At 35.5% G+C, this 144,179-nt stretch overlaps 2 protein-coding genes across 3 annotated transcripts; both read right to left on the bottom strand.

Annotated features, from left to right (window-relative positions):
• Positions 1-52,984: 52,984 nt before the first annotated feature.
• LOC149551004 (uncharacterized) lies at positions 52,985-54,353 on the bottom strand. The gene is made up of 2 exons (XM_089786556.1): positions 53,846-54,353; positions 52,985-53,498 (listed from the first exon to the last, which is right to left on the bottom strand). Exons 1-2 carry the CDS (start codon positions 54,178-54,180, stop codon positions 53,108-53,110), a joined length of 726 nt encoding a protein of 241 aa, XP_089642682.1. The 5' UTR covers positions 54,181-54,353; the 3' UTR covers positions 52,985-53,107.
• Positions 54,354-72,198: 17,845 nt separating this feature from the next.
• LOC149551003 (threonine dehydratase biosynthetic, chloroplastic-like) lies at positions 72,199-135,324 on the bottom strand. Of its 2 annotated transcripts, none has more exons than XR_016352651.1 (9): positions 134,548-135,324; positions 119,579-119,758; positions 119,017-119,286; positions 114,488-114,694; positions 73,774-74,022; positions 73,617-73,687; positions 73,246-73,289; positions 72,743-72,877; positions 72,199-72,658 (listed from the first exon to the last, which is right to left on the bottom strand). XR_016352651.1 is itself a non-coding variant. In XM_089786555.1 (9 exons), exons 1-9 carry the CDS (start codon positions 135,085-135,087, stop codon positions 72,518-72,520), a joined length of 1,911 nt encoding a protein of 636 aa, XP_089642681.1. In that variant the 5' UTR covers positions 135,088-135,324; the 3' UTR covers positions 72,199-72,517. The 2 variants fall into 2 exon arrangements, 1 of the variants encoding a protein (XP_089642681.1); XM_089786555.1 differs by having other exon boundaries at positions 73,172-73,289.
• Positions 135,325-144,179: the final 8,855 nt, after the last annotated feature.

Here is a 144,179-nt window from a genome sequence, read left to right as displayed (position 1 = left end):
AACTTGCTTGTAATCAAGCGCTTTTGGATTCCTTCGATTTGTTTCCATTGTGCTATAGTAGTGCTGCTGGCCCATAATTCACACCCATAAAGAACAACTGGCAGCACAAGAAGACCAAACAGGGTTTGAATAGTTTTCCAATCCCACAACTCCGCTTCACGGCACCTATTCTGAAGAGCGTAGAAAGCCTTCCATCCACCTAATGTCCTTTTATACCTGCAGCTAGACCAGCTTAGTTTATTGTTGAAATCGATGCCAAGGTATTTATATTCCGCAACTTCTTCGAGAACACCTCCATTGTAATAAAATTCATGTTGATGCTGTTTTTTATTATTAGAGAAAATCATAACCTTGGTTTTGCTGATATTGACTTGCATCCCCACCATTCTACAAAAGCGCTCAAGAGAAGATAGATGGTCTTGCAAACCACAAGCAGATTTGGCAATTAAAATGAGGTCGTCCGCATATAGGAGTAGCTTTATAACAAATTCCCCTAGCTGAATGCCTTCACGCTCTTGCGTGTTTAACCACTCTTCCAGTTTGTCAATATATAAACCAAATAAAGTAGGGGATAAAGGGCAGCCCTGCTTGACCCCGATGTCGCTCCTAAAACATTCTGAAATGCCATCTGAAGTTCTGATTTTGACTTTCACCTCTTCGTACATTCTATGAACAGCAGCTCTGAGATGCCTAGGAATCCCCAATTCTTCCATCCTCAACCAAAGCTTGTCTCTCGGAACGGTATCAAAAGCCTTTTTGAAGTCAACAAAGCAACAAAAAACCTCTTCTTTATAGTTGAATGGCTTTAATGAATTGATTTCTAATATTTAGTGTAGTTAATCAAAGCATGCCATTTAACTTAGATGTATACTTACTCTCACTATATGTAGTCTTGCTTAATGCAATGAAAGATGTCAATGTCTATACAATATTGCTTGTTTCAAGATATGATTGGGCTAGACTTAACATGTGAATGACTTTTAATAAATTTATTTATGATATTTGGGATAGTAAGTGAGAGGAATCCTTTTGATTTAGATGTATACTTACTCATTATATGTAATTGCACTTAATGAAATGACAAGGATGTTAATATTGACATAATTGCACTTAATGATATGCTTGCTTTGATAAAAAGCTAGGACAATTTAGATATGTATAAAATAAACGTGTTATGAAATAGTATTATTGTAGAATTATAGTCTATCTATTTAAAGTTAATAATAAATTAGATAAACAAGAAAAATGTTTAAAATATAGATTTACTATATATTAGTGCGAATGATGTATGCTTAAGAAAATATGACTTATCTTTCTTATGAAATAAGTAATGTATTATGTAATAACTATTGCCTATTAAAAATATTAAATTGTAAAAATATTTATAAAATGAAACAAATTATTTTTATTTATTTTTAATTAAGAATGTGTACATAAAATCTCATAAGAATTTTATTCATAAGCAACTAAACAAGGGGATTGGCCCTTAAAACACCATAGCCCAAGGGTTGTCAAGAAATCAACATCATGTCATTACGAGTGTTGTATGTTGCAAACCTAGACCACAAGTGGTGCACTATCAACAAATTAATGATATTACTTAAATAATTTGCTTGGAGAACAAGGGGCCACAAATGGCCACTAACAACACCAATGACAAAAGAGGTCATTAACAACATAATAACACTTAAAGTGGGGAAGAAGTCAACTTAAATACAAGCAACCACTAAAAGGAGAAGGCCGCTTAACTTTACCATTAACCTCCAATGGTGAGCATGACCAATTGATGGCATCACCAAGGAAAATCCCATTATCAATAACTACCAAGAACCATAACCAAAAGTAAAATAAGGTGAGAACATTTCCTTGAAAGAAGAAAATATTTAACATGAAGAAATCCACTTACTACGCGAACAAAATTAGATAGTCTAACTAAAAAGAAAAAATGATAACTAGTAGAGTTGGAAACAACTGCCACAAACCAGACCAAAAGAGGGAAAAATCTAACAAAAGAGATCTACATAGATGCAAACAATAAACCAACAAAACAAAGACACTACCACCCAACTTGGTGTTAGTTTTTAGGTAGCTTGGAAAACTGTTCGTCCTCATGCGATTAATTCGAAAATAATTTATAAGAGTTACAATAATTATTTGTTAATTAATTGATTCTTTCCAGAAGCCAATAGTAACCTATTGGTTAGGTTGTTTTAATCCAGAAGCAACTAGAAACTTCTTGGTTAGGAAACAACTAGAAACTTCTTGGTTGAGTTGTCTTTATCAAGAAGCAACTAGAAACCTCTTGGTTAAGTAGTATAAAAGGGGTCAAGGGAGGCATTTGGAGAAAAAAGTAGTATAGAAAACAACAAAAGTTGTAAGAAGCATTTGCAGTGTTAGCAAATGAGTCTTGCAGTGTTAGCAATGAGTTTGTGGTGATAGCAAACAGTCTTGCAATGTTAGCAAGGGCACAATGATAGAGTTGGAGATAGTAGTGGGGAATATCAGCAAGAGAAATTAGGAGGTTGTTTGAATTCTACCAGTGAGAGGCAAGGAATTTTGTATCTCTTGATTTTCTGAAGTTAATATATTTTCCATCTGCAAAACTAGTTTTCCCTTCGGGGTTTTTCTAGGGACAATTTGTCAAAAATATTGTGTTCTCTATTTTCTAAATTTCTTTCCATATTTTATTAGTGAAGTTGCTGTTGTTTTATTTTTTAATATTAGTTGTGAATTTGTTTCCAGTAGTTTAATAATTGTTTACGATAGAAGATTAATAATCAGTGACTACAATAGTGTTAATTTTCACATGGTATCAAAGCATTGTTGAGGGTAGAAGAGTTTTGCCCTAGGAAAGAAATTTTGATCTCTTCAAATTTATTATTGCTTTATTTCCTTGAGATGGCTTCAACTGGTTTGAGAGATCAGGACAGATTGGATGGTGCCTCAAATTTTGGTGTCTGGAAGGCCATAATTTCTTCATTGTTAGAAGAGAATGGTATCAAAGATTATGCTACCATTGGTATAGTTGTACCTACAAATACTATACAGCTTGTAACATATAAGAAGGATGATGCCAAGGCAAGGAGGATTATCCTTGATGATGTCAAGGATCATATTGTTCCACATATTGCAAAGCTAGATACTGCGAAGAAGATGTGGGACACCATTCTGAATCTGTACTAGAATGCTACCACGAAGATGATTCTCAGAGAGAAGCTGAAGAATACCTGGATGAACCAGGGAGAAGACATTACAAGTTGCCGCACCAACCTTAGACTTGTCAAGGACGAGTTAGTAGCTTTTGGAGATAGTCCCAGTGATGACGAGCTAGTAAGAATAGCCCTAAATGGGTTTACTAAATAATGGAGTGTCTTTGTTCAAGTTGTCAGTGGATGAGATACCTTACCGAGTTGAGATCGACTATGGAGTGATTTCACTCGGGAGGAGTTTAGACTAAGTCTTGTCAATGGGGCCAACAAGAGTCAGAAAAGTGAGGTGGAACAAGAGAACGTTGCCCTAGCAAGGAAAGGGAAAGCAAAGAAGGGATCCAGCAAAGGATCTAGCTCACAAAGTGAGAAGAAGAAGGACCTTTCTAAGGTCAAGTGACTTGGATGTCATGAGTATGGTCACTATGTCAATGATTGGTCAAAAAGGAAGAAGGCAAAGAAGCAGGTGGTAGCTTCAACAAGTGTAGATGAACTCTCCAGTAGAATAGAAGATGAGTTTGCACTTATAGCTTGTATAGTGAGCTCAACCTCATAGACTATCTGGTATATAGATAGTGGGGCATCATTTCATATGACAGGAGTTAGAGAGTACTTCTCCAATTATAAGGAGGAGAACACCAATATCCAAATTTCTATGGGAAACTTGTCCAAGCTCAACCCAGTTGGGAAAGGGACTATTCAATTTTAGAGGGAGAATGGAAAGATAATTCTAGTTCATGATGTATTGCATGTACAAGAATTAGGTATGAATTTGATTTCTGTATGTATTCTTTAGGATAGAGGCTATAATGTACTCTTTAGAGGGACACATGTGTTGATTAAGCACAAGGATTAGAAATCACCCATAACTATTGGAGTTAGGAGTGGTCATCTTTATGGGTTGCAGTTTGATACTCCTAAGGCACTCATGAGCATAACTAATCCTAGAGATCTTGGAGAGCTATGGCACACGAAGATGGGCCATATTCATCATGGAGCACTCAAATTGCTTCGTAAGATGGTGACAGGTGTTCTAGAGGTGAGCACAGAGCATGATGATGTATGTAAGGGATGTGTGTTGGAAAGTTTGCAAAAGCATCTTTTCCAAGGAGTGATACCAAATTTGAAGGTGTTCTTGATCTAGTACATTCAGATGTATGTGGACCGATGTCGATAAAGTCTATCAAAGGATATGAGTACTATGTTACTTTTATCGATGATTTCTCCAAGAAGACCTAGACATACTTCTTGAAGACCAAGGATGAGGTTATCAATCGGTTCCAAGAGTTCAAGGCTCTAGTGGAGAACTCTATAGGAAAGAAGATAAAGGTTCTTCGGTCAAACAATGGAGGCAAGTACAAAGGAAATAATTTCTAGGATTTATGTATTAAAGAAGGAATCAAGAGATAGTGGACTATTCCTTACAATCCACAATAGAATGGAGTTACTGAGAGGATGAACCGTTCTATATCAAACGTGGCGAGAACTATGCTACATGACCAGGATATGCCCTACTACTTATGGGTAGAAGCGTGTAGTATTTAATGCCCTGCCAAGGGATCCAAAAGAATTAACCTAGAGTTTTACTAAGTTTGCCAACCATTTTTTTTAAAGTAAAAATAACATACACATCAAACATAAAGTAGCAGAAGCAATAACATACAATCATAATCAAGCAAACATAATCGATTACATTTGTTAAGGATCCCAAGACATTGAATCACAATTTAATTTAATTAATACTAAGTCTAACAAATTTACCACATCCACATGAAAGAATGCATGGTCGCAACCAAACATTCTCTCTACTCACATCCTAGTCTGTACTAGCACTCGAGGCATGGGCGAGAACATACAAAGACTCTTATTAGGTTCGTTTTACTCTCATTTAGTGTAGTGTTTTCACTTGTTAAACAACTTACAATGTGTTACCTTGGCAGCCACTTAGGGCCCTAGCCTCCATTACAAGCCACTTCCCAACATTACATATAGATAACCTACCGTAAGCTCATAAAATTACAAATCAAAGAATCATAGTAAATCACCTCAGTCTTATACAAGTGACTGGAAAAGATCAAAAGATAAATCACAATACCCATTAGTTCTCTACGAGCAACTGGAAAGTATCCCAAAAATATTGATCAAAGACTCAAAATGGTTAAGTCAAGTAGGTCATAACTTTCATCCTGTTATCCCATAATAATGCTAAAAATAATAACCAATAATATAAACAACTCATCAAAGAGCATACCAACACATTACCATGGTTGAATTTAAAAGATCAAGAACAGTTCAGCATAATATCCCATTCACAAAACTCTCAAGCCTTTGGTAGATGTTCTAAAACTAGTCAACCCAAACCCAAAACATAGACAACATACAGACAACGTAGTGTAGGTTTCATAGTTTGGTTTGATTTTGAAAACATAATGATGAGTTAAATGTAAGGTTTCAATTTTTATTCAATGTAAGTTTCAAGTAAAAGAGATTCTCAGTTTACCCTACAAGTTAGCCCATTCATTTATTCGAATCAAATGTAGAATTACCCCCATTATATTTTAAGTCAATTTCCTAAAAATAATCTAAGGGTAATTATTTATCCATTTAAATTATTAAAATAATTCTCATTGATTTTAAATAAAATAATTTGCAATTTCATTAAAATCTGAATTATTAAAAATTAAGTGAGTCCACATCCCTATTAACTAATTTCCATTATTAAATAAATCAATTAAATTAAATTAAAATTATTATTAATTGTACATATATAAATTAACTATATTTTAATTAATTATTAAAAATTAAAATAGTAAATAATTTTTTATTAATAATTAATAATACATAATAACTAAAACTTTAAATAAAATTACCAAATTTCATTTAACCCCTCCCCTGCGTATATTGAAAAGCTCGCTGGCTTTGTACACCCTGCGGCCACCGCAATGTGGCTTCCGGCCATTGCCAGGACAGTGGCCTGCCATGCGGCCATTAATGGTTACCGACAGTACACTATCGTGATAGTGTACGTCATTGTGGGAGGTGGGATTTGGTGGCCAACCTCCCCATATTATATATATATATATATATATATATATATATATATATATATATAATTTTTTTAAATTAGTTTTGTTTAATAAAATTTTATAAATATAAAATTTAAATTAAAAAAATTCCTTTTTCCATAAAACATTTTTTTTTAATAACAATTCCAACATTAATCTGATAGGGAAAATACGACCAACTAGTTGAATTTTCTCTTTAAATTTTTTTTTTAATTTCAAAACCCTTCCCAATTTCAATCTAATTTGTAAATTACTGATTAGGAAATTTAAGATATTTAATCTCTACGTATGCAGAAGAAATCTACATGCATACCAATAATTTCAAATTGAGACACCCATCACAAAGAATTATTCAGATAACCATCTCAAAGAAGACTGGAAAAGAAATAGTGTCATTAACTGTGTGAATTAATCATAAGAATCTTCCTGGACTCTGATGCTAATCGCTACACCCAAAAAGATTGTGAGAGAAATTTCTCCTCTCAAAACCTTCTCTCTTCTGAAATTTTCTTCCTCCAAAATTCCAAGTCCCTCGAAAATGAACCCTCAAATTGTGATATGGAGTTCTCTCCTAAAATTGGGGCACTAATTATGTGATTACCCGAGAGGACTCCTTGCTCACCAAGCTTTAACTCTTTATTATCTTTTCTTTTCTTTTTTTCTTTTTCATGCACATTTATTGAATTATAAAATAAATTTATTTAAATTTCACTTGACTTTTCTTTTAATTAATTTATTAAATTTTAATCTCATGCACACTTTATGCAATCTTTAAACTTTTAATAAATTAATATATTTTCCATGCTTTACTTTATTTTCAAAACGTTAATTGATAAAATATTTATTAACTTAAATAATAATAATATTTAGCATTTATTTAAAAATGAACTCTAAATATATTATTATTAAATTAAATAAATATTATCACGTTCTAAAATTTAACCTGTAACTTTTATCTTTAAATTTAATTCTTGTTATTTAATTAATTCTCCAAATTAATTAAATATAATTAAATATTAAAAATATCATAACAATTTTTTATTAAATTAAATAATTAATTTAATCATTTAATTTGACTTAATTAATAAAAAAAATCATCAAAGACTTATAGGACAAAATACGAAAATCCATCATAAAAAAACACATACAAGATCAAACTAAAGGGTTATAATCACGAATTTAGGTCATACGACGCATTCAGAAGGTAAACAACAAAGATACTTGTCCTAATTTTCTAGGACAAATGGGTTTAAAGGTTAGGATTTGGACTTAAGAATTTATCTCCCCTCTCTTACCATTGAGATAATGCGATAGGGTACGCCTATCCTGGCAATTCAAGGAAGTCGATACTCGGTACTTGCAATCTGCATAAAATCCATGCATGTACAAACACAATATTCTAAACTAAACATATAATGGCAGGAAGTGGTGCATCATGTAGATCCTGACTAGCAGGTGACTACGACTCCTTTCCTTAACCACATTAGAAATGCCATACATAAAGAAAACATACACACACACACCATACACATGCAGTATGGGGTAAGTATCCATAAGAAAAGACATGATAATCCATCTAATTAATCATCATTAATAACTAAAATCATTGAATAATCATCATGTGTACATGAAGTATAGAGTACCAAGTAATCTCATCATATAATCAATTGAATGTGAAACAATATTTGATAATCTCAAAACAATACTACTAATAATCAACCATAAAACTGGCCTAAAAGAGTTTGATAATGATAACAGAAATGTAAACTAGGGGTGGACACTACATAGTACAACAATCTACATTCAGAACAGGGTTCCACATAAGGTGCTAGGGATAACAACACCAGAGGAAGCTTTCACAGTGAAGAAGCCTAATGTTAGCCATTTCAGAATATTTGGGAGTTTGGCATATTGTCATATTCTAGGTAATACACGTACTAAGTTAGATCAAACTGCAAAGAGGGGGTACTTTGATGGGTACAGTGAAACCTCAAAGGCATATAGGATTTTTATCCCTGGGGCCAAAAGAATTATTGTCAAACGTGATGTTAAGTTCATTGAGGACAAGGCATTTAGAAGGTCCAGAGATTTACTAGCAAACGATTAGAGTGAGCAGCCAATAGAATCTCCAAGGCCTAGTCAAGGGAAATAGAGCACAAGCACAGTTAGTATTACAAGTGTAGGCTCAAGTGGTGAAGTTTCCCAGAGCATGGAGCAACAAGTGCAAAAGGAAATGCATCTAGAAGACTTAGAGGTTGATATCACATTCTCTACAGTTGGCAACAGGAACTGTGAGGTTCAAGAGACACAAAGGGATACTCAGGAGTTTGTGGGAGTTCCTAGGAAGACTACTAGACATCGGAGACAACCAACCAAGTTCAATGACTATGTGGCATTAGTTAGTCAGTTGGTAGATAGTGAACCTTCCAGCTACCAGGAGGTTGCAGAGTATCAGGTATGGTAGGATGCTACGGTTAAGGAGCATAACTCAATAATGTAGAATGATGTGTGGGATGTAGTTCCTAGACCAACAAATAGAGCAGTAGTTGGATCACGCTGGATCTATAAGATAAAGCATGGTGCAGATGGTGGCATCAAGAAATACAAGGCAAGCTTCATGGTCAAGGGGTTCTCTCAGAAGGAGGGAATAGACTATGAGGAGACATTTGCTCCATTGGCCAGGTATACTTTTGTACAAGATGTGATCTCATTTGCAGCACAAATGGGATGGAAAATCCATCAAATGGATATCAAAACAACATTCCTTAATGGTAATTTAAAGGAGGAGGTATACATAGAGCAATCAAAAAGCTTTGTAGCACACAACAAAGGGACCCACGTGTGTAGATTGAAGAAACCATTGTACAGACTCAAGCAGGCTTCCAGAGCGTGGTATGAGTGCATTGATACATACTTGCAGGGAATGGGCTTTGTGAAGAGTAAAGCAGATACTAACCTCTACTACTTGGTGGTTGGTGGTGAGATTCTCATTCTTGTTCTTTATGCGGACGACTTGTTTCTTATAGGTTCACTAGGGCTCATAGAAGAGTTTGAGATGAAGGGCTTAGGACTTATGCACTACTTTCTAGGCATGAAGGTGTGGCAGACAAATGGAGAGATTTTCCTTGGTCAAGGGAAATATTGCATTAAAATCTTGAAGAGATTCAGGATGGAGGATTGCAAACCCATGTCTACACCCATGATCACAAATTGGAGAAAGGTAGATACATCTAAGGAGAAGGATGTAGATCCCACCTTATACAGATAGTTGATTAGTTCACTTATGTATTTGGTCAACACTAGGCCAGATATAACATTTGCAATAAACTCTCTTAGTTAGTTCATGGTTGAACCAAAGAGAATGCATTGGATAGTGGCCAAGCAGTATTGCATTACTTGCATGGTACAGTTGAGTATGGGATCAGATATGTCTGAAGTGAAGGTATTAGGTTGCTGGGCTATACTGATGTAGATTGGGGAGGAAGTAGAACAGACAAAAGGAGCACTTCAAGGTGTTGTTTCAGTTTGGGATCAGGAGTTGTATCTTGGTTCAATAGGAAGCAAAAATCTGTGGTTCTGAGTTCAGCAAAAGCAGGATACATAGTAGCTAGCATGGCGACATGTGAAGCTATATGGCTTCAAAAGTTGTTAGGAGCCTTGTTTGGTCAAAAGATTGAGACTACTATGGTACACTGCAATAATCAAAGTTGCATCAAGCTATCTGAGAATCTAGTGTTTCATGATAGGTCTAAACATATAGACATCAAATATCACTTCATCAAAGATTGTGTACAATGGGAGGTTGTTTAGCTATAGTACATAACTATAGAGGAGCAGGTAGCAGACATTCTATCAAAGGCATTGGAGAAGGAAAAATTCATCTTCTTCAAAGATAAGTTGGGTGTCATGCAGAACAACTTCCTCACTAAGAGGGAGTGTTTGTTTTTAGGTAGCTTGGACAACTATTCGTCCTCATGTGATTAATTGGAAAATAATTTATGTGACTTACAATAATTATTTGTTAATTAATTGACTCCTTCTAGAAGCCACTAGTAACCTATTGGTTAGGTTGTTTTAATTGAGAAGCAACTAGAAACTTCTTGGTTGAGTTGTCTTGATAAAGAAGCAACTAGAAACCTCTTGGTTAAGTAGTATAAAAGGGGGTCAAGGGAGGCATTTGGAGAACAGAATAGTACAGAGAACAACAAGAGTTGTAAGAAGCATTTGCAGTGTTAGCAAATGAGTCTTGCATTGTTAGCAATGAGTTTGCAATGATAGCAAATAGTCTTGCATTGCTAGCAAGGGCGCAATGATAGCGTTGGGGATAGCAGTGGGGAATATCAGTAGGAGAAATTAGGAGGTTGTCTGAATTCTGCTAGTGAGACGCAAGGAATTTTGTATCTCTTGATTTTTTGAAGTTAATATATTTTCCATCTGCAAAATTGGTTTTCTCCTAGGGGTTTTTCCAGTGATGATTTGTCCAAAAATATTGTGTTCTTGATTTTCTAAATTTCTTTCCATATTTTATTGGTGAAGTTGTAGTTGTATTATTTTTTGATATTAGCTGTGAATTTGTTTCCAACTGTTTAATAATCATTTACGATAGGAGATTAATAATCAGTGACTGCACTAGTGTTAATTTTCGCACTTGGTAGGTTCTAAGTTTGTCCACAAGGTCTCACACCTATATCTCTTGGAAGAAACAAGCCAAAGCATACCAATATCATGCATAAGCTAAATCAATACTATCCCTACATTCGAGATGTCATAGTCAAAATAATACCAAATAGAACAACCATCATCCTTTTATCTTTGGCAAGTTCTAATCTTATCAATACATTCCAATCTCCTAGAAGTAAGGAAAAGCATAACAATGTCATCCATGAGTCCAATTGACCTCAATTTGGCATCCAAGAAGCCATGATCAATAGAATACCACATAAGATAAGCATCATCCTCCATCCACAAGAAAATCCCTACCTCTATAGGATATGTTCCCACCTTAATAAGGAACAAGAGGAAGGACAACAAGAGCACCATGCATCAAACCTAGAGCCAAGATGAGCTCAAAAAACCCACCTCTATAAGAGGTGACTCCCCCACTATAGAAGTCATGTAGAATAGAAACCAATCCAAAAAAAGGAAAACCAACAAAAATACAACCTCAACTATAGATCAAAAAAGCACACCAAAACCACAGATCACAAAGGGTAAGAAGTGACTAGCAAAGAAGAGATCATACTCTATCCAAACCAAAGATGATCTTGTAAGGAAGAGAGACACCATCAAACTTAAGGAAACAACATCAAAAACCACATACCAGGACAAGACTGGAAAAACAAGGTAGAAACCTTATCACCAAAAGAAAATGAATCACTAATGATCACAAGAAGGACAAAGATCCATATCCACCACACAAGCATTCCTGTTGGGAAGAAAGACAAACCCATTCTATCTAATCCTAGACATACACAACCACAATAGAAACAAAAGCAAGAAAATGCACCAAAACCCAAACTGGTCCACAGGAGAGAGAAAGCTCTAAATCCTTAATCAACACAAACAACTTATAATAAAAGCCCCAAAACATCCAAAAATAACAGCAAGAAACAAATTCAAAAAGAGAGTTGGTAATAAAAGAAATATTGATCCTACGACCATCTGCAGAAACAAGAGGATCCCAAGAAGACCAACCCCAAAGCCCCACAATCCATATGCATAAAACAAAGTGGTTTGTATTGAAATTATTAGGGTAATACATAGTAGAAACATATTCCCAACAAATGGTCAACAAATCCATCACCTAGTTAAGCAACCAACATGACCAAGCTTTGTAAAAGTAGATTCATAGAAGATTTTTATGTATTCTCACATCACAGAAGGTTACACACATTATTGTTTCTTGACAAGTAGAAAATATATAATTTAGAGCTAAAATGCTCATAGCGTAGATTACGGCAAGTTCTCATCATTTGAGGTGTGAAATAGGTAGATGGTGTTACAAAACTAGGGGGAATCAATTATAACTAGTTATCCTATAGCTCTTAAAACACTTTTCACCAACTTAAAATCTTTACTATTTTAGATCATTATTTATGCAACCAGATCTAAAATCATAACATAAACTAGTATAAACTTTGCATCAAATTATTAAAATAATATACCAAGTATCAGAGTAAACTTCCAGCTTATACCAAATTGCAGTGATAAATAGTAAACATGAAATAAACTTGCAACATAATAAGAATCCACATAATTTTGACACAAGTATTTAACGTGCAAACCCTTAAAGGGAAAAAACCACATGGGAACCAGAAACCCAAAAATTTCACTCTTCTGAAGTGAGCTATGTTAGGATCCAACCTTGTTATAGGTTAAATACACATTGTTAATGTGACCTTGTTAGAGAATTTTCACCAAAGATCATCTAGACCTTATCACTCCTTGAAACGTCAAAAGAGTGTCTAGCTCTAAAGGATTTACAAAACATTCAATAGAATAGGATTTCAATACGATTGTTAGGTCCACTTGATTAAGAGATTTTCTACTACAATGGTTAGAAAGTAATAATGAAATGATATGTTAAGTTTTAGCACTGCCTTGCTTGTTTAGATCTTTGTGTCTCTCAATCTCTTTCCTCTTCCAACTTCTAACTGATTCACTCACTTCACACATCCACTTAGCACTTCTCTTGCTTGATCTTCACAATGTAGTTCAACTCGATTATTCTTCTGGCTATCATTTACTTCTTCAACTTCATCAACATCACCAACAATAAACATTGTGTTCATCCCTTAAATAGAAAAATTTTGTCGATCCTCTAGAATCTTCAAGGTTTTTCTGCTTAATCACAATCGTCAAATCTTCATCAAGTTTAGATACATTGAATCTAGATGCTCAAAAAATATACTTCCACCTTGAAATTTGTGCTCTAATTCAAATTGTTAAATCTCCTTCATCAAATCTTCTTTGAATCTCTTTGGTTATTGATCTCATGACTAACTTTGTCCTTGTCTTCAAAACTTCTTGAACAATCTTTATTTTCATTAAATGTCGGCCTAAGATTAAATATTTTCTTAAAATATGCTTTCTTTTCATGTTCGGTTAACATTGCATCTTTTTTTGGTCAACACTAGACTTGGTTAACACTGTAATTTCTTGGTTGACAGTACACATCTTTAACTTCTTCACCAAGTGCTCAATGACAACTTTAGTAGCTTGGTTAATACTATGGTTTTCATTCACTGACCAAATTGTCTTGTTTATACATGATCTCAATACTTAATCATATCATGTATTACAATCATACCAACATTATACTGTCAGAGTCTAACTCATTCAAGTTCTCATTGAGTACCATACACTTATCAACACTTACAACATCATCACTTTCTTGAAATCCTCTCCATCAATCAAATGATATGGCACTCTATTGAATTAGAATAATGTCTAACCGATTAAGGTTTGACATCAATGACAACATGACAACTCATATGACTCTTTCACATGCATTAACAACAATATTAGTCAGGGCTAACAATCTTTCCCTTTGGAATCGATATAATACATTACTACATAACATTACATCATGAAACAATGAACATCAAATGCCAACACATCTTCAACTTTCTAACTTTATACAAGTTCTCTGGTTCTTTTCAAATTCATGATCTATGTATCAGGTTATTCTTCTCAGCATCAAGTTCTTCTACTCGGTTTGCAACATCATATGCTCCTCCTTAGAATATAATTATATGTTTAGCAACATCTTCAATGTATACTTCTCTACCTTTAGGTGTACTCCTTGTAGCATCTCTCCCTTTGACTATACAATAATTCATTGTTTTATCATCTTTCTTATTCTTCTCCTTACAAATTCTATTCTTATTTTTCTCCTTATAGATTATCTTCCCTTTTACACAATCTCTCCCTCTAGCTTTCTTATCTCCACCTTTGGTAGCAATGCCAAAGGTAATTATAAGCTTCAATGAGAAACATATAAAACCTTATACTTATACCTTGTACATTACATGTACAAATTACATCTTCTTCATTACAATCAATTTTCACATCTTTAGGAAATATTCGCTAAAGAGTGAACTCTTGCATCAACTCCACATTACATCTTCATTACAATCAATTTTCACATCTTCAAGAAATAGTCCCTAAAGAGTGAACTCTTGCATCAATTCCACAAAGATATTCTAATAATCCATTAATCAATGCAACATGTGTCTTCTCCTAGCGAATCTTGGATATGAGAAGTGATGTAGAGGAGTTTGGTGTCCTAGGCTTTCTTCACTCCAATTGCTCCTTTACTTGTCTAACCATCCAATGGATTAGGATCTTCTCTAGTTAGGATCTCCAAGACCCTTGGAATCAACTTCTCCTCCAAGTTATAGTTGATCTTTCCAAGATTCCAAGTTTACAAGGGTGAACTAGTCCAACTAGCTCCCAAAAACCTAGTCTTCTCTCTAAAAATTTCCTCCTAGAATGCCCAATCTTTTTCCTAAGATCTCTCCACACATTTCCTTATACACTTACTATTCTACTTACTCATATTGAGTCACTTTGAACCCTTTCCCACACTTCTGGTCTCTTTGCCAACTCAATTGATCTCCAAACCACTAGGAGACCTAATTGCCTATTCCCTATTAGGCCTAGTTTATCTGTTTCAAGCCACACCTTCCAAAACCTCCAAATGACTGCACTCAACTCCTTGAAAACCTTCAAGGTACATGAGATTCCTTCCAAAATCTAAAATCTTAACTTTTGGTAGCACCCATAACCCTAGTTCTTGTTAGGCCTTAGTTTATAGCCTATGAATTAGGCCTCTAAACCAGTGAGCACAAACAATTTCCAAAAAGGTCTCCATGAATTGTTTCAACTCCTTCCACCTTAAAATCTATCAGGGGGTTGTCTAGGGCTTCCATAGACCCCAATAGTTCTTTTCCACAAGGATATGGGTGCACGTGCCAAAGTATTCTTTACCCTGTCCTAGCTCACCTATGTTCAATAGTCAACCACAGGGCTTGCTAATGGAACCAAGGAATGGATTGGAAAAACACAAACAAAAACAAAAATGCTATGTATAGAATCTATCCCTACTTCCCCCATGGTTTCAGTCATTTCCACCAGTGGGTTCTTGGGTTAGAGCCATTTCTTTGTCAAACAACATTGTGACTGTCCTATATAAATAGTGACCTTCAAAAACTCCTAACACTGTACTCTAGTAACTTGAAAACAAACTATCTAAAAATAATGAAAGATATTGAAATCCTCTACATCCCCATGGGCCCTAATCTACTCCACCAATCTGTACAAGTCATACAACCACAAAGAAATAGTACAGTTCTAGCATAGTACAACCATAAAAGTTCGTACAGAAGCACAAAAAATAATAAATGCAATCCGAAATTTCATTAACCTTCTCCAATAATTGAATCCATGCTTATATCCCAAGCATGGGTGGTTCTAACTGATCTAACCAAAATTTGCTCCATTCTTGTAAAAGTTGTCAAAGTTGCTTGAGCAATTTTTCAAAATTGTTGGCAACTTTTTGCATAAAGAGCAATTTGACCTTGTTTGACAACTCGATGGTTGAGTGTGAGAACCTTGACCCTAGAAAAGCTACATGGGGCCCTACATCACCCCCCAGACCAATCCTATATCAAAATAGAAAGTTTTCCACTTCCTAAGCCAAAATAGCAACTTTTCCATCTACTGAGCACTATAGGCTCTTACAAACATATGGTTGACCAACCTTACATCCAACCTATTGCAATTTATTCAACACACCTAAAAATAGCTAAACCAACCCCAAGAACACCTAAAACCATCAAAAGGGGAGATGCCCTCCACCATACTCCCTTGGGACAAAAACTCAAGTCCCTTGACTGAGGATGTCTTCTATGGTGACCCCATGTTTCAAAATGTCTACCTCAATCATCCAAGTAGCCTTAGAATCAGGTAGTCCCTATCACTTGATGAGGTACTCTTTGTAGTTACCCTTCTTATCTTCCTAAGGACTTTAGAATCCAAAATATTGTCCAACTTCATAGGTGTTGGAGTAGGCAAGTCTGTCACTCAATCATCATCCTCCAAAGCTCCAAGAGAGGACTGACTTGAATCCAAGGGTGAACCCTTGTAGGGATACAATTCACAAACATTGAAGATTGGTGAGATTCCTAAATCAGGAGGTAACTCCACCTCATAGGCATTCTTTCCATATTTATGAAAAATCTTCAATGGGCCTATCTTCTTTATGAGTAATTTAGTTGGCTAACCCTTAAGTAGCCTCACCTTCCTGAGGTATGCAAGGACTAGATCCCCTATTTTGAATTGCAAATCTCTTCTTGTTTGATCAGCTTTGGCCTTGTACTTCTCTCCCTATTTTTGCAAGGTTTTGGTGACTTGATCATGAAGATCCTTCATCTACTCTGCAAATGACTCCCCTTCTGCACTCCTTTTGTCTGATAAGCTGAGATCCCTTAAGTCTAAGATCCCTCTAGGATGATCCCCATACACTATTTCAAAAGGGCTTTTTCCAGTGCACCTATTGATGGAGTCATTATAGGAAAATTCAACTTGCCCTATGATGTGATCCCATGACTGGCCATGTTGATTGGTTAGACATCTTAGCAAATTCCCAAGTGACCTATTTACCACCCCTATTTGACCATCCAACTGAGGATGGTAGGCTAAAGAGAAAGACAAATTTGTGCCAAGTTTTTTCCACAAGGTCCTCCAAAAGTGACCTACAAACTTGCTATCTCTATCACTTACAATATTCAAAGGCAATCCATGAATCCTTACAATATCCCTGAAGAATAGGGCTACAATTTGAGAAGCATCATTGATTTGCTTGCATGGAATAAAGTGTGTCATCTTACTAAAATAGTCCACTACCACAAAAACATTGTCATTACCACTTGTTGTTTTTGGCAACCCCAACACAAAATCCATACTAAGGCACTCCCAAGGTCATTGCAGTTTGGTGAGTGGTTGATACAATCCACTATTGTTTCTTTGTCCTTTTTCTCTTTGGCAGATCTAGCATTGTTCCACAAACCTTTTGATATCAAACTATATCTTAGGCCAATAGTAATGCCTATTTACTTTCTCTAGAGTTTTATCCACTCCAAAGTGTCCTCCTAAACTCCCTTGGTGTTTCTCCTTCAGAATGTTCTCCCTCATTGAACTTTCGGGTATGCACATAAGGTATCCCTTAAATAATAAACCTTCTTGCTGCACAAACTCACTAAAATCTACCTTGAATCCTTGTTGAAATTGCATACATGTCCCATATGCTCCTCTGAAGTCCTTGTCTTCTTTGTAGAGTTCCTTCAAATCATTCATCCCTATGCTCTGTAGTTGGATCTCTTGTATGGTTAAGACTCTCCGGCTCAGAGCATCTACTACTTTGTTGCTAACTCCTTTCTTATGCTTGATAACAAATGTATAAGCCTACAATGATTTTACCCACTTCAAGTACCTTTGATTTAGTTTGTCATGCCCATTGAGGAAACTTAAAGAATGATTATCAATATAGACCACAAATTCTCTAGGTAAGAGGTAGTGTCTCTAGTTTTTGAGAGCTTGTACCATAGCATATGTACTTTTGTTTAGCCTCATTCAACTTTTTTGAGAAGAAAGCTACAGGGTGTCCTTCTTGGCTTAATATAGCTCCTATGGCCAACTTGCTAGCATCACACTCCACCATAAGCAAATGGTTGGAATTAGGGACCTAAGGGTAGGTAACTCTACAATCCAACATTTCAAATCCTTGGTCTGTTGCTACTATCCATTTAAACTAACATTTGATTCCACCCGTTATAGTGTTGAGAATAGGGGCACATACATGACTAAAGTTCCTTACAAATTTGCTGTAGTAGGAGGCCAAACCATGGAAACACCTAACATCTCATATGGACCTAGGTGTAGGTGATTCCAAGATTGACTTAACTTTATCAAGGTCCATCTTAATACATCCATCAACTACCACAAAACCAAGATAAACTAGTTCAATTTTCATAAACTCACACTTTTCTTAATTGATCATCAACTTCTTTTGATGTAGTCTCCTTAATACCATCTCCAAGTGCTTCAAGTACCCCTCCTTGGACCTGCTAAATATCAAAATTTCATCAAGGTAAACAATTACAAACTTACTAATGAAATCTTCTAGCACTTCATTCATGAGCCTCATGAATGTGCTAGGTGCATTTGTTAAGCCAAAGGGCACAACAAGCCATTCATAGAGTTCCTTATTTGTTTTAAATGTTGTCTTCCACTCATCACCAGGCCTTACTCTTATTTGGTGATATCCTGACTTCAAATCCACCTTGGAAAAATAACAAGAACCTCCTAAATTGTCCATTAAATCTACTATTCGTGGCATTGGGAACCTATATCTAATTGTGATTTTGTTTATGGCCTTGGAGTCTATACACATCCTCCATTTCCCATCCTTTTTAGGTGCAAGTACTATAGGTACAACATATGGGCTTAAACTTTTCCTTATCAAGCCTTTATCCAACAAATCTTGAATCTGCCTTGTTATCTCTGTATTTTGACTTGGTGTCATCTTATATGTTGCATTGTTTGAAAAATTTCCTCCAATTATAAGGTCAATCTGATGACTCACATCCCTCAATGGTGGTAATGTACTTAGCAACCCATTATCTACTATGTCATGGTACCTTTCTAACAATGCTTGTACCTCTTTGGTCTCCTCCTTTGGTTTCACTACTATTGCACAACAAACCCCTTTCTCTTTCTTCATAGCCTTGAGAAACTCTTTCCCACTCAACAGCATTACACTGCTTCCTACATGCCTCTCCTCACTAGGTTCTTGCAATGGATCCATTTGGAATTTATTTCCCTATTTTGTGATAACATAGGTATTGTGCTCTCCATCATGGATAGCTTTGATATCATACTGCCATGGACGTCCTGGGAGTGGGTGGCATGCATCCATTAGCGTGATGTCACATAGGACCTTGTCTTTATATTTAGCAATCTCAAATTCAACTAGACTTTGCTCATCCACCATTATTTCTTGTCCCTTATTCAACCATGAAACCTTATAGGGAGTGGCACGAAGTATCCTCCTTAACTTTAGTTTATCCACCATCTTAATAAACACTATATTTTTAGTGGAACCAGAGTCCACTATTACCTTGCAAATCTTCCCATAAGACCTACAAGTTGTCTTGAATAGATTCTTCCTTTGTGGAGGCTCTGCAACACTTGGCATCTTTAACAAAGTTGTCCTTAGCATTAGATTTTCTCCACTCACTACTAGTCCTACCTTGGAAATAGGAGAAGTAACACTTTTTGTCTCATCCTCTAGAACCAATTGATTTCTCCTTTCCCCCATTGAAGAGGAACTAGCCTTCTCAAGAAACCTACCCATTGTGCATCCTACTTGGTTGCAGTTATAACACCTGCCAGTAAAGACTAAGTTAGTCCTTCCTTGTGACTGAAATCTACCTCTTGGAGGCCCTTTTTCTCTATATCCTCCCCTTTGGAAGGATCCCCTAGACTGGTTACCACCACTACTTTCAGTTGATTGTCCTTCATCGAGCTTATTAGGACCTTGCCCCCTTCCAAAGTTTTCTCTTCCTCTAAATCCTTTTTTGTTGTTACCTTTTCCCCTCTGATAAGACTCATTCCTCCTCCTAGCTTTATCCTCTTCTCTTGGTGTCATCTGGAAACACTTGTGCATGCTATCAGGGGCCAACATAGTGATTTCATCTTGGATCCCCCGCCTTAAGCCATTAAGGTACCTAGCTACCTTTTCCACCTCTTCTTCTTGCCTTCTAGCCCTAAGACTCAACCTATTGAACTCCTCAGTGTAAGAACTTACTGTCATGTCCCTCTACCTTAAATTCTGCAACTTTTGATACATCTGGATCTCATAGTCAGTAGGCAAGAATTGAGCCTTGATTCTAATCTTCATTCTCTCCCATGCTACTATCTTCTTCTTCCCTGTTGGTACCCTATCATTGTGCATCATGTTCCACCACACCAATGTTGAGCCCTTGAGTCTAGCCTTAGCATAAATGACTTTTTTTTTCCTCTTGCACTTCCTTGTAGCCAAATTGGTTATCAATGGCTTCTAGCCAGTTTAACAATTCATCCCCATTCAGGCTACTATTGTAGTAAGGGATGTGTTCCATACTTTCCTTGTTGAGAGACTTAAAGGATTCCAAGAACACCTTCTTATCTTGGTCCACCTCCTTACTTTTTGTTGTCTCCCCTGTGAGGCCTTCCTCATCTTACTCATCACTTTCATCTCCCCATTCTATAATCTTTTACTTACTCTTTGTCTCTGCCTGATTAGCCTTGGCCAATAGATCCTTGACCAAGTCCACTATGGCACCTTGCTCATTTCCTTGGGTGGCATATTGTCAACTTCTTGCCTCCCTTGACTTCCTTCTTCATCAGACATGTACCAAATAAAAGTTAGCTCTAATACCACTCTGATGCAGAGGTGTTGGGTATCCTAGACTTTCTTCACTCCAATTGCTCCTTCACTTGCGTAACCATCCAATGGATTAGGATCTTCTCTAGTTAGGATCTCTAAGATCCTTGGGATCAACTTCTCCTCCAAGGTATAGTTTATCTTTCCAAGATTCCAAGTTTACAAGGGTGAACTGATCCAACTAGCTCCCAAAAACCTAGTCTTCTCCCTAAGACTTTCCTCCTAGAATGCCCAATATTCTTCCTAGAATCTCTCCACACATTTCCTTAGACACTTACTAGTCTATTTACTCATCTTGAGTCACTTTGAACCCTTTCCCACACTTATGGTCTCTTTTCCAATTCAATTGATCTCCAAACCACTAGGAGACCTAATTGCCTAGCCCTATTAGGCCTAGTTTATCTATTTTAAGCCACACCTTCCAAAACCTCAAAGTGACCCCACTCAAGTCCTTGAAAATATTCAAGGTACATGAGATTCCTTCCAAAATCCAAAATCTTAGCTTTTGGTTGCACCTATAACCCTAGTTTCTGCTAGGCCCTAGTTTATAGCCTATGAATTAGGCCTCTGGACCAGTGAGCACAAACAATTGCCAAAAAGGTCTCCACAACTTGTTTCAACTCCTTCCACCTTTGAAACCTATCAAGGGGTTGTCTAGGGCTTCCATAGACCCCAATAGTTCTTTTCCACAAGGCTATGGGCACACGTGCCAAAGTAATATTTACCCTGTCCTAACTCACCTGTGTTCAACAGTAAGCCATAGGGCTTGCCATTGGAACCAAGGAATGGATTGAAAAAACAAAAATGCTATGTACAACCTCTAACCCTACTTCCCCCATGGTTTCAGCCATTTCCACTGGTGGGTTCTTAGATTAGAGCCATTTCTTTGTCAAACAACACTATGACTGCCCTATATAAATAGTGACCTTCAAAAACTCCTAACACTACACTCTAGTAACTTGAAAACAAACTATCCAACAAAAATGAAAGATATTGAAATCCTATACATCCCCATGGGTCCTAATCTACTCCACTAATCCATACAAGTCATATAGCCACAAAGAAACACTACAGTTCTAGCACAATACAATCATAAAAGTTCGTACAAAAGCACAAAAAACAATAAATGCAATCCGAAATTCCATTTACCTTCTCCAAGCATTGAATCCATGCTTATATCCCAAGCATGTGTGGTTATAACTAATCTAACCAAAAGTTGCTCCATTCTTGCAAAATTTGTCAAAGTTGCTTGAGCAACTTTTCAAAATTGCTAGCAACTTTTTGCATAAAGAGCAACTTGACCTTGTTTGACAACTCAATGATTGACTGTGAGCACCTTGACCCTATACAAGCTAAATAGGGCCCTACATCACCCCTCAAACCCATCCTATAGCAAAATAGAAAATTTTCCACTTCCTAAGGCCAAATAGCAACTTTTCCATCTATTGAGCACTATAGGATCTTACGAACATATGGTTGACCAACCTTACATCCAACCCATTGCAATTTATTCAACACACTAAACACACCTAAAAACACCTAAACCAACCCCAAGAATACCTAAAAGCATCAAAAGGGGAGGTTTCCTACACCAATAAGGACCCCTAACTTACCTCTCAAATACTCAAAAGCATCCTTAGGCAATGGCTTTGTGAACATATCTACAATTTTCTCCTTAGACTTCACATACTGCAACCTTATTTGCTTCTCTTGTACTTGCTTCATCAAGTAGTGATACTTTATAAATGTGTGCTTGGTCTTTGCATGAATCATACGAATCTTTGATTTGTTTATAGCACTTGTGTTGTCACAATAGATAGTAACAAGTTTAGTGACTTCATCTTGTATATCATCCAGTAGATGCTTGATCCAAATAATATTTGAACAATTAATAACAACAACAAAATACTAGGCTTCACTAGTAGAGTGTGATATACAACTTTGTTTCTTGCTCAACCATGTGATCAATCTTTCTCCTAAAAAGAAAGCCTCACTACTAGTGCTCTTTTCGTCAACAACACTTCCTTTCCAATCGGCATCAGTATAAACTCTAACCTCAAAATCACCTTCTTGCTCGTGCCATAGTCCATAGTCTTTTGTTTCTTTCAAATATCTGAAAATCCTTTTAATTACACTCATGTGTCTCCTTAGAATTATTTGAGAATCTTGCAACTATTTCAACTACATGTGCAATATCAGGTATGATGTTTACTACATATTTCAACTTCCTAATCGTTGATCTGTAATGTGTCTCATTTACTTTAGCAGTGTTGTCTTCCTTAGATAATTTGCATCCAGTGGCCATAGGGGTGGCAACTAGCCTTGACTCTTCCATACCAAATGTCTTCAATATCTCATTTATGTTCTTAGACTGAGTTTCATTTTTACCAACTTTTGTTTGATGAACTTGTAAACCGATGAAAAACTTATTCTCATGAAACATAGACATCTCAAATTCTTTTCGCATGTGATCAACAACTGATTTGGACAAAAAATCTTTACCACTAAATATTATATCATCAACAAATATTTTAGCAATCAAGACCTTGTTTTCATCTTCACTTTTCAAGTACAAGTTATTGTTATCACTCATTTTAACAAATTCGGTCAGGTAAGAATGCAATCTTTCATACCATGCTCTCAGTGCTTACTTCAATCCATACAAAGCTTTGTTCAATTTACATACCAGATGCTTCTGATTTGGCTCCACAAATCCTTCAAGGTGTTCAATGTATACCTCTTCTTCTAGAATTCCATTTAGAAATGCAAACTTAACATCCATTTAATAGACTTTGAATCTCTTGTAAGTTGCATAAGCCAATAGTGTTCTAACTCCTTCCAATCAAGTTACAGGTGCAAAGGTCTCTCAATTGTCAATTCCTTCTTCTTGGGCATAACCTTTACATAAGTCTAGATTTATTTCTCACAACTTCTCCTTTCTCATTAAATTTTTTCATGAATATCCACTTGGTTTCAATCACATTTTTGTCCTTAGGTCTCAGTTCCAGTGCCCATGTGTTGTTCTTCTCATTTTGGTATATTTCCTCATTCATAGCATTGATCCAGTCATCATTATCAAGTGCATCTCTCACAATTTTTTTCAAAAAAATTCAGCAATCAAGCATGTATTTTTCTTCAACTTACTTCTTGTTATGATTCCAACACTCTTGTCTACAATTATTTGATCTTTTGAATGGTCCCTTCTCACATACTTTGCTAAGACTAGCTCCACTCTGTAATCTCCAGCATTATCTTCACTCGATTAGGGGTCATTATTTTGCTTAGGTTGTTTTATCTATGGCTTGGTTAATGCAAGTTATTGATTGATAGCTCTATTCTATTTCTCAATGTACCATTGTAATGACTTAGTTTGGTGCTTGGTTATAATAGCAAGTATATCATCTTGAACATACAAAAACTTATTGTAATCATCAAGTTCTTCCTTGCTCTCCTCATCGTTCTTATTTGCAAACTCATCAATTCTAACATTTACACTTTCAAACATTGTCTTAATCACTTTATTCAGATATTTGTAAGCCTTTCTCCAATAGAGTAACCTATGAATATACCTTTATCGCCTTTTGAATCAAACTTCTGATTCCTTGCATCTTTATGAATATAACACCTACTTCCAAAGATTTTGAGATAACTTGCATTCGGTGTATGACCATGCCACAGTTCATATGTCGTCTTGCTTGTTGTTTTCTTCAACTGAACTCGGTTAGGGGTGTAAATAGCAGTGCTTACAACTTCTCTCCAAAACATTTGTGCAACTCCCTTTTCAATCATCAATGTTCTAACACAATCAATAATGGATCTATTCCTTCTCTCTGCAATTGCATTCTATTGTGGTATTCTTGGTCCAGACAAATGTCTCTTAATTCCATGCTCAACACAATAGTTAGTGAATTCATCAGACATAAACTCACCACCTCTATCAAATCTCAAACATTTCAATTATTTACTAGTTTCTTTTTAAACTCTAGATTTATACCACTTGAACATTTGAAAAGCATCAAGTTTCAACTTCAAAAATATAAATGTCAGCATTCTAGAATAATCATCAACAAATAGTATGAAATATCTATCTACATAGTAGCTCTCAACTTTCATAGAACTACACAAATTAGCATGTACCAACTCCAAAATATCCTTAGATGAATGTGACTTACTTGAAAAACTAGACTTAGTCATCTTACCGAGTTGACATTGCTTGCACATAGCATTATCAGGTTTATGCAAGTTCAGTAAGCCTCTCACTTTCTTCTTTTTACTCACTTTGACCATATTCTCAAAATTTACATGACATGATCTCTTACGCCACAACCATACATCTTCAATTGTAGCTAATAGGCATGCACTAATAGTAGGATCTAGGTAAAATAAATTACCTCTTGTATGCTCTCAAGAACTGATCAAGTTCACATTGTCATCATAGATCTTCACCTTTCTATTTTGAAACTCCAATTTATGATCTGTATTATTCAATTGTGCAACACTCAACAAATTGTACTTTATTATTTGAACCCAGTGAGCATCGTCACATATGGTTTTATCATTTAGCATTAGTGCATCTCTGTCTTTCACAAGACATATAACATCATTTCCAAGTTTAATAGTTCCTCCATCATATTCCTCTAGCTTATCAAACTTATTAATATCTCCATTCATGTGATGTTAACATCCACTATCAATAATCCATGTATCATTTTTACTAACATGTGGTATAAAGTTTTTTCTTTTTTCAATTCTTTCCTCATCTAGGTCTTCCTTAACGATAACATATACCACTTCCTCACCTTCATTTTCCTCCTTAGAACCTAACTTGGTGTGCTCTTTCTCAACAATATAGCATGTCTTCTTTCCTTTGTCCTTGTAATCTTTATTCTTTTGGTATTTTCTCTCATTTTTGTCATTCTTGTCACTCATGTTCTTGTTAGGACATCTACCAACAATATGACCATCTTCATCAACTTTGTTACATTTAAAACATATCAAAGACAGTTTACTTTTGAATTTTCCTTTACCGTTCATTAGCCTCCTTGCCAGTAGTGGTTCAATCTCATCCATCTCTTTATCTTTTGAATCTAAATCACTCTCGTCCTTGCTACTCTTCTGTTTCTTTGAGCTTCCAATGGTTACTGATGTCTTAAAAGCATTCTCAATTTTAGGCACATTATAATCAAAATTACTTAGCTTAGTTGCAGTTAGCCTACTTACCAAGGAATCAAGAGTAAGATATTACCAGGCATAGCTTTGAATTCCTAAATAGAAGATACTCTTATAGCATAAATAGGCAATAAGGTTCTTAGTACTTGACTCCTCCAGCAACTTTGATGCCACTCACAACTTCTTTGATTTAGTTACTGTATTGAACAATGTTTCCTCCTTCTTTCATCCTCGTGTCATCATACTTACCTCTTAGACTTTCAGGTTTGGCTCTCAATACATTATGATCTCCACCACGCACAAGTATCAGCTTGTCCCATATTTCTTTAGTAGTAGCACAATTCTTAACATCATCAAACTCAACATCGTGTAGTGCAAAAGCAATCTCAATCATCAGGCTATTGTGTTCTTTCTTTTTGTTCATCTCTTGAACTGTCATAGGAGGGCTTGGAGGGGTGTACTAGTTGTCCAGATAATATAATGCATTGTCTCCAATCCATGGTAGGTGCAACCTCATTCTTGTTTATCATGAAGAGAAGTTCTCCTTGTTCAACTTTGGTACCTCATTTTCATACATCTTCAGATCTTTATGTTAAGTTGCTTCAAACTTTTCCTTCAGGCACTCAACTTTGATACCAATTATTAGATAACTGGGAAGGGAGTGAATCAGTTATAATTAGTTTATCCTACAGGCCTTAAAACATTGTTTACCAACTTGAACTCTTTAATATTTCATATCATTAGCTCAATAACTAGATCTAACATCATAACATAAACTAATACAAACTTTGCATCAAACTATCAACTTAATATATCAAGTATCAGGGTAAACTTCTAGCTTATATTGAGTTTCATCAATAAATAGTAAACATGAAATAAACTTGCAAAATAATAAGCATCCACACAATTTTGACACAAATATTTAATGTGGAAACATTATAAAGGGAAAAACCACATGGGAACCGACAACCCAAAAATTTCACTCTTCTGAAGTGAGCTCAATTAGGATCCAACCTTGTTAAAGGGTACATACACATTGTTAATGTGACCTTGTTAGAGGATTTTCACCAAAGATCATCTAGACCTTATCACTTCTTGAAACATCTAAAGAGTGGTCTTCTCTAAAGGACTTACAAAACATTCAATAGAATCTCACCATATAGGATTTCAATAAGACTACTATGTCCACTCGGTTAAGATGCTTTCTACGACAATGGTTAGAAAGTAATAGTGAAATGATTTATTAAGTTTTAGCACTACCTTTCTTATTCAGATCTTTGTGTCACTCAATCTCTTTCTTCTTTCAACTTCTGGCTAATTCACTCACTTCACACATCCACTTAGCACTTCCCTTTCTTGATCTTCACAATGCATTTTTGCTTGGTTATCCTTCTGAGTATCACTTACTTCTTCAACTTGATCAGTATCAGTAGCATTAAACATTGTGTTCATCCCTTAAATAGAAAACTTTTGTCGATCCTCTAGAATCTTTTAGGTTTTTTCGCTTAATCATAATCGTCAGATCTTCATCAAGTTCAAATACATTAAATCTAGACGCTCAGGAAATATACTTCCACCTTGAACTTTGTGCTCCAATTCAAACTGTTAAATCTCCTTCATCATATCTTCTTTCAATTTCTCCAAACATTGATCTCATAACTAACTATGTTCTTATCATCAAAACTTCTTGAACAGTCTTTATTTTCATCAAATGTCAGCCTTAGATTAAATCTTTTATTATATTGTTCTTCCTTTTCATGCTTGATTGACATTGCATCTTTTCTCAGTCAACATTAGATGTAGTTAACATTGTAATTGCTTGGTTAACACTACAAATCTTTTAATTCTTCATCACGTGCTCTATGACAAGTGTAGTAGCTCGATTAATATTGTGGCCCTTCATCCACCGACCAAATTGTCTTGCTTAAATACATGATTTCAATACTTAATCAATTCATGTAAAATAATCAAACCAATATTATATTGTCAGAGTCTAACTCATTTAAGTGCCCATTGAATACCATACATGTACAACATCATCATACTTTCTTCAAATCCTCTTCATCAATCAAATGATATGGAACTCTATTGAATTAGAATAATGTCTAATCAATTAAGGCTTGACATCAATGACACCATAACAATTGATATGACTCTTTCACATACATTAACACCATTATCAATTGGGGCCAACAAATGGATAACACCTAAGGAAGAATGGGAGGAGAGAATATATTTATTTTGCAAAATGGGAGAGGTAGAGATAGTGCGACATTTTAACATGGAGTGCCCAACATACAACAATATCTGCTTCAGTAATGAGGAGATTTTAAAAGTGGGAAATTTAGGTACTCTTTTCAAAGAACACAACTAAATGGGACAATAGATTTAGTGATCAAGCTTCATTGTTGAAGAGAAAACTTAAAGAAGCAATTTCAAAGGGCCTAATGTTATGGCACCCTATTCTTGGGTGATTACCTTTTTCTTTGGGCTTGTGGATATTATTAAAATCTTGCATTCATCCATTACATAACAAGTAGGAAAATAAGCACTCCAAAGTTGCCTCTACCCATAACACAAAGAAAACAAATCTCTGCCTAGATAAGGTCCTTCCCAACCAATGTGGATTTCCAAGATTTCAATAGTATTTAATCATTGTGAATAGTATTCATATGTCATGTGACTTTGAATATGATTTTTTAAACTTAGTATAGGGCCATACACTTTACTTACCTATACCAAAGGTTAAAGGTAATCAATGGGCATTTCATTTGCATAATCACTACCAAAAAGGGTTCTCAACTCATGTGACCAGGTTCCATTGTAGAGAACACATTCTTACTTGCATTGAGAGAGATTGCACTTATATTGATACCAAGAAGCCTCCAAAAGAACTAAACTCAAAATTTTATTTATTAAAAAATAGTTCTAAAAATTGATCAACAAAATAGATTTTTTTGTGATCATTCAATGCTTAAGAAAGTGACCCCAAATCCATAGAAGTGACCTTAATTCCATGGGGCTGGCATCAATATATTGAGATATGAGCCAAAATGCTTTTATTTGTCATATTTTGAGTAAATTTGATATTTTACTACTTAGTTTCAGCTTCGTGTGAACTAATCTTTGTGTTATCTATGTTGACCAACTTTCCTCTTTGTAGCATAAATGACCTACTCATTAGACATTTACATATTCATAATAGCTTGAGAAAGACAATAATCCTAAAGTGGACTCTCACTCAAATGTTATTAGATTTAAAAACCTAACATGGTGATTAAGTGTGCAAACATACATACAAAAACATGTGTACAAATAATAGAAATTGAGCATAATTAAATACAATTTATTCAACATAATGTTAATGCTTCCGCTAACATTAAAAAAACATACAAATTATATCTAAACTTGTCAACACTTAACCAAATAGAAAGAGAGCAATTGAAACTTTCAGTTTTGATCCTAAAGAATATAAGATGAGTCAATCACTCATTTTGTTATCTTTTTCATGCATAAGAGGCTTACTTTGATAGACCCAACCACCTCTTAATATTATAGAATAAAAAGTTTATCTGTAATTATCTCCAAATAACATTGATTCTGCATGTGCATAATTTTCCTACATGCAAACCACTACATTGCATGTAAACTACAAGCTACCTCTTTGTGCATACATGTTCTTAATAAAATATTTAATAATAATTAAATACAATATCAAATTCTATGAATGGATAAATATTCTATCAATGGATGAATATTTAAATGGTTTAATTGTGGTGTCAAATCCTTTAAATACAAATAATTTATTTCATCTTGAGAATATTAGGAGAATAATCCACAAAAGTTAAACTTCCCAACACCACAACATCTTGAATTATATTACTATCTTTTGCATAAGCTATAAGAAGTAAGAACAATTCTTATATATGGATAAACCTTCTTCTTTCGTATCAGTTCAACCCCTATGTACCTTTAGATTTCTAAATTAAAAATCAATGCACATCTAATAGTGCTAGAAAAAATCAAAATTAATGGCCAAAGCTAAATGTACCATAAGCCTCAAAAATATAAAATACCATACCCAAACCCATAAAATTAACCATCTTAGACTATCAAATTATCACATTAGTGGAACCGATAGCTTCATCAAATCAAACCTCAATAGAGTAGTAATTATAAAAAATCATGAGTGCCTAAACTATAAAAACTACTTGCAAGTATCCATCTTTTCTATGTATGCATGCATAGCCCCTAATGGTATACTAGGAATAAAAATATATTAAAACTAAACAAATTAATCGACATAAAAGTGAAACAACAAAGACTTAAAATATTAACTAAACATTACTAGATGACTAGCTTATTAAACCTCTTGACTGAATTTTGGGCATCTCAATGTTTTCTCGACTTCCTTCACTTTTTGTATCTTCTAACTATCATAAAAATTTAGATATGCGCCTACATAAGCACAAAGAGAGAAAAAATGGTTGTGGCTAAATAAGAACATTCCTTTGTCAAGCCCCCATTTTGGTTTTCCTACCTCCATAAATAGCCAAATTGAATTTAAAATAAAGTGTGTATTTTGAATTTTAAATGCATCTAGGATTTTGGCAAGAAATAACATTCATAAACATGAGACGAAGCCCTACTCAATAATGCTAGAGTAAACCCTAGATGAATCAACTAAAAGGGTGATGTATAAACCAATTAAAAAATGCATAAATATGCAAATAACAACAAATGAAAGATAAATATCATATCTAGAGATTAAGACTTAAAAATGTGAGAACAACATCAGATCGTACCAAACCCTCGAGAAGAGGTACAAGACAATCATCAGTCAATAATATCTATCATCCTCCAACATTCCCTAAATATTCAATCATCTTGGCAAAACCACAATGTCAATAAAATTGAAATCATTGAGAATGCTCTAAAGTTGATGAAATTTGAGGATAGATATACCCCTATTTCTACTTGTTGCTTATGTAGGTAGAAACATATATCAGGTATACCAAAACAAACTACAAAAGAGGTGATGATAAATACTTCTAATAGCATCATTTAGTAAAACAACATACTGTCAAAAAGCACTTGATAGGAACTAGAGAGAAATCAAGATTCTAATGCAACAAACAACACATAAATTATATTGATGAAGCTCAAGTTATGATGAAAGAATTGAAATAGGCAACAAATAGGGTTTACCAAAAAACCAAGGATAAATAGTAAAAATTCTTTACTTTTTCAATTGTCTTATTTACCTTTAACATTATTACAAAGAGGTTCACACAAGCAAGGGAGTAAGGACATTGTGCAAACAATGTTAGTTTGTGGTGACTGATCAAGGAAGTACTATATATACTTCATAAAAAATTTGGGCTACTATTGGCCAATGGTCAACTACTATTCGCCAATGCCTAATATTCGTCAATTGGCTATTGTTTATATTCATCAATTTATCGTCCACATGTTGTAACTAATTTTATCCCTAAAGCGGGAAAAATACTTGTATAAAAGGGTTTAGGGTCAGGGATTGTTTCATAAGGTGTCATGCGAAAATTGTTTTTTGTTGCAGTATTGAGTTGTAAGGGATTACGGATTGTAATTAGGTTGTAATCACAAGATCGTAATAATATTGGACTTGTTGTTTGGTGGACGTAGCCCAGGGATTGGGTGAACCACATTAAATCTTAGTGTCTTATGTTCTCTTCTGTGTGATCTATTATTTTCTGATATTTTTTATATTTGCATGTAATTGTTATTTATGTTTGTGGTTTAATCCTAACAAGTGGTATCAGAGAGAGGTTGTTTTTTCAGTTTTCCTCTGCAAGAAAGTCTCACGGTTGAGTGGGAGCAATGGCAAACAAGGGTAAACTGAGGGTTGATTAGTTTAATGGGCAGAACTTTCATTTATGGAAGATGCAAATGGAAGACTATCTTTATTAGAAGGATTTATGGAAGCTGTTGAAAGGAAAAACCAAGAATCAGGGATATATGAAAAATGACGACTGGGATCTTTTAGACAGAAAGGCACTTGGAAGCATTTGATTATGCTTGGCACCATCAGTGGCATTTAATATTACAAAAGTGAAGACAACGGAAGAGTTGATGGAAACCCTAAAAAAATTGTATGAAAAGCCTTCCGCTTCAAATAAGGTATTTCTCATGAAGCGTTTATTTAATATAAAAATGGCAAAAGGTGGATCTGTTGTAGATCATTTAAATGAGTTTAATATTGTTACTAGTCAGTTATTTCTGTGGGTATTAATTTTGGTGAATAAATTAGGGCTCTCTTGATTTATTTATTATTGCTTGAAAGATGGAATGGTTGTGAGTAATTATGTTTCTGGATATAATACCCTAAAATATGATGATGTGATCAGTGTTATTCTGAGTGAGGAAACTCATAGGAAAACCTCAAGTAGATCTACATCAAGAAGTGCTTTGAATGCACAAAGCAGAGGCAGAACGACTAAGAGAGGAAATAATTCCAAAAATCGTGGAAAATCAAGAGGAAAGTCAAAGGGGAAGAGGTCTCAATCCAGAGGACCGAGAGATTGCTAGTACTATGGTAAAGTAGGGCATGAGAAGAAAGATTGTTGGACTCGAAAGAACAATGAAGGAGATAATCCAAAAGGGAACAAGGAGGCAAATGTGGTAAGTAACAAATCCAAAGAGGATGCTTTGCTCTTGTCTTTAGAAAGTGTTGATGATTCATGGGTTTTAGATTCTGGTGCTTCATTTCATGCTACACCTCATAGAGGTTATTTTATTGATTATGTCCAAGGAGATTTTGGGCTTGTTTATTTGGAGGATAATGAACCTTGTCAAATTGTTGGAAAGGGAAAAGTTAAGATTAAGTTGCAAAATGGGAATCATTGCTACTACATGAGGTAAGACATGTTCCAAGGTTGAGTAGGAATTTAATTTCAGTAGAGCAACTCAACGATGAGGGTTGTGTCGTTACTTTTAAAGATAAAAAATTGGAAGGTTTCAAAAGGTTCCCTTGTAGTAGAAAAAGGTGTGAAAGTAAGCACCTTATATCTTTGTATAGGTCATATTGTTCCTTCTACTTTAATTGTTTCAAAGAAAAATGAATATTCAGGAATAGTTACTATAGTTGAGCAGGAAAAACAAATAGCTATTGTAGATTCTAATACAGCATTGTGGCACAACAAGCTTGGGCACATGAGTGAGAAAGGTATGAAAGTACTTCATTCAAAGAAAGTTTTACCAGGTCTAAAATGTGTTAATATGGATTTCTGTGAAAGTTATGTGTATGGAAAACAAAATAAAGTGAATTTGGTGAAGACTGAGAAGGAAAATAAGAGGGACAAATTAGGGCTTGTGCATACAGATGTACGGGGATCGGCTTAGGTATCTTCCCTCGGTGGCTCTCATTATTATGTTACCTTCATTGATGATGCAACTAGAAAAGTATGGGTTTATTTTCTTAGACAGAAATATGATGTATTTCAAACTTTTAAGAAATGGAAATGCTTGGTTGAAAATGAGATTGGTAAGAAATTAAAATGTCTCACATTTGATAATAGTGGTGAGTATTGTAGTCATGAATTTGAAGATTATTGCTTCACTAATGGTATTCATAGACAGAATTGTTTCAAAGACTTCACAAGAAAATGGAGTGGCTGAATGTATGAACAAGACTATAATGAAGCGTGCAAGGAGCATGAGGTTGCATGTTGAGTTGCCCTTATACATGTGGGCAGAGGTTGTCAATATTGCTATATATTTGATTAATAGAGGTCCCTCTACTCCTTTGGGTTGTGGTATTCCAAAGGAAGCATGGACTAGTTAGAAGGTGAGTTATTATTTTCTCAAAACCTTCAATTGTGAAGCATTTGCTCATATAGGTTGTGAAAATAGAACCAAGCTGGAAGCTAAGTCAAAGAAATGTGTATTTATTGGATATGGCATTGATGAATTTGGTCATAGGCTTTGGAATTTTGAAAATCATAAAATTGTAAGAAGCAGGGATGTCATATTCAATGAGAAAGTGTTGTACAAAGATCTGTTGCAACAACTTGAGAAGAAAGAAGATGGTTATGTAGTGCTGGATGATACTCCAAAAGATTATGTTCCAGCAATTCCTTATGATTTGCAACAACTGCAACAACAAATACCACACACACCAGTGAATGTTACATGGTCAACAAGGCTAAGTAGACCTCCAGAAAAATTATTCTCCTTGTATTCTATTTTACTTACTGATGCTAGTGAACCTAAATGTTATGATGAAGCTGTGCAGGTGGATACTAAGATTCAGTGGAAATTTACGATGAAAGACGAAATGGACTATTTGTTGAAAAATAAGACATGGGATTTACGCAAGTTGCCTGCAGGTAAAAAAGTTTTACAGAATAAATGAGCTTACAGGTTAAAAGAAGAGGATGGAGGTAAGAAAAGATTTAAAGTCAGGTTAATTGTCAAAGGATTTGCACAGAAAAAGGACATTGATTTTGATGAGATATTCTCTCATATTGTTAAAATGACTTCTATTCACACTATTTTAAGTATTGTGGCTACTAAAGATTTACACTTGGAGCATCTTGATGTTAAAACTACCTTCCTTCATGGTGATTTGGATGAAGAGATTTATATGGCATAGCCACAGGGATTTGTGGTCAAAGGTAAGGAGAACTTAGTGTGCAGATTGAAGAAAAGTTTATATGGCTTGAAGCAAACACCTCAATAATGGTATCTGAAATTTGATAGTTTTATGCATGAGTATGGATATAGTAGGTGTCATTCAGATCATTGTGTCTATTTTAAGAGCTTGGATGATGATAGTTACATTATTTTATGTTTATATGTTGATGATATGCTTGTAGCTGGGTTTGACATGGATCACATTAAGGGGTTGAAACACCAATTAGCACATGCATTTGCTATGAAGGATTTGGGGGCAGCAAAGCAAATTCTTGGTATGAATATTTGTAGAGATATAAAGAACAAAAAATTGACGCTATCTCAGGCTGATTATGTTGAGAAGGTGTTGCAACATTTCTCTATGGAGAATGCTAAAGCTATCAACACACCTTTACCTAGTCATTTGAAGTTCACTAGTGAGATGTGTCCAAAGACACAAGAAGAGGAGGATAAGATGTCCAAGGTACCCTATGCTTCAGCTATAGGAAGCTTGATGTATGCTATGGTATGTACAAGGCCATATATTGCACGTGCAATGGGAGTTGTTAGCAGGTATATGAGTCATCTAGGAATTGAGCATTGGAATGCAATTAAATGGATTCTCAGATATTTGAGAGGAACATCCAGTAAGTGTTTACACTTTGGGGGCTCTACTACTAATTTACAAGGCTATGTTGACTCAGATTTTGTAGGGGATTGATACCAAACGAAGTACTATAGGTTATGCATTTACTATTGTGGAGCAGTAGTGAGTTGGGTTTCTAGGTTACAGAAGGTTAATGATTTATCCACTACAGAGGCAGAGTATGTTATTGCTACAGAGGCAGCCAAGGAGATGATATGGCTTCAGTTCTTCTTGGAAGAATTGGGACACCCTCAAAGGGATAATTATTTGTTTATAGATAGTCAAAGTTTCATTCATCTTGCAAAGAATTTAGCCCTGCATTCAAAGACAAAACACATTCAGTTGCGGTACCATTTCATTTGATCAGTTTTGGATGATGAATAGTTAAAGCTAGATAAGATACATAAAGATGAAAATCCAAAAGATATGTTTACAAAGGCCACAAGGGAGAAGTTGAATTCATCTTCAACTTCGGTTGGTCTTCTAGACTGAATAGGAATAAAGAACAGTAGGGCCCAAGGTAGTTTGATCTAATAGGAGCCCCATGTGGTAGTAGTATTGCTACAGGATCAATCTCCAAGTGGAAGATTGTTGTCTAGTGTGGAGTCTGATTAGTCCCCAAGTGGGAGATTATTAGTTTGTGGTGACTGATTCAGGAAGTATTGTACATACTTCATAAAACTTTTGGGCTACTATTCACCAATGGTCAGCTACTATTCGCCAATTGGCTATTGTTTATATTCGCCAGTTTATGGCCGACATGTTGTAACTAATTTTATCCCTAAAGCGAGAAAATACTTGTATAAAAGAGCTTAAGGTTAGGGATTCATAGGGTGTAATGCAAAGATTGCTTCTTGCGGTGGTATCGAGCTGTAAGGGATTATGGATTGTAATCAAGTTGTAATCACTGGATCGTAATAATATTGGACTTGTTGTTTGCTAGACATAGCCAAGGGATTGCATGAACCATGTTAAATCTTGGTGTCTTGTGATCTCTTCTGTGTGATCTATTATTTTTTGATATTGTTTATATTTGCATGTAATTGTTATTTCTATCTATAGTTTAATCCTAACAAACAAGTGTATCAACCACCTAGACTTTGGATTTAGAGTGGACATGTTAGTGAAGGCATACATAAAAATGAGGTGTGTCACACTAACATTTCTTGTATTTTGATTTATTTATTTTTTTAGTTGTAGATAGGAAAAATAACTCTTTTTAGGGCTTTGTTACCCCTTTAGGTTCTATAATCCAACATGGGTGTCATGGTCTAAATTGTCTGCCTACGTCTTGTTTGGTATCTTGAGTCTAAGCTGGGTGTCATGGTCCAAATAGGTATCCATGGGATTTTGAATTAAACTTGGTAATTTTGATGAAAACATGTTGGTTTGATAAGAAACATAGATGAAATCTAGGTAATATTGTCATGGATCCTACTGATGTATAAGAACACGCAAGAGGTCACATATATCAACTATTACAAGACTTGCATATTCTATATCACTTGATTATGCAACAAATATTTGAGATATCAACATATGGTGGATCTAAAATATGTCAAACATGAGATTTCGCCATGTGGTGACATTTAGAGAGATTCGATCCTCTGTAAGATCATGTATAGTTCACACCATTATATCATATTATCTTAACTAAGAACTAGATCATCAAAGTTAGTGAGAGTCCTTGACTCATTCATAGCCATGTCATGCCAAATTTCATCTCCTTAGTTCTTGGAAGAATAGACTTTGTAAACATCATCTAAAGAAGTAGGACATCTTGACTAAAGCTCCTAACATTTATAACTTCCCCTACACATTTCATGTCTTATGATGCAACATGGCCAAACACGTGCCGACTTGATGCTCAATCCCAATTTCATCCAACATCGGCTTCCAAGATCACCTACTATCATGTCATGCATCACCACCATGCATACCCACTTCCTATGCAAGAAAAGTACCGTGTGAATGGCATGCATCTAAGTAAAAGCCCCATTATTTAAAGATGTAATGGGACCCACATGTTCCAATGTCAAGCACCACTCGTCAATAACACATGACATCCCAATCAAGATTTTATTTGTTCTAGAAAATTCCACCATGCATAAAGAGAAAAATAATCACAATGAGTGGGATTAACAACTTACCTTCCACAATGGCAATGCAGAGAGAAGAACACAATTGGAATCCATACCTAAAAGCAAGCAAGCAAGCAAGAAAGAAAGAAAGAAAATTTTAATGTCCATGAGACTAAACGTAGCCTACAGGACAACATGTCACCTTCAAAAGATCAAGTCTTTTCTTGTGCAAAACGATGATGAGGGCCAAACACTTCACAATGTTCTCCTCATTAAAAACTTTATTCCAAGAGCAAGCAGTCAGAAACTCCATGAAACTACCCTTATTGTCCTTGAAGACAACACATTCAATAACAAAATGGCATTCAATTTCCACTTTTCCAGAGTTACAAAAGGTACAAACCTACTCTTCCCATGTCTCTTTAGGCATTTTCCAATGCACGGTCTCATTGCGAAACTAGTGTAAGTCCTCAATTGAGAAATAAGAAGCTTAGCTTTCCAATTAATATTGCCCCCAATGTAAGGCTTTCACAATTTTCCATAATTGGGATTAAACTAGCTGATATAGTATTGTTTCTTCCTGCCTATCCCTTTACCCCACATCCTCCTATGGAATTTATCCAAAATGACGGCCTTAATTTTCTTGTTACCAGCAGGACACATGTTGAAATGAATGTTCCATCTACTCAACCACTTGATGTTTTGGAGCATCCAAGTCTTCTTTCTCTTGCACACAACATCGTTAAAGATAATCTTAGGCCATCTACCATTTTCTATTTGTTGGATTCTTTTCAAATAACAAATGAGACCGATCATTGTGATAGCCTCAATAGGGGAAGCACTTGTTTCACTAAGCATGATATCATATTGGATTGTGCACTTGATTTTGAACTTGCTAGTGATCATACATTTTTTTATACCCTTGATATTCTTCCATTGGGAAATGGAAGTGATGCAAGCCCACACCTCGTGGCCATAGAGAACAACGGGTAAAACCAAAAGACCAAAAAAGGATTGGATAGTCTTCCAATCCCAAACCTTGGCCTCTCTACGCCTGCTTTGAAGAGTGTAAAAGGCCTTCTAGCCACCCAAAATTCTCTTTTTTCTACAACTTTCCCATCTTAAATTCTATGCCAAGATACGTGTAATCCAAAATGTCCTTGATAGTGTTGTCATTAAAATAGAACTGATGTTGATTCTATTTTTTTCTAGTAGAGAACACCATAATTTTGGTTTTGCTAATGTTGACCTGCATTCCCACCATAGTACAAAAACACTCCAGCGTAACTAAATGCTCCTGTAAACCTTGAGCAAATTTTGCCATTAGAATAAGATCATCTACATAAAGGAGCAGCCTAATAATGAATTCCCCCAATTGGACCCCTTCCCCATCCTGCATGTTTAACCACTCCTTTATCTTTTCAATATAGAGACCAAACAACGTAGACGAAAGGGGACATCCTTGTTTGACCTTGATATCACACCTAAAGCTTTTAGAGATGCCAGTAGAAGTTTTGATTTTGACTTTGTTGTTATCATACAACCTACGAACAACAACTCTAAGGTGTAAAGGAATCCCAAGTTCTTTCATTTTAAGCCATAGCTTCTCCCTAGGAACAATATCAAAAGCTTTTTTAAAATCTACAAAGTAGCAAAACAGTTCCCCCTTAACATCCCAACACTTTTCAATAATGTGTCTCAAAGTCAAGCAATGGCCAATAGTTGAGTGTTTAGGTCTGAAACCAGCTTATCCTTTAGCCCTCTTATGCTTCTCTTATGCCCACTTGCTAATCCTATTTTCAATCATGCTACCAAAAATTTTGGTGAACAGAGGGTTGATCATAATCGTCCTGTAGTTGGACAGACTTCTGGCATTGCCGCGTTTAAAGAGAGGAATAGCAAGGCTAGTAGTCCACTTCTTAGGGAAACCCTGTTGGTTGATCTTGCTAAATATATTTGTAATATGGGGAGCAAGCACACTCATGCCCCATTTGAGATATTCAGCGTGAAATTCATCCAAATCTTTAGCTTCACCACCTCCTAATTTTTTTAATGCCTAGTTTGACCTCTTGAACTATGAAAAGGCTATCTAAATTTCCAAACAAAGGTGGAGGGCCCGCAATGCCATCTTGCTCATAGAGCTGCCTAGCATAGGAAAACTATTGCAAATATGAAATGTTATGTTATTGTTAATTTGTCCTTTATTTTCATGAAGTTCCTTCCAAAATATTTTGGGATTATTTTTACCAAGAAAGATTAACTCTTCCCACCTTGAGACCATGCAATAAAGATTAATAATGTAAGAACCCTCAGTATGGGAAGGCTAGTCATGACCACCATGATTAAGGATCACAATGTCGTCACACAAAAAATAAGAGAAATATTTATAAAGCCCCAAACCTATTGTCAGATGAGGAGTTCGAAACGTGCAATTATTTCTTCTCAACTAGGAGAAGCATCTAAGTTTTTCTAAGAAATGTGGGGCAATGTATTACATTTTAAACATTGTAATGTGTGATTTCCTTAACATTTTTTCTCTTATAAATTATGGGGACTGTGTCTTTATCGTCTTTCTTTTATTTTATTATCAATGTGTTGAGTTCATTCTTTTTAAATTAGATCCTATTTACTAATGTTGGTCTTGTTTTTTCCACCTATGTTGGAAAAAAATGGATCGTGATCATGTATGTTTCTTACTCTTCCATGTGTATTTATAACAAATGATGAATTTTACCAATTGTAACAAATTCCCTTGAATGATTAACTATTGTGAAATCTGTGATGTGTGTTCTTTTTCCAAACCCTTGTAGGAACTATACCTGTTTGGGAGTTGAACACTCAATTTTAAGCCTTGTTTTGATCCAATTTAGAAGAATTTTCACTACATTGTGTGTTTCTCAAAAAGAGATATATCCCCAAGAAAGTTGTTTTAAAGGGTTCAATAAAAGTTATAAGTTTGCAAAAGCTTTGTTTTGGCACATCACCCCTTTATCTTAGCTTGTTTTTAAGAAAGTACTCATTTCCTTCTTTTCCAAACTTATCACTATGAAGAGTCAACTTCTAAAACTCTAAGAGGTTGTCAATTCGCAAGGTGCAATAGATCCCACACATATGAAACTTTCTAATTGCCCTTATTTAGGTGTGATATATTTTTTTATCAATAGACCTCACAAGTGTGAGGCTAACCTATATATCCCTATACTTATCACTAGACCAAGACACAATATCATTACACTCAATACAAAACTCTTATTATATACATAAGTAGGAGATATTTGCTGCAACAAGTCAAATCTTGATATTGCTATCAAGATTTAACTATGTAGTTCTTGAGTTAAACTCATTGCCCCATGTATCATGAGTAGTGGTTCACATGAAACCATCTCTCATGAGAATAAATGGAACACTTAGCACTCATTGGATCTAGGTGAAGCACTGAGACTACCCGAGAGGTCACCCATCCCAATACTACTCCAGCTTGAGTGTGCTTAACTATGGAGCTTCCTCCATGGTTAAACCCCTTCTACTTGCAACCCCATTTTCAAAACCTTCACTAGAACTATTCATTAGAAAGCCCCTTAAGCTCGTCAATTAATATGTAAGAGATATTTCCTACCATAAGCGAAATTTTGATATTGCTATGTCATATCCCTATTTTAAGATAGAATTTTAATAATAATTAGATAATTAAATTAAATTAAAAGTAATACTAATATATATAAAAATAAGAAATAATTTTTTAATTTATATTATCAATGGAATAATATTTAGTATTTTAAATAGGCAAGAGCCTACAACACAACGGTAAATTGTGAGCCTCTTATCTTAGAGGTCTTGAGTTCAACTCTACACAAGTTTAATAAATAATAATAATTAAACACATTATAATATTAAAGAATGTTGGCTTTGACCTCTTACCAATCAAAAAAATATATTTAGTATTTTAAATAATAATAATATTACAATGAATAAATAAATATATAAAATTAAATACAAGAGATAATACTGTAGAAAGTATGTTAACTTTCTAAATAGAATTTAATAATAAACACAAATAAGTATGTAAATAAATAATATAACATAGAATAATATAAATTAACTAAATATAATGAAAAGTCAAGAGATATTTAGCAAACAGACATGACTCCTTGAAATTAAGATATAAAGGGAGGAGAGTTTATTTTAGAGAGGGAAGAAAGAAGAGAAGTAGAAGTTCAAAAAGGAAAATTAGAAGAGGAAAGTAATATGAAGGAAATAGGGAAGTGACGTTCTGAAAAGGTATCAATGATATTGAAAGGATGTGAACCTTCGAAATGATCATAATTATGAATAGTTGTTACTCTTCAAAAATATTGTAATTATAAAGTGTTGGGACTTTTCCAAATGATTTTAGTTATGAAGTGTTGTGACTTTTCGAAAAGATTATAACTATGAAGCGTTGTGACTTTTCAAAAGATTTCTATTATGAAGGGTTGCGACTCTTAGAAAAGAATAAACAAAAAAAGTACATTTTATCATTTCTTTTTAATTAGAAAAGGAAGAATTTTAGAAAGTATAGCGTAGAGATAATCTACAACGAATAATTCATTGAAGGGTTGACTAAGGATAGAGCCACATGAAGCAAGCAAAGAGGAAGGTAAGAAATGTATGTTTGCGTATTATATTTGTTTAATTGTGTTTATGAAGTTATTTATATTAATGAATCATACTTGTGGATAATTTATACATATACATATGTATATGTAAAGGTGGAATTTGAAACAGATAACAAACCTGACTTAATGGATAATGGTTTAAGATCAAGATAGACCCTTTTTAGATTAATTAATTATCTTAATGTTCATTAAAGGTTACTTGATCAACAAAGTCTCTTATGGGGAGAAGATTTGATCGTAATTTCTATAGTGGCAGTATCAGAGATGGGCATAACCTCCCATTTGGCTGACACGATTAAGAAGATCACAAAGTCTCAATGTTAGTATCAAAGATGGGTATAACTACCCATTTGACTGACACAATAGAGATGGGCATATAGTTTTGGTATTAGAGATGGGTAAAATGCCCATTTGGCCAAACACTACCTAAAAGGATATGACCTCTATAATGTTGGTATGCGAGAAATTTTATCTCCATCTAACCAACATGCCTGAGGAAATATAATGGTAAAAGTATTTTGATGATGTCAACATATGCATATGTGAGCCTTAAAGGGTGCACTCTAGAAAAGACGGTTGAATAACTAAGATGTTTTTAAGGTTTGAGTTTAGGCTAGAGGGTAGGAAAGTATACTGAGAATGGTTATTATTAAGATCCTAACTTTTATTTTTACAAGTTTTGCCCACTCTAGTAGCAGGAACATTACATGCTATCAGTAACCGTGTAGTTCTTGAGTCAAACTCATTGACCCATGTTCCATGAGTAGTGGTTCATATGAAACTATCTCTCATGAGAATAAATAGAGTGGTTCATATGAAACTATCTCTCATGAGAATAAATAGAGCACTTACCACTCATTGAATTGAGGTGAACACTTAGCACAAGCATTATATAGTTCCAACAAGTCCAAAATGCATTCTCATAAATTGACATTAGAGAAAAACCATGATGATAGTGACTAAAATCTCATCCATAATTAGAATAGACTTTATAAAAGTAAACATCGCTAACCTCAAAGTAGGTAAAATTGATGATAATGGATTAGCTTTTATTATCCTAGACCTATATATTTCAAACATGTTGATTGAAAGATAAGATCACAACCATTCAATAAAAATTTCAGCTCAAACTTAAGCACGCTAAGGAGGGAGAGATATGATAACAAATCCATACCTTGGATCCCTAAATCCTCGCCTATGGACTTGGATTCCAAAAGGATCCTTTGCCCAAGGATTTTCTACATGCCTGCTTCCAAACATGATCAAGGTCTCATGTAGTTCTCCTTACCTTAATCTCTCAAGGATCACATACATATAATTTCTATGCCAAGGGTTTCATAGTAAATATCACTATCATTACCAATATCAAATCATGCATAGAAATTATACATAACATAGTGAAAATATATTCACAATGTAAAAAAATCACAAAACCTCGATAGGGCTCCTTGTGATTTCTTACCATTATATGATTTAATGATATCAATATCATAATCATATTATATTGTGAGATCTTGTTCAAAACCATGACATGCATTTACAAGGCCATATAACACTTGTTTTGAACTTTGAAAGACATCAATTTGTAAACTATAAAATTGTTTTAAATATGATCAATACTTGAGTCATACTCAGGGCAATTCCAACACTATGATCATTATATAAATATATAAAATCATATTATTGTTAGTAAGAATAGTCTTAACCCTAAGATCTCATTAACCCTATGGTGCAACCCTTTATCTTCATAATAGTCTAGTCCATATATAGACAACATTCATATTTGTCATTTCTACTAAAGATAGCATTAATGGTTAGAAATCAATGTTTTCATCTTCCAACAATAAGTTTGCATGTCAGCCTTAGATTTCAGAAATCATAAGATATAGAAACATCCAAAAATCACAATAGATCGCCCAATATCCAACATTGCACAATCAACTAGCAACTAGACACAAAATATAAGATGCTAGGTTAGTAAACTCCTAGTAAAGCATCTATAGTGCATGTGAATTCCATCATTCCTGCTCCTCTCTGTAACGACCAAACACAGCCATTGCAACAACCACTAGTATTTAAGGAAACAATCAATTGTCCTCTAATGTGACACAGCATTCAAGGATAGAAGTAGGCCTCAAATTTGACGGTCACGCCTGCCTGTCATATGATTTTTTTTATGACGGCTAAATTTTTTTCATGTCTTTCACTCTATGTTTTGGTAAAAAAAAATTGATTATCAATTTTTACTTTAAATTTAAATATTATATAAATTAGAAAATAATAATAATAATTAGTAATATATAACAAAATCATTATGAATAACTTGTAATTATAAATTAGTACTATTAATAATAATATGAAAGAAGCAAGTTTCTAAGTTCATCTATGTTATTTAATAGATTGTTAAATTTTATGTCTTTAAAAATAAATTTTAAAATTTATTATATTGTATTTCAATAAGATTCTAAATTAATATAAATATGCATTCATCAAACATAAAAATAGAAACATAACTAAAGAGAAAGAAAAAAATAGAAACATAAATCACATTTATGTATAATATTAAATATAATACTAATTTACCTATAACAAATATTGATGGTTTAATAATAAATTTAATTGTCATATTGACCATTATCTAAAAAAATAACCTATCAAATCATACGGTCTTACAATTTTTTAACCTGTTACAAAAGTGCAAAAACGGTCAATACGGCTTTCAAATTCCAGGCCTGGACAGAAGAGAAGGGTTGGCCTGTCATCCGAAATCAGTTTCATAACAGAACAGTTGAGCACACATTGTTTTCACTTTTGTATCTACAAGATGAGTCAAGTTCCTCAGGCTCACACACGTTACACCACAAAAGCATTAGTATCCAGATAACCCAAAGATGTAGCCATGTAATTCAACTACATCGTGTCATGAATGAATTTATCAGTGGACCTATCCTCAATAATATATGTGCTCTTTTAGTCCGGAAACTCAACGTACATGTGTTGTTTTTTGCTGGATCAAGGGATGCCACAATTATGTCAGTGTAGCATGGAGTACATCTCAATGCTAGCTTAATGTGCATGTATAAGTTTGAATGTCAAGTACGCTTATTAAATCAGCTTTACATATAAACTAAAAGAGAAATTCATAAGTGAGGGAGCGTTTCGTAGAGTTATATTTTCTAAGCACATAACCTGCCTTTGATTTTTAAAAGCTGGCGAAATTTTGGGTAAATGTGAACAAGGCATAATGTGGGTTAGTTGATAAGAATCAGTGGAGCCAAATGCTGATTATATCAGACTTGGGAAGAAAAAATAATGAGTTAGGTAACAAGCTAGAGTGAAGGATAAGTACCCAAGCAGCTTAAGTGGTTACAACCAAAAGTATTTAAGTTGGTCAAGTCAAATGAAGTGATAAATTTGGTTTGTCAAAATACAAACATTTCAATTGTTATTCATTCGTAAAAGATGAACTGCTCTCACAATGCCTAAGAGACTTTTTATGACCAACAATATCTGTGCAGTTGGAAAAATCAACAATCGAATCACACGGATTGAAAAGGAAATGGATCAAACAAGCTAGTCGCTACAATCATAAGGCCTTGATAAAATAGCTCTATTAAAACTTACAACAGAAATTAAATAACTAAACAAATCACTTACAAGTATAGCAGAGAAACAGGCAAACTTTTTATAATAGAAGGCCATTTACTTAAAAAGTTTGATGGACTCAATCCTAGGAACAGGTATCCTTTCGAAGCAGGATGACAACATCAGGGACTGTTGGATAAGTCCAATCATAAGAGATAAGAAACGCTCACAAGTGAAACAATTGCAAAGTTTTACAATTGTAACAACCACCCTCTGTTACTACTATCTGTTTTATATTCAATTCACAACTGCCTACTTAATTAACCACCATTGTCGTGATAACTGCATGCCACACTCAAAAGCTTACACTATAAAGCGTTAAGTTCTTGATGTTAGGGGTATCCCTAGACCCGGACCTAAATATTGAGGGTTCATTTGAGATGATCATGTGAGTGTATCCCTCTTGAAAATCAGAGGCTTCTTACTCTGTACACCAATGATAAAGAGAATCATCAACTCTTATGTTAGATCTCATATCTCAACCTTAAATCATGACTGTTAGGCATAAGCTGTCAAAATTAGCCAAGTCGCAATAGAATGATAACATCACAGTCTAGGCAAGTGTTGCTTCCATGCCAATCTCAACTGAAATATCCTAATTGGCGATTATATAAGAAAATAGAAAAACTCCTCAGACTTATTCCTAGTGTACACTGTAAACAAATCACAACAGAATTATATGGAATTTGGATTTCATGCATAAACTAATAAGGTATTCTTATTTGCATTGGATTCAATTACATTAAATAGATGAGAAAATACATGAACGAAGTACTTGTAAAATTACACAATTATATCCCTATGCCATTGCCTCCAAGCAACCTACGATTATATGTGATTAGAGCCCTGATTGAATTCTTTTGGAATTCCGTCCAGAAGAAGCATACAGGGTTTGCATCCTGAGCAGATTACTTTGAAAAAGCTTTGGAAAGAACTTTGATTGTAATAGAATAATAATAGAATGAGACTCAAAACACCACTTGAACGTTTCATAAAAATCCCTAGCCAAAAAGCTATCAATTTCCTCCTATTTCTTTTATTTAGCAACTTAGGCAAGTAACAATATTTGCCTCCCATTTAATAACTCACCCCCATGGCCTAGGAAAGACTTAAACCATAACTTAAGTTGGCCCCTTTTTTGATAATTGTCAATGAATAACAAAATTCATATCAGCAATCGTTGTAGCTTTTTCCTCATTTTATTTAATTTATTACTTAACCCCCTTTATTAACTTAATGCTTTAGCCTATGGGGAGAATAGATAATAATATAGTGTTAGTATTTATTTATTTATTGGCGTGCCAGGCAAAAAGGGACCACTACCAATCACAACTGTACAAGCACACACAAAACTAAATAGAGTCAATATCATTCTAAGATACCAAGTCCACACTCAGTGATTATCTTGAGCATACATCACTAATACGCAAGGTGACTAACTCATACACTCATCAAAGTACAACAATGACTACCTCATACACATATCATAGGTACAATAATGGCTAGCTCATATGCAGAAAACAAGTACAATAGCAACTAGCTCAAGCATATTTTACCTATATCTAGGGTGAGCAGTCCATACCTACATCACATGTTCAACAAAGACCAACTAGCACAAGGGAAGTAAATGAAACCTACCATATATATCATTTGACTGCCTAGTTCACTAACACATAATAAGCATGTAAGTGGATCTCAACTAGAAAGCAATATCGATGCATCCCATACTATACAATGGATACCATCTTTTTCCAAATTCAGTGCCATCTATAAAAAAAATCAAGCATCACATACTACTTGATGTCCTTACTAACCAGGGCATAAGTATAGCAATCTGCCCATACCTAAGGCCAGTAATAAGATTTCCACAACTCAATAATTGTCTAGGTCATCAAACCGCCATAAAAGTTACATATTTAAGATATTTTATAGTTCTACCATAGACCCAAGGCTAAACCCATACTATCAATCGCATTGTCTTAATAATCAAAACAGAAACACAAATGATTTTCTTGATACACCATTGCCAATACTAAAATCTTGAAATGGGTGGCTCCTAACATCCATTACTTGCATGCTACTTGCCTATATGCTAAAAGTGAAAGCCTATATAAGCCTAATAAAATTGGGTAGCTCTTGGAATCTATTACTTGCATGCTACTGATGAAAGCCAACTAACCATATGAAATTGGATAGCTCCAAGCACCTACAACCTGCATGCTATTGGCGAAAACCGGATATACCTATAAAATCGGTTAGCTCCTAACATCTATCACTTGCATGCTACTAATGAAAGCTAACCACCCCCATGATACAACTGGGTACTTCTTTTAGATGAGCATAGTCCTTGACTTTTGTCGTGTTGGAGAAATGATAAGTTTATCTATAAGCAGTTCAACGGTTTTAAAATTTCAGTGATCATTTCAGGATGAGTGAGTTTAGATATTGTAAAAGAGGAGAGGATGAATTCTCACTATCATTTGTGTACCAACTATGAATCCTTTAATTCCCAAAAAGGATGCATAGGTAGAGTCATCATGAACGAACTCTAAAGGTTTAGATCTAGGTCTTAATTAGAAGTTTAGCAATTTCTATTGTAAGATTTTGATTGGTGGCATACAATTGTCACCACAACGATCGTTGATTAAGTTGGTATTTTTTGTGAATTGAATAAAAAAAACCAACAGCAATCAAGGGGTAGTTGTTATATTGGCATCAAAACAAAACATTGGACCTATGAAGCTCACTTGACTCTAGATAAAGCTGATTCTTGCACTACCAACCCACTATAGCTAAGTGATCACTTATATGTGTGGAGTTATTTTGAATATCTTAAATGGACTGTCCTAACCAAGAGAACTTGGAGGTGAAAAGGGGAAATTTGGTATATAAGTTGTCAAAAGAAATTGAAGTGCCTAATAGAAAGTTATGGTATCTAATTATAACTATTTCCCATAACCAAATTGTTGAATGTTATTTCACACCTTGTCATGAGGTAAATATCATGGCATAATAAGGGTGTTAAGAATCCTCCTTATGTATAAGCATGAATAGATACGAACTTAAAAAACAAAAAATATGCCTAAGAATATTTATTAGTGATAAGTATGTTCATTCCAATACCTAAAGTTATGAAGATAGACCTCAACGGAGCAAAACATGAGTAAAGATGGTTATACATCAACTCACCTAGAAAATATTTTGTACTAGTAAACCAACATGTCATGAGCTTGGAAATGGGATTGCATATGGTATGAGTCCATACAAATAATAACTCACAACGAATAGAGAGCTGTGTTTATATTCTTTAGTGATAAAATATAATTTTTTTTAATTAAAATTTTGTGAATGTTTGTTTAGTCGGACACTATGATGTGTTATAAGCCCACATACCAAGCAACATGATTATGAACATGAAATTTAAGTTTAAACTAATGATAGTAAATTGAAAATATGAGACATGCTTGACTATAAAGAGTGGTCTTTGAAATATGGTGCCGGGGTAAAATGCAAGAATCAATAGGTAAAATGTGTGTGCCCAACAATATAATAACTTTAGCTTTATAAATTAGTAACATCGTTATTTTATTTAAAACCCTTGGACTCTATAGAATGTTGAGATAGTCATCAAAACTGAACCCACCAACAATACTAAAAATAGTAACCCTGACAACTAACCAATCAATGCTCAAAATTGATTTACTAAAATGGTAAGTAGTAGAAGACTAACGCAAAATCACTCTAGAAGAAGGCATTCTGCTCATAATCACAGTGGGAGCTCAACTAACCATCAAGTATTCTAAAATTGTTGAATAAATTGTCTCAAGTCCCTAACCCTAACTCATTAGCCTACAAGAACCAACTATATATGCTAAAGGTCTGCCAACTCAATTGGAGAGGAAGGGGATGTTACAATTTGCCCTTCTAAAAATTGTTTGTCCTCAAACAATCTCAACTCTAGATGCTACATAATTTGTTCATTCTCCCACATGGCATCCTCTACTACCAACTCTTTCCATTTGATCAAAAATTCTTTGATGACCCTTTTCCAAAGATTCCACTCCAGTATCAACGATGGCCTCTAGAACCAATATGAACTTACCCTCCTCATCCAACTACTGAAGCTCAGATGAGAGAGTTGCATTATGACCAAGTGTCTTCTTGAGCCTAGTACATGAAATACATTATGAACCCTGTGGCTGGGTGGTAACTCGAGCTCATAGGCAACTTCTCCAGCACGCTGAGATACTCTGAAAAGACCATAGAATTTGGATTGAGTTTCTCTGCTCCACTATTCTTGAGAGAAAACCCTATATGGCTGCAATTACAAATAAACCATGTCCTCAACCTCAAAACTATCCTCTATCCAAAGCTGATCGGCATACAAAATCTGCAATCTGCTGATTTTGTGCCTATTGCAAGTTTTGCTTTAGTAACTTCATCATATCTTGACTATCCTGTAGTAGATTCAAAATCCTCAAACCTTTCCAGTGTTCAATTCTATGCCAAATTGAGAACTCTGGAAGAACACATGAATTCTAACACATGCCAAAGAAAGGTTGGCAAGCAAGAAAAGGAACTTCAAAGAAGGTTACCTACTATTGAAACTTTCTGAAAAGTCTTCTTACAATAGTTGTAAAAATGTCAAAGATCTGTCTTAGTATTGCCAAATCTGTCAACAATGATAGAATGTAAAATTGCTACATAAACATCCAAAACATGAGATTGTTATGTGACCTTCTTTAGTCTAATCCTAACAAAGATGTTAAGGGATGGGGTATGAATGATAGAGGGGTTGTATCATTTGACATATTAATGCCTTCAGAGTTTGGAGGAACCAACATTCTAAGGAGTTGAATGGTTTTCAAAATGTTTTTGAGAAGTGACAATTGGGTGGAGCTTTTCAAGGGATGAAAATTTTTTATTCTTAAGAACAACACCTTTTTCTTCAATAGCATACTTGGGTAAGATTGCATATGTGAGATTGCTTATAGGAGACAAAAATCAATCTAAACTGGAAGAGACAAAAGTTCTTGGTATAGTAGTGATTAAAATTTAATTGCTACAAGAATAATTAATTATAGCTCATACATGCAAATTGTTCAATGGAATGCCTTGACAGGCATGTTCTTATCGGATTTTGACAAAGACTCGACATTTTAGTATAAATTCAGCTTTATTAATGTTTTCAACCTTTCTTTCAATGAGCAGAAAGTGTACACTCTTTAAAAAGGCTCTAATATTTCAAATAATTTGTGAAGTCTTAAAAGTGATGGTTACAAAAGTAGTTACGAGTCAATTGCAGGTGGGAAAACTATAAAAGCAATGTTCTTGAATATTAAAAGGTTCAAACTATTTTCGTTATTTTTCTGTTTGGAGAGGAATTGAAAAATATGCAGAGGCTTTTTTGGATTCACTTTGTACAGCGAGCTTTCTAAAGTTGTGCAACATGAGGAAAATGATAGAGAAGATGCTTGAATCATTTGTTTTTCTATGTTATTATGATCGGTTTTTTATATGTCAAACTAGTAATTCCTCTGTTGTCATGGAAAGCCATTGGTTATCTGTTGGAGGACTTACAAACTGTGCAATACATGTAAAGAAATACAGTTATAATCTTGGTATTTTGATTAAAATGTTGTTAATGCCTCTCCCTTTGTATGTTGAGATATGCATGCTAGTCATCCACTATTCTTACAGTATCATATACATTATTAGGGAATCCATCAAATGGATTTGGGACATAGTTTTCGGTATTGTTATGTGTTCTAGTTATTTTTCCACGAGTTTGTGAATATCCATCGCTATTCGTTTGTCTACAACTAGGTTTCTGTTAGAAATCTTTCTACAATTTTTCCTTTCACCCTTGGATTTCTGGTTAAAATATTTTAAAAAATCAAAAAGTTGATCATAAGAGGAAGTCGTCCCTCTCAAATATAGAGGAAGATCTCTATTCCATAGCGGTCCCTTTGGGAAAATCGGTTTGTTCTCAGAGATATGATTGCAGTGGCATACCTGTCTACCAATACTATACTGCCATCATGATATTCCACAAGAAGACATTCTTTGATGCAGTGAATGCTACCCAAACTCTTCATGTGGTGCCCATGCTTTGTCAATGGCATGACACCACCAATACTTCTGATCCATTATATTCCTATTGTTTGGGTCATGCTCATGTTTTAACTCTCGTCTCCATCTCCTCTCTGGATGGCAATTTTAATTTTAGTTATTTATTTGTTTGCTTTCTCTCTATGGTCAACCACTGTGGAAGTGGCTGATGCAGGGGACCAAAACAATGAGAGAAGGAAAAATGGAATGAGTATTTTACATTAAAGTTCACTAAAACACCAAACACTGTAAAGCCCAAGAAATCTGCCAAGTTGAGAATATGAAGCCAACATTTCTCTGCCATTACTCTACAACAGAAACATGTGTACAAGAGCAAGTAGTTTTTTAAGATTGGAATGGGTGAGGAGTTCTGAAGGCTAAAGTGGGTAGTTGGGTGGTTCGGAAGTAGAGGAGAAGGGTTTTAGAGTTCAGAAATTTATAATTATACTTGCTATGGAAGAAAGTTGCAATCTTATGGAACACAGTAGTGGCTTAAGTCAGAAGGCAGAGAGGCCTACATTGGTTTATACTTTATAATTGAAATTATAAGATGACAGGTTATCTTAACTTGGGTCAGATGTAGGATCATCATGCCTGGCTGGCATTGTTGGCCAACAATATCCAAGCTTATCAACTAAACAAAGCTTTAATCTTATTATGTATTCTTTTGTTCACTGGAATCATGAGCAGGTATCTAAGCCAATATTTCCTAGACTTATATATTCATGTTTGGTATCAGATCTGATCTTTTGTACGGGGCTTAGATCAGTGGAAGGGTATGCAACATCTTAGTAACTTATAAGGTAACAACTTCTTGTCATTTTTGCATAAGGTGGACTGATGGGGCAGAGTTTTTATTGAACTGTAGATACCACGCATCTCTTTTCAATCATTTGATCTCTCCCAAGGAAACAATGGGCATATTAGGTCAAGGGTGTTAACGATGATTGTTCATAATCATGAGAAACTGGATTGTTAAAAGCCTCTCCAACATGACTTTGTGCCTATGCACTGGAAAAGTGGATCACAATATGACAATGCATTAAAGATATAATGTGAAGTGCATTGTGCTAGCATTGAATATATCTGTATTTGGTTTGACAGAATTTTGGAAAGATGGATAACCTACAGGTAAGTTTTCCTTAAGAAAATCAATATTCAGCAGGGAAAAAAAAAGTATTGGTTTATGATTAAAATTTAGATAGACAAGCTCTAGTCTTCAATTCAAATACCAAATTATGCAACAACCAGAATACTTGATCTTGGTTTAGCTCAAATATACATGCATTATATTCTAGAGACACGTCTTCATATCCCAAAACACAAATAAGATGTGTAAAAAAACAAAATACAACATTATAAGATTAATAGATAAGCAAGCGAAACAGCTTATGTGGCCAAAGTCTGCTGAACACTATCAGTCATGTGACTAGAGACTGTATAGCACCACACATTATAATCTCTCAAAATTCTTGACACCAACTCTTCCTCCATGGCCCCTACAATGCGATCCAAAATACCGTTTCCAACAGGAAGAAGAACAGACTCTGGCATCACTGAAAAGGGAAATGGCAGATCCACATTTAATTGCATTCTGACCCACCCTCTAAAATTGTGAGCTTCCTTACTCTCCAATGGTGAAGGTGTGTCCCTGTGAACGGTAAGTTCCCCTCGGAGAGAAAAATTAATATCCAGGTCATCATTCAGCCCTGGTAGGCCAACTAAATCCAAAACTAGCCTGTTGGAAGATAACTGGAGGGAATTTTTACTATGGAAAACCCTGAAACAAAGAAAAAAAATATGGTTTCTACTTTTAACAAACTGGGTAAAAGATCTTATCCTTGAAATCTTAAGTTAAACAATCTAAATGAAGCGTCAAGGAAAACAAATAACCATTTTCCTGAATTCCCAATTTCAATTTTTTGGAGTTAAAGGCTGACTAAAAGATCTTCTCCTTGAAATGTTGAAGTTAAAGAATATAAATGAAGCGTCAAGGAAAACAAATAACCATTTTCCTGAATTCCCATTTTCCATTTTTGGAGAATGAACTTATGATTTTGTTGAAAATGGTATTTGAACGCAAAAACAAATCCCAGATAATAATAAAAAATGTGGGTATGAACTCACTTGACATCACAAGAGGAGCTGGCTGTAAGGGTGAAAAATGTAACAGGCTTTAGACGAGCTTGCCAGACATTGTCGCCCAGGCACTTAATCCTTGTAGAATCTGGGAAGGTGATTTTGACAATTCTGTCGGTCTGTTTGACGTAATTTTCTCCCGTTGTCTCTCCTCCTTGCTGTTTAAATGGTATGTTCACCTTTCTCGTAGCTTCCAATTCTACCAGTTGGGCTCTGATAATTTGGTTTTCTTTCAATTTTCTGGACATAGGTGGTCTCAGAGAAGGTAGAGGAGCGCAAAGATTATTGTTCACAGTACTCTTCATGTTAAGGCAAGAACGCATTGTGGATATTGCTCTTCTGGAATTCAATGGACCAGAATTGACTCACTGTTTTTCCTTATCCTTAAAGTGGATGTGCCCAATTAAAGTTTCAGAATATTTCCCAGCTACTCAGATTGGAGTGCAAATGCGTTTCCATTACTGAAATTGGAGTAATAGGGGTGTCTTTATGTCACGAATAAATGGATAAAGTTTTTGACATTTTGTTTCACGGGCTCACATGAGTACAGCCTGAGTTGGCCTACTAGTACTCTTGAAAGAGAGGTCACAAGTTCAAATCCCACTTGGGGGTAGGGTATGTACACTTCGTTTGTAGTGCCAAGTGCCTTTCGAAAAAGAGTACGAGGTAGTCCCATATCACTGTCACCATATGTAAACCCAAAAACTATAGCATAGTGTCGTGGACTATAAAACCTCCTTTCCTTTCCTTTCCTTTTTATGCGTGATGCAAGTATCAAAATCTGGTATTGTGCTAGAATTTGCCCGCTAAGAACTATAATATCAATAATATTATATAATAATTTGTAAATTAAATTAACATTATTTTATTCATATTTTTTAATAGTGTTATTGTTTCAATTTTAAAAATTATTTTGTAATTTGATATAATTATCAACTTCATAAGTTGATATGAAGTTGATAATTTATTATTAAATGTTTTACATATGACTAATAGGTTAGATGAAACTTTGTAAATCACCTTCTAAATTTTTTTTTGGATCATCAAACAATGTTAGTATCTTTTTTAGAGTCTTTTAAATTGCTAATTTTACTAGTCATTTTCAAAATTACCAAAAAAAATATGTAATTCAACTTTACTTTAAATTACAAGAATAATGATGGTATAATGCAAAAAAAACTCATTTTAAATGTTGGAAAGATGATATTAGAAGAAAAAAAATTAATGAATAGTCTCATAGCAATTATAGAATCTCATACATTATTTTATCTAATGCTTCAACCAAGTCATATAATGTCTTTGACCACTACTTACTCCATTTTCAAATTATAGGATTTTTTTTCTAAGGTAAAATGTAACATGGTCACAATATCTATATACAATAATTTCATGACAAGAAACATGTGCTTAAAGTTGCACATGACTACTCAACCACAAGCTTCTATTCTAAAAGAAGATAAAGGGAAGGGCAGCAAGTAATGTATTTTTCATAAGGTTGACATCAATAATGGTTAAAAAGATTGTGATCTGTTCTAATAAGAAAACCTTTAAACAGCTTGAGAGAGGAAGAACAATTCTATATATAGTGCCTAACAATGTTGAATAAAGAGTCTATTGACACTATTTTTTGTGAAAGGGATGACCACATCTTATAATAATTTAATAATAATATAATTGATTTGGAAACTTCTTTACAATGTCATATTATAAAATTTAGAAGGATTTAACAATAATTAGAAAGAGATGTGATAACACTTGTAATCAAGAGAATGTTTAGATACTTTTTGTTAGAAATTTATTCAGCATTCCCCTTGGGATTCGTGACAAGGGCTTAACTGCCACCTATGTACTATAAGTTGAGTGGTTGTTGTTGATCTCATTTTCATTTTGACATATGAGTGACAACACACTTAAAGTCATAACTTAACAGTACTTAGTGCATACCGAGTAAGTAGTGTATGCCGAGCATAAGTTGTCAGATAATGCATGTTTAGCACTTAGTATGTGCCAAGTAGACAGTTAGTGTCGAGTCAATCTAGTGACGAGCATGTTAATACATGCCAAGTGATTTAGATGTCGAGTGAACCGTGATGTCGAGTCATTTAGAGGTCGAGTTACAAAATTAAAGATATAGTGGATCTCGAGCATCAGAGGCTTCAAGTGCCAAGTAAACAGTTTTGGACATAGTTGTTTGTAATGGTACAGACTCTATGTAAACCATTTTTGGGCTGACTTAAGGGTTGTTTTTCAATTCTAGATGATAAGAATGAATTTATATCGAGAATCCCTATGCAATATATGAAACCAATTAGATAAATGGATGAATTAAGCAACAAAATGGGTGAATCACAATCGTTGATTCCTACCTAACCTTAGGTCACCTAGGTCTTCTTAAGGAAGGAAAACCCTAAAGAGTTCATGAGCTAAGAGAGAAGTTTGCATGCGCAGAGCATTCAAGGTGACTAAGGAGTTGTGACAAAGGATTAATTTGCAAAATTAGTTAGAGAGAACATAGGAAAGCAGAGAGATGATAGAAGTGATACATCTTATCAGAGAGGATCAAGTATACATCAAGAAAGAGGTGATCTGATATCTAGCAGAGAGGTGCTAACTGAAGGATCAAGGCTGAAACATTCTAATAGGTGAATCAGTAAAATCTCTTAACCGAGTAGCCCTAGCAGGCTTTTGTAAATCCTTTAATAGGGTGCTTACTTTGTTGTAAGTTGAAGTCCTTTAACCAAGCACACTTCTAACAGGGTGTTGAAATCCTTTAACAGGGTAAGACCTAATAGTCTTTGTAAGTCTTTAATAGGGCAGACCTTTCACAAGGTAGATTATAGTTTATGATCAAATAATTGTAACTTTCACTGGATACACTTTACAACTGCAGTAGCGAAGATTTTTGGGTGTCATCCCCACCCAATTTTACCTTCTTATTGGAGGGTTTCTGGGTAACCAAATATCTTGTGCCATATGTGTTGAATGTTTATTATTTTCATGCTATGAATGAATATGCTTAGTTTGGTATTTCAATTTACAAGCAAATTGTGAGATGGATGTGTGGTGAATGTTTTAATGGTTAAAATTTTGAAGTACTAATTCACCCCCCCTCTCAAAGTTTACTTTCTCTATTGTATTTCCAACAATTGGTATTAGAGTCTTGTTCTTTGAAAAGAAAATCTTTGCATCTTTGAGGAAAGATCTTGAAAACGGAAGTCTACAAGGTGGGAAAAGTCATTGAGAATCAGAAGATTGAAATCCAGCTTGCCCTACATCAGTTGAATGAAGCAAGAGATGAGTTGAAGCGCTCATTAAAAAGAAGGGAAGGGATAGCTATTGAGGAGAATGACACACATTACCAAGAGGAAGACACTACTGAATTATTTACAAATGGGAACTCAAGTGAGTTTGATGCAGCAATTGCAGATCTGATGGAAAAGAATGGTGTCCTAACTGAAGAGGTCAGAAACCTTAAGATAGAACAAGAATTAAAGAGAACAAATTTCCACAATCCATTCTATTGTACTGATATGTTTCTGGATTCGATTGTGTGAAGATTTTTGCCATCAACGTTTCGAATCACACTACGTGATCCATCATCAGGATAAAGAGCAAGAGATGCAAAACAATATGTTGCAGATAATGGATGACCCAAAAAGATAAAGGGAATAGGCAAGAAGGAAGGCTCACACCCCGAGGTTGAAGCATGAAAATAAAATAAATAAAATAAGAAACATTAAAAAGGGGTAGACAGAAGGACAAGGGGCCAAAAAGGGGGGGAACACTCCCAAGGACAGACTAGAAAATAAATAAAGGGAGTGTTCCTTTATTTATTTTCTAGTCTGTCCTTGGGAGTGTTCCCCCCCTTTTTGGCCCCTTGTCCTTCTGTCTACCCCTTTTTAATGTTTCTTATTTTATTTATTTTATTTTCATGCTTCAACCTCGGGGTGTGAGCCTTCCTTCTTGCCTATTCCCTTTATCTTTTTGGGTCATCCATTATCTGCAACATATTGTTTTGCATCTCTTGCTCTTCATCCTGATGATGGATCACGTAGTGTGATTCGAAACGTTGATGGCAAAAAATTTCACACAATCGAATCCAGAAACATATCAATACAATAGAACAAGAATTTCAATTAGTATTTCTATGTGAGGTGAGCGAGCAGAAAAAGAAAGTTGATGAAGACAAAGTCATGATTAAAGATGACAAAAGGATATTGACCAACAGACTGGAAGAGAAGACATCAGAGGTACAAAGGATTGTTAACATCCAACTGGAAACAATGAATCAAGCGATGATTACTAATCATGAATTGAATGGTAAGGATATTGAGATCACAACTCTGAAGCTGTAGAATGAACAATTGAGAAATGATCTAATAAGAGAAAAAGAATTTGCTAAAAGTTTCAACAAACCAAGTGCAGTCATCAAGTACTTTGAGAAATTGATGAGATCTCCTAGATCTAACAATGATACTACTAGATTGGGATACACCAGTACCGGGGAAGGAGAATCGTCTAAAAATGGTGAACAAAGAAGCAACAAAGGCAAGAACTACAAACCTACTTGTCATAATTGTGGAAAGTTAGGTCATACAACAAATGTCTGTAGGAGCAACAATGCAAATTAGAATCCTAAGCGAAAATTCATTGGTTACTCTCATAAGTGCAACAAGCAAGGACATCAGGCACATGAATGTAGGACCAAAATTTCAAGCACACAAAAAGGATATTGCCACAATTGTTAGAGGTATGGACATAAGCATGAGAATACAGATATAATGCCAAGTGGACAACAAAAAAGTAGACAAAGGTAAAACACAATGGAAAACCCTACAATTGGGATTAGAATACAAGGTATAATTGTCACTATTGTCAAGAGTTTGGACATGTTGTTGAGAATTGCATTAGAACACATTTCAGAAGTGATTACAGTAGATGGTTGAGTTAAACTACATGCTTTAGTTGTTTGAAGATTGGTCACATCAACAGGAATTGTCCAACAAGATCAAAGGCACCTAGCAATGAATTCAACAAAGGCAAAGAGAACATTGATGTTGAGAAAGTCAAAGTGCAAATGAACCAAACATGCAAGAATCGCAATACATCAAGTTCAAATGAGGTCACTTCATCCAATGGATCGGGTGATCATATCACCCCCATCTAGGCAATCAAAAGGTATCTGAGACTGATATTTCAATGATATATTTTACATCAGTTCCAAGAATCTAAGTTATGAAAAGATCATATATGCATGAATTAGGAAGCAATGTATTGGTTAGAACCTAGAAGAAATCTATAAGTTTTGTTAGTTTTCATGTCGTTGTCGAGAATGAAAAGTTTCATAACAGCTATCGAGTGAAAACGAAATTTTAGTTGATGTCGAGCTATTAAAGGTGATAGTATTAGCCGAGTTCGTTGTGGTTGCCAAGCGTAGAAGAAATCATGTGTAAGTCAAGTGAGTTGAAATTGCTATGATAGTCGAGCTTACAGTTGTGTAAGCATTGAGCATTCATTGCCGAGTTTTAAGGGTTATATGGTCAATTTTTGACTCATTTGCATTCATTTGAGATCAAAGAGAGCACGAAGAGCATAAGGTGAACTGAGGCGAAGGATTCAAGCATTTGTGAACTGGATTCAACTGCTACTCGTCACCAATCATCATATTCATAAGGTATTTATCATGTGTTGAGCTACGTTGTTTGAATTATCACAAATCTTAGTTATTTTAAATGGCATCTAGCTCTTCTACTATTACTAGGAAGCAAGTAAAAGAGGTTTTGAATGTTCAATTGATAAGTAATAAAATTAAACAACCACCCCTCTGAGCTATTCCTAAGATAGCATACAAGGGAGATCCAACTAATGTGTTATCTATGATACCACCATAGGTTTTGATGATACAAGATGTAAGATGTTGCTACACTTGTAAGGTTGGAAGTATTGGAGACATGAAAATCAAAGATTTGTATGGAAAACTATGTGCTGATAGAGTGTTGAAGGAGGAAAACAAAATTGTAGAGAGAAAAGGGTTAACCCGTGCCCTAGATTTTCAAAATGTATTCAAAACGGAATGGATTAAGATAGTACTAAGCAGAATACATGATCACTCTGTATGGTTGGAAAATGGCCCTACCAAGATCACAAAAGGGATCATTCAACATGTAACAAGGTACCCTACCCTAGATAGACACAAGACCATGTGAACTGATGCTAAGGAGGTTATTAAGAAGAATACAAGGGTTGTATGGAATAAAAGACAGATGACTATAGACACAATTTCAAAACCCTTAATTGCATTTGCAGTGAGAATAATTGCTCACAAGTTATTTCAATCCAACAAATTGAATAGTGTGTCTTGTATGGCTGTGGATTTAGGCTACAAGATAGTAAAGAAGGATCACTCTTATGACCTTGTCAAGTTACAACTCCAGTAGTTATCAGAAAACTTGGGAGCCATAAGAAAGACAAAGAGTGCACAATGCAAATTTGGTTCATTGTTGGTTTGCATATTCTTTTATGCACATAACACATTTCCTTCATTTGGAAAATTTCTTGGAAGACCAACAGGTCTATTGCAGTTCAAATTGGAGAGTTCATTGAGAAACTTAGGGACAACTTTGAGTCATTAATGACAAGCTATTTTGAAGACTAAAAGAAGTCTATGAAGTAGAGACTGAGGATACCAATGTCACTAGTAGAGAAATATTATGATGATGTTTGTTTTCTAGTTGATGTTGATCATACATGTGTACAAGCAGTTGTTCTAAGGGCTAGATGGCTTAGGCCATTACCCTATGAAATCAATGTGGATGAGGCATCAATAGCCATTAAAACACTATTAGTAGAAGAAGTAGACAAGAGTGCAACCTCATTTGGCACTTATGAGGAAGCCAAATCAAGAATTACAATAGATTTGAAGACAACTTTTGTGGTGAGAAAGAAAAACAAAATTGTTAACAAGCTAACGGAAAGATTTGGTGAAGGAGGAGAAGAAGAAGAAGAAGATGAGGATGATGAAGATGAAGATGAAGATGAAGATGGTCGACCAACCCAAGCCCCTCTTACACAAGGTCAAGGAGAGGACCAAGAAGAAGAAGTGGAACATGATGAAGGTGTCGAGGAAGAAGAATCCAATGAAGCACCTAAGTTAGTTGAGTAGAAGAAAAGAAAAGCCAAGGAGCTAGGAGTGAGTAATCTAAGGAAAGTTGTGAAGCCAACACAACAAAAGCCAATAGTACTTGTTACCAAGGCTAGAACAAGGGCAATTGCAAAGAAAACTCAAGAAGTTGACAAGCCTAAAGGCAAAAGAGCTCTTGAAGCTACCAAGGAGGATAAGCCTGAGAAGAAAGAAAGGAGAAAATATGTAGCTCCAACTGAATCAGATGAGGAGAGGACTGAATTAGATGACAACAGTCAATTCCAAGTGGTAAGCCACAATCCCTCTTTTGATTTAGACAACTTGTGTGCTAATATCAAGAATAATACAAATTTATCTGGGTTCACACATGTTGAGTTTGATAAACTTGGAAAGGTAGAAATGAATAAGGTGGAAGAATTTGTATATAAGATGATGACCACATTTAAGAACACACATATTGAGCTTGCCAACTCATTACCCAAAAGTCTATATGAAAGAGTTGAGCAAAGGTGGCAATACAATTTAACAATTGAAAGAAATATAAGGGAGATTACTCTAGCCAGAGTAATGCCAAATTAGGACAAGTCATCAATGACTAAGGCCATAAATAATACAAGGGGAGATTCTCCCAAATACAGAGCTTTCAATATTTTACAGAATAACATCGAAGAGGTTGTCAAGGAAAACACCCAAATATGGAAAGTTATCTATAGGTTGACAACAGAAAAGGCAATTGAAAAAGCACCTGGGGAGGTAGGCGAAGAAAAAGATGATCAAGAGGTAGTAGAGATTACCAAGGATGGATCTGTCAAAGATGGACATGAGGGAAGCACAGAGAAAGAAGCAGATGTAGAGGCTACAGCTAAAGAAGAGCAGCAACAAGATCAGAATGTACCTAAGGTACATATGTCAAGTGCCAGTTCCCCCCATGTGGACCTAGCAAGTCAACAGGACACAATTAAGATAAAGGATGTTTCTGATAACACAATGCAAAACATCAATCCTTTGATAGAGGATGACTTGAAAAGGATACTACAAGATTCCACTTTAGTTGCTAAACTATGCACTAATCCTATATTAATCAACACAGATGAGATTGACAAAGCATCAGCAGGGGAGAAACAAAACACTAACACATCTAGTGTACCCATTACATCTATAGAGACAAGAGGTCTAGAAGCACTAGAAGGTGTCACCATTGACACTCATATTTTAATTCCCATTGTGGTATATCAAAGAAAGGACACAGTGACATCAAATGTCAACAAATCAGTGCCAAATGCTTCAATGCAAGCAGTATTGACAGTTGAGTAGGATGGGACACAAGTCCACATAGGTTAGGAAGGCAGTCATGCACCTAACTCACAAGCACAAGGTGAAAAAGACAAAATAGAGAAGGAAGCTAATAGGATTGAAGAGTCAATTCTGACTACGAAACCAGAGGAACAAATAGCAATTTAGACATTGGTTACCCTACCAATCTCTGCATGTCATATTCCTAGTCAAACTCTTCATTGGCCAAGTGTAGATGCTACACCATTGCAATCATCAAGGCCTAGTCCTAATACATCTAAGGTTGGAGAAGGCATATCTTATGGAAAAGTCAACTTAGATGAGGTGATTGAACTTCCAAAGGTTGATCTAGCAACAATCACCATAGAAGAAATGAGCATATTGTAGGAAGCTCTAGCAAGAAAGAAGAACTAAGAGTTACTTAGAAGGGAGCACAAGCAAAGACAAGTTCTATATGACATCAAAGAAAAATTTATTGATGTATTCAGTCTCCTAGCACCTCATGAAGATAAACCTATTATTGAGCAACTGGTGAATATTGTTGATAAAATTAGTGATCCAGACCTAAACACAAACACTAAACTTCTAGAATGGTCTGAGAAGAGGTTTCAAACAAAGGTTGATGAAAAAAAATCTAGTACCATTGCACTACAACAGGTTGACTTAGCAACCAAGATGGAGAGTGTAAAGAAGATGTTAGAGAATATATTTTCTCTATACACAAAGCTTTGTGATGTGAATTTATTCACACAAGAAGCATAGAGGGTTATTGACCAACTGCATGGAGATTTAAAAACAACAGGTAATATTCTTAAGTTGTCTTCTGGTCAAAACTAGACTCATTTTCAAAGATGGTTATCTACTCAAGGTCAACTAGCTGCATTACAAGCACAAGATGCAAATATTTGGGTTGCCTTGATAAATATTCAAGTCATGTTGACCCCACACATGGAGGTATTGCACAAGGAACTAGCCATTGTAGAAGCACTAATGAAGAAAGATTTTCATATTTGTACTCATGAGGGCCTAGTAGACCTTGCTGCCAAGCTAGATGTTCAAATTCAATCTCTAGAGGTAGCATGCAGCAATTGGGATGCAACACTCAAGATGATAATGGAGGTCCACAAAACATTTTTGGACAAACACATTTCATATACCACCCATGACATAAGTGTCAAAAAAAGGGGGGTATTGAAGAAAGTGAGAGATTACACAAAGGGGGAGTAAATGTAGAAACAGAGTAAGCCAGCAGTTGAAGTAAATTTACTCAACAAGAGTATCAAATTCAAATACAACATAGAACAATCAACTCAAGGGGAGTTATGAAGTTTTGAGGTATGACTGATAAGTCATCAGTTTTGCAAAATTTTGATATTTTGAAATTTTGTATGTGAGTCGAGTAAAGAATATAGATTAACTGAGTTATGCTCAAGTTAAGGTTATATATGCATGATAAAGTGTTTTTGCCACTCATGTCAAAGGGGAAAATTGTTGATCTCATTTTGGTTTTGACATATGAGTGACAACACACTTAGGGCCCGTTTGGTTGCCAGAATTAGAAGGGGATTGGCATACGAAACTCTTAAAAAATTGTAATCCACTGTTTGGGTTTACCAAATCGGAATTGGGATTGAAAAAATAAGAATCTTGTATACCCATTTATCCCCCAAGATCTAGATTTGAAATTCCACCTAAATAGGTGGAATTGGTCTAATGCTCATTTTAATTCCAATTTGCCTCAAAATGAGCATTACAAAATAATTACAATGAAATTTGTTTTCATGTCTGACTAACATATATTTTTCCCCGCTTGTTTTCTGTTATTACTCTTCGTGGAACATTACCTTTGCTCATATATTTTTCTTGCCTTTGGTTTTTATGTGTGCATTTTGGACTTTTCGTTTTCTAGTTTGCAAAGGTATGCATTTTGGGATTTTTGCCCTATGGTTTGGGTTGTGCATGTCTTAGGGCTTGAAAGAACTTTTTTTCCTGCAATTTAGGGAGATTGAAGCCGAATTTTCTTTTGGCTTTGAAGTGGTTTTTCTACAAGCTCAATTTTTGCTACATATTGAAAGGTAATGAAACCCTCGAAAATATGTTCTCCATCATTTCTTGTGGCTATAAGTGGAGATTTTTTTTTTGGTTTGCATATACATGGCTTCGTTCTCTTTCCTTCACCTAACAATCACTCGCATGTAGGATAGTTTGACATTGCTTTTCATCAAGAAGAGTTTGGAGATTGTTTGATTTTCTTGCTCATACATTTATATCAATAATGATAAACTTAATAGAGCCTGTAATTAAAACAAATGGTGACTTTATATCCCTTTCCATTTATTCTACTATCATTCTTTAGATCTGTGACAAGATGGGAGCAACAAACTAGAGTTTAGTCATCCACATAATAGAGGCAAATTTTCGCAAGACAAATAGTTTTAAATCCTGAGATAGGAGCAACAATAGGGGATTATTTGATTGGTATTCCAATTCCAATTGTGCAACCAAATAGAGGAAATGTGTTTTCTATAATGAATTATTGGTCAACCAAACGGTGTCAAATTAAATTCCCAAAACTATAAGCTAGATTTCAAGTTCCAGAATTCCAAATATAGCATTCTGAATGTGAATTCTTAAATTGTATTCCACCAACCAAATAGGCCCTAAAGTCATTACTTAACAGTACTTAGTGCATACCGAGTAAGTAGTGTATGTCGAGCATAAGTTGTCAGATAATGCATGTCGAGCACCAGTATGTGCCGAGCAGACAGTTAGTGTCAAGTCACTCCAATGACAAGGAAGTTAATACATACCAAAGGGCTTAACTGCCTACTATGTACTATAAGTTAAGTGATTGTATCGAGCATTGATAGATTAGTCTTTTGGTGCAACAACCCCACTCTAACAATCTAATAATTTAATAATTTAATAATAATATAATTGATTTGGAGACTTCTTTACAATGTCATATTATAAAATTTAGAAGAATTTAACAATATTTGGAAAGAGATGTGATAACACTTACAATCGGGAGAATGTCTATATACTTCTTTCATAAATAGGCATGATAGTATGACATTTATAATAGAATCTACATAAGTAAATACACAATCAACAAAAAACCAACCAAAACAATTATAATAACCAACAACATATAGATGTAGACCAATTTCTTAGTCTTTGCACATCATTAAGTAATTTCATGTACAATAATATTACAATTAAAGACTTGAATGCAACTTATCAATATCATATTGTTTACATAACACTATTGGTAGTAGGTGAGTAAGTGGAGCCAAGCCTATAGACCTACTCTTGTGTGATTAGATTTGTGGTCATCCTACACCATGTGAGGACTTATTTGTGGTCACTATCAATAACTTATTATTTTCAACCATTTCTCACACAAAGTGATAATACTCAACATTCTTAGCATGAGCATGATATAAGGTACTTTTTGCCATATACATAGTCATATTTAATCATCACAATCCCACAATCAAAACTAATACCACTACCAAGTCTACATAAACATATTGCATCCTTAGTGGCATGTGTAGTAACTATATAGTTTGCTTTAATGGTGTACAATGCAATTGCAATTGTCTCTCACTCAATTACTCACTACTCTTTCAAACAAGTAAATACAAAGCCATTGGTGAACCATTGACCATCTAATCATTTGTAATGTCCCCATCTTTTTAGCAACTAAGTGGAGTTCTTAGCCTTCACGTTCTCCAAAGGCTAAGTGGAGCATAAGAGGAAATTAAATTAATTTCTTATAAAGTCATTAAATAAATTAAAATTAAAAATTAAAAGGTGACTTTATATTTATTTTATTTAATTAATTGGTGTATTACAAAGGAGAAGCTTCTAAAGTGTGTATTAATTATTGGAAAGCTAGAAGCCTCTAGTAATTTAATTTTCTAGAAGCACAATTAATTATTGTATTACAAGGGAGGAGTTTCTAGAGAGTGCATTAATTATTGGAAGGGGGAAGTTTCTAACACTTGCAATTAATTAATGTTTTAGTTCCTTCTAGAAGGGTGAAGGAAAAGGATAAATAGGGGTGAGAGTCTCATTGTTGAGCATCAGATTATTGTATGAGATTTTTGTGAATGACATTTGATAAGAGCTTGGATGTGTGAATCACATATCTTTCTTGGCAATAGAGGACGTTCATCCTCTCTTGTAACATTCTAGACATCATTCCCTTGGGGTTTGGCCTTTGGAATACATTGCTTTGTACTTGATTTCATCATTTTGAGAATTAATATAATTTCAGCATCGGTTCCATCTTCAGTTTGCATAAAAAAAATATTTCGGCAGTTGGTTTAGTTTTTGGGCATTCCAGGGTGCCCATTACAGTGTTATCAGAGCTTGCTTACAAAGTGTTTCATGAAGTTATAACCAGTAGGTGCCCATTACAGTGGTATCAGAGCTATAAGTCCTGCCATCTTGTGGAGGTCTTATAGGGAATTTGAGATAGCTGGATAAAGGAAAAAGTGTTCGACAAAATGTATATCGATCCAGATCAGGAAAATGTAATAACCCCAACAGGTTATAACTTCTTCAAACACCAAAAATATTTATACTTCAGTTGTTTGACATTTCTTCAAACACTTTGCAAGCAAGCTCTGATACCACTGTAATAGTCCTGCTCAAATCTGACCTTAAAATGCTGATTGAAAGCTCGAAGAATTTTGTCAAACACTTTGCATACAAGGGGTCATATGACTGATATAACTTTTCAGATTGCTGCAATGACTCTTATTTCGATTTGCATCAAAGAGAATGCTTACAAAAAAACTCCAGATTGTCTAAACAATGACCTAATATGAATGTGCAACTAATTTTGGCAATATTCAATACATATATGTGACTTAAACTACTTGCAAAATGCAGCTACAACAACTAGTAATTATGACAAATACTTTGGATGCAACCTAGGATGGCATTAATGCACTTACAACCAAGTGTCATTAATATAAACACTTAGTATGCAAAATTATAACATTATTTATGCCAAAAAGCGAACTTACAACCAATTGATATTTTTTCAAACAATTGGAATGCAAACTAATAAGTTGATCATCAACTCTAGGGTTGCAATATAGATAGTCTAAAAATTACAACGCTCTTTCAATTGCAAAATCCTAGCCTTCCTTTGATACCAATAATGCCAAAGGGCAAACAAAGACAAGTACAATGTGAAATAGTGAAGTGTTGAAGCTATAATTTGTACTCAGCTAAAAACCTACATTTTTCAGAAAAATATGCCAAATGAAAAGTGAAGAACCTGATTGTAGATGGTTGTAATAATTTTCTTCAATGCTGCCCCTTCTACTTTGCTTTTTTCCGATCTGCTTTTTCCACTTGCTTTTTTCATTTTGCTTTTTCGAACTGCTTTTTCGGATTGCTTTTTTCGGAGCTGCTTTTTCGAACTACTTTATTCGGCCTGTTTTTTTTTTCAGTTCTACTTTTTTGGCCTACTTTTTTTGGACTGCTTTAAAATGGCTTCCTGTAATTTCGGACCTGCTAGAAATGACCTCCAATAATGTTGGCCCTGCTAAAAATGCCTCCTAAAATGCTAAAATGCTGAAAATGGCCTTAGGCCCAATGATACCCTAGCTGAAGTGACTGAAGTATCACCTCCAAATGTGCAACCCTTCAGAAGATATTTCACTTCCTCAGTTATGCAAATCCAAGGGAGTTTTCGTTCCCAAAGATCAACTGACTATCTGAAACCACTTGCCTCCACAATAGACTATGTGACTGAATCACAATTTGATGTCAAGAGAGAAATAAACAACTGGATTATTAGAATGAAGCCTGAGGTGCCTATTTATTCTTTTTTCTCCATTTTCTCTAGAAGCTTCTAGAACATTATTTTATTTTATCTATTAAGTGACTTTATAAAATATTTTATAATTCAAATCACTTTATTAAATTAATTAAATATAAAGTTACCTTTTAATATTTCTTTATTTGATAACTTTATAAATAATTAACTTAATACCACGTATTTATTTAATTAAAATAATTAATTAGTCATCCTCATTAAATATTCATTATTTTGGATAAGTTAATTAATTAAATTAATTAAATCAAATTGCCTCCAAATTGGGGACATGACAGAAAATGTAATGAGTAGGTTATTGGGTACATTAGAGGAGGGTCAGCGTATGCAACAAGAGCAGAATAGGCGAATGGATATGATGCAACAAGGGCAGAATAGGCGAATGGATTTGATGTTGCAGCTAATCGCTAGATAGATGGGCATCAATATTGAAGATTCGTAAGTTGCTCCAGTGCAAGAGGTAGTTGATTCCTCGGATGGGATCAAGACATGTGTAGAACCACCCAGCTATGATGTTGGTGATGTGGGCATTTCAGTGGAGTCAGTAGATGTTGGTTTACGCTCTAGTATTATTGATTCGCAATCTAGAGTTGAGACGTGTGCAAAGTCATGAGTCCACATATGAAGCTTTGTCAAGGGATGGCGATGCAACAATAGTGGGAGTAGGAGAATGTGAGGATATTGTCATATCAGCAGCCACTTTTGTGTTAGTTGAACCATCCAACGAGGAGTTTAGCAGTATGCATGTGGACGTAGATGTGTGCTCTGATGATAGTACACTTGTTATTGCTAATGAGGTGAGTGATATAGTGATAGAGTCATATTATACTATCGATCAACAAAGTGTTGATGTTCACTTCTGGGATAGTACTATGTTCAACATGGATGCAACATTGTTTTATGAGAATTTGATGTTTGAGGTTGATGTTGATCACTTACCTGAGTGGAGTTGGCTTAGTTTTCACCATCTACAAAGATTCAATTTTGTGTTGCAGCAGTTAGGAAGAAGAGGTTTCATAGATCTTCTATGGAGCCGCCTTCTGGTGACATTCTGATTACTACATCATTAGCACAAGTTTTGGGAGCTAGGCTGCAGGACATGTGGTTGGTCCTGATGATGCTAATTTGCAGCTAGTTTAATCTCCACAAAGATGTCACGTACGACTTCAATTGGGATCCAGGAGGAGGTTGGAGTTCATTGTGTTGCTGGATTGCTTGAGGACAAGCAATTTCAAGGAGAGCGGATTGTAATGTCTCCATCTTTTTAGCAACTAAGTGGAGTTCTTAGCCTTCACGTTCTCCAAAGGCTAAGTGGAGCATAAGAGAAAATTAAATTAATTTCTTATAAAGTCATTAAATAAATTAAAATTAAAAATTAAAAGGTGACTTTATATTTATTTAATTTAATTAATTGGTGTATTACAAGGGAGAAGCTTCTAGAGTGTGTATTAATTATTGGAAAGGTGGAAGCCTCTGGTAATTTAATTTTCTAGAAGCATAATTAATTATTGTATTGCAAGGGAGGAGTTTCTAAAGAGTGCATTAATTATTGGAAAGGGGAAGTTTCTAGCACTTGCAATTAATTAATGTTTTAGTTCCTTCTAGGAGGGTGAAGGAAAAGGACAAATAGGGGTGAGTCTCATTGGTGAGCATCGGATTATTGTATGGGATTTTTGTGAATGACATTTGATAAGAGCTTGGATGTGTGAATCACGTATCTTTATTGGCAATAGAGGACGTTCATCCTCTCTTGTAACATTCTAGACGTCATTTCGTTGGGGTTTGGCATCGGTTCCATCTTCAGCATCGGTTCCATTTTCAGTTTGCATAAAAAATATATTTCAGCAGTTGGTTTAGTTTTTGGGCATTCCAAGGTGCCCATTACATCATTTGACCAATTTGCATCAAATAACTCATGTGTGCCCACTTAACTTAATCGCATTATCACTGCCATTATAAAGAAACAATAATTAAAAGTACCTTGCAAATATCTAGGCTACCCTCTACCATGATTAGGCATAAGCCAAATTAGAACTCTCACTACTTGGCTATATCTAACTTGGTAAAACAAATCACATATGTATTGATTGGCTTACAATCATGCATATTAAACCTCTACAAGATGGTATCAACATGCTTAACCAAAACTTTTTGTGAGTCTAGTCTCTATTGATCATCATTCGAAAATATATGGTTTTAGCTCCTAAATCGTTTATATCAACTATATCGCATAGTTGATCCACAAGCTCTCTAATCATCAACATATTACAAATAAACATGTCATCAACATAGAAGACAATAATTAACGACTAGTCATTAATAGCATTAATTTAAACACAATAATCCTCCTCTCTTAATAAAATCCAACTTCTAGTACAACATCATGGGTGACTATTTCAAACCATACAAATATCTCTTAACCTTTAATTCAATTGTTCTTTTCCTTTCACCACAAAACCATTAAAATATCACATAAATTTCCTCCGCAAGGTCCCAATGAAGGAAAGAAATTTTAACTTCATTTGCTCTATCTCAAAATCACAAGTAATCCTTGGCCAAGACTATGCCCTTGCACTACTCTACTCAACCATCTACTCTTTAAAAAAAATATTAAATACCCCCTTGCATCAAATGGAGTTCATTCCTCTGTGAAAACTGCAAGATACCAGTTGTCACAACTAGCCAAAGCCCATGCCCTATGCACATAATCACCACCTATCTAGTTAGTGAAACTGTAAATCAATCATGTGCCCGTGACTTGTGAGCATAATCGTCATTTATCTAGTTGTAGTTGCACTCTTCTCATTAGTAAGCTCCACCTATTAGCGTGACTAGCATTAGTCATATCAATCTATTATATGGATTCTACTACCTTCATCAATTGCCACTTTTTATGCAATTCATTTGCTCTATTTCTGGATTCTAAAAAGCTTATTGTGTATTTTGATACTTCCTTTATTTCTTGATTAAAGTAAAATCCCGTTTATCACCACGAGTTTCTATTTTATTGTGCCTTGTTGCAGCATTGTTATTATTATTCATATCAGTGCTGTTCATCTCTGTCATCGTCTCCAAATGCACAGACAGCAGACTTTCACACAATTGAGAGGCTTGACCTTAATTTGGGAGGATCTTATTTTGAAAGGGTGTAAATTGAAGCATTACCTCCATCCGTGCCAAAGCCAGTTACACCCTAACATAATCACTTTTCACATTTATTAAGCTTGAACCCTTATAGGCGGGACCCAGAATAACTATAACATCCTTATTCCCCGTCAGGACTATATTTGCTCCAGCACCTTTTTTAAAAGGCCCTTGATCATTTTCAGCATTCTCCTTGATCATATGAGCAAGAGTTAAAATATATTTCTTTTAAATAAAATTTAATTGACAATTTCTCAAGTTGAATGGCGGGGATTCGTATGAAGCAAAACAATTATGATCAGAGGCACTCTACAGGCACAGGACAGACCTGTGTGACAAGAAACTTCGTCGCTGGTATTATATTTCTCCACAAAAATAAACATTATATATTTAGTATTCAGTATTCATTAAAGATGTGATTCAACAATAACTAGAAGAAGATAAGTTGACGACAAAACTACAAGTGATTTCAAGTTAAAAATGAACTATCAAAACTCCTGTCAATGGGCATGAACATTTTTACTTTAATCTACCCATTTTCTCTTGGCAAAACTACAAGTGCTTTCAAGTTAAAACTGAATAATCAAAACTCCTCTCAATGGTCATGAACATTTCTTTTCATTCAACCATTTCTTCTTGATGCTTTCTCCTGCTGTTAAAAATTAATATATATAAAATATGCCATTAGCAAAGCACTGTTACAAAATTGGAACCGGTAATGAAGCTTATGTTCTCATGTATACCAACTCACATGCCCATCTGATGACTTGTCGCCATGCTCGATTGCCTATACAGTTCATGACATATGCTTACCATATCCATATAGATATACTTGATATTCGTACTTCTGAATTTGTGCGAGAACGTGTCCCACAGTTGATCAAAAACATCACATATGAAGTGATATTAAATGAAACTCTGAAAATTTGAATTAATTCAAAATTTGCTTAATGCATTTAGAGCTTCTCGATGACATAAAGCTTGTGCTCTTTATGTGGCATTTTTGTACAATAGAAAAACGGAAAACTTCAATAATACATTGTACTGAGAATTAAGACTAAATCCAAAACCAAGGTCTTTTGATGTCGAAGAAGATCTTATAAAAATCCCTTAAGGATCATCAAACAAATCAACAATATAACAAGAACTGGGCAACAGAATCATATAACAAATCAATGAGCGCTAATATTTTAAATCTTCCACAATATTGTAGTTGTAGTCAGTGTTAATGCATTAAAAGGCGGAATGCTTCATTCTGGTTTTCGTTGTCGTATTCATATCCAAGATTTTTTGCACGCCCAGTAAATTCTTCTTCATCCTCTTGTGGAACTTGTATACCAACCAATACATTTGCACCTGCTTCACCCTGCACATCAAATAATATTTTATAGACCAAGAATAGAGGACAGCAAGTTGAGCCCAAAGTAGAACAGAGGAAAGTGGTATGTACCTGTGCACGGTAGTGAAATAAACTTATATTCCACCGAGGACTAAATGCATCTAGAAACTTCATCAATGCACCTGGCCTCTCAGGAAACACAAATCTGCAAAGTAGTTCATTTTTTACATTCGAACGACCACCCATCTGCAAATAAATGCAGAGCTAATGAATCAAAGTAGCAAATGGCATTTGGCATTAGCACAATGTAACTTTTGTCCAAAAAGTAACACAGTACAAAATGGTTTTGGCTTCATAATGATGGAAACGAGAACCTAAAGCAAGACATTAAATTTGGGGCATATAAAATCATCACATATGAAGAGGTTTCCATTCCAGTAGTAATATTGCACCATTACTTCTGTGTAAAACAGTGAACAAGCACAATAATGTGTAAAAATATAAAATGCAGTTCAAAGTTATTCAAAATGAGATGATTACAAGATGTCGCAAATGATCTTTAGCTAAGTCATTGTCTGTTAGATCTAATGTCCTCAGCCCAGAAGATTCCATACGTTTCTTGAGTTCTAGCAGTGCCTCAGCCTTGTGAACGCCAACACTGAGAAAATCAACGAAATCAAATATTAGAATGCTACTAAAACCCTCGAGGTGAATAAATCTATTATCTACTAACACATAAATCTAATTTTGTCAAGAATGTCAACGTCTTCAATCTTAGAAATTATGTCATTATCCAAAAATAAAAAGAGCTATCGCAATCATAAATGTTACACTTAAGGTTGAAAATGTATGAACTTGCTCAGACGAATGCAAAATATTGATAGAACGTCAAAATGTAGAGAAGAGGAACAAAAACCCAGCCAATATACAGATATGATCAAAGACAAAAAAAATATGGATAGAAGGGATGAGAATAATATCATGCCTATACAAAACAAGTGCTTTGTCTTTCTCAGCGTATCGATATTTGAATTCCGTTATATTCATTGGCCCCACCTGCCAATTCAGAAAATATTAGTCAGATAAAACTGCTTGAGGTCCAATTGACTTAACATATTAATCACATGTATATATTTACATACCAGCTCACAAAATTTCTTAAATGAACCACGCTCCTCTTTAAGAAATGTCGCAAGAACAGCCTCCCTCTTGGCACCAACGTCAGCAAGTTGAGTGACAAGTCTTAGCCGTTCAAAATTCATATTTGCTCCACTGGTTATAGCTATCACAGTCTCATCCTTTAAACCATAATATTTGCAATATGCATTAGCCCCAGCTAATGCCAGAGCCCCAGCAGGTTCTAAAATGCTCCTCTTCTCCTCAAACATGTCCTGAATCACAAGGAAAATAATCAATATAAAAACATTTCAATTAAAGATGCAAACCAAGAAATGCATATATACCCAGTACAACTTCCAAGTTAAGAGAGATAATAGTTATGGGTTATGGAGCTCTTTCAGAAGAAATATTGTTCATAACGTCAGAAAGGATTATTTACTTTTAGCATTCATTGTGAGTATACATTCTGACAATGCATCAGCTTGATATGTTGTTTTATTGATGGAGTATTGTATTTATACGGGCATTATTAAATTTCTGAAATTAGGCATGATCAATATCTAATTCAGAAGAATTGTACCGACATTCAGTGAGGATGAAAAACAAGTTATTAAAAACATTGCGAAAAAAATCGTGACTGAATACAGGAATTAAAAACATTTAATTTCAAAATAAGAAATGAGCACACAAGAATGTTAAAATGTATAAATATTACTAAAATAATATAAAACTATGCAAAAAATTGTTAAAACCAATGTTATCAGGGGACATGTTTCTGGCATAATTTGACCCATCCAGGAAACTCAGAAATTTGTCCCCTGGCTGTCTCATAAACTCAATGTTTCAGTTTCTATTATTTGTTTGACTTCCACTTTCATGTGAACTCTAAACTTAAATTATTTAACACAAATACTATATATATATTAAGGTAACCTAATGTATCTAATAAGCATGCTTTCATATGAATATTTAACATTTCCCTATTTATTTTAAATTTTCCCTATTTTTTATATAGCTATTCCTACTATCATCCCCGGCTCTGGAAAAAATGTCCACCCAAGAAAACCGGTTAAACTGTCCCCCCGTCCCATGTCTCAGAAACCCAAGGTAACATAGGTTAAAACATATAAGCCATGATGAGTTGAACAAAATTAGAATATTGAAAACATTTGTGGGTTCCCTTTCAGGACCTCTTCACATCATTTTCATTAAGTTTACATATGGCATTTTCTTTTTGTCTCAAGTCATAAAGTTGCTAAGCTGAGAGGCTTTCTACACTGGAAGCATTCATCAATGTAAACATTTTGCTGTTCTAAAAAAAATTAACAGTCATTTACAAGTTTTACAAATGTTGTGCTAGTAGTATGATGAGTTGGCTTTGCTTTGTTTGTAGCAACGTCAAGAAAAATGCTCCATATAGTAGCCGAAAAGTTGTGGTTGTAAACTCTTTTTTTATCCAATGATCAACTGAAAAATTAAAGATTTGAGTTGTCAAGACACATTTATCATCGATTTCATATTGTAGAATGCCAACTATTATAAAGAAAACGCACAATAATATTGGAGAATACCAACTACGCAAAGCATTTTTTGGTCATTTTGTAATCATCAGAATATAATATGGGAAGGAGAAGGGGCAGCGAGTGGAAGGAAAGCAACAAGTTAAAAAGAGGGCAACAAGCATGTGAAAGGGGGATGATTGCGTGTAGCCCTGCGTGCATTTTCCTGCAAATGTATAGGAAGGGACGGGATTGATCCTCTTGAAAAGGTAGCAAATCTTTGGAGAGGGGGATTGTTTTGGAGGGGGAGCTCGTCTGCATGAGAGATGAATGCTTGGGATGAAAAAGGTTGCATCTCCATTCCCATATCAACCATAGGAATCAATCACAAATATATGCCGCTCAAACCTAGATCTCATAATGTTATCATGGATGCCCTTGCCCTGTTCCGAATGTATAATTATTGGGTGCTGCACCTGCTTCTATCGTTTGATAAAACATTGAAACGGACTCAACGGAAGCACCTACAGTTGACATATTCTTTAATCACTGCATTCCAAAATTGAACATTTCATTAGAGTATTTTGCCCAATACTGTGCGCGCATTCTCAAATTCCCCACATGCAATGGACATTTTGAAGAGAGAACTCCCCAGGAAAGGATTTTATTTAATTCTATTGATATTCATTATATGTATATGAATTTATTTTCAATGTTGTACTGATTTAATAGCTACGCATGCTTCCAAGAGTGAAGCATAAGCGTGTAAGTCTGCTGAAATGCCAAGACTCCATTGTGTGCAGAATATTAATGGCCGCATCCAATTTCTATCAGAAGATTTGTATTGCGCGCATTATGAATAAGTTTGTAGTTTTTTTTTGTTTTTTTCTCATACTCACTCGTCTCGCACATTATTTGCGGCCCATTGCGGAGTTAATTTGCCCAAGAGGGATCAAACATTTGGCTGATAATTATTGAAAAATAGAATAATGAAATAAAGATTATAATTGTTTAATATTCTAGAAATAGTGTATATATGTTTCTACGATTGGTTTTAATATTCTAGGTAAATCTCATTAGTATCGAGCCACAAAAACCATTTCATCTGTTATTAATAATAATGTGGCAGTAGGGAACAAATGTAACTAATGAGTGATTCCTGAAAGGAGTTACATAAATTACTTTGATGCCTATGAGACCTCATTTGTTTGAAAGATTTAGTTTTAAAACTGTTATAAACAAAGTTCTTTTTTTCCAAATAAATTAAAAATCAATGAAATAAGAAAAGAAAATCTAATTTTTTTAATATTTATTTATCTATTTTTGCAATTTTGAAATCCATATATGTTTCTAAATTTTAAAAATCTAAATTACAAGCTTCGACAAATATTTTAAAAATTTAAGATCATGTTTCTAAATTTTAAAATATAATGTTTATATATTGTAAAAAATCTATTTATTTTGTATTTTATATGAAAAATTATAATGTTTTGTAAAGTGATTATCTTTCTTATTAATTGTATTTAAGAAATGTTGGTGTCATTTTCTTAAATTTTGGAATGTGAGATTAAGCATTTAAACTTAAAGATTGCAACTTCACACAATTTCAAAATTAATAAATTCAAAATTGATTCACAAACTAAATAAAATTAAACCTCCAAAATGAAACATACATCTATAATGCTTCAACATGTTTTAAGATCTCATAATTAAAATAATGAAGCAAATAATGAAAATAAAGATGTGTATATGTTTAAGATATATAATAACAATTATGATGTCTCTGTTATTCTAAAAGTAGGCTGGAAGCATTCATCATTTTAGTGTCATATATTAAAATGACAGATAAATCATATTAGTAATACTGAACATTAACATGATTTGATTTAATTTAATTAATTTTGTAAGTGAAACAAGAACTAGCCATTTTTATCATTGCTGACTGCTATTATTGTTGTTGAAAATTTTTATGATATTTTTCAAAATCTTTTTTGTTTTCATTAGTATTTTCTTTTATTTAGAATACAATAAATATTTTTAATTGGCTAAATATAACAAATTAGTTTGTTTTTTTTATTTAAGGGAAAATTTGTGAAAATCAAATCTAATATTTAGAAAAAATTTGAAAAGTTCAAAAGTCAAATTAGGGAAAATTATTAGACAACATTGATTGTTTTTATTAATTATATCTAAATGTTTTTTTTAAAACAAATTTTTCATATATACAAATACCAATAGGTAATTAAATTCTATATTTTTATCTACTTGTTATCCATATAGTCAATTAGTAATTCTATGATGTTTCAATAATTTTATTATTTAAAATAAATTAAACTTTTTTCGTATAAAATTATGTTTTTTATTGGAATAGAATGAATATCTTTGATTTGCTAAATGTAAAATTTTGATTTGGAGTTGGGTAAACAGTAAATTGTGAAATCTTATAGATATTAATAGTATTTTAGATGTCGTAAAGATTTTTTTTAAATATATGAACCCAATTACAAAAATCTTATCTATTGAAATATTTATATTTCTAAACTTTACATTTTTTAAACTAGATATCTCTTGGCTAAATTTTTTTTAAAAAAAAATTAAAATTTTAGGTACACTAGTGATTATAGCAAGTATCACAATCTTTTGTTGTCACAATCTTTTGTTGTGATTATAACAAGGCTCTTTTGTAAATTATTTATCTTGTATGCATTGTTAACAATTATTGACAATTTGACACAAAACACTTTTCATTATCTCTCTCGTGTAGAAGATTCTTTAGTGTCGCAGAGCATTCCCACTCCTATGAATCATATGTGACTTCAACATGGGATCGAAGCTTTGAATCTGTGAGCTCCTCTTTTTTGGGGAATTTAAGCCAAAAAAGTTGATGTGATGCATCATATACCAGATCTAACCTTACGATAGAGTCCAAGAAGCTAAAATATCCGTGGATTGGAAATAAACTTGATAGAATTTGGTGCACCAACACAAGTTTTTTTGGGGTCATCATTTTCTTCGGAACAAATTCCATAGTCATATGACTTGTATAATCATTGTTCAGTCACAGAAGATTACCTGTCATCCTATCTTAGTCTTTATCAACAGAAGGAATTGTTAAAAGATTTTAATATTTTGTTTTATCACCAACTATACTTTTTCTATACAAAGTCTGCATCAACACTATACCTTCTCTGCAGTGCTGAACAGCATATGACCAGTGTTACCCAGGGATGCATTTCCAGCATAATTTGACCCGTCTCAAAAACAAGGATATCCCCAAAACTCGGAAGCTTCAAGAAACCCATCCCCTAGCTGTCCCGTAAAATTGATGTTCCAGTTTTGATAATTTGTGTGACTTCGACTCTTATGTGAGCTCCAAACTTTAATTATTTATTACAAACATTATATGCAAGGTTCTATAATGCATAGAAGCATGCTTTATCCATGTTTTCATATGAATATTTAAGATTTCCTTATATATTTTAAATCTTCCCTATTTTTTATATAGTTGTTCCTACTGATATCCCCTGGCGTTACCTGCTCCAGGGAAGAAAAGCAATTGTCCTGGAAACCCATTTCCCCGTCCCTTCGTCTCAAAAACCTGGGGTAACATAGCCTACGATCTGCATCAAACACAAACAAGCACAATGTAGGCCATGTTTTTTGCAGAGGTTCAAAAAGCAGATCATTATTCACATCAGCACATACTGAATTAGTATTGTGTCACATACAGATCAGATTACAACGTATCCCATAGTCTTATTTAAGCTCTGCTCCCTTGAACACTTGCCTTATTGACACAAGGCATAAGAAGATAATTATAATAAGCAATTATAAGGGAAGACGACCTTGCATAATAATCTGTCATTCCTAATACAGCAGAGATCATAGTAGTCATTAACTACAAGATCAACTCATTAAGGTTACATCGAACTGTCCAAATCAGAGATCATAAGAAGCATTGATATTAGTGATTTGGCATATTGACTTTATATTATCGATTCACAAGTTTTTGGGATTGTAATTCATAAAAAGAATAAAGAATTCAAGTAGTTGTCTCTCAATTCAAGATATCCCAAGAGGGGATATTATAGATCTATCAATGCATAATCCTGTCATCCTGTGAGGATAGTTCATGCAAAATGCAAGGGCACAATTGCCATGGCAGAGCAAGTAGCCAACGAACTCAGAACCTTCAAGGAAAAAACTACAGAAAGATTTGAAAGGACCAATCAATTAATCCTCCAAGCTATTCAAAGCATGAACAATAGCTGCAACAAAAGACTCGTTCCAAATTCAAGCAGAGACATTTAAATCATTATAAGAATGAACATTCAACCGAAAGTTCCATCCTTAAGCCAATTATTCCTCCATGTCTACCAAGAGAAGGAACCTAACATGGAAGAAGAGGATCTAGTCAAGAGAAGTATAGAGGATCTTGTACAAATGTATGCTAGATTAGAACCAGCAAAAGATAATTGTATACCCTTGAAGGAATTATGAAGTCAAAACCCAAGCCAACCCAATTAGGAGAAAGAATCATTCTAACAAAAGATCTCAAGTAAAAAATAAATAAGATGAATCTACCATGTCTTAGTCGTTCTAGTAAAATCCTTGTGCAAAGCATAGGTCCACAAACTTGATATTTATCTATCACTTAGCCCTAAAACTGAGGAAAATGCTATTGAATTTGCCATCCTCCATCTATCCGGGACAGCCCATGATTGGTGGCATCATCACTCAAGACCATCAGAATATAACCACTTATAGCGAATTTACTCAAAAAGTCATTAGTCAATTTGACCAAAAGCATCCTGAATAATACTTCAAGGAGCTACACAACTAAAGCAACATGGAACCATGTAAGACTTTGCCAAACAAATTCCAACAATTATCAGTCATGGTACTTGACCTCTCCCAAGCAAGGTGTTGTTAGGTAATTAGCATTTGTTAGTGTTATTGTCAACGGGTCAACAATTAGCCAACAATTGCCAACAGTTGGCACTCAACATCTCTTTATATATACACTTGCCTTTGAGGGAGGTGATCGGATGTTATGTTATGGTGTGGTCATAATATTGTCTCTAAGATATACTATCATGAATCTAAGATTAATGAATATACAACCCCAAGTTTTCTCAAAATATATTGTGTATGCTTACTATTATGCTTTACATGCATCCTATTTTGTTCTTAACCTAGACCCTACGGAGCAAGCATTTAGCATTGTTGCCTAGACGAATCTAGGAATGAACTACCGAAGTAGACGGTAGGCATAGGACATGGTGAGACTCACATAATGGGCCAACCAATGAGCAAAAAAGGCACTAATAATCGTAACGAAGAAGACTTCTTCAAAGGGGAAGATTGTGTAAACACATTGTAGGTGTTCGTTGGAACTTACATCCAAAAGGAGGCGGAACAAGAAGACGTACCCAAGGATGTGATCTAGAATTCACTCGAGTTAAGTCTTGCAGTGGACCATCTTATGTGCCACTTACCAAGACTTTTGGCACAACACTTCATTACCCTTCACAACTTGCAAGAAGAAAATAAAGAAAATCGCCATCAACAAATCTAATAATGGTACCAAGAGAACACTCGACAAAGGTAATTAACAGCACTAACCTTGAACAAGGAAAGGAATAGTATCCCAAAGGGGCAAGAAGACAAGTACAAGGCCATCTAGAAAGCATTCAGGTTGGAGGAACAAGCAGAGAGGAGACGACAGATACAAAGAATAGTTGAAGCACTGCCTAAAGGGGAAGAAGGGTTACCCAAGGGGAACCACAAATGTGTCGAAGGGTATGAAGTGAACAAGAGTATTAAAGGTTACAAAGCGAACAAGGAGGGTCTTGATGGGGGTACCTATGGCGAAGAGGGATTGGTGGAAGGTGACAAGGTATTTGGATTGATTGAAAATACTCGACACCTTTTAGGACACCTAACCCTAACGCCACAAGGAAGAAGGGATTGTTGAGGGATCAAAGGCTAGAAGAACACAAAGGGCAAAGCATGTATGTTAATGCATGTAGCTTCGGTCTAACATTATTGTAGTAAGCACATACATATGTCTATATGTACAACAGCGTGATGCACACATTATACATATATGCATACGTACATGTTGTTGTATCTTCCACAGTCTGAAACCAATGAGATATATATTTTTTGAGATCATTAAGGCATGATCGAGATTATTTTTGGTTCCTTTGATGTTTAGATCATGATTGATCTATCCTTTATATTGGGCCGTAGATGTAATGATTGGTTATACATTTAATCACTATGTTTATGACAGTAACTAATCATGAGTATTAGTTAACAATGAACGGGTGTGAGAATGAATGTCCATGTCTCCAATTGGAGACATGGCCATTCATCCCCGCACCCCTTCCGTTGATATTTATCCAATCTGTCCGATGTAATCTTGGCATCGAAATCTATTAATGCAAGCACTCCAAAAGGATCAAAGATAATTCTGAGTTTGATAATACTTCATTTTTGTTATTACTGCACTAACGTTTGCAGATTCTGGAAGCGATTCAAACACTGGTGTTATTGTTTGTACCTGCAATCAATTAAATTTGGTAATAAACTTTACATGGTATCAAAGCTTGGCTAAGGAAAGATCACACTAAGTTTATAAGGATCAAATTTTACTTCAAATAACAGTCCTCCCTCTCTCTACAAAGATGACAAACACAATGAGATTCAAACATCACCTTGGAAGTGCTGATAACTTCCAATCCTAGAAACTTCAATTAATGATGTTAAAAGAAAACAAATTGAAATCATTTGTAAGAGAGGACAAAGAGGAACCTAAAGATGAACCTAAGAAATCAGAATGGATCGAGAAAAATGAAAAGGCTATGAAGATAACTGTGGATGCTATTCGAGACCACATAGTACCTATTGTGGCAAAACATACCACAACATATTGTCTGTTTCGAGCTCTTGAAAATGCATTTATAATCAATAATACAGGCAGAAAACTTGCTCTTAAAAGGCAGATGAATAATGTAAGCATGAATAAAGGAGAAACTATAAATGCTTTGTTTATGAGAATAACAGATTTGAGAGATCAATTATCTGCACTTGGCTATGAAATTGAAAATCAAGAATTATCCTTAATAGCATTAGGAGGACTTCCAAACTCCTGGGAATCCTTTGTACAAGGCATAAGTGCTAGGTCTAAAATCCCTAAACTAGATTGTCTTCAAGAAGAATCAAGATTAATGATTAAGGGAAAACCCAAAACCCTAGATGAAGATGTTCAAGTTTTTGATACAAACGCTCATAAGAAGGGAAAGAAGAAAAACAACAAAAGGAAAAGAAATTTTCATGGAAAAGGACAATCCAAACAAAAGAAAGACTTGTCCAAAATCCAATGCTTCAGATGTGATCTATATGGACATTATGTCATAAATTGCCCGATAGATCTACCCTCAAGCATCTTTTGCAAAATCTGAGAAGTCAAATGAAGGCAATGAATATGAGAAATATGCCTTCTATTCAGCATTATCCAGCCAGATCCAAAAGGAATACATGGATAGTTGACAGCGGGTCTTCTAGACAAATCACTGGATATCAGGATAACCTAGAAAGTATGCAAATAGAAACAGATGAAGAAGTTACAATTGGTGATGATTCTGCACACTCTGTAAAAGGAATCGGGACCTACACCATAAAATTGAAATCTGGAAATCCTATTCAGCTTTCTGGAGTTCTTTATGTACCAGGTATTAAGAGGAATTAAATATCTCTATCCGCACTTGAAGATGATGGTTTTAGAATTGCATTCATGGGAGGGAAAGTACTAGCATGACCTAAAAATTCAACCATTAAAAGGGCTCTAGCAATAGGAGTAAGACAAGGACTTTTATTGAGCTATGTGCTAAGACAAACCTTGCACTTGTATATGAGACCTCAGATTCAAATGAAATATGGCATAAAAGACTAGGTCATATCAACTTCCATGCCCTAACATCAATGGAGAAGGTAGTAATCGGAATGCCCAAGTTAAATCATATTCACAATGAATCATGCAAAGGTTGTGCCTTAGGGAAAAACACTAAAAAGCCATTTCCTCATAGTTTGAGCAAAACTAAAGAAGTCTTGGAACTAGTGCATTCTGATCTATGTGGGCCCGTGTCTATACCTTCTATAGGAGGATTCTTGTACTATTTGATATTTGTTTATGATTTTCAAGGAAGATGGATATACTTCCTTAAATGCAAAGAATCTAAAGAGATTCTCTCTAAGTTTAAAGAATTCAAAACTATCACTGAGAACTCCTCCTGTAAGAACATTAACGTTCTGCGAACAGAAAGTGGGAAGAAGTATACTTCTGAAATATTTAAAGAGTTCTGCAAATTCACTAGGATTAAGAGGGAGTTCGCAATCCCTTACAATCCTCAACAAAATGGGGTTGCTGAAAGGAAGAACACAACTATTGTGGAAGCTACTAGGGCTATGATTTTTTATCAAAATTTGAGTATGTCCTTCTGAGCTAAAGCATCCAACACAACAGTCTATATTCAAAATAGATGTCGTCACTCACATTTGGACAATAAGATTCCTGAAGAAGCATTTTCTGGAAAGAAACCTGACATTAGTCACCTAAGGATATTTGGATGTCCTATGTATGCTCATGTACCTAAGGAGAAGAGGACTAAGTTAAACCCTTCTAGAAGAAAGGGTATTCTCATTGGTTTTAGTGAAACAGTAAAAGGAAACCGAGTCTACATACTTGGACAAAAACAAATAGAACTAAGCAAAGATGTCATCTTTGAGGAGGACAATGCTTTCAAAAGAGCCAAAACCTCCGATGAACTAGATACATTTGATGTATCTTCAGAAGAGACTCCTGCTCCTAAGATTCAGAAGGAGTTCCCTGAAGAGACTTCAACTGAAACTGAAATCCTTCTAGAGACTCAAGAAAAGAGTCTTGATCGCTCTGAAAGGCCACTTTGGGCAAGAAAAATAATACAGGAAGGAGATGGATTCATAGCCCCTTCAAGAACCTTCCGAGAAAGCAAGAGACCTAGAAAATTGACATATAATGCTTCTTGAGTGAGAGCTCAAATCCTAATCCTTCTACTTCTGAAGCACTTAAACATCAAGCTTAGAAAGACGCCATGGTGGTAGAATACCAGTCTATACTAAAAAATGATGTTTGGAACATAGTTCCAAGACCTAAGGAATAATCTGTTGTGTCTTCAAAATGGCTCTTCAAAGTTAAGTATGCTGCAGATGGCAGCATTGAAAAACATAAAGCTCGTTTTGTGGCTAGAGGTTTTTCTCAAAAGAAAGGAATTGACTTTGAAGAAACTTTTGCACCAGTTGCCAAGTACACATATGCTAGAGCTGTAATAGCCATTGCAGCAGCCAAAGGTTGGAAAATCCATCAAATGAATGTAAAAACTGCTTTTCTTAATGGAAAACTACAGGAAGAAGTATACCTGGAACAACCAGAAGGGTTTGTAACTCGTGATGCTGCCTGTCATGTTTGTAAATTGAAAAGGGCTCTATATGAACTCAAACAAGCTCCCTGGGCTTGGTATGAAAGGATTGAGAAATACCTTTTAAGTCTTGGATTCACCAAGAATATGGCTGATCCAAATCTCTACTTCAAGGTAACTAAAGGTGATATGCTAATTCTAATTCTTTATGTTGATGATCTTCTGATTATAGGGGAAGAACATCTCATTAATCAGTGTAAGAAAGATTTGGCCTTTAAATTTGAAATGAAGGATTTAGGAATTCTTCATTATGTTCTCGGTTTGGAAGTACGTCAGAAGTCTCGTAATATCTGTCTACATCAAAAGAAGCATACTATTGATATTTTGAAAAGATTTTGAATGTGGGACTGTCGACCTATGTCTACACCTATGGAAACCAACCTTCACAAGCTAAAGGAAGCAAGTGTTGAATCCAGACAAATTGATCCCACCCTATATAGACAGATAATTGGGTCCTTGATGTATCTTGTAAACACTCAACCTAATATCTGCTATGCAGTGAATGCATTAAGTTAGTTCATGTGTGAACCTAGTGAGATTCATCTTGTTGCTTTGAAGCATATATTGAGGTATCTCCAAGGTACTATTGGGTATGAACTTAAATATGAGAATACTAGCTTGGAGTTACATGGATATACTGATTCTGATAGGGCCGGAAGTGTAAAAAACCGGAAAAGCACATCAAGATGTTGTTTCAGTTTAGGATCAGCCATGATTTCTTGGATCTGCAGAAAGCAAGCTTTTGTTGCTCAAAGTTCTACTGAGGCAGAGTATATTGCAGCAGCTATGGGAGCTAGAGAAGTAGTGTGGCTTCGGAAGTTGCTTTCTAACTTGTTTGGTGAATCTATGAAACCTACCACTATTCATTGTGATAACCAAAGTTGCATCAAATTACCTGTGAATCCAGTATTTCATGATAGATCTAAGCATATAGAAATTCCTTACCACTACGTAAGAGACATGGTGGAAAGAAGAACTATACAATTAGAATACATTATTTAAGGTGATCATCTTTTATAATGAAATATTGATTCTAATAATATAAGGTGACGACTTTATAATTATTAGATTACTATCATGATGAATATCATATGACTTGATATTCAAGGAAAAGTCATGATAGTTAAAAAAGCATGTTGATGAATACCATGTGACTTCATATCTGTTGAAGATCAATATATTCAAATTCATTGTGGAAATTATGTGACTTAATATCTATGGATGTATCATGATCTTTTATGGTGGATATCATGTGACCTTATATTTGTATACACAGCATAACTAGAAAGAATATCATGAGACTTGATTTTCTTATATATATCTTGAGGATATTACTTTTCATATAAAGAACTTATATATATGCACTTTGTCTTCCCTAGCTAAGAGGGAGTGTTAATGCATGTAGCTTCGATCTGACATTACTGTGGTAAGCACATATGTATATATGTACAACAGCATGATGTACACACTGTTATACATATATGCATACGTACATGTTGTATCTTCTACAGTCTGAAACTGATGAGATATATATATGTGTGTGTGTGTGTGTGTGTGTGTGTGTGTGTGTGTGTGTGTGTGTTCCAAGTTCATTAAGGCATGATCGAGATTATTTTTGGTTCCTTTGATGTTTAGATCATGATCGATCTATCCTTTATATTGGGTCGTAGATGTAATGATTGGTTATACATTTAATCACTATGTTTATGACAGTAACTAATCATGAGTATTAGTTAACAATGAACGGGTGTGAAAATTCATCCCCGCACCCCTTCCGTTGATATTTATCCAATCTACCCGATGTAATCTTGGCATCGAAATCTATTAATGCAAGCACTCCAAAAGGATCGAAGATAATTCTGAGTTTAACAATACTTCATTTTTGTTATTACTGCACTAACGTTTGCCGATTCTAGAATCGCTTCAAAACATTGGTGTTATTGTTTATACCTACAACAAAAATTCTGCAATCAATTAAATTTGTTAATAAACTTTACAATGTAGAAGAAAACAAACACAAGGGATATGGTTGCGGTCGAGGGTGTTGAGAGAACATAGGGTTGTCATAGTCAAAACGATTTGTTTGGGTCAAGTGCACCAAATTTGGGAGCAATTCCAATCGGCCCTAGTACTCAAAGCGGTATACAAAGCAAAACACAAAGCAAGTCACAAAAAGAAACTCGCATGTCTAAAAATCAGAAATTGTTGAAGCTTACGAGTGATGGATTAGAGGATCACCTACAGCATTGTGAGACATGTGAAACTATCTAGTCAACCAATGGGTAGACCAACCAAGATGATTGGGTAGTAGCATTCTCGACCACACTACATGGGGTGGAATTCGACCAGTTCTCAGAAGTCAACAAAATCAAGGCGAGAACATGGGCAAAATTTAATGACGAGTCTAAATTGCTTCGGAACAATAATGAGATTATCGTTGAAATATACAACACAAAGCAAAGTAAATAAGAAAGTGTGGTGACCTACAATTAGGGGGTCAAAGAGTTGTTGGAGAAGATGGAGAATCAATCAGCAAATGGATTGAAGAAACGTTGGCTTGTAAAGGGACTGAAGTCCTCTTTGAGGAAGAAGATGAAGGTTGGCTTGCAAACATCTTATCACAATGCTCACAATAGAGTGATGGACATAAAAAGTGAAGACAAGACCTCACGAAAAAAGAATCGGTCAGAGGATGATGACTCATCTGAAGGGAGCACTAGCAACAAGGAATCAAGTAAGAAAGTGTGAGCCCTACAAAAGGACATGCGCCGCATGATGGAGTTCAAAGTTATGAAGGGAAGTAGCAGCACGGGTGAGGGGAATGTCGTGCACAAATTATAAAGAAGAGAGTCACACAAAAGGTACGTGCCCTAAGAAGGCCTCCTGTGACATTTGTTAGGTACTTATACACTCCACCAAGGAGAGCCCATACAACATGAAGACATGAAGTGCACAGGTTTTGTAAGTACGGGAGTAGTCATCCATGACCCTAGTAGGAGCGACCACCACACAACAGTTGGCCAATACAACTGCATCATCTGGCGGTTGCATAAACAACATAAGAGGCAGAAAAAGTAACACTAATAACAATCAACAGTCATAGCTTAGGTTGATAATTGAGTATCAGCTTTGTAACCAATAGGGTCACTTCGCTCATGATTGCCAGGAGGAGAACCCCCAATATATCTACAGATGGTGTGGTCCTTGCAACCATGAGGACGCAAATTGCCCAAAGTCGACAATGAACCTCTTGAATATCAATGGGTCAAATGAGCAAGGGGTGTTAGCGCTTATGAGGGCCCTAGCGAAGAAGGCCGTGTACCGAACTCTCATACAGAGAGAGAGGTTAGAGGAGGTTGTAGCATCCACCTTTTCCAGGTCTTAACTAACAACTAACATATCAAAGAAATACAGTTATTACTTCATTTTCATAGGAAAACAGATATAACTGTTACGTTCATGTGAATGAGATTAATGGTTACAATCAGTTAAATGGAAATTTCATAACTAACATTTGAAGACATCATCAATAAATTTAACAAGGAATTTAAAATCTACATACCATAGAATCCAAAAACTGAAATCCGTCTAGGGATGCTTCTGCAAAACCCAGATTAGTCCATAAATACCGCTTAAGAAACAAAAAGCTATACCACTTGTCGTAATGACAAATACCAATAAATCATCTAGGGCAACAAATACCACTGTTTCATTTAGGGCGTCAAATACCACTATCATTTAGGGCATCAATACCATTGTATTATTTAGGGCGTCAAATACCACTTATCATTTAGGGCATCAAATACTACTGTATCATTTAGGGCGTCAATACCATTGTATTATTTAGGGCGTCAAATACCACTTATCATTTAAGGCATCAAATACTATTGTATCATTTAGGGCGTCAAATACCATTGCATCATTTAGGGCATCAAATACCACTGTATCATTATTTTCCTTTCTATTGCTAACTATGGCAATAACATTCAGCTAAAAGGTACGCTCATTTATTATTCAAATAAATGAAGACAAAAATAACAATCCATTAGATAAATCTCTCTCTTGCATATAGCTATATTTCATGTTCAATTGAAAGATCAATCAATCTAACCGGTTACCAATTACATTGACGAAGAGTTGCTTTCATTTAAGGAATAACTAAATCAATGATATAAATCAATCCATCATATCTTCTACTCATATAAACATCATAAAAGTAAAATACCTGTTACCAATAAATGTTTGAATGCTTATCTTTGTCTGATGCACGACCTGACATCTTGTGGAGAGGGGAAACATTGTTAGGGGCTTAATCTCCCAACTACAAACCTTAAACTTATCCCCACACTTTCTCTAACTAGAAAGGCCCTCCCTACCCGGAATAGATATGGAACATCTTGTCCAACCACTAAGTATCCTCACACTTAATTCCACCACTCAATTTGACAACAGGATAAATTAAGAGGACATGCATGAGCTATTTAATGATTCTTTTAAAATGTCATAAATTCACTAAATCGCTTCTGACTCTGGTTTCTTGTTCTTGCAGATTTTCTCTCACCTCTTCACTCACTTTCTTGGCTATCCAGTCGGGTGAGTCCTAGGTGTTAAATCTCAAAGTAATTCAACTCCTTTGTTGAACTTAAGCTGGTGAAAAAGAATAATATAATTTCATTACTGTCATAATACAATTCCTATGACCCGTGAACAACTTCTTAAGAATTTATAAAGTAGATGGAATATGAAGTCCAACTGGAAACAAGAGGTGTCTTGGCATAACAAACTACATTTGATTCAGACTTAATCAAGAATAAATGGACTCTATATTCGATGCATAGTCAAACAATGAGACATTGAATTAATTTTTACATTTACAATTTCGAGTGTTTACATAAAGCAATATGAAACGGGAGAGCTGTTCACATAACCTGATCACTCAAGTATGAAGCTCGGCTTGATTTCCATACAATCAGCTCTTCTGAAATACGTATCCAAATGCAGAGCTTTGATCAGATAAAAGGCTATGACTCGGAATAGCCCTTAATCCATATGCAGCACAATAAAAAGATGAATAAAAGAGGGAGCAGAGGTAATAGTGCAGAACTCCGATTTTTGGTTCTCCCGACTTGTATATATAAAAGAAGACATTTGAAGGAAAATACAAAAGCTTCCAGGAAGCCGTGACTCTTTGAGCAGTTATAAAAAAGAAGAAAACCAACTTCTTGAACCACCGATAAAAGATGCCAAGTGTACATTCTCGCCTCTTATAACGACAAATAACTATGAGCAATAATTTGAAGGTTACTAAATCAAAAAGGATAATTTATTAAATTATATATATGCACATATATATATTATTTCAAATGATGACATTATAATATTATTGTTTATCCAAGGTTGTACCTACAAAGGTATGCATATCTAATTACGTGTATTAATTGGAAGATTATTTTTATCTTCATATCTTCTCAAGGTATATGCATATTTAGGTATATATATTTTAATACATATGAGCTTGTATAAATTAATACTATGGTGGCGCCATACTTTATACCTATGTGCACATACATATATACGTATTATTTGAAGTGATGAGAATGTCAATATAAACCAATAAAGGTATGTACTTTGATTAAGTTAAAATGATTAATGTTTTAATGATTGTCCAATAACTCATGTGTGTCCAATGTGTGTATCCTGTTATGCAGTTGCTAGGTCCTCAACCATGGTGATTCAAGATTCATATCCATTTGCCTACTAATGGTGATGCCCCTGTGCCCAATTCTTTTCTGACAATGCTTCCACCCTTTGACGTGCTCCCTACAAGGAAATTCTCCACAGTTAAATCATATCACGATAACAAGTTATTAATTATAAATGATCATAACAGCTAACCGCTTTTCAATTCCCATGCATTCATGATAAATAACCAACGATTCGAGATAGTTTTAAAATATCATCATAACAATTAACTAGCATGTCATCTTCAAATGAAATTATAATGATTAACCATCTTACCATTTCACACGATTATAACAAATTTTAACTGTCAACTGACTTCATGTGAAACCTCAACGGCTATATGAACATTTTAAATTGGGTCAAAATTTGGGATGTAACAGAAGTTAAGGCTGACACTAAGAGAGAAATGATGGCAGAGCGAAGGGAAAATAATGATACTTCAAGCACTTCACTATGTACAGAGCCTAAGGAGAATATTTTAAGACAAGTATTACAAACAAAAGTGCCAATATAATTTAAGGACCTCTTCGATACTATGCCTCGATTGAGAGTTGTTGCCATGAGCACCACACATGCGCCTATGTGTTCAGTCACAACCCAAACAAAGATCCCTATAATGCTCCTCGCAATGAACAATGGAAGACACCCAAGAGTGGTAGAGATGGGCATATTAGGTACCATCCTCATGGACACTATTGTGGACAGAGGTTCAAAGGTGAATGTGTTACTAGATGAGACTTGGTAGAAACTCGGAAGCGCACGTTGTAGCCATCAATTTTCAATCTAGTGGGTGTTGCCCAACATAGTATCAAGCCAATCATGACCCTAATGGCACAAAAGGTTACCATCCATACACAACCCTTCATCTTAGATTTCATGGTCATACCCCTGAAGAAGAAAGGTTGTAATGCGATCCTAGGGAGAGGGTGGCTCATTACTACCAAGGTAAATCACAATTGGAAGCACAATAAACTATCTATAGAGAGCAAAGGGAGAAATTATATGATTGATTTGATAACAAAGGTGGTGAGCAAGGAGTTGGCATCCTCCTTCGGATCCAAATCAGAGGGAGAATCGACTAAAGTACACAAAGGAAGACAACGAATGGAGTCGAACAAGGAAGGCATCCTCAAGTTGAAAGGGTGTTGAAAGGATGAGGTGGACTCGCTAAATGGGCTCTTCGATTGGCAAATAGAAGATTATGAGTTTTTTCATCTTTCATCTAACATGTCACAAATAGCAAAAGAAGAGGAGAAAGACATATTCCCCACTGAGTACGCAAAATACAAAGAAGGGGTGGCCCAAGTGAATGAGATTCTCATGCACCAATTTGAAAAAGATCAACCCATCTAGGACAAGTAGCCCAAATTGAGTGAGATTAACCTCGCTGATGAAACCAACCCAAAAAACATACTCGTAGGGGGTGATTGGAATCTAGTGTTGAATGCATGAACCTTCAAATTTTTCAAGGAGTATAAGAACGTGTTTGCGTGGACATACAAGGACCTGAAGGGGTCCCACCGAAGTTGTATGCTCACAAGATACCACTCATACTAGGATCCCAAAAAATGCAAAAGAGGTTGTACCTACTACCAGATGAACAAGCACTTGCTACAAAGGTGAATGATGAAATTGATTGAATGCTAGATGCAAGCATTATATTTCGGGTGCGAGTAGATCTCACCCATTGTAATTTGATTAAAAGAGGTGAATCAAATTCATATGTGTGGACTTCTGGTGCTTGATTGCAGTCACTATCAAGGATCCATTCCCGATATCTTGTATTGATAGTATCCTTGAGGAGGTAGGAGGGCACAAAATGTACTCATTTATGGACGACTTCTACGGATACAACCAGATCTCCATTGCAAAGGACGTTTGTTGATAAATGAACAAAGAATCACTCAATACAACATCCCTATCCAACTCACGAGTGGCTGCAATGGGGACTTCGTGAATCATGTGAGTAAGCTCCTCATGATAGAGTTTAAAAGTTTCCACTCTTTGCCAGGCCTTTACTACCTCAAAGCCAATAGGAAAACAAAGGCCACAAATAAAATATTAGTCTTTGTCATCTATAAATCTTGCAGTGTTAAACAGGAAGACTAGGAGGGATATTATAATTATTGGTTTCATACAAAAACAAGTTGATTGATGGAATCCAAACAAAAGTTAAAGATTGAAGAAATCAATTACGACTGTTACCACCAAACCAACCATTACGAAAAGAGTTAGAATCACAAAGCGAGATGGACAAAGTAAAGAGAATGTTGCCTTCGGAAGTGAGAATTGCAAGCAAAATGGATTCCAGAAAAGCAACAAAGGGGACGAAAACATGGCCAAAAGTCCATACTCAAGAGTAGATGACTATAGATACAATTACCTTTGAGGATTTGAGTGGCCTAGAGTGCAAAAAATGGTGGCAAGAGACTAGCAATGACTACCCTACTTAAACGTCTTTACACCATGCAGGAGTGCTTTTGGATTATACAAATGCCCGTCTTTTCTATTTGAGAGTTTGATGTGCCTCTAAGAGCTATGATTGGGGACCTACGACAAACATACTCAGAAGTCAAGTATCCAGTACCAACGTTGCAACATTACAGTTCCATTCTCATGTAGTACATTTACTCGTGTTTGGCACTCTTGGACAAGGCCAAAGGTTTGATAAGGCAACTACAAAGTTGGCAGGGGAGAAGCATAAACTCTTGCAAATGGTGTGCAGAGGGAATTTTACATAGGTCAAGTGGAACAACGTGGGGCACACGAGAAAGGGGCGTGGACTCGAGAAATCTTGTATTGCACCTAGTAAGTGGACATGTCTGCTCAATGTGATGAAAAGCAAACTTACAAGTGTGAGTCAAGCCCCAAATGTAGCAGTGCCACGACTTGTTCTCATGAGTGGATTGAGGAATGGTGTAGTACGTGACTAGGCAATGGTATTATCAGACCAAAGTGATGAGTTCCTTTCCTTGCAGCCCAAAACATTTCACATGCCCTTACATATCATTGGTCTTTTCCTAGATGTTGTGCACACACAGGTCACTTTTGATTACTATGGCTACTATAAGCCACAAAACCATTTGCAACCATAACCCCCTCTGATTGTTTACCAAAGTCACTTAGACACTTCTACTACCAACAACGATACTCCGTCCACTCAAAATCGTAGGCTTCAAACAATGGTATCCAAATAGAGACAAAGTCTGACAAGGAGGATGACATCAAGAAGTCAAAAGATCTCTTTGAGAGTCAATGGGGGATAGGATGCTTTTTGTATGGTGAGTCAAGGGAAGATTGGCTAGACCGAGGAAGATACATTAGATGGAAGGGTGGGCAATGAGGACCCTAAAACAGTGGCACCATCTAGTGGAGTTGTCACATTGAGTGTCAATGAGGACCCTAAAACAGTGGCACCATCTAGTGGAGTTGTCACATTGAGTGTCATATAAGTTACCCCTACACCCTCGAGATGGCAGGTGCCCAAGATGCATTCTTTTTGCCCCAACATTTCTCTCTAGTGGGGGTCAATTGATCCTGTCTACTTTGTCGAGTGTGACTATGGCAGCCTTACCCATACCAAAATTTAGTTAATTGTAGGCTCCAATCACTAAGATACCTCCTAGTGCCACAACAATAGCAGTTGAGCAGCCAAATACATTTCAGACAATCCTGCTAGAGATAAAGTTCACAATCGAGGATGTCAAGCTAGAGATGGTAGAACTAGCGGTAGAGGCTATGGAGCATCTGGCAAAAGTAGAGATGGTAAGGGATGCAAGACATTAGATGTAGAGGAATACAAGAGTTGGGGTGTCGATGAGTGTGGGTGTTGACTTGGGGATTCTGAGAGAGACCATGGATGCTTGGTTAACTCACTATGAAATGATCAATTGGCACTCGACACCTCTTTATTCATACATTGCACTTACCTTTGGTGGAGGTGATGAAATGCGATGTTATGGTGTGGTCATAATACTATCTCTGAGATATATCGTAATCATTCTGATATTAATTAATACACAGCTTTCAGTTCACTCAGATATAATGTGTATGCTTACTGTTATTTTTGACATGCACCCTATTATGTTCTTAGACCCTACAAGGCAAACAAAAGGCTCACTGAAAAACTTAAGGAATCAATTAAAGATATAACAAACCACTTGGAACCACAAATGGTAGGAGAAGCAATACATAAAGCTATAAAAGTTGAATCCAACTCTTTAAAGAACAAATCCAAAATTCACTCAACTAAGGCACACCACCAGTATGAAGGGCCAAAAAAAGGCAATAAAGGAAAAGGAATGTTACTTCCACAAAGGGCAATGTGGTAGGGTGCAAAAAGGGCCAAGGCATGGAAGCCCTCAAACAAAAAGATGAGGTAATGTACAAAGGTGTAAATTCCAGATGCAAAGAACTATGGAAATAAGGGCACTAGTGTGGGAAAGAGTAAGTCCATAATATAGAAGCAACACTAAAAAAAAAAAAATAGAAAGAATACTGCGTAAGAAAACAAAAAATGATGAAGGGAATCTCCACAACATCCAATCAAAGAATGAAGGAGTGGAGAGCCAATGGAGCTTTAAGGAGGTTCAGCCCTAGCGGTGACAGCAATCTAGAAAGTTTGTACTAGTCAGTAATGCAAAAATAGTGATTAATACATTTATGTAACTCTATAAGATAGTCTTAATTTATTATTAACACACATTTAAGATATGAACTAAATAAGGGAAAAGGGCTGCAATTAAGGGATAACTGCCAAGGGCACCCTATTCATGGCACCTTCTCAAGGTTGCCTTTACGGGAGAACTATGAAGAGCACTCTATGCAGTGGTAGTTAAGGGAGAACTGCAAAGGATGCCCTATTGCAATGGCAGTTAAGAGAGAACCACTATCAAGACACCCTACTTCACTATAATTAAGGGAGAACCGCTAAGGGCACCCTATCCTAGTGGAAATTAAGAGAAAAAATTAACACACTAATGCACTGTGATTAAGGGAGAAATGTTAAGGGCACCCTTTTACAAGGCAGAGATTACATATCTTTATAGGGCATTCTTAGGGAGTGCCAAGACTTGATCAAGGACATTATTGATGAGTGTCAAGATTAGACCAAAGACATCCTTGGTGATTGTTGAGTTCTGACCAAGGGCATTCTTGGGTTAAGATTAGATCAAGTACATTCTTGGTAAATGCTGAAAACGTACAATTGCTTGAGGGCAAGCAATTTTGGGGAAGGACGGACTGTGATGTCCCCTTTGCTAATAATGTTAAAATATAATTAAATAGTAAAATAAAATAAATATAAAAATAAATGAATAAATAATTGTAACATATAATATATAATACAATTACAAGATGTACGATTATATAAGTTAAACTTATTTAATTAAAACATAATACTAATAAAATTAAATTAAAATAGTACATCAACAAATAAATAATAAATTAATCAAATTATAATATTCACAAGACATTACGTGGAACACTTCATGTGATGTCTCCCTAGTCCACATCATGGCATCCACATGTCTTAAGAATTAAATATTATCTGTTCATGCTAATCGATAAAATCAAATATCATGATTGTGACTTCATAACAATATATTAATATTTTCTTTGAGTTGAATCACTGTTGTGAAGGCTAGGTCTATTTCCCAGGATCCGTATACCAATAAATGGTCAAAATCATGAATACTAGTGTGTGTTTTGAGTTCCGCATAAGAATACCCAACACACATCTACACTCAATGGCATAAAAAATTTAGAGATTACATAATTCAGCGGAGATTATAAAAATGAAGCACCATGAGGTTATAACATAGAAGTGACAGAGAATAATATATATTGATTCCCATCATATTATTTCTTGACTATATGCAGAAAACAATATTTACAGAAATGAAACTATCATCCAATGAATGGGTATATCGAATTATTGATACTAGGCACGAATTGAGGATTGTGGACATATCAATGGAAGATTGCAAATAAGAGGAGCCATTTCCATTTGAAGCATTACATCAAATGCCCAAATCAAGAGAATGAAATAACTCATCAATGATGGACTTAAAAAGTTTGACAGAAAACTATTATTATCATTCAAGTAAGCAATGATTAGTGGAAAGAAAACTAACCAATGATAATAACACTACTAAATGGTGTGATTAGTATGCCAGCATAATTTAAGAGAGAGTGGACTATTCAAGACAGAGGTGCAACCGTTCGGTATTTCAAGTTTATTGAACAGATATTAAATAACTCAATTGGATTAGCAGATCACAGATTATTAATACATATATTGAATACCGATCATTTTCTTAGACAGTTCTTTATATAACATAACCCAATCAGTATTAAGTTTCATAGTCTAGTTTGATATAATCCATAATATCTTTAAACAGCAGATTGTTGTTCACATCAGCAAATACCAAATTAGTCTCCGGACACATATAGATCAGACTACAACTTATTCCATTATCCTGTTTAAATAACGCTCCCTTGAACACTTGCCTTAGTGACACAAGGCATAAGAATATAATTATAATAAGCAACTGTAACAGAAGATTACCCTGCATATTATTCTGCCATATCTGATACAGCAGAGATCATAGTTGTCATTTGTTAAATCCCTACTTTTTTTAAATAAAATATTCTTTATAGCCATTGAGAACTTCATGTGAAGTGAGTTGATTTGGTTAAGTTAGTTAATCGTTATGATTCATGTGAAATGAAAGTGATGGTTATTCAATATAAATTCATGGGATTTGGAATAATGGTTAATTGTTATGATGTTATATGAATTGGAAATGGACAGCTAATATGAATACTTGTTATAGTAACTTTGACTTGATTAAATGATGAGAAATATGTTATTACCATGTTAAATTTCGGTAAATTTCTTTTGCAGGAACTTGATGAAGGCAGGGAAGCATTGCCAGAAAAGGAAAAGGCGTGAGGGCACCACCTACCATTGAGCTAACAAGTATGGATCCTAAACTACCTTGATCAAGGGAAAAACTGGACTAGGCAACAAGGGGATACCAAGTGATCACCATGAGCTAAATTGGTCTACATATTTAATAAAATAATGGAATAAAATTGTTACCTTAATATATTGGTATGAACTTCAGAGCTTCTTGTGATAACTGACATGTCTTAATATAACGATACCATGGTACCTATATATACTTGTACACACACACGTGTATATATATATATATACACACACATTAAAATGAGACATACATGAGCGTATATGCCCACTTATAATAAGATGTACACCCAGGATACATATACTTAGAATATCATGTATATATACATATACCTATGTACATGCATATACAAGTATAGGTAGATATAGGATGGTATCCTCATATTAACACTTTGAGAGTGGAATTATTATTTCCAACCTTTGGCTATGTTCTAATAATATTTCATGTCATTAGCCCTCTTTATTTTTGCAAAGGCCTATTTGATATTTTCTTTCTTTTTGAAATAGCCACATTGCTATCAGTCTTTTTAGAGGTTCTTGAATGTAACTCATGACGTTGCCACCTTGCTTATAACCGAGCATGCTCGCAAAAACAGGCATACAATCTCTCGTTTATGCGATTCATTATATATCATGGGGTCATTCGCATATGCTAGCCTTTTGGTGATTTCTTTTATCTCTACAGACTTCATTCGTATTTTCGTGCTCCATATCCACAATAGCATTTCATATTTCTCTTTTGCGAATTTGTTATACAGTGTCGTGCACCATAATTGCAATAGCATTTTCGTACTACATAAGCTCTGCTGCAAGCTGCACATTCAGTGTCTTGTTTCTCATTGTTAAAGCGTTCATATCTCAATGGCCTTTTTCTAAGATTGCACCTACAGTACTGTGGGTTTGCACATGTGATTTCTTACAAAATCAACATGCTCCTCGACCACGATTCATTTGTGCTAGTGTTGTTAAAATCTACAAGGAAGGAGCCATACCAAGGAATCCAATTTTCATTAGCATTCTTTCTAAGTGTTTCTTGTCATTTTGTTATATTAAAAGGCTCTGAAAGTTCTAGTTTGGAATTCCGAAAGAAATATTGATATATCTATTAGATAGAGCTAGACGGACGAGCTCCAAATTGAATGCCTTGTCTGCATAAGTTAATTACTTTAAGCATGCATAAGGATCAAAGTTGATTATTGCATACTGATATGAATATTCTTTCAGAACTTAAATCAGAATTGGAAGGATCTCTAACCCCATGCAATACTTATACAAGGGCATTTTCAATATGCCTCTGAGATAAGAGGAAGAGGAAGCGCTCTCAGTCAGTTAAGGAAACTAATAATAAATAACATGAATTCATTACGTAAATATCTGTCATATGTAATGATCCCATCTTTTGGCCTTCACGTTCTCCAAAGTCTAAGTGGAGGATAAGAAAAAATTAGGGCCAAAACGAAGTTGATTTACTTAGTTTCAGGCATACTTACTATTTTTAGTAAGTCGGCAGGACACAGTGCAGGTCAATTTTGGCGATTGGATTCGATACTCCTCGGTGAGAGCTTTCCGATGCGCTATCACTCACATTATTCGGAGTTCGATTGCTAATACATTTTAATGCCTGAAGTTTTATTAAAGTAACGTCTAATTTAATTGTAAAATATTAAAGTGTTACTTTAATATTTATTTTATGGTGATGTGTACCCAAGGGAGACATAAGGGGTATTTTAATATATGTTTTATATTACACATCTTTTATCCCACATTGCCCATATGAGTTGAGCGGACCCGTGGGAATAGAATAAAAGGAAGCATCTGTGGCTTCATTAGGCAGGTTGAATATGAGAAGAAATTGGTATGTGAGTTGCAACTCAGTTCTTGGCATTTGAGGACGTCTATCCTCTCTTGTAACATTCTAGACGTCATTCCCTTGGGGTTTGGCCTTTGGAATTCTTTGTTTTTGGCTTCATTATCAGGTAGTTTAGTTGCATTTCCGGCTACAGGCAGATTTGGTATTTTGCTCATATCTTCTTCACTACTTGTCCGACGCTTATGCCGCTTGGAGGGAATGGTATTATGAAGGTAGTGGACTGATTGAAGGACAAAGTATTGTAGCAGCAAGTTCGAAAGCATGGGCTGGAGTATTATGTCAATACTGCTGAAGTAATTAGTGAGTTGATAAATCTGCCATGTATTTGGTTTTATGAATTCTGAAAACAACATTTTATTAGCAGTAGTTCATTTCCACTTTGCATATCATTGTAGTTTCTTTCTTGCTTATGTTGTATGATACCAATTCCATGCATGAAACACAACAAACAAATAAACGTTTGATTTTCGGAGTTATAAGGGGTTTTAAGAAGTTGAATGCAAACTGTTTGACATAATTCCTTTCAGCAATTTGGTTTAGTTTTTTTAGGACATCCAGGGGTGCCCATTACATCATAAACCAAGTCTGGGTAGAAAGTAATTGACTATGATAAACAATGATTGTCTAGGGTTATAGATAGTCATGCTAAGATTCATCAAGGATGACCAACAAGGTAGAGATGAAGAGTGTGGGCTGATAGTAAATGAACAATGAGTTATACCTATACGATAAGAGGAAGAAATAAGAAATAGAATAAACAAATAATGAACTTGAACAAGTATTGTAGACTGAGTCAGCTCATGGTGATCAAGGGGTAATAATCTTGTTGTCAGGTCGAGTGATAAGTAATCAAGCACATAGTGTCCATTTAAATCCCTTGCTAGGGTAGGTTTAGTGGCATAATTGTTGTTGTGATCACTAGAGGTCAAGGTTGCTAGTAGTTGGATAGATGGGTTGATGGGAAGGACTCCACAACCTAGCTCGTTGCCTAGCCGACACTCTAAGACCAGGATGCTTAGTGGCAGGACAGGGGTGTCTCATGCCTAATCTCGAGTAGGGAGGACTTTTCTCAATAGAGATTGTGTGGGGATACTAAAGGGTCCACGGTTGGGAGGTTAAGCCCCTGACAATGCTTCTTCTCTCCATTGGATGCCAAGACTTGCACAAGATAGAGATATGATGTGCATTCAAGTTATCTTCTTTAACAGGTACTTTACTTTTATATACTGCATTTTGAGTTGAAGATATGTCAGTTGGTTAATATTGTTAAATCAATTACTCTCTTTTCATAGACTAGGATTCAGTTATTGTGTTATAGTTTTTGAACTCCTTTCATTTGAATGCATAAAGTAGTTATATAATTGTTTTCATATGAATATGAAAAGAATTGTTTATTTTGTTTATAACTAATTGTTTATTTAGAAGTGGGAAAAATTAGCATGTTACATCATTAATAGATGTATCTAGAAGATCAACTCATTAACGTTACATCAAATTGTCCAAATCAGACATTGTAATTGTCATTGATATTGGTGTTTTGACATATCATTGACTTTATATTATCAATTCACGAGTTCTTGGGATCACAATTCATAAAAAGAATGAAGAATTCAAGTCATTGTCCCTTAATTCCAAGATATCCCAAGACGAGACATTACAATTCTCTAGCTTAAGTTCACGTAATTGGACCTAAATTTAGGATAGTCTAATCTAGTTGGGCTCAGCTTGCATATTGTGCATATCAAGCCCTTCTAGTTTGTATATCTAGATCTAATTTGTTATTTTTATGTTGATATATCTTTTGCATATTTTAAGGACTATATATTTTTATTAAAACAATCGATCTCTTTATTATAATTATCCAGCAATACTGTAATGTTGCATATCGTATTACTTGAGGACTATAGCAATTCTTTCTTGCTACCCTTGCTTGTGGGAGGTCTTCTCATTTGTTTTTTAATCGTTTGGTGCTTGTATTGCAAACTTCAACATAGTATCCAAGCTCCCAAACTTCAACATATTGCACAAAATTGATATTAAAAAGACAACAATGTCTAATATACAATTATTAAATGTGCAATATTATTGTTTTATCACCTGTAGTGATAAAGGGATGGTGCTATGTTTGATATACGATATCCTTACACAATCGATATTTATTGCTTTTAACAATTGGTTTGCAATGTCTGATATGTCAATCTGATTATGCAATGTATAGAATCTATAGATATCACTTAGTGGCAATATGTTGCTATTTCTGATTTATAATTGTAAGCCTGCAACTTCAGTGATGGATGCTATTTCTGATCTAACACTGATATATATGCAATGTCTTCAATTATCACTTATGGCAATGATATTGCTGTGTGATCTTAACTTATAAATATGCAATGTTCCGGCTGTGTCTGATTGCAATCTTTAGATTATATGCCGCCAATTATGCCAAGAGGCCATTCACTCAAATAAAGCAGATCCAAACTGGAATAAATAAAAGAGGTAATATTTGATGATACCTTCAATGACCGATAAGAATGCATTCTTATATTGTCTTCCACAAATGAAGAGATACAATGAATGAGATTGTCTTGTCTCTTCCATCATGCCCCTTTGCTAGTAGCACCTTTCCAAGATAAGATCAATTCATGCATAACTAACACAAATCGGTTTGTGCATATGATCATCAATTAACTCCCAGGTTAATACTAATCACCATCGTGTTTCTTTATGGTAATCCTTCCTTAATCTATAGTGTAACCAATTATTTAAATCTGTCAGCTAATTGTATTAGTTTGGTTTAACCATCATTAGCATTTAGTCAATTGATATTCATTCTTGTCTTGGTCAATACTGTTATGATTACATCTGATTAATTATTTCCCTGATTATTGCCTAGTAATGGAGTTTGATCTTCATATTGACTTCCATCCATGATATATCGTACTCACTACTGATCCCTTATTCATCGATTGCTTGTGATTTCATTGTGGGTGCCGATGCAAGATTTTGGTTTGTCTCAAACAAACTCATCTTTCAATCCTGAAGTCGATATCCCTCCTAGATGATGTCTATTGATAGTTGAATTCGAACTCATTGTTATTGTCAAGATTCTTTCACAAACATACTCGACTATTCTGTCTGATTCATTCTTCATATCAGATATTGCTTTATCGGGTATGTGATTGTCCAACCTCTTATAGTGAATGATTATTATCAAAATGTGAATGGTTATCTTTATTGAGACATATTCTTTTGATCTTATGTCAACTTACTAATCATTTAACCAATATACAAGCATGATCACTTATAGGTTTGATCTTAAACATCATAGGAATTGTCAGTTTATTAATCGTTCTCTTCCTCCCATAACATGTAATGACTACTGATGCTTATTTTCACTTCTTACTGGTCTCTTGGCACATTCCTCATCGTGATAGATAAATGATCTTGTCTGATGACATTCTATGCCTCTATCTTATTGCTCTTATCAACTGATCAGTACTAGTTAACATGTTTGAGGATCCCTCGTCCTTAGATCTTATGACTGCTATCCTGGATCATCATCTACAATGATATGACTTATATGACTTTATCAAGATTCAGACGTCATCTTGCCTTGGTTGAGTACATTTATCTTCTGATTAGTTCTCCTTGTTATACAAGAAGCTACTCCATGCTGTGGCATTCATTAATTTCCTTACTCTAACATATTAGCTGATGAATATCTCCAAAGATTATTGCTGTATTGATGGAGACACTTATTTTTCTTATTGGTGAAGATCATTACTTGGGATGAAACCCTTATTTATTTTAGGAAGCCATCTAATTTATAAGAATTCACAGTTTCCTCTTCTCTTACTCTCTTACTAACGACTAGAGATAGTTAATTACTTTCAATCAATTCCACTAAGTTCTATCTGCTATTGGTGTCCAAGGACTGTCACTCCTTGTCCACAAAGGTATCTGGGATTGGTTCGAGAATGGGGACATTACATCTCATAACTAAAGATCACCCATGGCCCTCACACAATCAAAATAATCAACTACAACACCCATAGCTCCAAAAGCATTAAGCAAAACCGTTTGTCCAAACTAAGAAAAGAAACCAACACAGACAATCGAAGAATTGATACATCACTACCAACCATGTATCTACACAAATGGCCATGTCATGCCAATTCCATGCATACAAAAGTCTCCATGACATCATGATCACCACCCTCAATGTACCTCCATCAAACTTTCACTGCTATGGATTCCAAAATACAACTATCTCAAGAAAGACCATCTCTATGGCTTGGCTGAAAAAAATACTTATGTTCCCCCGAGTTTCTGGGATAGGGACAGCAGGGGACAGTGGGACTGATTTCCAGGATGGCAAAAAAATTTGCTGATTTTGGGGACCGGGGGGCACAGCAAATGGGAGCGGCTATATAACAATAGGGAAAACTAAAATATATAGAGAAATTTAAAATATTTATATGAAAACATGGATAAAGCATGTACTTATACATAATAGAACCTTAAAATATAAGAATCAGCAGAACTCATATGCCAAATTTGTGTTACTTCGTGAGTCAGAGTCTAATTTGTTCTACAAGTCGAAGTCGAAGTCCCCTAGGTGTCATCAAGTCTCCGAGACATTTATGGAATGGAGATGGCTGAAAATATACCAAGGACGCGTCCCCAAGTAAAACTGAAAAATACCAATGCACCATGTGACCTAACAAGGCCAACCAATAGAATCAATATGTAGGAAGTGAGATCCTAGCTTATGGATGTAAACTAAGATCTCAAATTTCGATGGCATACCATTAGAAGCACAAACTAGTTTCAACTACTGTCCTAATAGGAGAACTGAAAACTAACGGTGTTTATGACTCCTTTTTCATATTGATTTGAGAATGTGAAATGTGTAAATGAACTAGGTTAAATGATAGCAAAATGATAACTTTGAATATAAATAGTGAAATACAGAACTAAAAAACAACACAGAAGCTCAAAATCCAGAAATACGGAACTAATAATATTTCATTAGTGTACGAGGCTTCCTTGTCCTAAGGATGTCCAAACTCAAAAAAAAAGTGAAATGCAATCAAGATATCATGTAAGCCTATTTCCTAAAAACTTGGCCAAAAAGTGTCCAACATCAGAGTTGTTCAGCAGCATGACCTTTTGCTTGTTTGCCATCTAAATCTGTCTATTTGAAATTAACTAGGTTAATGATAGCAAAATGATAACTTTCAATGTAAATGGTGATATATAGAAGTTAGAACTAATAATCAACACAGATGCTCAAAATCTGGAAATGAGATGCAGAGAGGAGCCTGTGGCTGCAATCTGGAATGACAAATGTCGAACTAGTGTGCTACTTGCTCTAGTCCTGAGGGCCTGTAGCTGCAATCTGGAGCCAAAAATGTTGAGCTAGTGTGCTGCTTGCTCTAGTCCTAAGGGTGTCCAAACTGACTAAAAGGTTTAGAAATGCAACGTATGCCTATTTCCCAGAATCTTGGCCAAAAAAAGCCCAGTTTGGAGACATTTAGCATACTTCAATGGTTTTTGCCAGTTTGAAATATTAAACATCTATTTCAGCCTTCTTTGCACTCTTGTAGCCTCCCATGTAGTTGAATCTGAGCCTGTGCACACAAAAGGGAAATTTGGTTGTGTTGTATAAGGGCTTGCCTAAGTCAAACCCTGTGTTGGTGTTCCCACCTCCACAACATCAATGATGATGTAAGAGAGTTTACCCTTGACAGTGCAGGGGCTAAATCATAATTGAAAAGCTTTAGGATTGATAATGGTGGTGATGCAATGCTCTTTAGACAAGTCCTCCAAGTGTGGATGCATTAAAATTATGTCATAACAAAATCAATCAGGAAATCATACTTGAAGATAGGTTGTTGTAGCTCGTTGTTCCTTGTAACAATCTGCCATTGAATGGAAGGAATCAAGAAAGATCAATCATAAGAGCCTATGTTGCCAGAAGATGTGTCTCTGACCACCTAGGACATGCCATGGAGACCAAGACGCGTCTCCAATGCTAGAGACCTTGCCGCAGATGTCTCTCTAGTCAGAAGAGACTTCCAACCATGATCTCCCTAAGTCTCCCATCATTTACCAAGCAAGAGGCATCATCTCCCACACAAATAAAACATAATACTGAAAATAAACACATTGCAGAAGGGAAAACAAAAGCCTACAAACGGTAGGAGCCAACACAAGCCAACAAGGTCCCACAAGTATTTGCCACTTAGGCAATTACAGTTTGATGCAAAACTCAAATGATATTCTTATTTTTCATATGCTTGTTGCTGTAATTTAGTTCCTTTATGCAAATTTTGCAGTGTACACAATGAGGTAAAATTGTACTAGATCCTTTGGAGTCAAAAATTTGGTTGTGATAATACATTTTCTTACTTCATTCATGAGGATAACACACAATAGCAAAAGGACTTGTCGTTGAAAGATTCAACTTGTTAATTTGGACCTTTGTTTTTAGTTTTCTTATACATTTTAATGAATATGGTTGATTCCCATATAGTTCCCTTTGCTTTTGATGGATGTTTTGGTTCTATATGAACTCTTTGCTCTTATCATCCTATAAATATGGATTGTTGTTGGGTGTTTGATGCTTTTCACCTAAATGTTTTTTATTGCCTATTTAGTATTTGGGTAATACCCTTGCCAAAGGATTTGCAATGTTGAAAGTTCAATGTCATGATATTTTCTATAAATTTGCAAACAATATGGAAAAAAGTGGCTACTCCAAGTGCCCCCATCTCCTATTTTCGAAAATAGACACACTAATGCCAATACCAATCTCCCATACTAGTACCAGTCTCTTGGAAACCTTGATTCAAGCTTCTTGTTGTGACTTGAATGAGTGCTTTACATAGTGTTTTCAAGGTATTTAGAAATTTAGGTCGACTTCAAACAATTAATTGAAGATATTGAGGATCAAGTCATAAACAATTGAACATACATACACAAATTTGAAGTTGGGCCCTTTTTGAAAAGACTAGAAAAGGTGAGGACAAAGTGTCGGGATCCAGGGCATGGAATCTAGTCTCAACATTAGCATATGACAACAATAGGATATAATAGGACCCAAATAGGAATGAAATTCTACGAGGATACAGTTTACTACATACATTTAGCCCCCACTTTAGACTTCGTCAGGAATATGCACTTATGCTCATACTTGTGGTAAGGTAGAGATAAAGAAATAGAGCTTGAGAGCAAGACATTCTAGGGATGGGATGACACTAAGTTAAAAAGCAAGACCGCAGGCATAGGATCCTATCAATTTAAACATACACATACACAAAACAAAAAACTTTAGCACTAAAGAAAACAAGAGGTTAGAAGCCAGCTATGAATGCAAGTTGCTATAGATGAATTGATAGTCACACCTCAAGTGCATTATGTAATAAAACACCTCCACTTCTAGGGCACATCAATGAATGACTACAAGCTACAAGTAGGCCTCATACACCCCCCCTCGCCCACCCCACCCCACCCTCACCCCAAGATGTCAACATGTTTCTATGTTGATATCTTAGGGAAAAATAAAGGTTTGTATCAAGGGTAAACATCTTCAACACCAAAGAGATTATTTTGTTTCAAAAATGCATGCATTCTAAACCAAGAAGAAGATATTAAGGATGTCAAAATTTAAGGAGGAGATCATTCTAAAGGAAACATCTTGCGATGAGTGTAAAGCAATCCTTATCGACAATGGATAGCTATCAACGAGGCAGAGGAGAGAATCCTTGTCTGACAATTATTTCTACGAAGGAAGGAGATCTTCAAACAAGGATGCATCAAAACAAGAGGAGATTCTCAAACAAGACTACATGCCTCAAAATAAGTTGTCTATGCTCCCTAGTATGTAGGCAAGGAAAATCACATTAGAGACTATTATGTAGCTTACCCTAGAAAAGGAATGGTTGCATTTACGATTATACCACCATGAATGACAATGAGCCCCCCATTTGAGCCACAAATGTCACATGGTGAGGAATGATACAATAGAAATAAGTGTTATTTAGAAGGGACGGGACAAAGGTGCAATTCATTGTAACTTGTCATTTAAAGGCTGTTAGAAATGATTCGTTGTCGAATGTTAGAATTCAAGATTTGAAATTCATTATTGGAATGTCCATACATTTGATTATAAACACAAAAGAAAGATTTGTTTGATTATGTTTTTAACTTTCTTTCAATTTGGAAGAGGAAGAGAAAGCAAGCTGGCTTTATAAAGTGTTAACAAATTACTCTCTTGTTTAGATGAAAAGTTAGGAGCAAGAAGCAATTCTTTCTCTTCATAAGAAGACATAGGTATATTAGACAATGGAGATGTAGACAAAGGAGGTTGGAATCTTAAACCCTCTTTAGAAAAGTGTAATGTGGATTCCACAAGAGCCTAACTACTTCGTTCCAAACAACTGAAACCATGTCCACTATATCCAAGTTTAAAAAGGATTTTAAAAGAAACTCCATAGTGTGTCTTTAAATCAAATGTAGGATCATTATTGAATGTTGAGATGTTCGAATGAGAAGGTCAAATCTTAGCTTCAATTAGATCATGTGGGTTGAAGTTTAGAGAGTTTCAATCATCGTCAAGATGTGCTCGAAAAGTTGGAATGAATTAGAAGGATCTTGGACAAATTAAACACAAAGCTCCCTTGAAGCTTCATCTTTGAATTTGAGGACTTCAAATTCTCCATTATAATCAACTTAGAGTCTAATGGACGCCATTGTTTCTCTAAGAAAGCTTCATCAATAAAAATTGTGTTGTAGATGGAACAATGGTGGGAAAACATAAGCCCTCTTTTTTCAACAGTACTATACAAATTTTTATCAGCTTCAAGTGTGTACACCTTGTCATTGTAAATGAATTTTACCACGCAACAAAAACAAGGGACTACTTGCATACATAGCACGAATGCACAGTCTACCTAGTTATATGTAGGGGTATCAAACATGAGATGGATAGGCGTCAATATAGTCATGAATCCTAACTTTTCCAATGAAAAAGTGTCTGATAAATGTTTTGATGTGACTCGTGATGTCGGCACAACACATGCTTTGGCCCCATGCAAAACACTTTTGATCCGAAGCTCTAAACTAATGAGGCCACACTAGGATACCTCATCCTTATTTAATAGAATTGGTGCTCAAACCCACAAGAACATTAAACCATCAAAAACACAAGCCCGGGATCACAATGCCCCAGTGGGGGTTTGAACCTTAGTGGGCACAACACCACCACCACTTAACCAACAACACAAGTGGTTCACCCATGTCACAAGTACCTAAAGACTATCTACCAACATTTTGAAAGCTATGAATAGAGAGATGTAGTGTCCCCTTTTTGAAATAGGATTTAACAATCAACAATAATAACAAATTTAAAATACAAAAGAGTAAAATTAAAATCTAACATAATTAAAATTTAGTTAAGTTTAATAAATGGTCAAAAAGCATGAAATGCAAAGTTGTGACACAGTCAAACATAAGATATAAAAGGCAGAAGAGAATTAAATTTGAATAGGAGTGAAGGAAGAAAAAAGGGAAGGTGTGAATCAAGAAAGAATGGTCATGTCCATTGCAAAAAGTTGGTGGTTGTGAATGGTCATGTCCATTGCAAAAGGCAGACATGATGAAGAGGTGTGACCCCCCCCCCCCACCAACGCGTTGAAATTAATTGAAGAAGGTTTTGTTTAGGGGGGACATCCAAGGGAGATCAATTTGGGGAATGATATATTATTCTCAAAGGCAACAATGAAAGGTGGTGATTCCACTCTTATGAAAGGTGGTGATCCTTTCACTAAAAAAGTATAAAGGAGATTTCTTTCCAAGTGTTGAAGGACTTATCAATCATCGTCCTTCATAAATCTTCCCTCAAGTAATCAGGCAATCAATCAATCAATCAGAAAGATTAAACAAATAATTATCAAATTCACAATAGTTATCACTTCATCTTGAGATCAAGAAAACATACAATTTAGCAATGAAGCATCACTCTATCAAATCAACATTCATTTAATCATCATCCATTAATATGTCAAACTAACATTATGGAAGGTAGGGTAATCCATATTTACAATCATCTAATCGAAAAACTAGAATGTGGTAGGTAGGGTGCAATAAATGCTTCATACTCTGAAGCGTTTATTTACTAGCATTATTTTCAATCATCTAATCGACAATTACTTAATCATAATGCACCAATACCTCAAATCACCAACCAAAAGGAATCCATTCAATCAATCATTTAGGAAGTGATGAAGGGGAGGCCCCTAAAGGATATATAAGCTCTAGGTCGGAGAAAGTTCACGCCAAATTATCAGCCAAGAAAAGCAATTATGTAATATTTAGTTCAAATCAAAAGGGGTTTACAGACTGAAAAAGGTTGCTTATCATCTATGATGGACAAAAGGATTGTAAAAAACTCTATAACTAATGTCACTGCAGTCTAACCTTAAATAGTGATGTTTTTAGGACAGTCAATTGTGAGGAAAAGATGATGGATGCAGAATTTGTCACTGACATATTCATAAAATCAATTAAGGCAAGGAATTCTCAAACATTGTACAAATAATAACAAATAACAGACACAGTCTTTGGACAGCATGTCCTGCTAACTAGCACAATTTGACATAAAAGATATTGTGCAGATAAAACAACTGTAACCTTTAGCTAACGAGATTCAAATGATTATGACCAAGTATCATGACATGAGCCATGTTCAAGCCATTCTTGAAGTTGGAGCTCTTGAAAGGAACTTTATGAAATTTCAGATTTTTATTTATTTTTAATTATTAGTCTTATTAATGCCATTAGGTAAATAGGTAATTGCATTCAGGGTTGGTTTAGATTTTTACTTTTTCTTTTTTGGTTCTCATTATGAAAATATATTTAGTGGTTGGCCTTTAGTGCTCGAGTACGGCCTACAACTACGGATCCTTCTCAGTTAAGGCCCAAACAAACCCAGGGCACCTGTACCCATGCAAGGCCAAGGGCATAATGACTTTGTGTATACACAAACATGTTATGTACTCCTTATGTTATGTCCTTGTTACATGAATAACCCACTAACAGAATTTTTAACTATTGTTCAACTCCCACGGACTTTTGATATCAGTACACGAATATGAAATCAACAAGAAAAGTCAGTTGCCGAAGGTCTGGGATATTAATGGAACAGGGGCAGATGGCATCCTTTGTTGGAGGCATGAAAGGTTATAACCCTGACCATTCTTAGAGAATTGTGGTGTCTTGGGATGAGGGAAAAGTCACTGTGGGGAAAGTCTCATTTGTAATTACCCCAGAGACGATTGCGGTTGTTACTGGTTTGAGCATGGAGGGCTTGCAAATCCCTTGTAACACCAAAATGTTCTTCAAGGAGGCCTTTAAACTGTTTCTATGGCCAGGTGAGAAAATCCCAAGACTGCAAACGGGTTTCAACATAGAGCAGCTCCCGTGTGTTTGGAAAATTGTGGCTATGATTCTCATCAAATTTGTGACATATGAAGGAAGGTATAAACGCTTTCACGCTCATCTTTTTCCCATGCTCAATCATTTCAAGAGGAATGAGAAATTCTGTTTTCCGTATTGGATTTTCTCTTCGTTTTCCCTATCTATTGAGAAATGTAAGGTTAAGGGCTTCCTTCTTCTCCACCAGAGATTGTGTTTAAGTTATATAAATCTCACAAGGAGCTTGTTCCTCATTATGCCCCTAATCTGAATGTGGAACTTAATAGCCTTGAGTTCCTCCCAGTTTCGTCCTCTGTGAAGCATTTACAGACCCCTCAAATGACCCCTAGGGACTCCTCTGTCTCGGGAACTAGAGTGCTTCCCGACCGAAAAACTAAACACAAAAAGACGAGCAACTGGATCAGGTAGAGAAACGGTCGATGTCTCTGATGACTCGACTAAGGGGCCTTCATGGGACACAGAGTCTGCCTGGACTCGTAAATTATCTACCCATTTCTCTGCTCCAAACTCCCCCCACACTTCCTTTTTTCCCCCTCCCTCATGATTAATTTGACCTATCCTAGGGACCCGCAAATTCCTTCTCTGGTTCTCCTTCATTTGTGCCTAGAAAGGAGGATGGAGGTGTTGATTTGGAGGCTCTGGCCTAACACTGGGATGAGCTTGCCATTCACCATAACAAGTTGAAGGCGGTTACCAGGTGGCTCTTATTCTAGTTGAATATTGTATGAACCTTGGAAGAGGCTGAACAAAAGGCAGAGGACTGGACCAGTGGGAAAAGGGATGAAGCTTGGTGGGAGGTGGGAAGAATCCTAAATTATCCACCCATTTCTCTGCTCCTAACTCCCCCCACACTTCCCTTTTTCCCCCTCCCCCAAGATTAATTTGAGCTATCCTAGGGACCTGCAAATTCCTCGCTCTGGTTCTCCTTCCCTTCTGCCTAGAAAGGACGGAGGTGTTGATTTGGAGGCTCTGGCCTTACACTCGGATGAACTTTCCATTTGCTGTAACAGGCTGAAGACAGTTACCAGGTGGCTCTTATTCGAACTGAATATTGCCCGCAGAAAAATTAATAAACTAGAAGCCCTGGCAGAGGCTTGACGGAAGGCAGGGAACTAGACCAATAGTAAAAGGGATGAAGCTTGATGGGAGGTGGGAAGAGACCTGGTGGATAAGCTACATAACCAGGAGTTGGTAGAAGAACATGTCTCTTAGATTTGCGCTACGGCGCCTTCAGAAGAGGAGAAGAGTGAGATCATTACTGCATTGGGCTCCATGAAAGAGTCCCAAGAGAAGCTCAGGGAACAACTCAAAGAGTTGGTATCTCATCATAATGCTGCCCAGAAGAGGATGGAGTCTGCCATCAAAGGGATCAAGGAGGAGCTAGAAGAAAGGAAGCTCAAAATAAAGAGGAGGGAGGAAGCTCAGAGTAAAGATGAGGTTACAGTTGACTGCTAAACAGGCCACTGGGTCAGGTAATGCTACTTCTTCCCATCCAACCAGAGAACCCTCCTTACTGGATAAGCTCAAGGAGCTGCAAAGATAGCTTGGTGTTAGGTTTGTTGGGTTTGTTGTTGTTGATCTCTGGGTTGGTCATTGTTGCAGGGTTTCTGATGTGCTATGGAGATGATGGTTGTTCGAAGAACAAGTCTCTGAAATTCGCACTATGGCTCCTTCTGAAGAGGAGAAGAATGAGATTATTAATGCTTTGGGCTCCATGAAAGAATCTCAAGAGAAGCTGGGGAACAACTCAAAGATTTGGTGTCTCATCATAATGCTGCCCAAAAGAGGACGGACTCTGCCATCGAAGGGATCAAGGAGGAGCTTGAGAAAAAAAAAGCTCAAAATAAAGACGAGGGAAGCTCAGAGTAAAGATAAGGTTACAGTTGGCTACTAGACAGGCCACTGGGTCAGATGATGCTACTTCTTCCCATCCAACCAAAGAGCCCTCCTTGCTAGACAAGCTCAAGGAGTTGCAAAGGTAGTTGGGTGTGTTGGGTCTGTTGTTGTTGATCTCTGGGTTGGTCATTGTTGTAGGGTTTCTGATGTGCTGTGGAGATGATGGTTGTTAGAAGAACAAATCTCTGAGATTCACATTTTGCACTATTGCGCCTTCTGAAGAGGAAACGAATGAGATTATTAATGCTTTGGGCTCCATGAAAGAGTCCCAAGAGAAGCTGGGGGAAAAAACTCAAAGATTTGGTGTCTCATCATTATGCTGCCCAGAAGAAGATGAAGTCTGCCATCAAAGGGATCAAGTAGGAGCTCGAAGAAAGGAAGCTCAAAATAAAGAAGCGGGAGGAATCTCAGAGTAAAGATGAGATTACAGGTGGCTGCTAAACAGGCCACTGGGTCAGATGATGCTACTTCTTCCCATCCAACCAAAGAGCCCTCCTTCCTGGATAAGCTCAAGGAGCTACGGAGGTAGCTGGGTCTGTTGGGTTTGTTGTTGTTGATCTCTGGGTTGGTCATTGTTGCAGGGTTTCTGATGTGCTGTGGAGATAATGGCCTGTGCTAGTTTGGAGTTTTGTTGATTCGTGGTTTCTGGTTCACTGATTCATGGTCCATGGTTCAAGGTTCGTGGTTGCTAATCGCTGGTAGCTGGTTGGTGGCTGTGTCTCCCAGCCTGTTTTTCCCCTGTTATCTGTTTTTTGGTTGAAGTTTTTGTTGCTTTTGGTTCTGCTTATATAAGGTGCCACAGCTCGTGAACTATTTTCCTCTGTCCTTTGGACTTGATGTTACTTTTTTGTTAAGGGTTTGGGCCCTCTCCCACTTTGCTTAATCAGAACAAGAGAAGTCAGTTGTGGCATCAGCCAGCTATGTTTGAGTATCAATTTTATAGCTGACTGAGACTCCATTCTCAGATTTTTTGAATCATGTGACTTGCACTCACTTTTGATGTTAGTCAATTAAGTCAATTAACAAGGGAAGTCAGTTATAACATCAGCAAGCTATGTTTGACTATCCAAAAATTGTTTGAATTAAACATTCCTTGTAGTTCAGAATTTTGACCCTTGACATGAGATAAAATTAATTAAGAAACAGAACGGTTGACTAAGAAATGCTTTATGCTACTGTACTGAATATTGCTGTAGTTCTATAAATTGAATATGTTGGTAATTATTTGATTATAGTGGATTTCTTGTATCCTATAATATAATAATATTGTCAGGTCAGCAAGCAAGTTTTGATATGGAATTTAGCAGTTATGTTTATGTAGTTAAGTAAAAGCGTTGATATAATATAGTCCCCAAACTCCAGAACAAATAGTCCTTGAGCTATACACCAGAAAATGGTTAGTGAACTCCTTGAATCTTACATCACATGCAAATTTCAGTCCTCAAATCTATCAAGGCAAGTCCAACAAAAATTTCTCTCACTTTTTGTCATCAAAGACTGTGCTATGTGACATCTTTTTCCATTTCAATGAGCCATGCTAGTGACCACATTTAAAACCATTACAATATGATGTAACCAATATTTCAAAGGGGTTGCAATCTTAAACAAATCCAAGTATTATCAAAAAATTGTTTCAGCTGCACCTACATCTATACATTCCCAGCATTATTAAAATAAATATTATAAAGAAAACACAAATAGCATCACAAGATTTCTGACCTTTATTGATGCGCAAATAGCATCACGACTGACCAGAACTATTCCATCCAGCAGATCCCTGGATAATCGAAATGTTTCCTCACCCACCACCTTAACTGCAACCCCATCTGCAAAGCCCCCTACCTGCTCCAACATTACCCGCTGCCCGTGATGCAAAGAAAGTGCCATAGCGTTCGCATCTGCTGGCTCCACACCTATAACTAATACCTACGCAAAGAAATGGCAGATGCACATTACAAAGACGGTGGAATGGATTAAACTATGAAATTGTATATTTTATGTATCTCCACAAAAATATGGAATAATAAAGAACATATATTTGTCAGAAGATACTTGCACTCAAATCATTCAATCTTTGATCCTGTCAACAGAAATGTAATTAGGCTGCTATCACTTAGTTGAGCAAGCAGAAGCTGTGACAGCACATGCAATTGGATTACATATGGCACCAGAAAATTCTAATTTGGCATGTCCCCAGGCACGCTTAATGATTGGGAAAGATAACCAATCAACAATGCTGTAGCAAACAACTGCCACTTCTCTAGTGTAATCATCTATGGCATTCCCTCATAATACATGAAATTTAGAGTCTGCACCATATAAGTCAAGAAACTCAAACAGCATTCATATAGCAAGCAAACTGCAGACAGCATTGGTTAGCGCATTAATAATGCCTTGATAATTATTCATATCTGAGCAACAGAGCAGCAAAATTGATTTTAATGCTTTTAGCCTACAGCAATTGTATTTTCATTAGCAAACACCACGAGCAAATTTTCAAGCAGCATCAGACTTATTTAAATCAGGTGTAAAATTCTCAGGTCAGCAGAGCAGATTACATTAAAATTCAATAGAGAAACAGTTTCCTGCAACAACAAAGTTTTTGATAAGTAGGAGGTATTTTCCACAGCAAGTCAATTTGTGATGTTGCTATCAAGATTCAACTGTCAATTGTTTTAGTCAAACTCATTAACCCATATTTCATGAGTTTGACTCAAAAACTACAAAGTTAAATCATAATAGCAATATCACGAAAAATTCTTTATTGGATCTCCAGAAAAGTACATAGTATCAGCATCAGTTTTCCCCACACTTCAACAAATGCACATTCTGTTGAGCAGATTCCAAGAGATACTTGACATCAAGAGGATTTCTATTCTAAGGATATCCAGATTTTCATACAAAGGCAGCACCTAGAGTTCTTATCATTCCAATTTTAGTGCCTCATTCTCTCAAGGTTTGTCCAAGGCATCCCAAGGACCGTATGGATCCTTCTAATACCCAGGCCGTAGTTTGCGATTTGGCACCTGTTTTAAAAGAGCCTAATTACATAGACTTAAGTGGCCACATCAAAATATAGTAACAAACTAAAGGTTTCTCGCCTTTTCAGCTAGGAAAAATAGCAATGACAAATAATTATATCCTATCTTGTTGGGAAACTTTTGTGAGTGTTAGTAGCGCTCAATATAGCATATTTTTCTATTTTATTGGCATCATAAAAATGCAATATGTCCATTGAAAGGATAAAAGTTTATTAAGCAGATGAAATGTTTAGGTTTTATATATAAAAGTGTGAAAGGATCTAATATTTAACAGCTGAAAATTGAATGTAATCATAGGAAATGAATGATTAAGAAATAGAAAAGACGGTTTCTGAATGTATGACGATAAAACATAGGTATCACTTTTAATGAAGATGCAAAGACACGGGGGTAAACCAGATATAAGATAGATGAGCCAGCTATAAGGAAAATGTAAAACAATATTTAATGTTCTGCTATTTTTTTACCTTAAGGAAAGAAAGGAGCTGGAATATTGTTCCTTAATCTACTATTCATTGAATTGCCTCGTTCTCTTTCATTCATTTACTTTTCCTACAATTTGACCAACTAATTTGCAGTAATTAGTTCTCTGTAATGTGTTTACAACTAAATTTGGTACATAATTCAAAGATATGTGACATGAGTTGTGAAAAAGCACTCTAGCTCCTCTAGGTTACAATCTAAGTATGGTTTTGCCATTTTGTACACAGCTGAGGGTTAGCTAATATGTGTTACTTAACTTGGACGATACCACATGTTAAGGCAATCTGAAATCGAAAATAGCAAAGAAAGTTCTCCTGAGGAGAAAGGACTGAAGAATGCAACTAGGGAACCCAAATGGTTCATTAGCCATTAAGTATTAACAAATCAAGAAGTTCAGATAAATTCTGCCTAAGAAAAGGAATTCTAAGTTTTAAAAAGCAGTTAAGCAAACAGATAGTAGATCCACAAAGGAACTATGAAATGTCAGATAAACAATAAACATTCAATTAAATTAAAGATTTTAGATCTTCACAATCAGACATAATATCATGTATCTGGATTCTAGATACCACTTTGCAATGTTTATATTCCATTATCTGGCAATCAAAATCCACTCTACGTCTGAATGGTCACAAAATGTAGACCTCAATTGAATATTCTGAATTATCTTTTACAGGGTTATATTCAGAAGTTCATTTTTGTAAATCTTCACCCTGGATGATCTACTTACAAGACAAGACTCAAATAGTTAGAAAGCACCCCTAAGAAACAAATTAATCTTTTGAAATTCAACATACATTGGAAGGAAAGTAAATGAAAGTTTGAAACACAATCAAGCAAAGTAATATAACCAATGATTCCATTGAAGAAAAACATTAGCAATGGATTTCAGTACATGATGTATCATATTCCAGCTACAATATATCACATAAAATACCAAGAATGACTAAGAAATCAATCTTTATTTAGCTTAACCTTCTAAACCCCAAAGTATAGGTTAACTATTTGGTAAGTCTCTGAGTACTCAAATTTTTCTGAACAATCAAGTTTTTCAAAGGTAATCTGGAGAGTCTCTGGCAAGTTCTGACTTTTGATTCATGTAAGTGCTGGTGTGTCGAGAAAAACTCACACCAAGCAAATTGGTAAATCAAATTCTGAAAAAACATGTTTTGGACACTAAAAATACTGAGTATTTTTTCCCTTTATGCCTGTGTCCAAGGGGAAGGCTCACACCACAATTTGAAGATTCTTGGCAAACTAGACTGATTTTGTTTAGATTCAAAAAGCGAATTAGAGGACCTAGTTTTGTTAGTTTTGTTAGTGCAAGCTATGGAGGATGTTAGTGCAGCAGAAGCAAGAGAGATTGGATCGGATGATGCCAATGTAGATGATGTCAAACATGAGGAGAAATCGCTACAATGTAGTAGCATGGTGGAATCATGGATGCAATCTTCAAGGATGTGAGCGAGGACTAGAAGCTCCCCCCAATCACGGGTGCAATCTTCAAGGATGTGAGAAAGGACTAGAAGCTCCCCCCAATTTTTAATTATGACAAAAGACGAGGAAATTGTATGACTTTGTACTTTGTAGCTTGCCTAGATACGTAATCTATGATGAAAGTTTGAAAGACAATCATTATAAATTCATAATAGTATCAACTAGCTGTTGTGTCTGCATGATGATGTGATTTTGTACTATATCTGCGCTCATATCTAATATATAACATTCCCAAACATTTCATAAAATCATTTGACACATTTCGTTATGTACTTTACACATACCTTTTGTGATAAAATGGTTAAGCTGAAAAAAGTTGGTTGGCAAGAAATAGTTAAATCAGCACTGAATCATGCATTAAAAACCATGATTACTAACTAAAATATAACTGATGATAAGACTTGACAATTTGTGCAACATAACATTCATAGTAACTAAAACTGAACAGAAAACCAATCTAATCTCAAAATGTGGTTCTGCCAGGGAATTTAAACAACTCAAACCTTATGATGTGCTTCTTAAAACATATTACTACATGAAACTCTAATGAACCAAAAGATATAAGCCAGTTACCTACATGTTTAATAATTAGTTCTCCCAATGAAGAGTCACAACCAAATCTTAGGAACATAGCTCATGGGTTTACAGAACAACCTATTCATGCACAGTAATTATTTATCACAGTGACACTTAATATTAGAAACAAGGCCCCCAAAAGTTGACTAATTGGTATTCACAATTATGTACAATTTTCAATCTCCAAAGGAAATAATCCCCCGAAAAATACCCCAAATGGTTGACCAGACATCTAACCAAAAACGAAATAAAAATGGCTGACTAGACATCTAACCAAAAACCAAATAAAAATGGCTGACTAGACATCTAACCAAAAACTAAACTAAGTTCCCAAGGATGTGCATTGCTCAGGAGTTGCAAATGGCTTTACTGTAACTAAATTTGGCAAAGGAAGATATCTTATTCACAAGAGTAAAAATTAGCATCAAATTAATGACATGGGCTTTCCATTTTTAAGAGCATCTTCAACACAAATGTATTTATAAATCTGTACTTTATCTTAAGGACTCCATCTATAATTACCCACCACTTAAATATGAGAAGTGCTTAGTTCAAGAAAACAAATGCAAGGAGGTAATTCTATCTACATCGCCTTTGAAATCCTGGCTAGTGATTGAAAACTCAGAAGTAAAGTATTGAGTCTAAACTGACCTCTGGTCGAACTTGCTTCATATAAGCAGCAATGCCAGCAATTAGACCACCGCCACCAACTGGGACAAATACAGCATGCATTGGGCCAGGATTTTGGTGTACAATTTCCATTCCAATTGTTCCTTGGCCTATAATTACATCTGGATGGTCAAAAGGAGGTATAAAAATGCGGCCCTCTTCTTCACTTCGATGTTTAGCATATGCTTGAGCTTCATCATATGAATCTCCAATAAGAACTACAGTTGCTCCAAGATGCTGAACTGATTTCCACTACAAAAAACAACAAAAACGAAGTTTTAGTCCAAGAATCTGAACAATTGAACAGCTTCCAGAATATTCTTTCCATTTGCTTGAAAATTCTAAATTTTTAAACCTCTTAAAGCCTTACCTAAAATTTGGGCTCTACAAGAAATTTAAACATGTGACTTTTTCCTCTTTTATTATAAACTTAGGAAAGCTCCAACTACTAAAGAAAGTGATAATCTCAATTAATTATCTCTTATAAATCAAAGAAGTCAAAATTAAATCACAAAGGTGCACCCAGGAAGGATATAATAGAAACCTTGATTTCAGGAGTAGTAACAGGCATTGCAATCACTGCATTGCAACCAAGTCTTTCTGCTGCCATTGCAACTCCTTGAGCATGGTTACCAGCTGATGAGGTAATAACTCCTCTTTCTAGTTGCTCTTTTGGTAGCTTTGCCATCATGTTGTAGGCCCCTCGCAACTTGAAAGAAAAAACCTGTGTGCAGATAATTAAAGGAGTTACACCAAGAATGTTAATAAACATTGAGTTGTCACTGTCTGTGAGATTTAGTTGATTTGAGCTTCAGGAAAAAACTGTGTTCAAATTTGCATAAACGTTTCCCATCGCACTACATGATCCATCATCACAATAAGAAACAAATGGCAAATGATCTGAGGGTTGTTAGAATAGTTCAATAAATAAGCACTTCATGCCAAGGGTGAATAGAATTTGTCAGCCAGGTCAATATGTGAACAAAAATTTAACAAATAAACAAATATTAGAATTAGAAATTAAAAGCCAAACATCTAAAATACAATACTAGATACTGTTGTTTTCTTAAGGCTTCATTTTTACTTGCATCTTGTTACTACATTTCACATTGTGTTCATTTAATTGAATTTCTAAAGTTGAGACATCAAGAGGCCTCCCTATTGATTTTCAGTTGCCTTGGTGACAGCTGACCAATCATTATCTCTCCTTGAATTAAAAGGCAACCAGAATCAGTCAAAAAATCAATACAAAAAATTGTAGTAGTCCCTTCCTCACTTATTTCCTTCCACGTAAAAGTCCCAATTTATCAGGTTTATGTATCTTATATTTAAATTAGATCTGTAACTTCCGGCAATGTGAATAAATTATTAATTTGGATATGCAATTGATGCAATTTTTTTCAAAAAAACATAAGAATAGTATAGATGCAGAATAAATTGCATTTGTTATAATAGACTTAAGTAAAATATTTAATACAGTATCCTTTTGCACCCATTCTCGCTACATTCTGGATTAATTAATAATTCGCATTCAAATTAGGAACTAATAATAGTTTCACTCTTCAAATTATGTGTTTGCTGATATTCAGCAAAAGGGGCCTTTAAATATTAACAGAGCTAATGTTATATAATCTATTAATTATTTCAGAATATTCTTCCAGCATGCAGTTGAAGATTAAAAATGTCCTATAGATTCATTTCAACGTGTCAATCTACACACATTGGCTCTTGTTCTTTCAGGTCATCATTCTTCAATCAAATTGTCAAATCTAAAGCCCATCAACAAAGAATCTAGCACACATCCCTGTCCCGTTTTTGTTAATTAAAACAACATTTTTTTTACAGTTCCCTTGTAAGATTTGCTCACAAACTTGAGATTCTTTGTGGGTTCCTTTTGAGATTTGTTCACAAACGTAAGAATGGCAACTTGAAAATCATATGGGAGGTGTTACAAACTTACAAGTAATGAAAATTGTAAAGAACTTATGTTCAAGAAATTTGTGCCCTGTTAAAGGATTTCACTATTTTGATTCTGGCTAGTATTTCTGAAAATCTGGTAGAATGTAAGCTACTTGTACCCAGTTGAACAAAACCAACCCTGCATAAGAATATTATACATTAGAAGGAGTCTTGTCAAAAAGGTCATCAAGAAGAATTAAGAAGTTGTAAAGAATCTTCGCAGAAATCATTAGGGAGAACTTAAATGAAATCTTTATATAGAAAGCATATGCAAAATTAGTGAGTTACAAAGCACCTTACATGTCATAGGGAGCAACAATTATTTTTCCATATTAATAAAGTTACAAGAATTACTATTCTACAAGGCAAAGAAGTTGCAAATCTTTTATCCTTACAAGGAAAGGAGATCATGTAATGGGTGTTTTTGGATTATCCAGAAAAGACTAATTATTGGTCAACTTCCATGCCCATACTGCCATTGGAGGTTACTTGGCCCAAGGTAGCATTCATAACTTCTCAAGAAAATCTCTTTTTCATCTTATGTACTGTCTTAATTTGTTAAAAAAATTAAGTTATGTTTCACTGAGTGATTTCAGTTGCTTTCGTGTTGGCCAATGGTTTACTAGACATTTTTTATGAAATTAGGTTTCCCAACCTATCAATTATGTAATATAATTATTAGGGAGCCCAAGAAATGATATCACGTCATTGATAATCTACTGGAACACACAATGCATAAAATCCAAACAGCTAAGGAGCACTACAAATAATGGTTTGTAAGGCACAAATACTTTATGAAGGTTTTGGAAGTAGCAAGCTACCGAAGTATAATTGTGATGATAACTCCGTGGTAAAGCATGCTTGAACCAAATAAGTACTAGGATACATGACCTTTGAGTACGTTATGGTGTTTGCTCATTTGTGCATCACTTACATGCAATGATTAGAACATTCAAACTCCTAGGAGATAAATTATTGCTCACAAATATTCACCGAAGATGAGTCTTGAAAATTGACTTGATATATGCAACTAGTACCCCACATGAATAAAATAAATAAGCTAATGTGTTCCACATTGACTCATCCATTTGACAAAATATTTGCTCAAGGGTTCCCAAATTGGCTCTTTGATCTTGCAAAGAAAACCTGAGGGCCCTCAACCAACAAAGAAGAATAAAGTATCACTACCAATAGGAAGAGAGATGAACAAAAGCAAAAAACTCACAAAATCAAGGACCCTCTACCAATGTAGGAGTTTGAGGGGCTTAATCAATAGGGAGAGAGGTGTGTTGTACAATCCACTACAGGGCCCTCAACCAATATTAAAGATTGAGAAGCTTGACCGATAGGAAGAGAAATGAGCAAAAACAAAATATAGTTCTTGCGTTTGCAAAGCCAAATCAAAGGCCAACAACTGGTTATTGATCATTTGTTAGCTATCAAGCAATTTAATCAGACTAGAAATCAATTCAGTAATCAATAAGTAGGAGATATTTTCCACACCAAGTCAAATTGTGATATTACCATCAAGATTTAACTATGTAGTTTTTGAGTCAAACTCATTGACCCATGTTTCATGAGTAGTTGATTCACATGAATCCATCTCTCATGAGAACAAATGGAACACTTAGCACTCATTGGATCTAGGTGTGCTCACAGAGGTGAAACATCGAGACTACCCGGGAGGTCACCCATCCCGCTACTACTCCAGCTTGAGCGCGCTTAGCTACGGAGTTTCCTCCATGGTTAAACCCATTCTACTTGCAACCCCATTTGCAAAACCTTCACCAAGTATTGTGCCTAATGAACCACTCATTGAGAAGCCCCTTAAGCTCATCAATTGATAAGTAGGAGATATTTTCCACAACAAGTCAAACTGTGATATTGCTTTCGGGATTTAACTGTGTAGTTTTAACTTTTTGAGTCAAACTCATTGACCCATGTTTCATGAGTAGTGATTCACACGAATCCATCTCTCGTGAGGATAAATGGAACACTTATCACTCATTGGATCTAGGTGATGCTCACAAAGGTAAAGCACCAAGACTTCCCAGGAGGTCACCCTTCCCAATACTAGTCCAACTTGAACACGCTTAACTACGGAGTTTCCTACATGTTTAAACCCACTCTGCTTGCAACCCTATTTACAAAACCTTCAAGTGTCGTGCCTTATGAACCATTCATTAGAAAGCCCCTTAAGCTCATCAACTGATAAGTAGGAGATATTTTCCACAAGTCAAATTGTGATATTGCTATTAGGATTTAATTGTATAGTTTTTGAGTCTAGTTGACCCATGTTTCATGAGTAGTGATTCACACGAATCCATCTCTCATGAGAATAAATCGAACACTTGGCACTCATTGGATCTAGGTGATGCTAACAAAGGTGAAGCAATAGGACTTCCCAAAAGGTCACCCATCCCAGTACTACTCTAGCATGAGCGCACTTACAATATTAAGCGTGCTCAAGCTGGAATAGGATGACTTCCACGAAGTACCATTAAGCGTGCTCAAGCTGGAGGAATAGTGGTACGGGTGACCTCCCAGGAAGTCTTGATGCTTCACCTCTACGAGCATCACCTAGATCCAATGAGTGCTAAGTGTTCCATTTATTCTCATGAGAGATCGATTAGTGTGAATCACTACCCATGAAACATGGGTCAATGAGTTTGACTAAAAAACTACAAAGTTAAATCCTGATAGCGATATCACAATTTGAATTGATATGGAAAATATCTCCTACTTATATATTGATGAGCTTCAGGGGCTTTCTAAAGAATGGTTCATAAGGCACAACACTTGGTGAAGGTTTTGCAAATGGGTTCGCAAGCAGAGTGGGTTTAACCAAAGCGAAAAATCCATAGTTAAGCGCGCTCAAGCTAGAGTAAACTGGGATGGGTGACCTCCTAGGAAGTCTCGGTACTTCACCTTTGGGAGCATCACCTAAATCCAATGTGTGCTTAGTGTTCCATTTATTCTCATGAGAAATGGATTTGTATGAATCGCTACTCATGAAACATGGGTCAATGAGTTTACTCAAAAACTATACAATTAAATGTTAGAATGATTAGAATAACTGAGAGAGGGGGTGAATGAGTTATCCTCAGGTCCAGATGTATCAATTCAACTTTTAACAACTTCAAACTAATTAAACAATCTCATTAAACATTTCAGTCCATATAACATCATCAGCAATTTAACATTCTTTAACTCTTTGTTCTATGTATGTGCACCAACTAACAGTAAAATAAACAATTGTAAAATAGCCTGCATAAAGTAACATTCACACAAGTAAATGATACTTTGACGCCAGCATTTAACGTGGAAACTCAATTTAGGAAAAATCACCAAGTAACATACTATCACTTTTTCACTCTTCTAAAGTGAGCTCGGTTAAGAGCCAACCCTATTAAAGGTTACAAAACACACTGTTAAATGTGACCCTGTTAAAGGATTTAATCACCATGTTAGGAGTGGCCTTGTTAGAGGACTTTAGAACATTCCATTAGAATGTCACCTTGATTAAAGGATTTACAAAATGATAGTTAGGTCAACCTTGATAAAAGGATTTTGACTGCCACAATGGTTAAAATGTAACAGTAGGTATGATCTGTAAAACACAACTCACTTTGCAAATTCAAATCTCCATTTGCTCATCTGTCGATTCATTGACTAGCCTCCATTATTATCTCCATCATTGATCTACTTGGCATCCCTTCAAGTAATCACACTTCACTATTCTCTTCACTTCTTTGCTACTCTATTCTTCACAGGTTCTCCTTAAGGTCACCAATCAACAACGAACCAACCTTAGAAAACATCTCTCATGTCTCCTTAAATAGGTAATTTTGATCTTTTGCCGCTTAAACATCACAGTAGATCTTAGGGTTAGGTCAGATGCATCAAATCCTTCCATCATTGCGATCTCCTTCTTCTAGAAACTTCTCATTAAATCCTTGTCTTTGATTGCATAACAAACTCTCATCATGCATTAAATCCAAAAATTCAACTTGGTTGGCCTCGAACTCGATTCTTTCACAAACTGTAACTTTTGTTGTCACTTAGCAATCACTAAGTTCTTATGCTCGGTCATCACTATGTAGCTCGGCATACATTGTTATGTCTCGTTCAGCATTCACTATCCTGCTTGGTCGTTACTGACGCTCGGTCAATATTAACATTTCCTTCATCAACTTGCTTAGCAATAACTATCACTCAGCTTAAATTATTTGTTTGGCTTCTTCTTAAGTTCCTTAATCTTTTGATTCAGCTCCTTTGTTGACCAACCAACACTGGTACTCGATCAAGCTCAAGGTTTCACTTAACGTCTTGTAATTTCACTCATACATCACTTGTCTTTTTTACTTCATGTAATGATTAAACAACACATTATCTTGTCAATGACTAACTTATCAAGTGCCCACTGTAATTCCATGATACTTAACTTCTTTTCTCCTACAACTTGACTAGCTCACCTTGCTATCTCCTCTTATCAAATCCTCTTCAAGAATCAAATGATATGGCACTTTACATTGTTAGTAAATGTCTCTCTAGTAGGGTTTGACATCAATGACACTATCACAATTGTTCCAATTGTAGTTTCCAACATTAAATCCTAGTAGCAATATCACAATTTGACTAGTGGAAAATATCTCCTACTTATCAATTGATGAGCTTAAGGAGCTTTCTAATGAATGGTTCATAAGGCACAACACTTGTTGAAGGTTTTGCAAATAGGGTTGCAAGCAGAGTGGGTTTAACCATGGAGGAAACTCCATGGTTAAGTGCACTCAAGATGGAGTAGAACTGAGATGGTAACCTCCTAGGAAATCACGGTGCTTCACCTCTATGAGCATCACCTAGATCCAATGAGTGCTAAGTGTTCCATTTATTCTCATGTGAGATGGATTCGTGTGAATCACTACTCATGAAACATGGCTCAATGAGTTTGACTCAAAAACTACACAACTAAATTTTGATAGCAATGTCAAAATTTTGAATTTGGTAATCATTAATACAAATGATAGTAGCAAATTAAAGAATTAGATAGAAAGAAGTCTCTTGCAATTTAAGGAAATAAGAAAAACCCTAAGAAATATTAAAAGGAGACATTACAAAATCCTGTTGTGTTTTATATAAAAATATAAGTTTTTGGACCTTATGAACCCACAAAAATTCCAACTGAAATGCACACAAATTTGTGGTCTTGTAGATCAAAAGCTTTGATATTATGTAAGACTCACACAATAGACTTGAGCAATCAGGATCACCTAGGAAGCCAAAAATAATCATACAACATGAGACGCAAAATGTTAATAACCCAAAAGTGCCTTTCACAAACTTAACTAGCAAATTGTGAATAGAACCTCGATGAGAACCAATTAAGTAATATACCCCATTCATACCAACGTTACTAATTTAACCAAACAATTTTTGGAAGGATCTGCTGTAGCTGAACCAAAATGCAATAAAACCAAAAAATAATCAACCAAGGCCAAATTCGTGTCTAAGCAAATCAGTTGTCGATGAAAGATTTAGTTGAAACTTTCATTCAAGATGTAGGATCATAACATAATACAGGCACTCATAAACTCAAACTCAAGAGTAAACATATCAGTTCTCAAATGTTGTAGCCAATTCAAATTATACAAAATAAGGGCCGCATCTTGCACTAACTTCATATTTGATTTTTTTTTTTTAAAGGAAAAAGAAATTTTTAACCTTTCATTTCAGAATTCATGTCTTTGATTCAAATTGCTTCAACGGATTGGTTAAATCCAAAAGAAAGCATTTCTAACAATTATGTATGTGAATTTTTCTCTTAGTAGCATATATCAGCTCCCAATTTCAAACCTTTTGGCCTGATTTCAGACTTACAGATTCTGGATGCAAAAAAAAAAACGAAGTTGCTAAATTCGGACCCTGGAGCTTGGGTCCAGGTCCGAATTCAAGCTCGGGTCCGCGACGGGTCTGGGCAGGGTCCGTGTTTTGCCCTGCGGGTCCGCCCCACAAACCCAGGCGGACCCGCAAAGCAAAACACAGACCCTGCCCGAACCCGTCGCGGACCCGGGTGAATCCGGGAGACCCGCAGCAGGTGGGGCCAAAAAGTGGCCCAAAAAAGCATTAAAAATATGTTTTTTTTATTTATTTTTTGCCAAACCCTAAAGTAAGGCCTATTAGATGCATTTCATTCATCTGATCTCTCATTTGCTTTGTCATTTTTCTCTCTCATTTTGGTGTGGCCATTTTGCAAGTTTGAAGAGAAGGTTGTAGAGATTGTTTGTGGAGTCTCAAATCCTTCAAATAATCAGTGCTGAGTGTTCCAGGTATGCATTTGATCCTTCCTTTTGCTTTTTTCATAGTTTGTTTTTAGTTTTTTTTATTTATTTATTGTTCTAAATTTTTATCAAGTTTTGTATAAGTTTTGAAATATTTTTTTAAATTTGTTTTTATAGATTGCAAGAATCCAAGAATGAGTAGTCAGGGTTCAATGGGTGGGGTGGGATCTCAAAGATTTAAAATTGATAAAGGCTCTCCTTTGTGGAAGTATACAACAAGAATTAAGCGATGTGTTGGAGGGGGAGGGTATATATGGAAATGCAATTTTTGCCAAAACCAATATAGAAGCTCATATTACCGAGTTAAACATCATTTGATAGGTCCACCAGGTCAAGGGATTTCCATGTGTGAGGGACCCCCAGAGGGAGGTAAAAAAGGGTTGCCGGCTCCTCAAATAGCAGGCATGTTAAAAGAACAACAAGAGGCTGATAGGTTAGTGTCAAAGGCAAAAAAAATAAGTCAAAGCAAAAACCACCAACACCACCCTCTCAAACAATCAGTAGACCGCATCCCTTCCTACCTACCCCATCTGTGGATGAAGACGAAATAGAAACACCCCCATCCCGCAAGAGAGGCCCATTAGATACGGCATTTGAAAATGACAAGAGAGAAATTGCTGACATAAAGATTGGGCATTGCCTCATTACAAATGGTGTTTCATTCAATCTAGTGAGATCCCCTTATTGGAGAGAGATGGGGAAAGCAATAAATGATGCACCTCATGGTTACCGATCCCCTGGATATGAAAAGTTAAGAACCACCATATTGCATGAGAGAAAGAATGTAGAAAACCTCCTCAAACCAATAAGAGATTCTTGGATCCAAACGGGGGTGAGCACTGTCTTTGATGAATGGAAAGATTGCAAAAACCGTCCATTAATAAATGTGATTGTTGTTTGCCCCAAGGGAGCAATGTTTTTGAAGGCAGTTGATTGTGAAGGGCAAGTAAAGGATGCAAATTTTATTGCCCAACTTCTCATTGAATCCATAAAGTCTGTGGGAGCTGACAATGTTGTCCAAATAATAACGGACAATGCTAAAGTTTGTAAGGCTGCAGGTGCTTTGGTAGAAGCACGATATGAGCATATCTTTTGGACACCATGCACTGTCCACACCTTGAACTTGGTGATGAAAACAATGGGCAGCCAAATTGAATGGATGAAAAATGTGTATGAGGAGGTTCAGCAGATCCAAATGTTTGTGACAAACCACCATATGTCACAAGCAATTTTCACAACTTTCTCCCGCTTGGAATTATTGAAGGTAAATTTTTAACTTTATTTAGCTTCATTTATCATTTTAATTTTTGTGTCATACTTTACAAAATTTAATACATATTCTTAAATTTTTGTGTTATCGACTTATCATATTCACTTACAATTTGAATTAACATGGTAATAGGTTGCTGAAACAAGGTTTGCTGAAACAAGGTTTGCTTCACACACAATCATCCTTAGACGACTTGTAAGGGTGAAAGAGGCATTGTGCCAAATGGTTATTAGCAACAAATGCGGTGGATGGAAGCAAGCTAATACAAAAAAGGCCAAAACTGTAAAGGATTTGATCTTGAGTGATGATTTTTGGAATAGGGAGGAATATGCATTAGAACTCACCGAGCCCATCATGTCTATGCTTCGATATGCCAACACGGATGAGCCTTGTTTGGGGAACATATATGATGCCATGGACTCCATGCTAGAAAGAATGAAATCAATAAGTTTAAATTTTTATACAATACTTTATCCTTGTTTATTGAGAGATTTTGATTTTTTATTTTAATTAAGTTATTAACACTATATCAAGATAACTTACATGTACATCATTTGACATCCTAGGTCATTCAGAGGAGAGAGCAAGATCTTGATACCTTGTACACTAAGGTGGAGAAAATTGTTCTACATTGTTGGAACAAGATGACTACACCTTTACACCTCCTAACATATGCACTTTCTCCTAGAGATTATAGCAATGAGATACTTGCTATTCCTGGTAGAGTGGCACCATATAGAGATCCTAAAGTTGTTGTTGGGTATAAGAGGGCACTTAACAGGCTCTTTAGTGATCCTGATGTGGCATCAAATGTTAGGAGAGAGTTTGTTGATTTTGTCTCAGGCAAAAATGCAGAACCTAATGCAATCAATGACCAAAGTAGATTGGATGCCATTGGATGGTGGTACTTACATGGGGAAAGTTACATGTACCTCCAACCTCTTGCCATTAAGATCTTGTCACAAGTATGTATTTAAGTTTTTTTCCTTTTCTTATGGCCACTTAGCTTGTCGAATTAGCACTCTTAAATTCCTATTGTATTGTAAAATTACTTAGCTAATTTTTTAAAATTTGTTGGTTGTCTCTCTAGGTTGCGAGCTCTTTTGCTGCTGAGCGGAATTAGAGTACATACTCCTTTATCCACTCAGTGAAGCGTAACCGGTTGGGTTCGAAAAAAGTAGAGGACTTGGTATTTATTCACAACAACTGACGCCTCCTATCACGCAAGGATCCAGAATATAAGAAGGGACCAGAGAAGTTGTGGGATGTACTACCTAAAACTTCTAACTTGGATATGACTGTCCAAGATATATCTAGAATTGCCTTGCTAGATGTTGAGGAGGATGAGGAGGAGGATGTGGCTGCATCTGGGGCTAGTGGAACTGGTTTGGATTCCAATGATGAGGAAAATGTCAATAATATAGATGAGGATGAAACCATTGATCCCTCATATTTTGATGACCCATTTGACCCTTGAAGTTGAAGGGCATTTGCATCTTTGATAAACTATGTTTAAACAATTGTCATTGACTCATTGAGTCATTTATGATTTATCACCATGTTTCAAACTTTATTAAGTCATAATTTATTATCTATCAATCTGATGAAGTAGTTTATGTTTTGAAATTCCATTTTGCATTTTAGTAATTCAATGTATGATTTTATTTACAACATTAGCATAGATTAATGAGTGAGTATTTAATGTTTATCTTTGACATTTGGCATTGATCAATAATCAAGTAACATTGATATATTCATACTATGGAATGACTTAGTTTTACTTTTACAACTATGTGAGTTTTTTTTCTTTGTGGCATATATATATATATATACTCATGAACCCACCCACAAACCCGAACCCCAAACCCGAATCGACAACTTAGAAAAAAATTGGGCCGTAACAGCAAGTTTCTGTTTGAAACACTAACAGCTGAAGAACACTTGTCAGTATAGAGGTACAGACAAGTACTCCAATAATTTTAATTTTGCAAGGCAATAACGAAAGATATTTATGACTCGCAAAGAATACAAATTTCATGTTAAGGATGACCAACATAGACATTCAGCATCAAAACGTATGTAGAGTTGTATCCATGGAGTACATCTACTTCCACCTTTAATTCATATTTATGGTAGCAGACATCTTTACATAAGTATTTCAGGGCAAATATTTCTAGTTCCATATCGATATGTTATAATTGAAGGGTAAATTATTCCAATACATGCTATGCAAGAATCTAAACATGGTTAACCTACCATCTACTAGGTATACAAAGACATCCATACTTCGTCAGTGCGGTTCCACATAGGCAACTAGCTATAATTTATAAAACTAGTAATTTTTTCCTATTTGTAGGACCTCTTTTTATAAACCACCTAGAGAAGGTAAACTTATTATACATATTATCTATGTACCCGAGGGATGCGTCCTTGGCCAAAAAGCCCATGTTTCTGAGACGGGGATGTCCCAAGGACGGGGGGACAGGTAGGGGATGTCCCCCAGCTGTCCCCAAAATTTGCAAATCACAAGGGATGTCTCCGAAACTCGAGGACTTCTAGGAAAGAAAAGTCGTCCCCGGTATGGAAAGGGGATGTCCAGAAGTCCCCTAACTGTACCGAGTACAGCCAGCTATCCCCGTTTTTTATGAAGCTTAATAAAAAAAAATTAAAACAAAAAGTTCTATTTCGTTTGTCCTTACTTGGTCATCCAATGGGCTCTGCCTCTTCAAATGCCCTAAAAGGTCAAAAAAGACCACATTGTGGTTGTTTTGTTATTTGTTTGGTTTTGCCTGTGAAGTTGGAGTGTGTTGCAGCTGGCTGGGGTTTTCATTTTGCAAGAAGAGGTGACTTTTTTGCTTCCAAGAGCTTGAGCAGCAGTCTACTTCATTTTTCTATATTTTGTTTTCTATGTTGAACTTGAACATAATGATGAAATTTTATGGCAGGCCTCTAGCCTTTGGGTATATTTAGATTTCCAAGTTTTTATGATATTGTTCACTGCTAAACTTATATTTAAATATTTTTGTTCACATATTGATATGCATATTGACAATTAAGTACTAAAATCGGTTATTATTTCCTACATGACATTCAAATGGTGTATGGTAAAGTTCTATAATGTTTAAATGACATGCTTTGTGCTTAGTTTCATATGAATGACATGTATATTTGCAATTTCAGTGTATATTTTAAAATTTCCCTATATATATAGCCGTTCCCATTTGTCATCTCTCCCCCCCCCCCCAAACCGTCCCCAAAATCGCCCAAAAAAAATTGCTGTCCTGGAAACTCAGGGGAATGTAGCATATTATACTTTCCTATCCTCACACAGCGTAGTTCCCGGAGATGAGAAACTAGAAAAGAAAAATTGCAAGGAAACCGATTTGAAAGGTTTAGGCAAGAGAAATATTTTTGCTTATAAATGAAAAAATTATCTTCTTTTCAGTTTAATTACATCTCACAGAAAAGATTGTAATTTTTTGAGCTTTAGGCACTTGATCAGTAAATGCTAAAAATTTGCTCTAGAAATTGGATGAAAGAAAAGCCTATGTTCAGACATGGCGAAGGACTTGGATCAATAATATGGTTACAGGGTACAAACGTGACCATTAATTGAAGCTCAGCTTCTAGATATTCCCAAGGCATAAACACGTGTATATCCATCCTTTGCTTACAATGTGAAAATCTTGGCTTTGCACCCCTTGGTTGTATACCATTTGGAGCGATATAGAGGTCAAACAAGGCTGTCCACTATCACCTACTCTATTCCTTTGCTTAAAGTGTGAAAATCTTTGCTCTGTGCCCTTGGTTGTATGCATGAATGTCCGAATAACAATCCTGGGATTAAAAAGTTTGTGAAGGAAAAACTCTAGAGTTGCATATGGTCAATACAAAAAGGGCTATTATATCAAAGAATTTAACCAAACAAGAGCCAACGACGAGAAAGCAAACATAGGAGCAAATATCAAATGGAAAGCTAAGATGTTCATAGTGCAACTTTGGATGGGCTCGCATCATTTGAGATGAGAAACAGGCCGATGGACGATACCCAAGGAAGACTGGGAGGAGAGAATATGGAGTGGTGGAGACTGAGTGACACTTTCTCATGAAGTGCCCGTTGTACAATGACATCCGCTCCAGCTATCAAGATATTCTAGAAAATGGCAATTTCGATGCTCTTTTTGAGGAAGACCAGTTGGACAAGACAGCAAATTTAGTGGTCAATATTCGCTGTCGAAGGGCAGACCTATGAAGCAACTCCAAAAGGCCTAATTTTTTTTTTAATCTTGTGGGAGTGCTTGTTTTTTGTCTTGTGGGTCCCATAGGCTGCTTTGGCCTCGCCAACGTTATTAAAATCTTTCATTCATTCATTCATTGGCCTATATATCGACAAACTTGAAGAATGGTTAGATATGCAAAATGGTGAGGGTATCCAGCTAGGCGGATTTTTAATAAGGCTGCTCCTCTATGCAGACAATCTCATTTTGGTTGCCAAATCTACTTGTGGTTTGTAAGAACATTCATTCTCTCTTGACTGTTTTTGCAAAATGGTACGGATTCAGGTCAATATATGTAAGACTAAAATCATTCTTTTTTTCTACAAGCAAAAGACATCAGCATACGTTCTATTTTGAGGGCAGCGTTCTTGAGGAAGTTGCAAAGTATAAATACCTCAAGATTGACTTTAACAAAGATCTAAGCTAGGAAGGTTGTAGAAAGAAGAGAATAATAGGAGGATGGAAGCCATTTTATGCGCTTCAAAATAGATGTCATGAGGCAGAGGTTTGGGATTGGAAAACTGCTCAAACTCTATATGGTCTTCTAGTTCTACCACTGTTCTTTATGGATGTGAAATATGGGCCAGCAGCACTTTAGCCTTACAATGGAAGCAAATTGAGAGGACTCAAAAACATTGGACCATAAGCAAGTTTAAAATCAAAAGCATTGTTTCATATGATATCATGATAAGTGAAGTGGGGGCTGCCCCTATCGAAACACTTGCTATGATTCACCTCATTAGCTATCTAAAAAGAACCGAAAAAATGGGTGAAGGTAGATGGTCTAAAGTGGTCTTTAATGATATAATGTGTGAACATAAAAAGACATGGCTATAAAAAAACATCAAGTGGATGAGCAAATGGAATATCCATTTCAATGTGTCCCACAAATAATAAAGAAATAAAGGTCTTTGTTATGGAGAATTCTATAGGAGAAATTGGGGAAATGGTCTTCAAAGCAAAATAACTTATTATATCAACGAGTTCAACCCCACATGTGATCAACTCCAAAAGGCGTACATAGGGGCCAACATTTCTCGGAGAACTAAAACTCTTATTGCACAGCTTAAAACCAACTCTCATCATCCTCATTGTGGGAGCGGACATTGGAAGAGGCCAAAAGAGACTTGAGTAGAGAAGAGTTTGCATGTTTTGCAATTCTGGGAAGGTAGAAACATAGTAACACTTCATTTTAGAATGTGATTCATACAAAGACAGCAGAGTCAATTTTGTTAATATTATATGTTACAACTATTGGCACAACTTATTCAGTAAGGAGAAAATTGAGAAGTTAGGTGGGAAAAAAAGAGTCGAATTACTAAAATTGGTTCAGGTTGGAAGGTTGTCCTGTAAGATATGTTTAACCTCGTGGATATTAAAGTTATCTATCTATCTATAACTTTTGGGTAAGAAAAAGGACACCGCCAAATTGCCCATATGCTAGCCACACTTTCATTGTTCAATTATGTGGTAAATCTTATAAATGTGTTCTTATGCTGGCAATGTAACGATCTTCTATAAGGCTGTGTATACTATGACGGTATCTGACCCAGCAACCAGACTGTGCCAAGCATAGGAACGATCTTCATAAAATATTAAAAGCGCACATACACAAATCCACACTACAGAACTTAAAAGCGCTTAGCTCTAAACATGCATACATACTTACAGGCTGCAAATCCTCTCTCTTCAACAAAATTCTGACCCCTGTTCTCTGGCTCAGCTTGGGTGCAAACTGCAGAGGAGACTCAATGGCCACCTCATAAACTTTGGATGACAAAATATTAGTGAGATAAGACATGTCAGAGGGCGCACCATTTCTATTAATGTCTTTGTTGGGATCTCTAGTCTTGTCTGAAATGCCACCAAGAAGCCCTGGCTCATATTGCAGAGACTCTGATGTGCACTTCAACAGGGGAAGAGATGAATTGGGTGTTGTAGGATTCACACTGCCTGACGTTTTTTCACCCAGTTCCATCCCAACTCCATCGGCAACAGCCTTTCCTTTAAAACTAGCAATTGGGCCTCTGTGGGTATGAGTTTTCTGCAGATTTGCTCTATTTCCTTGAGTTGAGGTAGCTTTAACTATTGTGAAAGCTTCGTTCCTTCCAAATGATGAGTGTGGGAGTGTACTTTTGGGAGAATTGAAACCGTGCAGATGGCAAGGGGCAGCTGATGATGACGATAGTGATCTTGAGAGAGTCTCCATGATCCCTAAACGCTGAGAAACTAGCGGTACATCTACAAGGTATTGTTTTATAATTTAACAGTCAAATTCAATTGGTATAATTGAATTGTTCCTGTATATTTCAAGAGAAAATCTGGTCAGTTGCCACTATTGCCCATAGTTTCTTCCATAATATTTAGGGTTTCTACAAATTTGGCACATCACGGCTCTTTTCTTCTTCTTTTTTAAGAATGCAAGTTATGTCAAACTGACAATCTTGAAACTTGACGCCTCTATGTGCTTCCTGTTTTGTAAAGATATTTTTCGAAGTGGGAAACTACTTTCGACAGTTTGTTTGAAAATCAAAAAAATATTGCTTAGAAAATGGCCGCTAAGATTATGACTTCTAAAATGTTTGTTTATTTGGGTTTATTAATTAGTGTGTGCAGGCTTAGTCTTATAAAATAATTGTGGATTAATATTCTAGAGTTTTTCTGGACTTTGATTGTGTAGAATTTTTTAGCATCAATGTTTCGGATCACACACAGTGATTCATCATTAGGATGAACAGCTGGAGAATAGAGAAACAAGTTGATTATCCTGATGATGGATCACTATGTGAGATCCGAAACGTTGATGCTAAAAAATTATACACAATCAAAGTCCCGAAAAACTCTAGAATATTACTAATGGATTGTGGAAATCAAATGTCAATTGTGGATTAAGTTAATATTTCTATTTCTTCATTTAACATTTAAGATTTTTGATAGATAGATAGATAGATGGATAGATAAAATTTGGTACTAAACATGGTCTATGGGATGGGACAAGCTAATCTCCCGACAAATCATGCATGTTATGCATGTATCTACTAGTATAAGATATGTGACCATATTCATACCCTTCTCATGTGTGATGATGTAAGAGACGGAACGGACTTAACAAAACAAACTTTTTACCCAGTCTTAAATTTTTTTAAACTAATCTCCCGCCTAGAATTTGAAATCAATTTCCCCCTATATAGTTTTAAATCTTTTTTTTTTGTCGCTCTCATTTGTTCATTTTCACACCATTCCTTCCAGAGCTTCTAAGATGTCATTTTTGCATTCTGGTAATTTTTATGTTGTTGCAGATCTAAAGTAATTTATTCACGTTCTTTCTTATATTGTGTGTTTTGTTGGAAAAAAATATGATTTTGTAGATGATTTACAAAGGATTAATTTGTAGATATATTCTAAATTTTAAAAATAATTGCAGGAAATTTAGCAACGGAAGAAGCAATCAGCTAAGTAGTGAGAGAAATCAATATTTAGTATATATTTTAGTTTGGTTATTGTAGAGGATGGAAAACCAGACTTTTGAGAAGAAATCACCACATATTTATATACGATTCTCATTCACGGAGATGATCAATATTTATGTCCTCTTCATTTAGATTATGAAATTTATATATTTAGATTTGAGTATAAGTAATGTGAAAATTAATACTATTGTAGTCACTGTTTAATAATCAGTGACTGCAATAGTGTTAATTTTCACATGGTATCAGAGCAGTATTGAGGGTAGAAGAGTTTTTCCCTAGGAAAGAAATTAAGGGTTTATATAACCTAGTGTGATCTCTTTAGATTTATTATTGTTTTAGTCCCTTGAGATGGCTTCAACTGGTTTGAGAGATCAAGACAAATTGTATGGTGCATCAAATTTTGGTGTCTGGAAGGCCAGAATTTCTTTATTGTTGGAAGAAAATGATATCAAGGATTATGTTACCACTGTTGTACCTATACCAACGAATGTGACACAGCTTGCAACATATAAGAAGGACGATGCGAAGGTGAGGAGGATTATTCTTGATGGTGTTAAGGATCATATTGTTGCACATATCTCAGAGCTAGATACAGGGAAGAAGATGTGGGATGTCATTTTGAATCTGTACCAGAATGCTACCACTAACAGGAAGATGATTCTTAGAAAGAAGCTTAAGAATACCCAGATGAACTAGGGAGAAGACATTAAAAGTTACCTCACTAGGCTTAGACTTGTTAAGGACGAGTTAGCAGCTGTTGGAGATAGTCCCAATGATGATGAGCTAGTGAGAATAGCCCTAAATGGGTTTTCTAAACAATGGAGTGTCTTTGTTCAAGTAGTTAGTGGACAAGATACCTTACTGAATTGGGATCGACTATAGACTAATTTCACTCAGGAGGAGTTTAGACTAAGTCTTGTCAATGGGGCCAACAAGAGTTTAAAAAGTGAGGTGGAATAGGAAAATGTTTCCCTAGCGGGAAAAGGGAAAGCAAAGAAAGGGTCTAGCAAAGGATTGAATTCACAAAGTGAGAAGAAGAAGAAGGACCTTTCTAAGGTCAAGTGCTTTGGATGTTACGAGTATGGTCACTATGTCAGTCATTGCCTGGAAAGGAACAAGGCAAAGAACTAGGTGGCAACTTCAGCAAGTGTAGAAGAACTCTCCAGTAGACTAGAAGATGAGTTTGCACTTATAGCTTGTATGGTGAGTTCAACCTTATCTGGTATATAGATAGTGGGGTGTCATTTCATATGACAGGAGTTAAAGAGTACTTCTCCAATTATAAGGAGGAGAACACCAATATCCAAATTTTTATGGGAAACTTTTCCAAACTCAACCCAGTTGGAAAAGGGACTGTTGAGTTTTAGAGGGGGAATGGAAAGAAAATTCCAATTCATGATATGTTGCATGTGCTAGGATTATGTATGAATTTGATTTTTGTATCTATTCTTCAGGACAGGGGCTATAATGTACTCTTTAGAGGTACACATGTGTTGATTAAGCACAAGGATTGGAAATCACCCATAACTACTAGAGTTAGGAGTGGTTGCCTTTACAGGTTGCAGTTTAACACTCCTAAGGCACTCATGAGTAGTTGTAATCCTAGAAATCTTGGAGAGCTATGGCAAAGGAGGATGGGCCATATTCATCATGAAGATGGTGACAGGTGTTCCAGAGGTGAGCATAGAGCATGATGATGTATGTAAAAGATGTGTGTTGGGGAAGTTTTCCAAAGCATCTTTTCCAAGGAGTGACACCAGATCTAAAGGTGTTCTTAATATAGTACATTCAGATGTATGTGGATCGATGTCGACAGAGTCTATCAAAGGATATGAGTACTATGTTACTTTTATCAATGATTTCTCTAGGAAGACTTGGATATACTTCTTGAAGACCAAGGATGAGGTTTTCAGTCAGTTCCAAGAGTTCAAGACTCTAGTGGAGAACTCAATAGGGAGGAAGATAAAGGTTCTTCAGTCAAACAATGGAGGTGAGTACAAAGGAAATAACTTCCAGGAGTTCTGTACCAAGGAAAGAATCAAGAGAGAGTGGAGTGTTCCTTACAATCCATAGTAGAATAGAGTTGCTGAGAGGAAGAACCATTTTATATCAGAGGCGGCAAGAGCTATGCTACATGACCAGGATATGCCTCACTACTTATGGGCAAAAGCATGTAGTGCAGTAGTCTACATTCAGAATAGGGTTCCACACAAGGTACTAGGGAGGATGACATCAGAGGAAGCTTTCACGGGAAAGAAGCCTGATGTTAGCCATTTCAAAATATTTGGGAGTTTGGCATATTGTCATATTCTAGGTGATACACATACCAAGTTAGATCAGACTACAAAGAGGGGGTGCTTTGTTGGGTACAGTGAAACCTTAAAGGCATATAGGATTTTTATCCCTGGGACCAGAAGAACTATTGTTAGACGTGATATTAAGTTCATGGAGGACAAGGCATTTAGAAGGTCCAAAGATTTGCCATCAGATGATCAAAGTGAGCAGCCAGTAGAAGATCCAAGGCCTAGTCAAGGGCAGCAAAGCACAAGTACAGTTACCAGTACAAGTGTAGGCTCAGGTGGTGAAGTTTCATAGAGCATGGAGCAACAGGTGCAATGGGAAATACATATAGAAGACTTAGAGGTTGATATTTCATCCTCTACAGTTGGCAGTAGAAACTGCAAGGTTCAAGAGACACGAAGGGATACTTAGGAGTTTGTGGGAGATCCTAGGAAGAGTATTAGATAGTAGAGACAACCAACTAAGTTCAATGACTACGTAGCATTAGTTAGTCAGTTGGTAGACAATGAATCTTTCAACTATCAGGAGGCTACAGAGCATCAGGTATGACAAGATGCTATGGTTGAGGAATATTCCTTAATAATGCAAAATGATGTGTGGGAGGTAGTTCCTAGACCAACAAATAGAGCAATAGTTGGATCACACTAGATCTATAAGATAAAGCATGGTGCAGATGGTAGCATCGATAAATACAAGGCAAGATTTGTGGCCAAGGGGTTCTCTCAAAAGGAGGGAATAGACTACAAGGAGACATTTGCTTCAGTGCCCAGGTATACTTCTATATGATTTGTGATCTCATTTACAGCATAGATGGGATGGAAAATCCATCAAATGGATGTCAAGATAGCATTCCTTAATACCGAGTTAAAGGAGGAGGTATACATAAAGCAACCAGAAGGATTTGTAGCACACAACAAAGATACCCACGCATGCAGATTGAAGAGAGCATTGTATAGAGTCAAGCAGGCTCCAAGAGTGTGGTATGAGCACATTGACACATACTTGTAGGAAATAGGCTTTGTGAAGAGTGAAGAGAATGATAACCTCTACTGCTTGGTGGTTGGTGGTGAGATTCTCATTCTTGTTCTTTATGTGGACAACTTGTTTCTTACAGGTTTACTAGGGCTCATAGAAGACTGTAGGAGGGACCTTGCAAAAGAGTTTGAGATGAAAGACTTAGGACTCATGCACTACTTTCTAGGCATGGAGGTGTGGCTGATAGTTTTTCTTGGTCAAGGGAAATATTGCATTCAAATCTTGAAGAGATTCGGGATGGAGGATTGCAAAGCCATGTCTAAACCCATGATCACGAATTGAAAGAAGGTATATTCATCTAAGGAGAAAGATGTAGATCCCACCTTATACAAACAGTTGATTGGTTCGCTTATGTATTTGGTCAACACTAGGCCAAATATAGCATTTGCAGTAAACTATCTTAGTTACTTCATGGTTGAACCAAAGAGAATGCATTGGACAATGACCAAGCATGTATTGCATTACTTGCGTGGTATAGTTGAGTACGGGATCAAATATATTCGAGGTGAAGGTATCAAGTTGATGGGCTATACTAATACAGATTGGGTAGGAAGTACAACAGACAAAAGGAGCACTTCAGGGTGTTGTTTTAGTTTGGGATCAGGAGTTGTATCTTGGTTCAACAAGAAGCAGAAATATGTGGCTTTGAGTTCAGCAGAAGCATAATACATAGTAGCTAGCATGGCGACATGTGAAGTAATATGTCTTTGGAAGTTGTTAGTAGTCTTGTTTGGTTAGAAGGTTGAGACCACTATGATACACTACAAAAATAAGAGTTGCATCGAGTTGTCTGAGAATCTAGTGTTTCATGATAGGTCTAAACATATAGACATCAAATATCACTTCATCAGAGATTGTGTACAATGCGGGGTTGTTCAGCTACAGTATATACCTACAAAGGAACAGGTATAATAGATTCTGACTAAGGTATTGGGGAAGGCTAAATTCATATTCTTCATAGATAAGTTAGGCGTCGTGTAGAATAACTTCCTCACTAAGAGGGAGTGTTAATATTAGGTAGCTTGGACAATTGTTCGTCCATATGTGATTAATTGGCAAATAATTGTTAGAGTTACGAAAAATATTTGTTAATTGATTGACTCCTTCTAGAAGCCACTAGTAACCTATTGGTTAAGTTGTTTTAATCAAGAAGTAACTAGAAACTTCTTGGTTAGGTTGTTATCAAGAAGCAACTAGAAACTTCTTGGTTAGGTTGTCTTGATCAAGAAGCAATTAGAAACCTCTTGGTTAGATAACATAAAAGGGGGTCGAGGAAGGTATTTATAGAATAGAACAGAACATAGAACAACAAGAGTTGTAGAAGCATTTGCAATGTTAGCAAATGAGTTTGCAGTGATAGTAAATAGTCTTGCAGTGTTAGCAAGGGCGCAGTGATAGCGTTGAGGATAGCAATGGGGAGTATCAGTAGGAGAATCTAGGAGGTTGTCTAAATTTTGCTAGTGAGAAGCAAGGAATTTTGTGTCTCTTGATTTGTTGAAGTTAATATATTTTCCATCTGCAAAATTGGTTTTCCCTTAGAGGTTTTCCTAGGGACGATTTGTCCAAAAATATTGGGTTCTTTGTGTTGTGAATTTCTTTCCATATTTTATTAGTGAAGTTGTAGTTGTGTTATTTTTTGATACTAGCCATGAATTTGTTCTCAGCAATTTAATAATCATTTATGATAGGAGATTAATAATCAGTGACTGCAATAGTGTTAATTTTCACATGTATCAGAGCAGTATTGAGGGTAGAAAAGTTTTGCCCTAGGAAAGAAATTAAGGGTTTATATAACAGCTCATATAGAAGTATATCTGGCCACTGTAGTGAATGTCTCCTCATAATCTATTCCCTCCTTCTGAGAGAAACCCTTGGCCACAAACCTTGCCTTGTATTTCTCGATGCTACCATTTGCACTGTGCTTTATCTTATAGATCCAACATGATCCAACTACTACTCTATCTATTGGTCCAGGAACTACCTCCCATACATCATTCTGCATAATTGAGTTATACTCCTCAACCATAGCATCCTACCATACCTGATGCTCTTTAGCCTCTTGATAGTTGGAGGGTTCACTATCTACCAACTGACTAACTAATGCCACATAGTCATTGAACTTGGTTGGTTGTCTCTAATGTCTAGTACTCTTCCTAGGAGCTCCCACAAACTCCTTAGTATCCCTTTGTGTCTCTTGAACTTCACGGTTCCTGTTGCCAACTATAGAGGATGAAATATCAACCTCTAGGTCTTCTAGATGCATTTCTTGTTGCACTTGTTGCTCCATGCTCTATGAAACTTCACCACTTGAGCCTACACTTGTACTAGTAACTATACTTGTGCTTTGTTGCCCTTGACTAGGCCTTGGAGCTTTTGCTAGTTATTCACTCTAATCATCTACTAACAAATCTCTAGACCTACATCCATTGGTATAGGTACAACACTGGTAACATAATCCTTGATACCATTCTCTTCCAACAATAAAGAAATTTTGGCCTTCCAGACACCAAAATTTGAGGCACCATCCAATTTGTCCTAATCTCTCAAACCAGCTAAAGCCATCTGAAGGGATTAAAGGAATAATAAATCTAAAGAGATCACACTAGGTTATATAAACCATTAATTTCTTTCCTAGGGAAAAACTCTTCTGCTGCTCAATACCACTTGTTACAAGCTAGAGTTGTCGTTGCACCAAAAGATCAACCTATCAATGCCTGATACAACCACTAGACTTATAGAACATAGAAGGTGGTTAAGCCATGTCACAAATCTTGAAGGGGAACATTGGTTGTTAGTCCAACAATCCCCCCTTGGCGTTACCTGAGGAGATTCAAACTTGTGACCAATCTTTGATACCATGTGAAAATTAACACTATTGGAGTCACTGATTATTAATCTCCTATCGCAAACAATTATTAAATTGTCAAGAATAAATTCATAGTTAATATAAAAAAATAACACAACTGCAACTTCCCCAATAAAATATGGAAAGAAATTCACAACACAAAGAACACAATATTTTTGGACAAATCATCCCTGGAAAACCCCCTAAGGGAAAACCAGTTCTGCAGATGGAAAATATATTAACTTTAGCAAATCAAGAGACACAAAATTCCTTGCCTCTCACTGGAAGAATTCAAACAACCTCCTAATTTCTCCTACTGATATTCCCCACTGCTATCCTCAATGCTATCACTGTACCCTTGCTAACACTGCAAGACTATTTTCTATCACTACAAACTAATTTGCTAACACTGCAAATGCTTCTAAAACTCTTGTTGTTCTTTGTTCTGTTATGTTCTCCAAATGCCTCTTTTGACTCTTGATCAAGACAACCAAACCAAGAATTTTCTAGTTGCTTCTTGATAACAACCTAACTAAGAAGTTTTTAGTTGCTTCTTGATTAAAACAACCTAACCAATAGGTTACTAGTGGCTTCTAGAAGGAGTCAATTAATTAAAAAATATTTTTTGTAACTCTAAGAATTATTTGCCAATTAATCACATATGGACGAACAATTGTCCAAGCTACTTAAAACTAACATGTAATAGATGTTGTTTGAATGCTAGAAATCACAAAGGGATCTTAATGCTCATGTTATGAATTTTTGGAGGGCATGGTGGAGATCATGAACTTTTAAGTGGAAGTTTTAGCAAGTTGATATGACACATGTCATCATTGGAAGATCTACTGAAGAAACTGCGGTGAGAAAGAAGTGAAGAGGCAAAGGAAGAAGGAGAAATACATGTGTTAGATGGAGATATATTTAGGCTTCCTCTTTATTATCTAAGCTATTCAAAGGCGGAGAAAAAATCAATGGAGGAGTGGAGGCTTGATTGCCTATTTCATTGGTATATCTTGGATGTCATCGACGATGTGGAATACAAGTGGAACTACATAGTTGTTGCTTTCTCAGGCTTGATTAGAACCTCTGTAATACATTCTTAGCACGGTTTTCAAGTCTCATGTTTTTTGTTTATATTTTAAGCGAATTGGGAGATATAAGTTGTAAGGTCTCTGTAATCGTTTACTTATTAATAGAAATAAACTGCATTTATTTTGTTATCTTTGAGTTTCAATATGTCTTTCTTAATGGGCGATTTATATAAGTACTCTTTAGATGTGTTGTATATGAAGAGATCTTTGTTTAAGTTGTAAATAATATTATTATTAATTTTATTTGGAATCAATTGATAATTTATTCTCTTGTTTGGATTTCGCAAGATTGTACCAAGATTTTTCTCTTTTCAGATCCACTCGTGATCATGCGAAAAGTTTCAAGTTTCACCTATTAGAATTAATCTCAGATAGAAATAACAATTACATGCAAATATAAACAACACTAGGAAATAATAAATCCCACATAAGAGAACACAAGACACCAAGATTTAGGCGTGGTTCACCCAAACCCTAGGTTACGTCCACCAAACAACAAGTCAAAAATTCTTACAATCTAATGATTACAACATGATTACAATTTGTAATCCCTTATAGT

The sequence above is a fragment of the Cupressus sempervirens genome, chromosome 6 (assembly GCF_028749045.1).
Source record: "Cupressus sempervirens isolate cs-2001-9-10 chromosome 6, ASM2874904v1, whole genome shotgun sequence".
NCBI classification, from domain to species: Eukaryota; Viridiplantae; Streptophyta; class Pinopsida; order Cupressales; family Cupressaceae; genus Cupressus; species Cupressus sempervirens.
This window is presented reverse-complemented; position numbering and strand designations above follow the sequence as displayed.

What these genes read in the sequence shown, in the direction of transcription:
- LOC149551003 (XM_089786555.1), bottom strand. Translation starts at nt 135,087, where the DNA reads ATGGAGACTCTCTCAAGATCACTATCGTCATCATCAGCTGCCCCTTGC. An exon ending in TTAAGAAATTTTGTGAGCTG is followed by an intron (nt 73,688 to 73,773) that starts GTATGTAAATAT and finishes CTGAATTGGCAG; the next exon opens with GTGGGGCCAATGAATATAAC. An exon ending in TATTTCACTACCGTGCACAG is followed by an intron (nt 72,659 to 72,742) that starts GTACATACCACT and finishes TTTGATGTGCAG; the next exon opens with GGTGAAGCAGGTGCAAATGT.
- LOC149551004 (XM_089786556.1), bottom strand. Translation starts at nt 54,180, where the DNA reads ATGCGTTCTTGCCTTAACATGAAGAGTACTGTGAACAATAATCTTTGC. An exon ending in AGCTCCTCTTGTGATGTCAA is followed by an intron (nt 53,499 to 53,845) that starts GTGAGTTCATAC and finishes TCTTTGTTTCAG; the next exon opens with GGTTTTCCATAGTAAAAATT.